Source organism: Pseudopodoces humilis, chromosome 28, assembly GCF_049639895.1.
Source record: "Pseudopodoces humilis isolate 2021_Gansu_Grassland_sample_001 chromosome 28, ASM4963989v1, whole genome shotgun sequence".
Taxonomy (NCBI): domain Eukaryota; kingdom Metazoa; phylum Chordata; class Aves; order Passeriformes; family Paridae; genus Pseudopodoces; species Pseudopodoces humilis.
The window spans coordinates 5,318,403-5,462,102 of record NC_142227.1 but is presented as its reverse complement, the minus strand read 5'-3'; the positions used below and the strand labels follow the sequence as shown (position 1 = coordinate 5,462,102).

The 143,700-nt window shown below is 43.3% G+C and overlaps 4 protein-coding genes and 1 long non-coding RNA gene across 12 annotated transcripts; 3 read left to right on the top strand and 2 right to left on the bottom strand.

The window, feature by feature from the left end:
- Positions 1-3,682: 3,682 nt before the first annotated feature.
- On the bottom strand, positions 3,683-35,816 carry SPPL2B (signal peptide peptidase like 2B). Of its 2 annotated transcripts, none has more exons than XM_005531368.3 (15): positions 35,691-35,816; positions 27,013-27,132; positions 24,722-24,904; positions 23,950-24,039; positions 23,451-23,590; positions 22,454-22,596; positions 21,574-21,670; positions 21,302-21,418; positions 19,738-19,819; positions 18,866-18,940; positions 18,667-18,729; positions 17,212-17,311; positions 16,193-16,270; positions 13,794-13,954; positions 3,683-12,803 (listed from the first exon to the last, which is right to left on the bottom strand). In XM_005531368.3, the coding sequence occupies exons 1-15, from the start codon at positions 35,745-35,747 to the stop codon at positions 12,516-12,518; spliced, it is 1,794 nt and encodes a 597-aa protein (XP_005531425.1). In that variant the 5' UTR covers positions 35,748-35,816; the 3' UTR covers positions 3,683-12,515. The 2 variants fall into 2 exon arrangements, with proteins under 2 accessions (XP_005531425.1, XP_014115562.1); XM_014260087.2 differs by having other exon boundaries at positions 12,676-12,803; positions 13,725-13,954.
- Positions 35,817-35,899: 83 nt separating this feature from the next.
- LSM7 (LSM7 homolog, U6 small nuclear RNA and mRNA degradation associated) lies at positions 35,900-40,877 on the top strand. The gene is made up of 4 exons (XM_005531367.3): positions 35,900-35,968; positions 36,120-36,210; positions 37,364-37,435; positions 39,825-40,877. The coding sequence occupies exons 1-4, from the start codon at positions 35,909-35,911 to the stop codon at positions 39,965-39,967; spliced, it is 366 nt and encodes a 121-aa protein (XP_005531424.2). The 5' UTR covers positions 35,900-35,908; the 3' UTR covers positions 39,968-40,877.
- A 1,268-nt stretch (positions 40,878-42,145) lies between these two features.
- On the top strand, positions 42,146-45,578 carry LOC102105956 (kelch-like protein 23). The gene is made up of 3 exons (XM_005531401.3): positions 42,146-43,668; positions 44,390-44,801; positions 45,023-45,578. Exons 1-3 carry the CDS (start codon positions 42,747-42,749, stop codon positions 45,333-45,335), a joined length of 1,647 nt encoding a protein of 548 aa, XP_005531458.1. The 5' UTR covers positions 42,146-42,746; the 3' UTR covers positions 45,336-45,578.
- A 28,727-nt stretch (positions 45,579-74,305) lies between these two features.
- On the bottom strand, positions 74,306-120,498 carry CERS4 (ceramide synthase 4). 6 transcript variants are annotated; one of them, XM_005531366.3, is made up of 11 exons: positions 120,456-120,498; positions 99,693-99,866; positions 92,174-92,291; positions 89,614-89,732; positions 87,123-87,180; positions 84,483-84,533; positions 80,684-80,776; positions 79,922-80,050; positions 79,597-79,703; positions 79,035-79,191; positions 74,306-76,400 (listed from the first exon to the last, which is right to left on the bottom strand). In XM_005531366.3, the coding sequence occupies exons 1-11, from the start codon at positions 120,476-120,478 to the stop codon at positions 76,209-76,211; spliced, it is 1,221 nt and encodes a 406-aa protein (XP_005531423.3). In that variant the 5' UTR covers positions 120,479-120,498; the 3' UTR covers positions 74,306-76,208. The 6 variants fall into 6 exon arrangements, with proteins under 6 accessions (XP_005531423.3, XP_087923893.1, XP_014115594.2 ...); XM_088067767.1 differs by lacking the exon at positions 120,456-120,498 and adding an exon at positions 119,825-120,157; XM_014260119.2 differs by lacking the exon at positions 120,456-120,498 and adding an exon at positions 119,592-119,726.
- A 726-nt stretch (positions 120,499-121,224) lies between these two features.
- LOC106628623 (uncharacterized) lies at positions 121,225-123,220 on the top strand. 2 transcript variants are annotated; one of them, XR_001332034.2, is made up of 3 exons: positions 121,225-121,329; positions 121,491-121,744; positions 122,850-123,220. It is a non-coding gene; the product is annotated as an uncharacterized LOC106628623 (long non-coding RNA). The 2 variants fall into 2 exon arrangements; XR_001332033.2 differs by having other exon boundaries at positions 121,488-121,744.
- The last annotated feature ends 20,480 nt before the right edge of the window (positions 123,221-143,700 follow it).

Sequence of the window (143,700 nt, the reverse complement as noted above, 5' to 3'; positions counted from 1 at the left end):
TGAGGTTAAATGGTTGTCTCCTGCTTCTTTCCCTGTGGTACAGCAAGAAATGGAATGGGGACAGAATCAGCTTATGAAAACTGTTTAGAAATGAAGAACTTTTTATCATAAGAACCCCATCCTGACACATCAAGATGTACATCACACACTCTACATCACCACCCCCAAAAGACATTTTAAGTGCAGATTTCCTTGTTTCATTTTCTTTTTCTGCACTGGGAAGAGACATTCTCGAAAGAGAAAAAAATATTGGTTGATTTAATTCAATTTTTAATATTGATTTTAGAGTGGTAAGCCAATCAAGATATAAGAGAACATAGGAATAGAAAAAAATAATAAACATAACCTTATGAGAGACATTTAAGAATGGATTTTTTTCATAAAATTAAATTCTACACTATTCATTTTTATAGAGATACAAAACTGATGGTTAGGTGGCTTTCTTCTGCTAGAGGTTTTTCCTCTCTTTTTTTTCCCCTATGGAAATATCACAGAAATATTGAGTGATTTCACTTCTTATTAGTGAAAGTTGCTTGAACTTTGATGGAATTGTTTTGAGAGTATGCAATAATTGAACAGTTCTGTAATGGCCAGAGTTGTTCCTTTTCTCTATCCCCATCCAAAAGAGGTACAAAGACACTGAATAAATACACTCTTCATTTGGACTTCTGGAGGTAATTTGGAATTAATTTCTCACTTGAAATACTTCACCTGGAGTACTACATCTACCTGTGAGGTCCTCAGCATCAGGAAGAACATGGACCTGTTGGAGGATGTCCAGAGGCTGAAACTCCTCTGCTCTGGAGCAGTGTTCCCCTGGAGAAGGCTTCAGGAGACCTCAGAGCCTCTTCCAGTGCCTAAAGGGGCTCCAGGAGAGCTGGAATGGGACTGGGGACAAGGCCTGGAGGGACAGGACACAGGGAATGGCTTCCACTGCCAGAGGGCAGGGCTGGATGGGATATTGGGAAGAAATTCTTGGCTGTGAGGGTGGTGAGGCCCTGACACAGCAGCTGTGGCTGCCTCTGGATCCCTGGAAGTGTCCAAGGCCAAGTTGGACGGGGCTTGGAGCAGCCTGGTTTAGTGGAGAGTGCCCCCACCTATGGCAGGGGCTGGAACAAGGTAGGCTTTAAGGTCCCTCCCAACCCAGACAATTATGGGACTCTGGGAATAGGACTATTGCCCTAATTACTGTATAGTAGATGTTCTGGATATTTTTGCCGCATATATCTTATAGAGCTCCTGACTGTGGCTGACAACACTGTAATAATATAACAGAGTACAGCTGACAGGGCAAAAGAAACCTCCTGAAGCTCACCAAGACTGAAAAATTCTTCCCCTGGAATCCCCATGCCACAGAGTTCATGAAGCTCCTTAATGTTCTCTGTCTATATTAGTGCAACCCCATGTTGCAAAGCAGACTGATCTAGGAAGGGGCAGCAGGCCAACTCTTGCTGGTCAGGTAGCGTTTCCTTGTAATCCTCCACATAAAAGAGGATTTTCCCTGCCCCACACAGAGGAAAACATGGAACATCTGAATGGCTAAGCTAGATGGCTATGCCTTGCAGAGGATGCAGACGTACCTGACTATAACATAACCTGCTCAGGAGCATCTGTTGGGAACAGGGTGATTCCTAGGAGCCCCTGGAGACATGTAGCCCACTTTCCTGATAGCTGCATCTCTTTCTAAGGAACTCTTCTGAGAGCAGTATGAAGAAGTGATCTGGAGAGTCAAATCTATCTTGAAGGTGAGACTGAGAGACTGTGAATTTGGGAATTGTATTTAAATAAAAAAACCAAAGATCACAATACTGTAATATGCCTTGTTAAAGTTCCCACAAGAAGAAAAATAGGACAGATTTGCAGCATAGCCAAGTCCTAGGGTCCCCAGGTAGTTCAAGAACTCCCCAGTTAATCACCTGCACAAGTGAGGCAATGAGATGGTTTGAAATTTGGTAATTGACTGAATATATTCACGAAAACATATTTCACTAGTTGGCACAGGAACTCTCCAGGTGGGAATTTCAGTCTGCCCTGAAAGTGACCTTTATGTAGCATCTGTGCATAGAGCAATCCCTGTACTTAACTGAGCCATCATCCTGGGTGGAGAATGTGGAGAATTCAGCCCTTCCTTCCAGAGCTGCCTGAGGGGGTTTTGCTGCAAAACTGAGCAAGGTGTGCAAAGATGTTTGTGAATAGTCCACACAAACTGTCCCTGCAGACGCAGATGGTCACAGAGGACAGATTTTTAACAAATGCACATGGTAGTCAGGAGGGGCTTGGAATGTCAAGATCCTCACTAGTGATGGATCTGCACCTGTGGCACTGCAAGGAGAACTGTGGGCTCCACCACAAGCGTTCAGCAGACCAGCAGTTCAGTCAACAGCTCCTGTTTGAATGATGCCCTTCCCATTAGAGCATTACTTTTTGTCAAGATCTATAATACGGGCTTTTTAGAAAAAAAAACCCAAACTAAACAGTCCCCTGGAAAACAAACGAACAAACAAACAAACAAAGCAAACTCTCCCCCCAAACCAACCTGAACCCACAAAACTCCAAACAAAAAATGCTCTGTCCTTGTCTATTTAACAGATTCAGGAATAACCAAGTACAAGAATATAAAGGTCACACAATTTGTTCATTAAGCTGATTCTGTTCCAGCATGCAAATCTATGTCTAAATCTAGAATACCAGGCACTGTTTCAAAAAATATAGGCTGAGGTTTACAATACTTTAGGATGAGCTTTTTGGCCAGATTGTATCTTAATATTTACTACCCTCTATTTAAAATAAACCCAGTTTTTCTGGTTTTGAACCTGCCTTTTCTGAATGGAAGCAGCTGTCTCTTGGTTCCCCAGTGACAGCCCAGACAGAAAGGCTGTCTTGCCGCAGCTGCTTTTTTTAGTGGGTTGAATTTTTGGGGTTTTGGTTTGTTTTTTTTGGCTTGGTTTTGTTGTTTGTTTTTGTTGCTGTTGTTTTCTAAGAGTCAGATACCATAAGAAAATTTTCAATTTCTCTCTTCTCAGCTGTATTGTGTATTTAAAAGCGAAATGCTGGACATACTAAGCAGAAACACAGGGTGGAATTGTTCCTGTTGTCAGTTTGTACCATTCCTGGATACACCCATGACTTGCCTTGTAATTCAGTAGATATTCAGCATTTTTTTAGAAAAAGGGACTGTTAGTAAATACGTCCCTTCCCAAACAACAGCACTTCAACATGCAACAGAGTAGTCAAACCAAATTTATCAGTACAACTGATAATACAACTTTAAATGGACGGTGAGGCCCTGGCACAGGGTGCCCAGAGCAGCTGTGGCTGCCTCTGGATCCTTGGAAGTGTCCAAGGCCAGGCTGGACAGGGCTTGGAGGAGCCTGGGATGGTGGAAGGTGTCCCCACCTATAGCAGGGGCTGGAACACAATGTGCTTTAAGGTCCTTCCAACCCAAACTGTTCTAGGATTCTCTCAGGGTTACAAAAAACATGGGAAGAGATTACTTGTGTGGACTGTGTGGGGATGTCACACACTGTTTCTGGTTTTGAGCAAGTTTTAAGAATTTTGCATGGAATCCAGCTCATGGTGGGAGCTTTAGATAGTGATCTTTACATTCCAAAAGACATTTTATCACAGAGCAAACAGTAAAAACAAGTGTTTCAAACTTAAGGGTGATACAAAATAGCAAAACTCAGTTCAAAAATTAAGTATCTTTATTTGACACTTTTAGAAAATTTATACAGTTTTAAACTAAAACAGACTAAAGGAAATTCCAATGTTTTTTAAAAGCAAAACAGGAGGAAAAAACCAAACTACTGCAATTTGACTAGCTGACCAGTCATTTTCAAGTTTGTTTTCTTTCATTGTATCTACATATGCCTGAAACAGGTTTCAGTATTCCATAGAAAATTCATTCTGCAGAAACCCTTGGGATATTTCTGATCTCTTTGTCTTAAGATTCTGCCATCACTGTTAATTTTGAAATAGGGTTTTTTCCATGTTACATTACAGAAGGAAAGCTAATCTACATCTGGTAACTGGAAATCCTATGTATTACAATGTATATACATATAAAAAAATATATATTATGATGTACTGTGCAATTGGATACAAGGCTGTAATTCAGCCAGAAGGAAGGCTGGAATCAAAACCATAAAGATCCATACAGACATAGGGTGGGAAAAGGCCACCCAGACTGAACTGAAAATCTGATGCATGTACTAAGGTAAGACCTACAGTTTCAGAAAAATAGAAATGCTTGACAAAAATGGTTTTTACTATTTGGAAACAAACTCGCTTTTTCCCTTGGTCTTTGCAATGGCTCTCTCCTAGTGTCGGCACAGGAAGGGATCCATAAGGTGACACAGTCAGTTCTTTGTTACTACTTGCAAACAATAACAGCAGAAAAAATACCTTGTACCATAGACAGAAGATACTTGTATCATAGACAAAAGTCACAGAATTACTGATTTATCTGTCCTTGCAGATATGATGCAATATGCACAATTTTGCAAGTCATCAAGTAATAGCCTGTGTGAGGGGAGGGACCCTCTTCCCATAGGGAATTGACAACCCCACAATCAGCTACAGCTGTGGAAATGATACACGTGGTGTATGCCACTGACAGACTGGCTAACAAAGTAAATGAAATACAAGATAGGAACCAGGGACTCAGGGAAGGACATTAATTTTATCAGCATCACTGACTACATCCTTATGGAGAACTAAATTCCTCATTCTTTTTGTCTCATCTGTACTTCATTTCCATAGCTTGTTTGAAATTTTTTTTCCAGGAAAAACACTCCAAGCAAGTTTTCAAACCAGTCTCCTACACTGGCTAACTTTCTTAGCTGTTCTTTTTTTGAAAGGGTTGTTTTATAGTGTGGGTTTTTTTCTAATTTTTAAAAAAATTTATTAAGGAGCCAAACTGCATAGAAGATCTTAAAACAGCAAAAACATATAATACGTTGTATCAAGAGAAAAATCTTTCCTTCAGTACCTGAAATGAGCATAAAGTTTATTCTTCATGCATACATATGCAGAGGTAAACAGAAGCAGTTGCAAGTGATAAGACTAACAATCTTTTAGTTTGCACTCTTCATAACACTATCCTACATACTACTATTTGAACACCATTATAAAGTCCTTCCACAAAGACACCAGACATTTAGGACTGTTCTACTGATAATGTTATCTCCAAGGATCAACTTCTCTAAAAACAGCTACTGTCAAGCATCCAAGAAACGAGCATAAAGCAAATGGGTCTTATCTTGTAAATCACCTTTATACTGCTTGAAATTTTTGCTTTTAGCCTCCCACCAATCCACACCTAAAGCATTTCTGATTCAGTTTTATTAAAGTAACACTAGCAGGGGTCAGTCACAGGGGGCTCATGGGTTACTGGCAGGTTATCAGACCCCAGTTCCTCCAGCCTTGAAGGAACATGAGCAATGAGCATCAGCAATGAGCAAAGCACCCATGGGCAGGGGTGTAAATTCAGATTTTTCTTAGGTTTTGCTTTCCTGTGTTGCTAGGCTGAAAGTACTAGAGCTCATAATTTCTATCAGTGGCTTTAGGATGGAAGAGGTCTCATGTGTTCAGCCCCATGAGGAACACAGCACGTGGCCCAGGCCCCAGGCTGAGCACAGTGGTCAATTCCGTTTCATGCCTTTCATGCAGCACCAGGTGTGCACTGTTACACAGAGATTCCTTCTTGCTCTCCCACAACCAGTGCTGGCTGTGGGACTCTCTATCAGAGTTTGAGAGTCAAAAGGTCACTGGAGGACACAAGTGGCAAAGCACGAGTTGAAGACAAACTGGTGACATTCTCACCCCAGCAGAGGTGGACCACTGCACTAACTAGCTATCAGAGCAATCAGCCTGTTTCCTACACAGGCTTGCTGCCAATTTTGGGTCTGCTGTACCATCTCTGATATACATCTTTTGAAGTCTTCACTACTGATTATGAAAACAGTAGATTATGACCCAAACCAAATTAAACTATGCCACTCTGAGTTGTTTTATATGTTGTCAAACTAAAACTGAATCACTGTTTTAAAGTTTTTGTTCAACATAAATCAGAACAACTTCAGTCAGAGCAGAACAATAACACTCTCTTCTGGTTCCTTGCTGGGGAATGCACGTAAAGGACTGTGCTCCTCCCCAAACATCACCATCTTCCCACCATCCACCATGTTCAAGGCTTGGATCTACATGGAGAAGAGCCAGGTTTGTGGCCATTTGCTGACTACAGATACATGTTTCAGATGAAGAGCTATTTCTATCCATTCCAAACCTCAGGCTTAAGGATGAAGTTACTCCATTGGAAACAACATCAGATACAACTCTTGTGTGCAACCCTACCCCAAGGGTCGGGCTCTGGGAAACCTCACTGGCCTCAGTGCACCGACTGAACAGGGTGTTGCTGCACATGCCAAGTGCCACATTCTCAGGGCTGGAGATCTTTCAGCAGCACTTGACTATGAGGTGCTGGCTGTCTGCTACTGCAGGGCTCCTACCAGCCCAAGCCACCATTTTTTTAAGAGTTATGAAAGAATCTCAGAATCAGAAAATGGTTTGGATTGGAAGGGACCTTTAAGATCATCTCATTCCAGCCCCTGCACTAGATTCAGATTGCTCAGGGCTACATCCAGCCTAGCCTTGAACTTCCAGGGATGGGGCATGAGCTGGTGACGAGCTAGTTTACTTTGAAACCATGTCTCTGCATATTTGCAGCTGACCAATATTTACATGAAACAAAGTCAGTTCACAACATACAGTGCATGTCTATCAGTAGGAAGCAGTTCTCAACCGAAAAAAAACCCCTAGCTTGCAGATCATCTCAGAATTTCTCAGAGACAAACACCTGGATGAAGTTTGCCACCTGGAGCTAAACTTGCATGCTGACATACAGAAAAATATTATGAGAAAATTGGATAAACTGCAATGCCACCTTCACCTAAGGAAGGTGGCTCCAAATAACCCTAGGAGCATGTGTACCTGTAACTCCTGGATGCTGGACTCGCCAACAACTTCTGGTAAACAGAACCAATCCTGAGCCCCTGCATCACATGAAGTCCTCTGCTAGTTCCTGAAATTATAGATGATTGTGTACAGTATACTTGTTCCCAATTCAAGAGAATCCAATTTAAACACATTATTCATTACCTATCACTAATCTACAGATGGCAAAATGTCATCTTTACTCCATATACTTTGAATATTTAACTGCAAAACTGGAAAAGTTGGAACCCTCACAGAAGAGCACATAAATGATAAATAGAGATGAGAGGATCAGTGAAAACAACGTTCTTTTATACCACTGCCCAAACGAACCTTCTGCACACAAAGCTCTCTTGTTTTGAAAATGTTCCAGGATGCCAGAAGCAATTAAACAAAGACAAAAAAGACTAAAATTGATGTGGTTTCTTTCCAGAGGATTTAAAGTAGCAGAAAACAGTCTTTGTCTCACAAGAGCTGAACTGTCCATCACAGCGGTTACAGAACACTCTGACAGACCCATGATATAGAAATTGAGTACTCTGGGATAAAGTTCATGCCATAACATCATTAAACCCAGGAATCCTGATGCTCAGGCTATATCTGGGCAGGTAGGCCAGGGCTTGTTGGCTGGCCCCAACTGCCAGTGGTATGAAATTAATCTGGTTGGTGTGGTTCAATTCCCTCCTTGCAGAACCAAAGCAGCTCATGCACTAGGCACTGCCTTGTCTCACTGAACCTTTCACGCGTCAGCTACTTCTAGATTTTTCCTACCACCAGTGCCAAAATTTCCTTATTGTAATTTTAATCTATTAATTCTAATGTCATCCCTACTTGAAAATGACAATTCTTTTTCCCAATTTGCAGAAGCATTTCAGATTTTTGGATATTTATCATGCCCTTAGGTCTTCTCTTTGGAGTAAACTCTTCCACTGCCTTTCTTGTTCAATTTCTTCTCATGCTTTCTGAGTCATCTTCAGTTTTTTCCTCCCTCTCTCCACCCTACCCAGCACCACTGGCAAATACGTAAACTGGAAAGCTGTTAGTGCAGCTCTGTTCTTCACGTCCTGCCCCAGCCAGGAAACCACATGTGAGATTAAAATACCTAAAGATTCCTTGCTGATGATGTTTTCTGGACCTCTGACTGTAGTTCCTGTCCTCATTTACCTGAAGACACAGCCCTACTATAATAGGGCTATATTAGTTATATATATATATATATATTATTATATATAGTACTATAATACTATATAATATTATATAATAATATATATAACCATACTATAATCTCTGATGTTTTAAAGCATCAGATATTGTATTTGTCATGGAAAAAAGCACCATCTCTGCAGGCTTTGGATGAGTATTTGGATGAGTATTTGGATCTGTATTTCACATTTTTTGTCAATGTGCTACATGCCAAGTGCTGATAATCATTAGTTGTATACACTGCTGCTTGGCCAGCATATTCAGCCCTCAGTACTGAAAGTAACACCCCAGATGATGAAAGCATGTACAGAATACTCTGGTTTGTTCATAGCCAGTCAATGAAGCTGCTCTTAAAAAGAAGTATCATGGGCTTTACATCCTGTGTAGTGCAACAAACCAGAAACACATAGAGAGCCATGGAGCTAAAGACAAGAACAAAAGTACTTGCACTAAAACAGCACACGCGAGCTTTAACTTCAAGGCAACACTGTTCTCAAGCACCCAGTACCGTTTTTTTTTAAAGAGCTGCAGGTAAATCCACAGCATCTCCCCAAGGCAGATTGATTCATTAATGACTGCAGTCATAGTATGTAAGCTCACAATGCTGTTATTTCAACACAAGTACTCTCTGGGTTCTGTCTGGCTCCACAGCCAGCACCTGTTTCCAGCATACTCAGAAGTCAACAGGCACTACAATGGTAATGATGATCTATTCCCAGTTGGAACAACACATCAGGAATGCAAAAACCAAGTTGAAACACTGCAATGTGTATGGGTGAAAAATTCTGTCAAGATATTCTTAACAATAGCCATACTGAGGGGTACTGGAAGGAAAGAGTATCCTCTGAAGGAAAAGCTTGACCAATTATGCAAGACCATGGAAAATGTTAAAGCAATTTGCAAACAAACAGTTTTCTAAATAAAGTTTTCTATGAAACATGTTAATAAACCTTTAGGAAAATAGGCTGTGCTGCAGATTTTCTGTTGTCTGGCATCTGTCCATGTTTAGAGAAAACATTTAATATTTTCACAAGGGTGATTCTTATATATGTAGATGCATTTTTATTAGTGCCACTGGTAAAAAACAGAATATATTTTCAAATCTATTATTTTGTGTTTCTTTTTTATATATTTCATTTAAAACGCTCTTCATTTCAACAAGAAAAATAAAATCCATGAAATTTAAAGAGGATTTAGGATACTTTTCTCTTGTCACCCTCAGTAAAGTCTTTCATATTCCACTCTACCTTCAGCTGCATTTGGGTAATCCTCCTTCAGGAGGGAACAGACCAAAACAAACACTTGAGGAATGAATCTGATTCTCATTATTGTGATCCAAAGAGTCAATTTTCTCAAATGGATTTTTGTTTTAGTGGTGTTGGTCGTTGTTGGGGGTTTTGCGTTAGTTCAGGGTTTTGACTAAAATAAATGCTTCTCCTGAACACATACAAATTCTCAGGAACAGAACCCTTACTGAATTTCTAGACAGATAAGGCTTAGTATGCGAAAGACATAAACAAGGGACCTATCAACATTATTTTTAACATTAGTATTACTTTCATTACTTTAATTATTCATACTCGAGTTTGGTGTGGAATGTGTATCTGAAATCATCAAATAAAATTAAAGTCAGTCACACTGAACTGATAAGCATGCTTTCCTATACAACATAAAGTTTTAAACTAAGCTGATCAGGGAGATTTTCAAAACAAAAGAAATACAGCCTTGGTTTTTGATGGAAGCAATTGAACTGCACAGGATCAGGGTCTGAACAGTCACAGCCAAACTGGAACACCAGGCTCACCTGATTTGTACAGTACTGAGATAGTCAAAATCTGTAATTTGTTGCCACTTCACATGCTTTAACTGGAGAATAATAGCACTGAGAAGCTATTGTTTTTTTGGGTTTTTTTCCCTGCATTCTTTGTGGTTTGGGAGAGAAAAAAGTTACATTTAAAAATAGATGGAAATTCCCCAAAAGTTGAGATGAAGCAGATCTGTCCAGAATGTAACTGTGAAATGCCTAGTTCGCCATGACCAGTTCTTCTGTTTCAATTGAGCTATGAACAATCTGAGAAACAAACGGTTTCCTAACCACACAGGAGAACAAATGCAAAAGTACACTTTCAAGAAGATGATAAATATCTAATGCTTTGTCATCAGAAAGCTAATAGCTTTTAAATGTAGAAAGCTACTCCAAACAACATTCTGACTAAGAGATGATCAAGGCAAAAACCAATAGAACTTGAATCAGTCTCCAACTTACCTTGCTATTTGTCAAGTTAATTATTTAAAGACAAGATTGTTTTCTTAATTTAATAACCATACTTACACAATGACTTTAAGGCATAATCCAGCTGACTGAAGTTTTCAGTAAAATGTTTCTGTCGCTTTTTATTAGTAATAACCGGTTCAGGTTACTTCTGGCCAAAGAAACGGTCCGATAGAAAACCAGATCACTCTTGCAATATCTTCCATTAGGGCAATTTGTAAATTAAATGTAGTGTTGGCCACTGGACTCAGGAAGCCTTCCAAAAAACTTAATAAATCATCCTATCAGACAAGGTTCAACACTCTAAGCAGGAGCTGGTAAAAGTCTGAAGCCAGAGTGTGATTTTAGATAAAGCTGCTCACATTCTAGAGAAAGAATGCCCACACTGCCCACAGAAGCTTTCATCCAAAAAGCACAAGGCAAACTTTTGGAAGACCTAGCCAAAAAGACAAAGGCTGATATTTAACAGACAGACTTGAAAAGAGAGCCCTTCAACTCCAATTCAACATGCCAACTGGAGACTCTCAATTTAACAGTAATGCCTCTAATTGCATCACTGCAACAATGCTTTTGTAAATGACATTTTGGGCTCTCAAATACTCAAGAGTATTTCTTCCATGCAATCTGGAATCATATCCAAGGATCCAATAATACTTCAATTTTCTATTTCAGTTTTCATGTGAAGAGTTTGAGGCTTTCTGTAACTGCAGCTTAACTGATAAAGCTGAATATACTTAGATGGACAAGTAATACGCAAATCCCATCATCTTTCCAGGTACAAAAGCTGATGCATAAAAGGCTCAATTGGGTTATACAGGAAAACACACAATTTCAGGAATCTGAAGTAAGACCAGCTGCACTCAAAAATTTTTAAATTCACAAATTCCTTCACAATGTAGCAAGAGATGCAAAATAACAGTTGAGCTCCCAGGCTCATTCCAGAACCTGACAGACTACGCTTTGGCTGCTCTTGAGAAAAAGACAAAACATGACTTAGGCAGTTGGTAAGTTACTGAGCAGCAAGTAGATTTTAAATCACAACTGTCTCTAGCATCGCATGTGCTCCATTGGAAACGAAAAAACAAAGTCTTTTCTTCAGAATCAGAAATCACAACTATATTCCTTGAATGAACAACAAATAGAAGCTCAAAGCCCCAAACATACGAACATTTGCGCTTTAACATTTTCCTGCCTTTAACATTTATCTGCCTGTTAAGCTTAGTATAGTGCTACTACCTAATTTTTTTTTTACCTATTTGGCTTATATATTATTTCTAAACATTCCTAATATGCATTTGCTTCCAGGCAGTGACCAACCCTGCTTATTATCAGAGCCCTTAGAGTTCACATGAATGCCTAGAAAGCTTCCTGGAGCTCTACTCACCCTGCCTTTTAAACTAGACTAGTAGCCCAGGTACCTAGAAGTAAAAACAAAGACAAAAGTTAAGAGATGCATTTAATGCACCATGGTAGCATAAAGCCTTTTGGAGTAATGATAATTTAACCATTCTCTGCATTTTCTGAATGTCAGTTTATAATAATGCATTCCATTATATCAATGGCTTTGACAAGTCAGGAGAAGTAAAGTAAATGGTGACAATAGGGAAAGTGCCAAAAAAAAAATAAAAAGAGACCGTGTTTCTCTCAAGTAAGCATTGTAGCAGACTCGTTCAATGCTCTTCCTCTGTATTAACCTACACCATGGTAAAGCAGCATAACAGCCACACAAGCACCGAGTACTGAGTAAATAGACTCTTGATGCTACCCTGCTATAATGCAAATGGAACAAATGGTCAAAGGCATTCACTAACAGTGATCATTGAAACCCACACGTCGGAACTCCTGGAGAGCACCATATTTCAGAGAGATGTTTTAAAGTATATAGCTGTACCAAAGCTGGAGACAGAACATTCCTTGTTGGATTTGATGATCAGACTCCTACTGAGGTTCCTCAAAGAAAGCAAACCCTACTAAATCAGTCCTGAATACATACTGGTTTTATATAGATATGTTTGTGAGGGAAAGAAGGAGTTCTTAATCACATCACTTATTCCAACTGGTTTTGTTCTGCATTTAGGCATTTGTTTTCAAGGTCATCCTTATTCTGAGCAGTTGGTTCCTCACTGTGGGCAACAGAGATTTCTGACTGATCTGTCTTTGTGCTGGTATCAGCCAATCCCTCTTCAGTCGAGGCGGAGCTGTGCAGCTCCTTCACGTGGAGGGTGGGATTGGTCATTTGTTCTGCGTCTTGTTGAGAGGATGGTACACTGCTGTCTTTGGGAAGCTGAGGGCAGTTGACTGGAGCTATCACCACAGGAGGCTGAGGTAGGTCTTTCTGTAAATGGAAGATCACAGTCAAAATGCTGGAAAACAAGAACTAATGTGTCCAGTTATCTGAGATAAAGGTCACACATAAGATGAAGATTAAATGTCCATCAACTATTATCATTCTCCAGCAGTGGACAGATGCATACAGTTATCCTTTGTGTTTCACAGGACACCAGGGGAATTTTTCCTTCCAGAAAAGTGTTTGCTTTCTGAGTGATTGTTCCTCACCAGTTTCAGATGTACTCTGCTGATGAGGCAGCAACAGGCACTTGGTCCTTGGCTACTGTCCACTTCTGCTCACCTTTACTATCAGTGTAAAGAACTAGCAACTTTTACATAACATTTCAGATGAACTCAAATATTTCTCTAACAATTAAATTAATTTCTATAGTGGAAGTTTGTGAAGATTATCACAAATAGTTGAATAATAAAATAAAATAAAATTCACTGGGGGAACCTTTAGCTTGATAGATTTGGCCTTCTAGTAAGAATACAAAAAGAAAAATCTTGCATCATGATAGAAATTATTCCTTTTTGAATCAAGCTAATTGCACTTGCAGCACAATGAAACAAGAGGATAATTTACTATACTGAACTACATTTCTACATTTCATAAAGAGTAAGCTATGAAAAAATATGAAGAAACTATTTTAAGGGTATATTTTATACATAACTAAACCCAACATTTTATATACTATTGAAACTTTTTACTACTACTGATACTTCCAAGAGAGATCAAACAAGTAACATTTTGGCAGAATCAAGGATAGACAAGGTCTACTTTACTTTTCACTACTCTAATTTAAGTGGTCACAAATACTGCAAAAACCAGAAAACTTTACAGAGGCAAAAAAAAAGTATATAAAAAAGGAAACAATCAAGCAAAACCAAAATCTTTGTGTGATAATACTGCAGTATTTTACTCAACTTTAATTATAGTTAGGTTTTTTATAATATTAGTATTTCCTGAAGACACTCATATCAAACTGGTATTCACCGCAAAGCCGCTGCCCGTCCAGAACATGGCAAGCTCCCTTCTCCAAAGGGCCACCACGAAGCTGGTGAGGAGAGTACAGGGCACCAGGTAGAGGAGAGCAGGTTGGCCCATCTGCATCAGTGCCAAGGCAACAAAGGTCACAAGAAGGCCTATGCCATAAGCTGGAAGAAACCAAACCCAGCAAAAACCAGTTATTCAGACAGAGCTTTGCTCAAGGACACCTAAATAATTGGCTAAAGAAGCATTCTCACTGGAACTTTTTTCAAGCAATATTCAAAACATCTCCAGAAGTTTTTCAGGCCTCTAGAGAGAACCATTATTTACACCATGTAAATAATAGGAATACTACAGTTTTCCTATCGATAATAACATGTAAAAGTAGTGTGATTGGCCTAATCTATATTATGCGATTAAATAATTACCTTAAGCAAAATAAATACATGAAGTATTGTCCCTCATGTTATATTTATGAATTCAGCAGATACAGACAAATATTTTGACCTTTATAATGTGCTTCTTGTTTGGGTTGGCTTTGGCTGTTTCTTACTATCCTGCCACACAACTAAAAAAAAGCCAGTCTGCTCTATGATATGTTTTTGTTACTTTCAATTTAATTTCTGCATAAATGTGGCAAAATTTATTTAGTAGAACAGAAGCAGCTTGGATCTCATAATGTAATTATTTTCAATTCCATTTTTAAGATAATTATGTTAATCCAACTTTTTCTTCAGATGGTCAAGAAAGACATTGAGGGGCTGTCCAGAGGAAGGAACAGAGCTGGGGAAGGGTCTGAGAGAAGCAGCTGAGCGTGGATCAGAAAGAGCCAGCACAAGGAGCTGGAGGTGACTCAGCTTGGAGAAATGGAGGCTCAGGGGGGACCTTCTCACTCTCCACAACTTCCTGACAGGAGAGTACAGTCAGGCGGGCTCCCAGAGAACAAGGGACAGGATGAGAGGATATTAGGCAGACCTTCCTCCCCAAAAGGCTTTTCCAGTCCTGGTACAGCTGCCCAGAGCAGTGGTGGAGTACCTATCCCTGCAGGGATTTAAAAGATGTATGGATGTGGCACCTGGGGAATAGAGGTGGGATTGGCAGTGCTGGGGGACAGGCTAGACTTGCTGATCTCAGAGGGTTGTGATTAGAATAATCAAAAACTCTTTACAGTTTCTGAAAAAGCTTTTTCTTTTTTTTTTTTTTTTTGGGAGGGGGGGCATACTTTGTTATTACTGAGAGTTCCTTATATCTAGTTAAAATATTTCTTATTGTGATTTAAATCCATTGCCTCACATCTTATGTGCACACCTGTAAGAAAAGTCTCTCTGTCCTCTCTGCAGTCTCCCATTAGGTAGCTGTGGACAGCAACAGAATCTCCTCTTTGCCTTCTCTTCTTTTTACAACTCTGTGCTCCAGTCTTCTGCCATCCTGATGGTCTCCACTGGATTTACTCCAGTATGTCAATGTCTGTCTGGCACCAGGGATCCTGGTTAACTCTGTCTTAAGTGACAAATTGAGAGGAATAATCACTCCTCTCACAACTGCTGACTCCATCTTGCTAACTCAGCCCTGTACGTGGCTCACTCTCAGTGCTGCAATAGCATACTGCTGAGTCTTTATCAATACAACATTTTCTTATTTCTTCAAACACATTTTTAAAGTACCAGATAAGAAAACAACTTTGTTTTACTATATATGAGAAACAATGATTTGGAACATCAATAAAAGCATCTCTCTACTCCTGCTAGAAGTGTCCATGAACCTAACTATTTTCTCAAAATAATTTCTAAAGAAGCTGTTCATGACAATTCCTCACAAAATTTACTGCAAGCATTAGAAGTCTTTGCTAGCAGAAGTACATTGTAATAAAGACAACAGGAATCTGTCAGAACCTATTCATTAGCAGCATTTAAGTTCATGGCACATACCTCTGTGGAGTTCACAAACTAAAGAAGAAAACTTATCTAGAGGTGTTATAATCACCATAATAAAATTCCCTACATCATAGGTTATGGATTTTTAGAACAGACAAGGAACTAAGAACAAAGTCAAAGAATGATATCCCTGAACCTGAATTCTCATGCACAATCAATCAAAGATTCATGAATCTAGAAACCACAATGAGCAGCTAAGCACATGTAAAGATAGTGTAACTACAAGGTAGACTGAGACCCTTGGCAGCCATGGTAACAAGAAGCTCCCCTTAGGTAAGGCAGACAAAACAGCTCAGAAAAGCAACATCAGCTAGTTTGGTGATGGAAGATCTAGCCTTGAAAGCACTTTGCTAAATATTTCTGTTTAATAATAAAAGGAGGAACAGGATAAAACCCCCAAACTGCGCCATGCAAGACTGTGAGGGAGCCACTCCTGTAGGTCTTGTGTTCAGGTGGCAGTGTGGTACATACCTATTGTGCAGGCTACAAAATAGACTCTGGATGACTGCACCTGAATATCAAATCTATGGCAATAGGCTACCAGTAAGCCTAGGAAAAGAAAGAACAGTTACAATATTATTTCAACGTAGTCACACACTTCATCATAAACATAAAACCATAAACCAGCTAGGAACTTTCAAGAACTTTTTTTTCCCCAAAAAAACTTCCTTGGCATTCTGTGTTTAAGCACCATGACAACATATACAGGAGGCTGCATAATTTACAAACCAGTTATCCAATGGCACAAGCCCCATGTGTTGGAAGCACTCCAAAAGTAAAATAAACAGCTACAAACATATAGATCATAGATAAAAATGTCATCCCGTCCCTATTAAACTTTTGAAAAAATACAGTGTTCACAACAAGAGCAAGAGAAAGTTCAGCTGACACTGAAGACAATAGAATTTTATGGTTAATGACTATGACTCTGTTGCAGCTTGGGGGCAGAAGGGGAGACTAATGGGGATGACAGATTTCATATTTCCCAAAATAAAAGAAAGTAAACAAATTATTTCTGAGGAGAAATCTGAAAGTCAGAAGGTACATAATTTTTTCACCTGCAGTGATGGCAGGGATAGTTCTACATACTATCTAAAATCAATTTTGAGAGAAGGTGTAGTAGAAATACTGGATGTCACTAACAGGAAGGTTTGAGTAGTCAGGCAACTGTACTTAAACCGTGTGCAAATGGACAAGTAATTTCCTCTATGACTACACTATTAAAAATGCTTTACAGTATAGAATCAGTTGCTAAATCAACTCCTGCAGTTTCTTTACACTGCTTGATATCACTGAACGTGAAACTGAACGATAAGATTAATGTCCATTTTTCTTGTTGAAAAGGTGAATAGTGCTTGAATAACACTACCCTTGAAGATTTATCAGGTTTATAGCAGTCAAATCAAACCTACCACTTGAAGCAGGAGTACAAGAGGAATAAACTAATATGACAGTGCAACATGTAAAATTCTTAATATGCTAAACAATACCTGGAACTAAAATGTCTCCGAATCCTAGGAGAGAAAAAGGCCTGTCACATAGAGCCAATGGTGAGGAATTCAGCCGTGGAACCTTCAGGACCATTGGGAGCTTGGAATGAAAGAGACACATGTATTATGACAAGCCTAGTGACGCTACCTCCCAGAACTTGTTCCTGTTGTACTCAAACTGCAGGCTTCAAATACAGCAAATGTATTTTTTTATACATTCATTACATACAATATTACTGACAATTAACAAAATGCATTTAAGATGGGAGTGATGAAATACTTTCTAAATGCTATGTTAATTTCAAAGTCTTCAAATACGATTTGGTATCAACTCTGTTTTAGCTGCAGGTATGTACAAAATTTAGGTAAGTTGCAACATGCATAAGAAATAATAATTTATACAGTTCCTTTACCTGGGTGCAATAAAAGTCTCAAAAGACCAAGACATGAATAATTTTAAAAAGTCATTTTTCAAATCACTTTAAAGACTCTTCCCTGCCCCTGGTGTTCCTATTTATTACATGATTTGCAACATGAGGCACAGTATACAATGGTTCATTGCAAACCTGTATTCTCGTTATAGTACATTAAAGAAGCTTTATTTTCTTTTTTCTTTTCTCATATTAGTGCCAAAACAATTTTATATATTTATACACTCATTACTGTTTTATACAATTCATTCTGTGTGTAAAGTTGAATCCAAAAGGGTATTAAAGGTACAGGAGAGAAGAACAAAAGAAGTCAAAGAAATTAGTATGGACTGTATGGATTGATCCAATTGTCCTGGAAACAATTATTTTCTTTGCTATTGACATTATCACATTCATTGTTGAAATAGATCCAATTAATCCTTAATAAACAAAACCAGGCTTTCCTACAGATTAATTTTTTTGTTTTGCTCACTATATCTCACTGTCTCCTACATCTCACATACTTTCCTCCCTGAGTCAGCCAATCTTGTAAGGTGTTCAGGCAATTGGCTGCTGTCCCACAGTGCAAACCCACTTAACTGGCTTCTGTTCTCTTCTGTCTCCAATTTGTGTTTCTCTCCTTTACCTATAGTCTCAGCTTTTCGTAAAGCAAATGTCAAAAAAGGGAAGGAGGGGGAAGAGACAGACTGATTATATGTTTTATCTCTTTAGGAAAAGATGCTTATGCTTAATTAGTAGCAAGTTAATATTTACAGATGTGGTCATGTTTTTGTGAAGCTGAGCTAACCAGCTTTCTTATATATATTGAAACCCTGCCAAAAAAAGATAAAGGAAAACCAAAGCTGGTGTGATGAACCACAAGTCTGCTTTGCCCCTCCAGAATAAACATTCATGAGCACTTATTCCCACATTAAGCTCTTTTCAGACTGGCATCTTCATTTCAGCTTTGTGGTCTTGAATTTTACAGAAGTTAAAAGTGTAACAGTTGAAACTTAGTGCCAGATTTTCAGACAACATGAAGTACCTTTTCATGAGTGGCAGAATCAGATGGGCCCGCAGCCACCTCCACCATTATACTCTCCCCAGTCTAAAGGAAAAAAAATGAGAAAATTGTAAATCAGCACTTCACTCGGCAGCTATGGGATCATTTAGGAACACACAGAGAAACAAGTCATTACACTTTGCTCTGTGGGCAGCAGGCAGCAGAGAAACATCTTACTTACCTTTGTTAGAAAAGGTGTGATAAATACAAAGAACACATCATACACAAAAAGAACCAGGAGGAGTAAGGTACAACCCTGAAGGAAGAGACAAAATATTTGGTATTTACACACTATGCATTAGCAAACAGCGAAGAATTAATAATTAGAAGGCTGTTCAAAGAAAAAGCTAACAAGGATTAAAACAAGTCATTCATATATTTTTCTTAATTCCTAAATATTCTAGATGTATACCGTCTTGCATACACCATATAAAAGAAAGTAATTCTTAAACACAAAATTACTTGTTAGTGCCCAAAATTCTTTATCATGTAAAATCTGGAAATGGTGCCATTTCATTTTACTGGGAAGCTCTGCCCTGAAGGATGCCAGGCATAGCTTGAAACATTATACACCCTCTTACTGTCAGTCTCTAAAAACTTAGAGGTGAAGATAATTTGAAACAAGAGTTTGAAGAGCTGGTTAAGGGGCAACTAAATGACTAATACTGATTTTTGTCTTAAGATACTGACTAAGGTCAGAAAGACTTAAAAAAACCCACTAGATTAATGCATTAGTTGTATGCCAATCTGAAAAACAAAATCAAAACAAACAAACAAAAAAACCCCCAACAAAATACCCAAACACCAAATACATAAATAAATGGGTGGTGTGTGATTTATGAGTCAACACTCTACAGAATCTACAGAACAATCACATGCCACTTATTGGTCTTCATTATACTCATAACATCCCTTTTTAACATGCTACATATGAATGGAAGTGCATTTCCAGGGCAATGTACTCCATTATAAGTGACTCTGTTCAAACACATACATGCAAACTTCTCTTTAACTTTCTTCTTCAAGTCTTTAACTTCTCTTTAACTTTCATACCTTAAATGTAGGCAGGCGAATTGTTTTCAACATGTAAAGACAGAAAGCAATTCCTAAAGCGTCTTGCAGAACCCAGGCCCACCTTAAAAAGAGAAGAGTAACATTTTTGCAGGAAACAGCAGGAAAAGCAGACCAAACCTTGTCCTCACTCAGGACCTGCTTGGGACAAAAAAAACCCTCCTTAATTCAAAGTACTTGCTTAAAACTGACACTGTTGTCAGCATGAATTTGCAAATGCAAAGTTGTTCTTCATCAACCTGATAACCTTCCACAAAGAAGTGCCTGGGAGACAAGGGAAGAACTGTGCGATAGTGTCTATCTAGACTTCAGTAAGGCTTTCAATCTTCTCTAAAATTCTCACAGAGAAACTGATGAAGTACAAGCTGAATGAGCAGTGAGGTAGACTGAAAACAGGCTGAATAACATCAGTGGATACCAAAATGGGAAATCCTGGGGTCCTTTGTCCTGTGTATAGGTATATGCACCCTTGTGTGCATGAGGCAAATTTACAGCTGGGCCTGTTTTTCAGTTTTGTTTTGCAAGTTGAGTATAGAAGTGCTCTTCACTTTACTCTCAACTGCTTGGGTCAAAGAGAAGTAGGATCTGAGATAGTACTAAAAAAATTGCTAGGGTCTAGGTACAACGAGAGATGATGCTGTTGGATCAATACCTGTGTACTTTTTGATGGAGCTTTGTGCAGGAGACACTCAGGCCCACTTCAGCTCTGAGGCAGAAAATGGATTTCCTAGTCCTAAATATTGCAGGTTGGAACACCTCTATAGTAGAGTTGTACTCCTCAGTCTGACACTTATCTCTCTAAAAGGTCTTTCAGTTGATGATTCTGGGATTTGAGTTCTGTCATTCGATGACCCACACAGAACACAGATCCCAAAAAAGCAGTAATATGCATTCAAAGCACAAGTCACACATCTTTGGCATCGTCATCAGAAACACAAGCCAGCTTTTCAGTTCCAACAGTGAACCCTCAATAGAGGAATCAAGAAGATGAACACAATAGTGCTCATCATGCCATACATGGGGAAATTGGAATATCTGGGAGTGAGGTAGGAGGTAAAAAACCCCGAACAAAAATGAAAACACAACACTCCATAAAAGATCCACCTCTAACCAAAGTGGTAAGAACATGCTACAGCTCAGTACTACAGCAACACTGGATACAGAGAATTACTGACTCATACATGAAAGCTGAGAGAAACTAAAGATCTGACAATCTTACCAGCTCTTATTCTCATGAAGAAATAAGCTAGACAAGTTGTAATCCAACTTTCCATATCACTTCTGAAAAGCTGTCTTAAGTTAAAGAGATCAGAATACTGACTGGAACTCAGAGAAATTCAAGCTTAACAAGAGACAGTTTTCTGTAATTTAAATGAACAAGAAAAAGATAAAGTACATAAGGAACAACTAAGAATTTCTGCCTGTCTCTACTTCTTTTTCCTGTCATTCCTAATTTCTGGATACATGTAGACTTCTGTGAATGTCAGTCGCTTATACTATAAAGCATATTACAATTTTTAGTACAGAAACTAAAATGTACACTTACTGATCTTCATTTCTGAAGATTCCCCAGACTACACTGACAGAGATACAAAATACTGCCAAGAGCAACATCCGGACCTGAGGACGCTTGTGAAAATAAGGCAAGTTGTTGTCTGGGATTCTGAAAAAGAAACACACCAAAGCTACAGTTGTCTATGTAGATAGCCTCTTCCTTTATAAACATTTTGAAGCATTAAGCCACCTTTTAAACCCCACACCTACCCAAAAGTATAAAAACCTAAGTTTCCTATTAAAATTTTCAAAATTGCCACATACCTACACTTTCCCAAGGGGAATCTTCTTACAAAGGGAGACAGACAACTGTAAAGACCAATCGAGGCAGCCAGGCAGAATATTCCTATTATAACATAGACTGAGGGGAAAAAAGTATTAAGTCCAAGTAGGATAAGGCAAGAGATGCTTTTTTTGTATCCTGGCTGAATAAGGAACAAATAGTCAATAAGACTAAATGAGAAATAAGGCTTAAATTTCAATAGAGAAAGCTAAATTCAGAGACTTCAAAGAATTGATTGGAGTCATGCTCTTTAAGTATCTAATTCTATAGCTCCTTTTACTCAGGTGTACTTTATGCAATGCCTACTCAAATCAAAACTTCTATCCTAATCTTTTTAAAGTAAGTCATAAGCTTCAAAGGCAACCCATGGTGAAGCATTTATCTTCTCTTTATGAACATATAGGAGCATTATAAGGGAATATTAAAATCACTAAGTAGCAAAATGAACCAACACAGATGGGATGCATGTTTCACTACTTCCTCAGAAATACAAAGAAGCATTAGGCACTCATATTTTTTTTGTCAATCTGATGAGAGATCAACAGAAAATTATAATCTTTATAAAGATAAAAAAAATTAGGTCTGAGAACACTTTAAAAAAAAATAAAAGGTGGAAAATACTAAGTCTGTATCTACTTAATAGCTTTAATGTTTGAAAGAAGATTTATGACCAACCTCACAAAAAGAAGGATTAGAAATCTACTCAGTGAGTTTTCTTACAGTATTTTAAATCACATTGGGATGAAGACACGTAACAGAAGAGAGATGTTTCATTATTATTTTCACAATAAAATGTTCTTTGAGTGATGTCAGCCTTGTGATATTGAAGATTCATCAATATAAACACAACCTTAGGAGTACCTAAGTGGTCATAGAAGAAATAAAGGAGGACGAGCATTGAGCAGCACATCACTACAAACACACAGATCATTATGGGAGTCACATCCACTGTTTCATCATCATGTTTCTCCGCCCCATCATCACGCTTGTGCTTCATGTACCTCCTGAAAGAGTAACATGGCTATCATCAGTTCATTCCTTCTGCAACAAAATACACAAGGATGTCGAATCTTCAGCAAAAAACACAAGGGGTTGAAAACACATTACAATACCAATGCCTGCTTTGATTTCCACTCAAGTCAGTCAAACACCACATTTTCCATGAATGTATGAACATCAGCTGTAATGCAATGCATAACCCAGTAACTACTTAACTGCTGTGTTAACTTATCTAGAGTAGTATTTCATTTCAAAAACTCAGCTGAATCCTGGAAACTAGCAGAGAATAATTTGCTAACTTCAGAAGAAATCCTTCAATCAGGTTGTGCATACAAAATAAATGTTGGAAGTAACTGTGGCAGAATGACCTCGTTCTCCCAATCCCACCTGCAGAAAAAAGTAACCATAAAATTTCCTTTAAAAATTGATAAAAAACATAGCTTATGTTAGCCATCCAATCAATTTGGTTTGCCAAATTTGGTTTGTATACCAATAAAAGCATATTTTATTATTTTTTACGAAGTATTTTTGTGTTGAATTTTTGCAAAAGCCTGAACAGGAAGCCTATTACTAAATAATTTTCTTTCTGAGCTTTTCAAATGTTTGGTCTTTTAACATGGCAAAATCCTAAAATGATCTGCATTCCATTTATACTCTGATGATTTCCTACAGTGACCAAACCAATGCAAGGCCCAGGGCCTTTCAAACATCACATCAGCATTTTCTCATTCTGGCTACGGAGTCTCCTAATCCTAACCTCACTAGCAGATCTGCCAGATGATGCTTACATAAACACCATCTATTTTTCTCATTCTGTAAAAAATACAGGAAAACTGGTATACTGCATTCAGTTACTCACTTTTTCACATCTCTGCTTCCTGCCCAGTAGCCTCCAATTGCAACAGTCCCCACGGCCATGACAAAGATTATCACCATGTTGTAGTCCAGCACAGGCTCATTTGGTGCATACATTGCTCCTTTCACTGAGCTGCCAAAACTCTGTGGAGGTAAATAGTAGTTAGGAAGGACATCCAAAAAGCCACCTTAGCAAAGGTTCACTTATTTAATTTTCACCAAGCAACCTCAGAATCAGGCTTTGTCGCAGACACATAAGAGCCATCTATTGGCTCTTCTATTAGTGATATTTATTTCCAGCACCAGGCTGTATTTTGATTTTATTCCAAAGATGAGAAATAACCTCCTAAGAGATTTGAATTTGTTTTTCCAAAACACAATAATGCAATCTTCATAAATACATTCTCTTCATATTCAAAACTCTTAAGGTGGACTTAATACTGTTGAGCAGTGACTCATTGACGTGACATAATATAAATGAGAGCTTTTAGTATTAAGTTTACCTTGCCAATATCTAACATATCAGTATAGCTAAGCAGAGCCACAGGAATATCAATCTCTTCATACTGACTCCTATTACCTCCAGGAGGAACCTGAAAGACAGTTCAGACCAGGTAAGCATATGTTTATTTCTGCAAATACTTCTACTTCTTCAAAAGGGTTGAAGTTGCAAGTTCTGTTCCTGCTGATTTGAAAAATATTCTAGAAGGGAACTTAATGACAGCTAAAAGTCAAAATATATGCCTGTTCCCAGTAAAACAGAAGTAATGTAAGACTGTAACGGCAAAATACAGCAACCAAATTTCAAGCAGTATCTTTTGCACATCAGGCTCATGGGTTTATGACTGATGTGTGCCTCTAGTATTGACCAGGACTCAAACCTACTCATTTTATTTTCAAAACTACTCATTTTACAAATATCATGCTGTTGATGCTCCAGCTGAATCTAATGCACTAGATTCAGTGTGGTAGTATGATGAAGTCACAAATCAACTTCATCCTTTGACTCCAGTGTATCATTTTGAACAAGGGTAATTCCTTGACTTGAATGTCACATGAGCTCCATGCCAACTCCTCCTACTTAAATGAGTGACTCTTGTTTCATTCATTCTTCCATCAGATGTATGGTTTCCACACATAACTATGCAAGGTATGTACATGCAGGAATACACATGCATTATTTACTTTAAAGAAGAACATCAAATACCAGCAATGTGCACTGAAGACAATATCAGAGGAGTATCAGCAGCATAGGAAGATAAAAAAGCAACTTACCAGTCTCTCTCTACTAACAATCAGCAGACCACGAGCTCCATTTATCTGAGCAAGCCTCACTTTTTCATAGAAGGTGCAATTTCCTCGCATCACCATGGGTATTTGATTATTAAATCCCCCATCAGGTACATCAGAAGGAGAACACAAAACAGATGCTGTCTGATCCTGCAGTTGCAAGAGTGACTGAAAAAAAAATAAATTAGTTAAATACATATATATAACATGAAATAATAAAAGAAGTCAAGAGCAGAAGCCAGAGTTTCTAAAGAGTAATTCAAAGCTTTCCAGTAATGGAGTGGTAGACTATTCTCAGAGCAACATGAATGCTGAAACAATGCTGCCTTCTCTATTATGTAGGGTCCTGCCTTGTTTCACCTTGTTGTACAGAATTCCGCTGGTAATAAAATTTGGGATATGACCTTCACTTGCATTTACTTTCTTCAGCACTGTTGCTGTTCTGATGCACACAGCCAGGTTGTGGGAGGAGTACAGCAAGCTTTTATCTTTTCTGGAGTGGCAGAGTGGCAGGCTGGGATGATGGAGGGTATGAACAGCTAGAAACTAAAACACAGGCTGGAGAAATGTACAGAAGCATAGGCAGAAAACTTCCACGTTGAAACCTACTGTATTCAGTGACCTGAGATTTTGCATCCCAAGTACCTGAATACTGAGCTACTTCTCTCACCACTTGTGATCCAGAGACATTGCCAGGCCATCCCAATTCTTTAGTTTTGGCCCTCCACAGGCCCAAATACATCTCATCTGGTGTGTTTCAACAGAACATCCCAAAGACACTTCAAGGTTTTAGAAATTACACTGGCACAAATTTTTCTTGCAAGATCTAAACAACCACCAGCATCTTTGCCCAGTTCTACCTGCAAGTTACCTGAAATCTGTAATTATCTACCAAACAACCAAGCTGTGCTAAGAGAAGCAAGTGTCAGGCCTTGCTGAGGTAAGCTGTTAGACTTGAGAAGAGTCAAGATAAAGTTTTAACCTGAAAAAATGATACACGGAACAGTTTGTATTAGAAATCCACAGGTACATGATGTATAATACCTGTGTAAGACTCTAGTGTTTTAGGGGGGAAAGGAAGTGTCAGGTTGTTAGTAGCTTCAACCTTTTTCAGAAAACTTCTGTCTCCAGCCTGACCTCTAGAGACAGTGAAATGCTCCTACCCACACTTCACGGTTGTCCAAGTTTCAGGGCACAGAGCACAACACAAATGCAGTGTGAGCTCAGAGTGGTGCACTGCATTGCCTCAGTTAATGAACTATACTGCTGGAGTACTGAAGGAGGAGGAGCAAGAATATGAAAGAGGGGAAAAGCAGGAAAGAACCAAGGAAGGAGACAGGGACAGGCAAGGGATACAGAATACACTACCCAAGTGTCTGTGCAAGCTATTCTGGACTACATCAGCTCCTGCAGAGTTACTGAGATATGACACTAGTGAATTTTTATGAGACTGATTTAAATGAAGTGTCTACAGTACAGTCCCCAACTCTCATAAGTACCACAGTCAGTCATGCATGTGCTCATTCACATTACACAGTCAGGGCAAGTGCAAGAGTTTATCAGCTGAGTCTGTACAAGGCAAAGACAACTACTGATGTAAGTAAGGACTAAGGTACAGTTGCAATAAACCCACCAGAAGTAACTGAGACATGCCTATACATTGGTAAGGAACTCTAAAAATTCAGTGGGGCACTCAGCTGGCTGAATAAAATGAACCAAGTATCAGTCAACTACATCTTTACCCATTAGTAGCTCATTCAAAGTGCATTTGCTGATTTCATCATTCAGTGCCCAGTAACTTTTTCTCATAGAAAGCAGTGAAGAATTTACTAAATTATCAGCTCATACAACTTAGGATAATGCAGCAAAAGCTTGACACAGTTTAAGACTACTTAACCTTAAACTTGACAATGAGAAAGCACTAAAGGCCACAGTTCGCTATATAAGAAAAGGCATGTGGTATCTTCTTGTATCATGCTGATGTACAAAAACTCCTTTGCAAGTACAGATATGTGCCATTTTAATTTCATTGATCACATAATTGAAAAGGAGTATTTTTGTTTTGAACAGCAATAGTCATTATCTCTGCACAATGCCAGGAAATACGCATTGCCATCCTAGCACTGCCTAATGATCTTAAGAGATAAAATATTTTCTAAGCAGAGCAAACAAAGCAGTTGCTTCAAGTTCTACTAATCCAAGTACGAAATCAGAAGTTTCCTAGCAACAAAGGCATTTTTTATGCATTTTTTGTCATCAGTTAGCTAGGTACTTACAGCTTTACCCAGATCATGTGGCAAATGGGCCCACTGAGAGTTGAAGAGAATACAGTAGTCTTTTCCTTTGTTGCTCCCCTTCTCTGAAAGGACATGTACCATCCCATACTCACAGTAGACCTGAAAATGTAACAAAAATTTCACAAGAATTTTAGGTTACATAAAATATCAGAAGTGAAGGGAGTAACTTGCTGTTGATTGGCCTGCTTTGTATTTTTAAAGAAAAACAAAAGTCTACAAAGTTTCCATATCTGTGCAGGGAGTACAGTGGAATTTGTTATTATTTCCAACATGCTTCAAAGAAAGACTTCAGATACATTAGGCAAATTCTGTGCTACACAGCAATTGGTCAAAGAATCAAATGTAACAATACTGGATATGTTTGAAGGAAAAAAAAACAAACCCAACAAACCAAAAAGCGAACCTCAAACAACACAGCTAGATTGGTGCACATATGTTTTATAACCACAGAAAGGGAAAGAAGCTGGACTATGGCAGAACAGATATGAAACTTTGAGCACTGTTTAGCTCTGGGGCTCCCAACATCAAAAGGACATGGAACTGCTGGAGCCAGTCCAGAGGAGGCCATGGAGATGCTCCAAGGGCTGGAGCCCCTCTGCTCTGGAGCCAGGCTGGGAGAGCTGGGGGTGCTCACCTGGAGAAGAGAAGGCTCCAGGGAGAGCTCAGAGCCCCTTGCAGGGCCTAAAGGGGCTCCAGGAGAGCTGGAGAGGGACTGGGGACAAGGCATGGAGGGACAGGATACAGGGAATGGCTTCCAGTGCCAGAGGGCAGGGCTGGATGGGATATTGGGAAGGAATTGTTGGCTGTGAGGGTGGTGAGGCCATGGCACAGGGTGCCCAGAGCAGTGGGTTGCCCCATCCCTGGAAGTGTTCAAGGCCAGGTTGGATGTGGCTTTGAACAGCCTGGCCTAGCCCACCCCACATCAGGGGCCTGGAACTAGATGATCTCTAAGGTCCCTTTCCAGTCAAACCATTTCATGATTCTGTGAGTAAGACACCAACTCCTGAAAGTACAGCCTGAAATAATGATCAATTCTAGATCTGCATAATTCCAAAACTCAACCTTGGACACCTTTGGTGAAGATGTGGCAAGACCCCACAGCAGCAGCAGCAGCTCTTTTTCTGTCCTAGGTAGCACATATAGACTCTCAAGTCTACCTACTGCATTTACTTATCACTGCTTCAAAGACCAGTTGTCACTGTTGTCAAAACTCCAACATCTGCAAGTAGTGAAGATTACATATCTAAGATTCATAATTAAAGGCTTGTCCTGGGTCTGGCTGGGATGGAGTTAATTTTCTTTATAGCAGCTGGTATGGTGCAGAGTTTTAGTTTAGTGCCCAAAACGATGCTGATAACAAACTAATGTTTTAGCTACTGCTGAACAGTGTGCATACTATCAAAGCCTTCTCTGTTTCTCGCCCTGTTCATCCAGTGAATAGATGCCCAAGAGGTTTGGAAGGGGTCACAACCAGGCAGATGATTCAAAAAAGAGATATTCCATACCCACAGCATTTCACATTCATTTTTAAAAGGAGGTTAGCTATCTTTTGCATCATGTACATGTTAGAATTCTCCTGAAGAACTCCTGGAGACTGAGATAACATAACCCAGATCTTGTAGTAACAAGGAAAAAGAGAACCAGAACTACAGCAAAAATAAACAGTAACATGCAGCAAATCTACCAGCTTTAGACATCTCAGTTGTGATACACTGTATGTAACCTGTTTGTTCAGTGAACTGCTCACACTACATCTAACTGCAAGATGTGCTAATTTTAACACAAATACTTCCAGCTTCCCACCCCTGCAAAAAAAAAAATACAGCAAACACAGTAATTTCCTCATAATTTTAGTTATGTCAGATTGTACCAAGCCACTTCCCAGCAAAACTGAAAGATCTGGGGACTCACAAGTAGGTATTAGCAAACACTTCCTTAACACAGACATTTTCACAAATCTTATTCTTCATGATGAGGTCTGTTATTTTATATGTCTATTCCTATCCTTCCCTTCCCTGTGTGTAAGGACACAATTTTGTGAGTACTAGGTATATTTCTCATCTTCCACCCTAAAAGCTGAACCAAAATCACCTACAAGACTATATATATATATGTATATACATATATATACTATATATACATATGCATATACATATATATGTATGTATTTATGAATATACATAACCTGCAAAATAAAGTACTTTTGTGGAGTTGATGCAGTTGTCTGTTTGTACCCCTAATCCTAGTAGATGTTTACCCAGGGAATCAGAATGTAGGGAGACAAACAAAACAACAGTGGAAGTACATACAATTTCCCTATCACTAGTGGTGGTTTTAACTCTAATTAGTGGTGACTTCATTCTCATATTAACTGAGCCAAAATAATTGTAAATCCTCCCTGATCTTGGAAATGGTTGAAGAAACACAAAGTATATCATGAGGTTTGTTTGTACTGTTCTAAGGGCTCTGAAATAAATCCTGGCCATTTCTAACTGGCAAACAGGCCCCTTGCAATGCTTCTCCCTCTGACAAGGGGCTCTTGTCCTCGCTTGCACAAGAAGGCATCAGAGCATCACTTTAAGAATCAGCCATCATCAGCAGCACTGGGATTGCAGGCTCTGTCTTGGGAGGACTGTCAGGCACCATCTCCACTCACTGAAAAAGTGTAAGTTCTGAAGTCTTTCCTTTATGCAAAACACTGAACATCAGCTCCTCAGTGCGAAGTGTGCCCATATATGTTCTGTGACCATCTGGTCAGATTTAAACATCAACACATTAAGAATTAAATTTCAGACTAAGATCTGATCAGCTGCTGCAAAAAGATTTTAATGCTTCAGATAAAAATATATTAAGATACAAAAGCAGTGCTCAGAAAGCAGGACAAAACCTTACTTTTAAAATGTAATTCAATTATACAAATCCAGATCAATGCTTCTTTTTGAAGGAGAGTCTTGCTGATCTTCAGTTGCTGCTTTAGAGCCTCACAGTGCTCTTACAGAGCAATTTAAATTTTCAAGTCGTGCTGTCTGGTAATAAATTATAAAAGGATGATGCTGAGAGCAAATGCAAATCATATCTGTATTTTATCTTCCTACAAGCTATTAGATAGTCAGGAAAAAATTGGCCACATATTAAATGTAGCAGTCTCAAAATACTATTTCAGCCCACTGATTTGGAAATCTAGTCCTTAGGAATACCAAATACTGTTAATGTAACTGGATTCTTCCTATTACCATTTTTGTGTTCCCAGAGCATTTGTTTCCTATTGTAATGGGAAGTTTCTCCATTTTATTGAGGACATTCACTAATCCTTACTAGCACTTTGCACTTGGAAATTTGTTTAAAAACATTCATAAAATATCTGAAACATGTACAATAAATGATCTGATTCTCATCTGAACTAGTCACACATTCGGTTTCCAATGGAACACTGCCATCCACTAGTAACCCCAGGACACAGGATGACAACAAGACCATCAGTTGACAACGAGCAGCAGGTTCAAAATCAACCAACCAACCAAAACCCCCTCAAACCAACCAACCAATCCCCGCAATCATCTTATCTTTCTACCATCCACCTTTGTATCATATGTCTCTCTACCCATACACCCAACTCCTTCTTTTACATTCTTCCTTCTCTCCTTCTTCTGTCCAGCACTCAAGCAGAACTGAAGTCATTGACTGAAGATATGTTTAATTGCTCTATTGCTCTGCTTTAGCTTTTCCCAAGGAAATTACTTTGTGCCTACCAGAATTGATGAAACTTCATTCTGGAAAGAAATATAACATTATATGCCTAACCATCGCTGCTACTAATTAGAAAGTTGTGACAGACTAATTAGTCAGCATCTAGTTTAACATTCATAACTTAAACAAGCCAATGATTTGATAATTATGCAGTTACACTCTTACAAATACACCTTACACATCTGTTTCTTCATGTAGCAGCCGATTAACAAGATGTTAAAGATGACTGGAGTCAGCAACAATGTCGTATCTTAACATGCTTGTTCAAAAATCCATTAAAAGAGTTCACCACTCTTATTTCTCCCTCTTTATTTCAAACCCTATTACACAGAAGTTACTATGCACCCCTAGGAGACACTCAGAGTAAAAAGATATTTTTTGGAAAACTTTTGAGAATGACAGAATGGTTTGGGTTGGAAGGGAGCTTTAAAGGTCACCTAGTCCAAATCCTTGGCAATGGGCTGGGAGATCTTCAAGTAGACCAAACCTTGTTCAACCTGGTCTTGAACACTTTCAGGGACAGGACACCCACTTCCTCTTTGGACAACCTGTGCCAGTGTTCTACCACCCACATTGTAAAAAAAGCTCTTTAACATACATAGTGTACGTAGAGGCAATGATGGCATTCTGCAAGATGTCAGCAAAGCAGTAAAGAAATGTCATTGTAAGAACATACAGGAGGCAGAGATTTTTATATTAACTCTTCTGCATATAAATGGTCTTTGTTAACATAGGCAGCAACTTTTTCCCTTTTTTATAACGTTATTGTTAACTAAGTCCTTTAGAACCAATGACATTTGTCCTGAAGCATGCTGATATGGGAGGTCACACCGATTAGCTCAGTGCAGAGTAAAGCCACTAGAGCACAGTGCAAGTTTTGAAGATATCTGTGGAGAAAGGGAGACACTAATTGTGCATGTGCTGTGAGGAAACAAGAACTCAAACTCCCTGCTGTAGTGGACTTGTTAACTCATATCTCAGGTACCCAATTATAGCACCTAAACTACTTTCAACAGAAGCTAGGAATTTAGAACTTACCTATACTTATTATCTTGAATTTTACTTCCAAGAGTAATAAGCACCAGAGATGCAAATACAATCACACACGAAAGACAAGAACAAAATAATGTTCCCTGCTTATTGTGCGTGGTCTATTTGGGCTTAGATAAGCAAACAAAACATGGAGTATCTTAGTTTTGAATATTACATGTACAATTCTCTCCAAAATCTTCAGGCAGTTTAGCAGGAGCTAACTCCTGTAATTGAACAGCTTTATGCATATAGGAAACAATCAAGCTGTACAGTTAGAAGTTTTACATCTATAAGATATATGGCACACATCTTTAAAACTTAAGTACACAGTGTGTTACTACATTTCCATGAATATAACCATTACTGGAACTTAGGAATAATTCCTAAAAGGCATCCAGGAGAGACTTATACACAATTTTTCTTTCTGTGCTATTTAATATTAATATTTCTCCAGAGAAATATTAAGGGAGTAAAAGGTTCCTAATGTGAAGTGCTCAAAACATTTTAGAAGCTATGCGGATTTGTGTGTCAAAAGCCAAATAAAAGTTAAGCATGACAGGAATTAAAGGCAATATGAGCAGGGCTAAAAGCAGAAGAGAGAACACAGTTTTAAAAATTGTGGAGAATATAATCTGTGGATAATGTGGATTAACAGATGTTTTTACAAAGCTATTATCACTTAGAATCAAAGCATAGTTCTGAAGTTTGTTCTTATCCACTTTGATGCATCCAGTTTTGTTTTTATTCATGTCAGCAGGTATGGGACAACAAAAGTTCAAAGAAGTGCTGCTGATGCACTGGCATAGTGGCAACATTTATGATGATTCCTTATTCCTAGAGACCACTTCATATCCTCAATGAACCCAGGAGAAAATGTCATCTCTTGTGCAGATCCTATACAATGTGCCTACAACCCCAAAGGCTCTTTTCCAAGTGTTTGGATATCAAGTCCAGCCTTTTCCAAACACAGAAAAACAACAGCTGCTGTGATAATAAGGTATATTATAATACTTGATTCCTACTGATCCTATGGCTTACAAAGCACACAGTAGTGTAAAATTAACACAAAAGGAAGTGTTTTCCATAAAGCTGCAAACCTGGAAAAAGTTTTTCTCTGAAGGCAGAATTTAACAGACAAACAAGCTAATCTAATGTTTGTGGTAATAGAAGGGTGTACTTGTTGGCTCTGACTCTCATCAGGGCCTTCCACAGATTAATGCATAAAAGAGAAGAATACTGCCCAGTATTTTTTTGCTGTGCAAGTCTTTTTTAGGTGAACTAATGTAGCTCACAGGCAAGCACTGGACTTGCAAGTTAAATGATCAAAAAAGGTGGAGAGGAAGAATTAATCTTATCTGTATTTCAAGAAACTTCAGTGTGAGTGACTGAGCCAACCTAATGTCTGTCTTGCTTGTTCCTCCCTGCCTCTGGCCCCACACTCACCTAGGATGTTCTACACAACTTTTCTGCTTTCAGTAGCTCTGTTAACTGACCTGGTCACCCACACCTCAGAGAGATTTCACAGACACTGGGAGCTGTGTTCCTTGAAGAAGGAATGAATGAGCTATGCTAATCTTACAGCAGGTACAATGTGAGAGTTCCCAGGAGCTGGAGTCATTCTTTCCCATGAACTGCAGTGATCCATCTGGAGATCAACAACAGCAGGCAGCAAAACTGTACACAAAACAGTCCTTCAACAAACACTGTACAGTGCAGACAGCTACATATTCATAATGCAATAATTCCAGGAGACTAAATTGTCAGCCACCACCTTAATGCAGAATTTCAGACAGTCTTTCCAATTGTTTGGACCCACATCATAGAGTGCCCTAATTTAAAATACAAACCCATCATTTCAATTCAATATATTCTGCTGAAAGCTGCTATAGTGAAGGCCAGCTAGATCCAACACACTCACTGCAGATCATGTTACTATGTTTGTCACTAGTCAAAGGCTCACATATCATGTTGCTCTTGTAACTGAAGGGAAACACACCTGGAAGGGATGGGAACTTAAATGAAATGTGAAAACTCAAATACCAAAGCAAGATCTAAGTGCAGATTGTAGTTGGATCTATAAGATCACACCACTCTTAAAGTGTTCCCAGATGAGGACCCAGATTTGGAAGACCCATGTTTCAGTAGCCAGGTGGATCCTTCTCCCTAAATGAGAATATAGAAGCAAATGTGGACACTACCTCCTCTCGCCCCAGGGAAAAAAAAAAAAGAAAAAAAATTCAATTTCCTGTTTCAAGGAGGGAGACAAAGGTATATGCTCACTAAGGCAAGAGTAAGGCACTGAGAATGAGTACAGCTGGCACACAGCAAACGCATACAGCAGCTCTTGTCAGCTTTGTGCCCTGGAATAACTCCAGCCATTAATCATGGGAGTACCACACCAGGAGTGCAGCACTCTTCTTTGCCTCACGCTAAGGAGGATGTACTACCCAAAATCATCCCAAGTGCAAACACAAGAGATGCAGAAGTAATGCACAATAAGAGGTATTCAAGAAAATTTTTTAAATGCCAGCTTGGCTAACAAAAACATATTGGCAGCACACAGTACATCCACTTTTCATAGCAGCAGCATGATTGTTTCAGCATCCTGGCCAGTCTGCCCAAGCTTACTCAAGTACGTTAGCACTTCCACTGCACATATATACCAAATGCTTACAGAAAGGAATGTGCTGCAATGCATGGCGCTGAAGGCAAGATCTCCAAGTACTTACCAGCGGACTATCTCACCCACTGTCCTTCTGCACTGCCATGTGCTCACCTTCCCCAAATCAATGGATCAAACTGATTCCATCCCAGTCTTTGACTTGTTCTTGTTAATTTCTTAATCGAATTAATCTTGTTAATTAAATCTTATTAATTTGTGGGGCCTACACTGGCACTAACAGTTCCTCTGAAGCATCAGTGGAGCTGACAAAATGCATGCAGTATGCAAGAGCATAATGAAGAGGTAATTAAGATAAAGATAATGGATGAAAAAAAAGAAGATGATACAGAAATAAAGAAGTTAGCTGACAACCAGACCACTCTGTAACTAAAGATTATTGGCAAGAAATCAGTAAGGAGACAGACAGAGAAGAAGGAAAAATTAGAGTTCCCTGTTAAGATGTTACACCTGTAATATTCAAGACATAGTACACTTCAAATTACTTACTAAACAGTCAAGAATTTTAAATGACACATTAAACAACATTTCAAAATTTTTAGAACAGAAAATACCGAACTAAAAAGCAAAAGCTATGTACCAGGCAATACAATTGCTAGAAATCCACTCTCTCCTGTATCAGGATTACATGCCTAGTTTGTCACACCCTCAGAAATCTATCTCACAAAACTAATGTTTTAGTAACGACAGTACAAGACTCAAGATAAACTACAGCATCAGGGTCAGCAGAAATCTCTTCTGCTGAATGCTTCCTCATAGGGAGTCTGTCAGTCGGGATAAACCCAGAGTCGTCCCTGCGGGGATCCAGCCCGGGGATTCGGCTGCGCTCCCCTCCCTGGGGCTGCCTTACGAAGATGCTGGGCTGGGCCCACCAGGGCCTTTAAGTTTTAAGAACTATGAAGAAAACGCTAGTTAGTACGGAAAGAATAAAAAAGTCTCAAACAACCCCAGACCCACAGATATATCGACACTTGCAAATCGCGGAGGGCAGGGCCGGCAGCCCCATGCACTCGGCTGCCGTCCTGCAGCTACAGCTGGGCCCCGGCCTGCTGCAAGGCGACTGCAGCACCTCAGGGCGCCCGCGGGAGGCGGCTCCGGGAACAGACACACTGCACGGCCCGTACGCGGCGGCTCCCCGCCCTCAGCCAGAGTGCCCGCGGGTGGCTTGGGGAGGACACAGCCCGGCACAGTCACTAACCTGCGGCAGCAGATGCAGGAGCATCCACAGGCGGAGCCGGGCCGGCCGCGCCGCCATGCTGGGCCTGCTGCGTCGCCGACGCTTTGTTCCGACCTGGGCCGGGCCGGACCCTTCCGCACCGGCTACCCAGAGCCCGCCCCGGACGTCCCGCCCCAGCGCGCCGAGCCGCCAACGAGCTCCGACGAGGCGCGACGTCACTTCTGGCGGTGCCGAATGAAATGGCGAGTGGTGGTGGTGGCGGCGGCGGCGGTGGCGGCGGCGGCGCGGGGAAGATGGCGGTGAGGAGGAGGGTGGCTCGGGTCTGGCGGCCGTGCCGGGCGGGCCGTGCCGGGCGGGCCGTCCCGCGGCCGCGGGATCCCGCAGGAGTGTTCTTGGGCTGTGTCTCCGTGGATGGCGCGCTTTAACTGGGCCGCCTGTGCTCTACCGTAGGATAAGGAGAAGAAGAAGAAGGAGAGCATCTTGGACCTCTCCAAGTACATCGACAAGACTATCCGGGTGAAGTTCCAGGGCGGGCGGGAAGGTGAGCCCGGCGCGTGGCTGCAGCACGAAACTCTTGCCTTTCGGCGTTTTCCCTCAGCTGATGCCTGTCGGCTCTGCCCTCCTGCTCACGCTGCTTTCCTGTCAAGGGAAGGAGAGGAGTAGCGGGTGCTTCTACTTATTAGTAGTTGCAGTGGTGTGAAGCTTCTCTCGTTTAACTATTCTATTCATCTCCTGGATGCACTTTTATCCTTATGGCTCATCTGTGCGTCTCTTTTATTACTTGTCTTGAACAGCTTTATTTTGGCTGGTTTGTTTGTTTTTGCATTGCAAGGGTGCACTTAAAGGAACAAAGAAACATTTATAGATGTAATAATTAATATAATTATCGTGCCTTTCACCTCTTGACATGGTAAGCATGGCCGGGATTCATGGTTCAATATATGCCATCGTGTCTTTCCATCCTCATCCCTTCACAGCTGGGCAGGTACATCCCAATGCGGTGCCAACTGCAGGTGCTTGTTTGTCCGAGTTAACCATGTGCTGCATTTTAAAACTCCATTAGGACCTAATGCTTAGAAGGGTTTGGAAGCTACTCAAACTCCTTAATAAATGTATTTGTCAAACTGGGAAGTATCTCTGTGTAATTTTGTGCTACATTTACTGACTAGTCTTGTGGAATCACATTCTTGATTAGGACAAATCCTGCTGGTCTATCTGCAGTGCCTTTCCGTAAGGCAGTGTTTATGCTAAAGACATGATGCTCCAGGAGAGCACCTGGAAGATGGGATTTCTGAGGAAAGAAGATATGGTCTTGCTTCGTGTTTAACCATAACCTTTCATTAAGGATATCTATTTTGTTTTGGAGTTGTTTGGGGTTTTTTTGTGTGCGTGTGACTTGCATTGGTTTGTTATACAGTATTCTTAAAATGCCCTTGAAATTAGCTCAAAGCAAAAATGTTAGTCTTGAAGAACATTTTGAAGAATTGATTGAAAAGTGAAAGTTTTAGTTGACGCAATGCAGACCAGTATTTGTGTACTTGTCATTGATAAAGAGGACACTGTTTAGTATCTCATTTGTTTGGTATTCCCTGAAGGAGGGAACAGGGCTGGAGAACTGAATATACTTTTCATAAAGTCTTATGTTGCTGTATACCTTTGGTCTTAATCATTGTTTTCTGTGTGGTCTTCAATAGCAAGTGGTGTCCTGAAAGGATTTGACCCTCTTCTGAACCTTGTGCTGGATGGTACCATTGAGTATATGCGAGGTAAGTAATATGAAGTCTTTGGAAAGTTTCCCCTCCCCAAGTGGTTTTCTTGACAGAAATCTTACAGATCTGTGAGTGAATAAGCAGAAACTGCAGATTAATGTCACCCAAACTGCAGCATGCTTGGGATAACTGTCTTATAAAGAAAGAGATAAGGTGAAAAGTCTATGAGACCTCACAACATGCACCTGAGGTGCCTGAGGGACTTGGCTGATACAGTTCCCAAGCTACTCTAGTTCCAGCTACTCTAAAACATTTAAATAAGTGATGGCAGTCAGGTGATGGGAAAGAGGAAAACGTTGAACCCATTTTTCAAAAGGGTAGAAAGGACCCTGGGAACTACTGTCCTGTCAGCCTCGCCTCTTGTGCTTGAGAAGATCATGGAACAGAGCTCCTCCTTGGAGCTCTGCTAAGGCATTTGGAGGACAGGGAGGTGAATTGAGACATCCACTGTCTTTACCGTGGGAAAATCTCATCTGACCAACCCAGGTGGCCTTCTGCGAAGGAGTGAGTCCATGAATGGACAATGGAAGGGCTTAGAAATGTCTTTTATCTCTACTTCTGTAAAGCCTTTGACACAGTCCCCCACCATATCCTTCTCCCTAAATTGAAGAGAGATGGACTTGATGGGTGCATTGTTTGATGAATGTGGAGTTGGTTGGATGGTCATATCCAGAGGCTAGTAGTCAATGGCTTAATGTCCACATGAACATCAGTGACAAGGGCTGTCCCTCAGGGATCTCTGTGGGGACCAGTACTGTTTATTGTCCATCAGTGACATAGACAGTGGGATCAAGTTCACCCTCAGTCTGCAGGTGACACACCTGAAGGATGGGGACTTGAGAGATAATGGGGACCTGGACAAGTTTTTGAAGAGGGCCCACAGGAGCCTCACGAGATTCAGCAAGACCCAAGTACAAGGTCCTGCTCCTGGTTTGGCACAACCCCTGGTATCAATCCAGGCTGGGGGATGAACAGATTTGAGAGCATCCCTGCTGAGAGGGACTTGGACATGGTGGTGAATGAGAGGATGGACATGTGCTTGCGGATCTCAAAGCCAGCGATATCCAGGGCTGCATCCCTACCAGGGATGGGGGATTCATGCCCAGGGAGGGGATTCTGCTCCTCTACCTTGCTCAGGTGAGACCCTCACCTACAGAGCTCCCCCAATAGCTGAGGGAATATCAGGAGGACATGCAGCTGCTGCAGTTAGTTCAGAGAAGGCCACAGAGATGCTCCAAGGACTGGAACCCCTCTGCTCTGGAGCCAGGCTGGAAGAGCTGGGGGTATTCACCTGGGGAAGAGGGCTCTGAGGAGATGTTATTGTGGCCTTTGAGGACTTAAAAGGGACATGAAAGGAAATGGAATTCAAATGCTTCAGCAGGCCCTGTTGTGACAGGGTAAGTGGTAATGGGTTTAAACTAAAGTAGGGTTGATTTAAATACAAGGAAGAGGGTTTTTTAATAATGAGAGTGATAAAAACACTGGGACAAGTTGCTCAGAGAAGTAGTAGGTGTCCTATCCTTGGGAGCATTTAAAGATGGTATTCCAAGCAACAGGGTCTAGTTAAAGATGTCCCTGCTCATTGCAGGGGGACTGTACTAGATGATCTTTAAAGGTGATTCTACAGCAGAAGTTAGGTTAAGCACGTTCTCTGTGATACAACATCCCTGGTAGTCCTTGCATGAGCTCCTCAGTTGACATCTCATTGGCCGCCCTTGTCCTCTAATAAAGTAGTATCCTTGAATAAAATAGCGTCTCTTCCTCCTCTGTGATACAAAATGTATCATTTGGTAGGGCAGTGTTTTTGAAGAGTATTCTCCTACCTGCTTAGAAGGGAACACCTGAAGCTTTGAATTTTCTCTTTAAAAGGGAGTTTTAAAATGGGTTGTTCATTTCTGTTGAATATAGACATATCTCATGGCAGATACAACTGGCTGATTTGTGTCTGTCTGTCCTGATCCAGCCCTGTTTGGCTTGGTCTGGGAATGGACTTGTGCTCTATTTCCTAATGCATTAAGAAGTCAGGATCTTTTCCTGATTTGTGTTAATTCCCAAGTGTTTGTCTGTAGTGGCATTTGAAATGGGATCAAGAGCTTTTTTTAATAGCTTGCAGGTATACTATTGGCTAGATGAATGAAAGGGCCTTTGAATTCTTTAATAAATGTGTTCTGCTTTTTCTTGCATACAAAGCAAATTTCTTTATTGCTCACTGTCAGTAAAGTCTTGAAAACATAGATGGCACTGCAGCATCACCTGTGTACTCCATGTGTTCAATAAAACAAAGTAGTTATGCCAGGAAAGAACATGCATGTCTGTGCCTTTTGAAGTTGATGAAACTTCGTTTCTTTTTCTTATTATCCTGTTCTAACTGATCTCTACTTTTTAGATCCGGATGATCAATTTAAATTAACAGAAGACACGCGTCAGCTGGGACTTGTGGTTTGCAGAGGGACTTCTGTGGTTCTCATTTGTCCACAGGATGGAATGGAAGCTATTCCAAACCCTTTCATTCAGCAGCAAGATGGCTAATGCTTTCGTCGGATTGTCTCTGAAAACTTCAGGGGTGCAAGTCTTTGGAGAAAACTGTCAGAGTGTGAGAAGCTTCCTGTTTTGTGGGGGGAGTTTGAATGTGTATTTGTTAGTGTGAAAAAAAGTCAGCTTTTGTGGCTTTCATAAATGATGAGTGGATGGATAATGTAAGAAGTATGTTCTTGTTTTCCTTCCACCCCCACTTCCACAAGTAAGTGTGTAACTATGTTGTTTATAGCTGACAGAAGAGAACATACTGTGATTAATTGTCCGAGACCTTAATGATCTTCTGAGTTTTGAAACAGCCCCATAAAATTAGTTCAGAATGCCCTGAATATTAGTTATATTATTTCTATTTTTAAATACATTAAAATGTATTTAATCCAAATTAAAAGCCTAAATACAGTAGAACATGTTTTTCTTCCTCTTAGATATCAGTACTCAGCTGGGGAAGCATTATGTTGTATTCTTTTGCTGTTGAGTGCAGTCTCTTTTGTGCAGGAAAATTACTTCCTTCTGTAGTGTTATCACCTTTACAAGGGATGTAGCCAAGAGGTCTTTTTCAGCACTTGTTCCAGAACTGGAAGGCTGTGATCTGTGTATCAGCAGGCTCACACATTTCTACAGGAGGACTGGTCTAACTTGTGGGATAAATCTTGATTGAGTGACCTGAACCTTCTGTAGGAATCCATTTGATGCCTGGAATTTTAGGGGAAGAGTATCTTATATCCTAACATTTGTTCAGTTGTAGGCAGTGTCTGGAAGTACTGCATATTTTTATATTGTAGCTATCCACTTCTGGTTTTGCTTGTTATAACTTGATTTGTAAGTAAACACTTTTATTTCTTTTATACTGCAGAAAATGCAAAATTTGAGGAGTTTTGAGTGAATAAAGACAAATTAATCTGTTTCTAGATGTCTGGGTTTTAGTCTGTAAAAGTCCACTACAGCTGACATGACAGTTTTCCAGCCGTAAATCTAAATTAAATTAGTTAAGGGTGTGCATAAACACTTCAGGATTGGGAGGAACCAGAGCAGAAGCCATGCTTCAAACAGGGAATTGATGGGAAAGGCCTGAGAGCATTTTGTCCCTCTTCTGAGGCGTTTTAAGGATGTCCCAGTTGAGGTATGTGCCTGGAGCCTGTAACCTCACCTCTTATAACCTCTGTCACCTCACCTCTTATAGAGGACCCTTTATGCAGAGGCTGTGCAAGAGTGAATTGTTTTGCTGGCAGCAGCAGTTTTGTTCCTGAAGGTGTGAAGAACACACAGCAAGTACAGGTTCTATTGGTTATTTTGGCCACAGCATTGCTCTCCAGCACACAACCTTTCCTGGGTCAGTACCAAAATGGGTGGGAGCTGAGCGTAAATTTCATTTCAGTGAATCTCACTTCTAGGGGGCTCTGAAACTAGGGACCAGGTGTCTTGTGTGATCTATCGCCTGTGTGAACATGGGTGCATCTGGATTTTAACCTGAGGACTCACAGAGCTATATATAAAGTTGTGCTTCTCACAACCTAGTTTCTAATGCTACAATTGCTTGTGAAACTGCACAATTCAAAAGAGCAATTTAAAGCATGAGGAGTAGAATATGCTCACCATCAGCCTGTGCAGAGTCTAAAACTGTCCTTTAAGTGGGAGAAAGATTGCTGGTGTTGATGCCAATAACATGCTGCACTATCTTTGCACTCTAATTATAGCATCAGAAACAGACCTGCTGGGGCTCTCTGGGGTGGATTCTGAGCTCTCAGTGCTGGGAGAGCTGCCTGAAACCATGGGCCAAGTGTGTAAACAGGAGAGGGGCATGTTTGCAACATTTCCTGCTCAGGTGGTTGGTTGCTTGGTCTTAGCTAAGAGCTGCATGGCTCTCTTTTTCTGCAGCATAGACTTTGGGAGTCAAGTACCTGAGGAGAATATGAAAATTACAGGGGATAGACATTTTAGCAGGGTCTGTTGTGATAGGACAAGGGGTAATGGTTTAAGCTAAAAGAGGAATGATCCAGACTAGAAATAAGGAAGAAAGTTTTTATGATGGGCATGGTGAGGTACTGGCACAGCTTCTGTTTGCTGAGCTGTGCCAAGAACTGGGGGTGAGTCTTGCTGGTATGGGCTCTTTAGATAAAGGACTCTGCTTCAAGGTCAGTATACAAATCTCTTCATGTAATAGCTTTGGAAAAATTCACTGTGGCATTAGCTGTTGCTTGTCCTACATCTTTGTAATGTACATTAGTGCATTCAGATTGAGGATGACTGAACATCTGAAGCCATCTGGGTTTGAATGGCAGCTTACTCCTTCCTCTTCTCTCTTACTAAAGTATAGATACATAATAAAAGCTAATCACTTTGGTATTTGATTAAACTTGAACTAAAGAAAGATGAGGTAATGGTTGCTTTTTTCCAAATGGGTTCAATGGTTTCTACAGCTTCCTGATATTTACTCTGTGCTGAGGAATCTTTTGGTTGTTTCTCCTGGTTTTTCTTAGCCCTGGCTCTTTGCTTGGCTAACAGCTCCCCTTATTTGCTGTGGCCTTACCTGGTAAAAGTAGATGCCAGTCAAATCTGCATTTTTTTGGTTATACAGCTGTTCTGTTATTGCTGTTCAGAAAGTAGCAGAAAAGACAGAAGAGCAAAGCAGGAGAGTAGAAAACATTCTATTTTTAGGACAAGACTGGCTTATCTCATATTTATCCTAGCTAGGGGGATAATGTTTCCAGAGATCTTGCATGGGTAAGAGCTGTATAAGACTGAGTTAAAATTAACTGCCTGGCAGTCTACAAGTATGGAGCCTGCAAAAGAGCCACGGGAGCTGGGACCTCAGACAGAAATGATTGCAGACACAATTCTTGAGGTTGGAGAGAGACTCTTCCAGGTCAGCCGTAGGATACTTTCAGTACACAGCCGATATTTTGAAGCCATGTTTTTTGGAGGAGCAAGAGAGAGCTCTGAACAGCACATAGTGATAAAAGGGATTGATGCAGTGCCTTTTCAGGCACTACTTGACTTCACTCGCACAGCCCAAGTGCTCATAGGTCAAGAAAATGTGACCAGCTTACTGGAAACAGCTGATTTTTTTCAGTTTGACAGGGTGAAACTGTTGTGTGAGAAATTTCTGGAGCGAGAACTGCATGTTTCCAACTGCCTAGGCCTGATGATCTACTCACAGCAATTTGCCTTTACAGAGTTGTATATGTCTGCTATGAATGTGGCTCTCACTCACTGGGGGGATGTGATATGCCAGGAAGAATTTAAGGCATTACCCAAGGAAATGCTGATGCAGCTCCTGAAAAGTGATGACCTCTTCATTTCAAGAGAGGATGTGGTTTTTGACAGTATTATGATTTGGATAATGGAGGACCCAGCAACAAGAGAGGAAGAATTTCTGGATTTGGTGGGCGAAGTCAGGGTCACTTTTCTGAGTTTATCCTTCCTTGATATCTTGGTCAAACACAGTAAGCATGCTGGAGAGACAGATATCTTTTCCAGACTAATAAAGAAGTTAGACAGCTGTCCCCCACCCAGCTGGCAAAATCTGAAGCTGTGTCCTTATGCTGGTCGGAGCTATGACACCTTATATGTCCTGGGAGGAAAGCATGACAAGGAACAGCAGGAATTATTTCTCTTTCAGCCTAAAACAGGGACCTGGCAGGCTTGTTCTCCACTGCAGCGCAGGAACCTCACCCAGTATGCAGTGGCAGCAGTAGGTAACTTACAGAGAAGGGAGAATGAGCAAATGCAAACAGATGTTGAGACTGAATCCCAAATGCAGGGAGTCTAGCTGTTGCTGTAAAACTGTTGTGCTGAGCATTGCTAAAACCTCATTCATATTGGTGTTCATATTTGTCCAAAGAATGGTTTTGTTTTCCTTAGTCCTGGGAGAATGCTAGACATCACTATTCTCATATAGCAAAACTATGCACTCTGCCGAGCTCCTTACCTTGGCTTTGTTTGGAATTAGCTTTAAGCAGTGTATTTTTTGGCCTTCTCTTTTGTAGTGGTTTAGACAGATGACAGGTGACTTCTGATTTATAGTTGCCATTACATTAAACTTATCTATAGATGTTGGAATATTTTCATGCTTGGGGACTTTCAAGCCACCTCAATTCTATGGCTTCCTGTATTAGTGTTGGTAATAATCCCATTTCTAGTAGGAGTTTGAAAGTGAGATCCCCGAGGTTCTTTCCAACTAGTGTTTCCATGATTCTGTTCAAAAATTGGAGCAGGCTTGGAAACATTGGCTGCATACTGTAGGCCAAATGTATCTGTGGATGAGGAATTAAATACTGCAAACTGATGGACAGAGCAGTTATTTTCTCTCCTTATCTTGTACCTTATCAGTACAGCCCTGGGTGAAATGAGAACTGCAGCTATCAGGAGCAATTTTTAGCCTTCATGTGACTAGTATTTTCTTTGTTATCTTTCCAGGGAGCTTCCTTTTTGTGACAGGAGGGTATTTCCGGGATGAGTTTGTGTGGTACAGTGTGGATTGGGTGCTTATCTACAACTGCTTGGACAATTGCTGGCTGGAAGGGCCAGCCATGAAGAAGTCCCGCAATAGCCACTGTGCAGTAGGAGTAGGGCTATACCTGTATGTTCTTGGAGGGAGCACAGATGAGGGGATAATCCCAGCAGTGGAGCGTATGGCTTTGATGGAGTCAGAGTGGGAAAGCATGAGTCCTATGGCTCAGCCTGTGGAGAGAGGCGATGCAGTCAGTGTGGGAACCAGGATCTACGTGGTCTGTGGCCTGGATGAGAATGGACATGTATATGATGGAGTGCAAAGGCTGAACACGGAGACAGACAGCTGGGATATCATCTCATTCTCCCCTCTTCCAAGGTAAGAAATAATATTCTGGGACCTGGCAGAAGATGAAGTATTCTAGTATTGGTCCTGCTCCAAGAAGAAGTTAGACTGTAGAAATCTAGAAGTCCTGTCCCTGCAACACTTGTGTGAGTCTCTGTTTAAACAGATTTCTGATTTGAGGACCAAGGTCACCCTGAATATCTCAGAGGCCAAATCTTCCTGTTTATTCTGATCAAGGGTTTCTTCTCTTGCAGGTATGACCTCTGCGTCACATCCCTGAATGGGGCTCTGTACACTGTAGGAGGGGGAGCTTTTCGATTTGATGTGGAGACAGATGAATGGACCCAGGTGAATGAGGAATGCTTGACCCAGAAGTTCTTCATGGGATGCAGCACTGTGAATGGACAAATTTATCTCCTTGGACAGAGGAAGGGAAATAGTGCCCTCCCCACTGTAGTCCTCTTTGATCCCTACACTGATGTGTGCCAGGTCATAGATGACAAACTCCCTTGCCCCCTTCCTATTCATGGCTGTGTCTCTGTGCGAAGATTTGATATGCGGGCATGAATGGAAGCTTTACAGCTGAGGGGAGTTAGATTGCATCAACTGTGGCCTGTGACATTTTAAAACTTTTGTTCCTTTGTAATTTTATATTTTTTTTCTACTTGACAAATGAACTTGAAGCAAGAGCCAGTGAAAACTTTGTCTACACAAAGGATGCAGGTCATTATTGAAAATGGTGATTGATATTGTTATGGTACATAAGCTCTTTAGGGTTGATGCTCAATAAAGGGCTGTTCTCACCTTTAACCTCTGTGGCTCTCTGTCCTTTGAACAGCTGGGAAATCACTGCCTCATTGTTAAGAAATATCATAGGATTTAAATAATAAATCAAATGTGTGTCAAGAGAATCTTCAGCAGGATTATAAACCAATAGTGCTGTAGGACAGAGTAAAAAAAGAAAACAAACAGCAAGTGCTGTAAAGCCATACTTAGTATCAGTACCATTTTAGCCTGAAATAATCAAGTTTCACAGCTTATGTAATTATGGCTAAAATTATATAAAATTTATTCCAGCATGGAGAGCAGCACAGGATGGAGACTGTTCTGGATTTATTGATTCAGGTATGTGATGACAAACAGTTGCACACTGAGTCCTAAGAATCTGGCTTCAGTTTCCTTAGTCCTCTTTGGGTTCACGGCTACAGAGACTCAGAATAAAAATGCCCATCCCAATGCACTAAAATGAGGGTGCAAGGAGCAGGGTCCTGCACATAGCTGTAATTAAAGACTGTATATGAAGAAGAGCATTTCCTGGGCAGAACTATGGACTTAGGGCAGGAGGGGATTGATCTCCAAGGGCACTCATGCCTCCCAAGTGTGGAGAGTGCAACAGGTGCAACAGAAGCAAGCTAGGAGGCTGCACTGCAACCACTGCAGTCATCTGCGCTGTCAGAGTCTGTTCTCTGATGTGACACAACAAGAGAGTTCCTGAGCTGAATGATTAACATCTCCAGAGAAGGGGAGAGGCCTTAAAAACTGAGAGGTGTTTGTTAAAAGCAACCCTGCCACTGTGACAGCTCTGTCAGGACAGCAGGCCTCCAGACAGAAGCCCTGTAGTTCTGGTTTGGCTTCCTCTCCTTGCCAGCTCCCCCTGCAAAGCTGGGGGCCCCATGATGGGGCTGCAGCAGCTGAGGCTGGGCCCTGTTCTCTGAGCCCAGGGTCCAGTTGTGCCCTGGAGGCTGCATAAATCTTTTAAATGCTGAGATTCTCATGTATTATTTGGGACTTTAAAAGAAAGCATTATACTCGAAGGGACACAGTACATTAATTCATGGGCAAGCCCTTACACCAGGGATCCCAATGAGGGGTCTTGTACCCCCACCAAAGTGCAGCTAGAGGGGATGAGGTGACATCCTGCTCAAGGCTGATGTTCCACACAGAGAGGGTGGCTGCCTGTCTTCCAGGATTGCAGCCTGCAGACCCAAACTCCAGAGTCCTTCAAGGGAAAGCTGGTTCAACCTTTGAGTTACATAATGTCGGGCTACCAGCAAGGTTCACAGGTTTTCCTACTGACATATGATCTGATGTTCTAAAAAGACTTCCTGAAAAATGTATATAAAACAGACTTTTTTTGTTGTGCAATTATTTTTTTACATTTGCTTAAATTTTTTTGTTATACTATAAATTCTGAAAATTAGATCTTATGCAAGAAATTGCAAGGTGAAGCATCATCCAAACCCTAAACCATTGGAGTAAAATGATAGTGTTGTTATGCTTGTATTTTCCAATTTTAAAAGTGAAATCTCAACAAAATTAATACATCCATATAGAAAGCTTCCATTTATTATGTATAATTTCTGGCGGAAAAGTGTGCATTTGGAAGAATTTAGTTCTTAGTCTTAGGAGACTTCTCCCTGAAAAGACATTCAGTAAGCAAAATCTTTTAGACATTAGAGCTATTTTGTATAATTCATATGGCAAATACAGCTTGTATCATTTGGCCAGGCCTTAGTTGCAGAAATGGTTTATCCCAGAGCCTGACCATTTTATACCTCCCAAGTGAAAAGTTACTTGCCATTTAAGCCAGTGCCTTTCACATGCAAGTCCTTTCATGGGGTGGCTGGTTATGACTGCCACTGTCTTTTGAAATTGCAAACTGGTTAAATCTTCCCCCATTTCAGTTTATTATCTCATGAACCTTTTGGGAAGGCTTTGAGATAATCACAGATAGGAGTCATAACTTTTGCAGCTTGTTCAACCCCTCTTCTCTTTATGCAGTGGGACTTTGGCTGGAATACTCTTTTTTCCCTGGATGAATGATTATAGAGAAGTAGTAAACTAATAATCCTAACAGAATAATTCTAGAAAACAACTTCTTAAGTGACTTAACTGCCTATAGATGTGATGAAATTCACCTCCACCTAGGCCTCAGGCACACTCCAGTGAAGCTGCTGTCAAGCCTCTCCCCTACTCCTCTTCAGCATTCCTGCATTCCAAAGACTTACTGGATCCTGGTGTTTTGCAGCAAGCCCTGTGTTATTCTTTGTGCTTTTCCAGATCCTCTCCTTTGTTCCTTTCACTCTCTTCAGTGTCACTTCTGACATCTTGTCTTTTCTGAAGGAAAGAAAGTTTAAATTATATTTGAGAAGACTAGTCCTGTTTTCATTCACAGCCCTGTGGGCCTAACCTGGTAGCTAAAAAAAACAAGAGGTGTGATCATGTTGTTAAAGCCAGTGCTGCAATTGTACCTGCATTGGGAGATTAACTGACAGGTATTAACTCTATTATGGTTTCACCCAATTTTTCTCACCCTCATAATGCTCTTGTAATGTGACTTCCTGAAAAAATGTTTATATTTATTCTACATATAGTTGTTCAGCATATTTTCCTATCTAATTTATTACTGTTGAAGCTGTGGAAGCCAACACAGATTTGTCCAGCAAGCATATGGACTGGGCTCCTTGTTTCGCTATTGTCTACAACTTCAATGACCTTATCTGTCTTAGGTTACAATGTAAGATGTAACCAAAAGTATGTATTCTATCACCATTTTCATAAACTGTTATAAAAAGGTGGGGCAGTGTTCTTTATCTCTTCCATGACTCATCCCTGACAACTCCCTCCTGGGACTATCTTCTGTTAATGGACTGTCAAGTCTCATTGCTTGACTCATAAATTGCATCATCCCATTGTGAGATGCTCCACCCAGGGGAAGGAACCAAGCATTCCTACCTGGATATAATCTGAGGCTTGGAGAACACCATGAGGAGCCTTACCTACAGGATTCCAAGAGAGGAGCTGCATAACCTTTGTGAACCTTCAGAGGAAGACTAGACCTAGACAGGATCATTGGTTCAATAGAACCACATCTATCACTTCAAGAGGACTGCAGCCACCATTTAAATGGACTGCTACCACCACCCTAACCAACAGGGTGTCAGGTTGTACCCTGACTGTCAGTTTTAGCCAGTGTTTTCTGCCTTTATTTTCATTTTCCTATTAAATTGTACTTCTGACTTGGGAGCTAACACTGGTTTGTTTTCAAACTAGTAGAGTATCCCCTATAATTTCCTCAGAAAAACTGCTTTTTCTTGTAATTTTGCTTTGATGAAGGGGTAACTCAAGAAAGTTGAAGGTATTAAAAACGAGATTCACTTAATAAATTATAAAAAGAATTTAATATAAATAAAAAGACAATTAGGAGACAAAAGAAATAAAGCAAAGGGTTAAAACGGCCAGGTGCCCTGGCGCCTTGCCAGGAACACCCCTGGTATCTCAGGAATACCCTTTTTATCCCCTCCTTGCTGTGAGGGGTTAATGCATATTCAAGCATGTCCCCTCCCTGGTTCCGCCTTCTTGGATTATGCTCTTCACAATTTTATTTTCTGCTGGTCAGCATATATTTTTGCTGGTCATCATTATTCTTGCTGGTCAGCATTATTTTGGAGTTTTTGGTTTCCTTTCTTTTTGCAAATGGTCAGGGCAGATAACAGTCCGGGGCCCGTCATCCTTCCCCTGAGGGCAGCTGGGTTTCATATCTTCCGCTGATAACAGTTTGGCCTCTATTGTTCTCCTGATAACAGCTTGGGCCCCACTGTCCTTGCCCTCTGGGGTTTCCTTGACTTGTACCTAGGAAATTCTTTTAAACTTAAGACTTGTTAGCAAGAAAAAAAGTACATACATAGCTAAAAAGTATTTAATATATAATATTCATCTGCAAAAGCCAATATCACAATACAAATTTATAACACAGGCAACTAATATAAAAAATCAGGTTTTTCCAGGCAACAAAAAGAAAAAAGAACAATTTCAGCCCAGTAAAAGGCTGGAAGGGTTGCCAGATGTGTGTACGCAAAAGCCATTCTCCAAGGCTGGTACCTGTATGTGACTTCTGGAGGAATCATTGCCAATGCCCTCCCAGCATTGGCATCCTACCTCCTGAATCCCTCATTACTTTTTTGTTTTATTTCAGATGCGTAGTGCGTCACTTTAAATTTACTGTTTTTTCTATACTAACTGTGTCTTAATAGACCTTTGAGTTTAAGGCCTTTTTAGTCTGCTAAGAATTTCTTGGGAAATTCTAACCAGTATGGTTTGCACCTTCTTTCTCTCATAGGAACCAGTGTTTATGACATTAGGAGTGGGAATAGAGGGGCAGATGCTGTGGCTCTAGATTAATTAGTAGAATTAATTCATTAATATATTTAAAACTACTAGTGATTTTTTTTCCTGTGGTTTCTTCTGTTCCAGTTTAAATAATCTTTGAACTTGTAGTGTTCTATTCTCTGCCTTTCCTCATTCAGCATGGAGGGTCACCTCTCCAGAAGCTCAGACAGAGCATAACACCTACATTCACAGGACAGCAAAATGTTATATTAATGGGAAAATGACAAGCTGGTAGATAATGAAAACCACAGCAAAAACATTGAATACTGTTTCACAGACCTGCTTCCATTTCAGGTAATGGAGTATTTTGGCAAGCTGTAGAGAAATTTCCTTATGTCCCTTGTGCCTGTGTTCTCCTTCTAGGGGCTGAGGGATTTACCACATTCTGCAAGGGTGACCAAGCTTGTAGGGATGTGTCCTAGTCTCTTTTCATCCAATTACCTTTCTTCAAGAGCAGTAGAACTAGTACTTCCTACATGCTCTGTTACTAACTTACGTGTCCCACTCATGGGCACTTCATTGACATGTGTCATGTGTAGCAACATGCACAGTTGCCAGTGCTGCCCACAGGCACAATCACAGGCTTGCAACTGGGAGAGCGACTTTTTACACAGGCAAAGTTTTAAACTAGGAGAGATTTAGATTAGATGTCAGGAAGAAATTTACTCAAACGGTGGTGAAGCTCTGGCACAGGTTGGTCAGAGAAGCTGTGGTTGCCCTATCCTCGGGGTAGGTTGAATGGGTCTTGGAGAAATCTGATCTAGTGGAAAGTGTTCCACTAGAGGGGTTGGAACGAGATGGGCTTTAATGTCCTTTCTTAGTCAAACCATTCTGTGATTCCATGATTTCCAGGTGAGGGTAATGCACATCTAAAATATAATCAGAGGCATCATGCACCAGCATGATTATCATCCCTAACCATATCATACTGGCACAGTAGGAGACAAAGATCAGAGTGATGGTCACAATGTGGTGGATAATCTGTTCCTTAAAGTCCTGGCATGAGAAGAAAGATTGTCAGTCTTATCTTGCTTCGGCAGCATCTGTGCCTGCATGCTGCTGTCTGCACAAATCATCAGGGCTCCCCATTACATTATAGGTCTCTGAGGTCCTGCACAATCTCAAGAAGAGAATTTTGTCCTTTATGCCCAGTTTATGGAAACCCAGATAAATATCTGTGCAATACCTTGGTGCAAACATGCTGGAAGACAGATTTTTATAAATTCCCGCTAATCAATCTGCCCTTCCAAATAGGTCTCTTAATGCACCATATTTTCTTACAGATGCTTCCTCTGTGTATTGAAGGCCTTTTGTAATGACACTAGATTGCCCTTGGCCTGGGTCAGGTCCCACCCATGGGCTATAATGGAGGAGCTTCAATTGCCTGTGCTGCAAAATCACACAGTTTTACAGGACCTTCATCAGGGCAGGCCCGGTCGGTCCCATCAGGAGGGCACAGCCCTCTGGTGCAAGGCAGCCCCTGAGAGCTGGGCAAGGCTGTGATGCTTTGTTCACCTGGTGCCTATCCCTTTACCAGCCATGGAGACCCCAGCCCCCCACACTTCCCCAGCCTAGCAGACAGGAAGGCCATACCACACATGAGCAGGGCTCAGTGCAATGTACAGTGGTGGGATTTAAGAGCTGAAGGGTTGACATGCACAAAGGTCTTCATAGCAGCACTTGTGCCTTCTCCTTTGTACCCCCAGGGAGCTGACAGCAGAATGGGAGCATAGCCTCATGATGGGGGCTGACTGAACCATCTGGTTGTTGTTGTGCTGCTGTCACTCACCTTCCTCTTCACATCAAAGGGCGGGGTGGCCACCAGTGAGCAGTAGGAGAGTTCCAGGAGGTAGAACAAACCCAATATGGGAGATAGAGACTGTAAGACAAGTGTCAGGCAGTGTGACAGCCCTGCCTAGCCCAAGGTTCAGTACAGAGAGTCTTCCCCTTCATTAAACCCATGTTTGGGACAACAGGTGTTGGTCATGCCTTAATTTTCTTGTTCCCATGTTTGCTGATGCACTGACAAGGTCAGTCCAAAGCCAGGACTAGCCCTGGTCTATCTGCAAGGGGACTGGGAGCAGCTTGGATCTCCCCTCTTCAGGGGTTCAGACACCTCATCTCTATCCCTGCTTTGAGATGTCAGATGTCCTGACCAACTTCTGTGGCCACAGAGAGCCACTTCTAAACAGACTTGGGTGACAGAGAAAGTGAGAAGAGGTGCCTGCTCTGAGCATAGCTCTCCGTGGGCTGTCATGTGGAGCATGTCTGAGGAGCTCATCAAGCAGGTGTCAAACTATTTGCATAATGCATAATCATAATGTGAGGACAAGAGACCAGAGGGGTGTTGAAATAAGACAGGTGAATATAATGGGTTGTAAGTATAAAGTCTTTCGTCATAAGGTTGTCCTGTCTCCATACTTGAAGGTTTTCAAAACAAAACTGGAAAAAACCTTAGGTAACCTGGTCTGATCTGATCTCACAGCTAAGTGCTGCAAGCAGGAAGTTGAACAAGAATCTTTCTTATCTCTCTTCCAATATGAATTATCTTGTGATTACATGCATTTGCTGCTCACCTGTTGCAGAAATTTCAACCAGCACATGGTGTGATTCCAAAATCAGGGCTTCTGTGCATAGAAAAGGCAGCAGCAAGAACCCAGAGCTTCTTAATGTTAGCGTTCAGGAACACATAATCATGGAATGGTTATATGTAGGTGCTTTTATTAAAGAGCTCTTGGTGTCAGGGGTACACAGACCCAAATCTGACCCAACCTGGTTTTGAGCTGAACATATTTTATACTCTATCATTATATAACTTACATATTAATTATTAAACTTACATTGTTCTATTGATTTCATCCAAGCATGGATTTCTTGTGATCCCCCTCAAACCCCTAACATAGTTTCTCATGATTCTTTAAACAATAATTATATCTAATCACATCTAACAATTATATCATTTATCATCTACTGACTACACAGGTGCAGTTTCACATGATCTCAGCAAGCACAAGGCCTAACATTTCCCAGGGCCTACCTTTAGCACTTTCCCAGGGCCTACCAAGCCTACCTTTCTTTCTAACTTCCTGAATTTTCTATGATTTCAAAATCTTTTACTATCATTAATGACATATAAATACCATGGGAAGAGGTATTGCAAGAACTCAGTGTGCCTATGATTCAATCTGGCTCTGAGCTTTGGAGAAAGTGGTTGGAAAAATGTATTTATTATTAGTGAATGTACAGGATGTCATACAAAGAGTCTTTGGAGCAGTGGGCAGCAGCCCCAGTCAGGACAGGGTCTGCTCTTGTCTGAGATGCAGGAGCTGTGGGTATCTGTGGGGAGCACTTACACAAGGATCTAAGACAAGAACAGCAGGGTACCATCACTGCTAGTTCCACTCAGGGAAAAAAGAACCAGTGAATCAGGGTTGGGGACGATTCTGCTCCATATTCTGAATTCTCACATTCTGAATTTGTCTTTGTACCCATAGTCATGACCGCATATCATCTTTGGATGGCCTTTTTAGAGTGGCCTGGGACCATCAGCCTCATTTACAATGAACAAAGAACCCCTTGAAAGGTGTCACTTTGTGGCATGATCCTGCTCACATATATCACACAGAAGAGCCAATCCAGAGAAAAATGAGGTGAAATAAAATATAAATTTCCAACTAAAACAGAAAACCAGGAATTAAGACCTCCTCCAGAGTTGAAATAGCTCCCCAGGCTGTGCCCAGGATGACCACAGGGGAACCTGTGCTTGTTTGCACAGAAATTTGCAGAATCTCAGTTTTGGTGGCACATGGAAGCATGTGCTGTAAGGTATCAGTGTATCCACTGCCCAGCCAGGCTCTGCTGAGATCTACACTTTGCCCAAATTCCTTGGGCATTCTAAATTAAAGAGGATGCAGTAAGACTACCAAGATGCCTCTCCCTGTCTCCTTTTGTTTTGTGGATGTTTGTAGATCACCTATCAAATCTTATACTCCTCTTGACAGTGGAAGGCACCCAATTTTTCTTACTGATGGCACAGGAATACTGTTATTATTACTTTCTTTAAATGTATTACTTTCTTCAGAAATGCTGCAGTAGGAAGCACTGAACAAGCTTTCAGGTGGAGAGTGGTTTTTTTTTAAATGCAATAACATGATTCGAGCACTGAATTAGTGCATCGGCTGGAGCTGATCTGGCTCTATCACTGCACCAGGAGTGGGTCACAGCCCAGGAGCAGGATGACCCCAGGTGTGACTAGAGCACTTGCTCCACGGCTTTTTGGTTGTCAGTCTGTGCTCTGAGGAGGCAAGGACAAGAGGGAAGTCTTTTGCATGGGATAATAGAGGATTTATTGCTCTGAGGAATCTTGGGGGCAAAAGACAGAAAATGCGAGCGTGCAACAGCTGAAATAGGGAGGGGGTTCAGAGGGAGGGTACAAAGCATCAGCTAATCAGAGATATCCTGGGGAGGGTAAAAGGCAGGGTTCATAAAATCATTATCCAGTGAGGGAGGTAGAGGGGAAATTGGGTCACATGGACTAATCAAACATCAAAATTTAGGGGATTTCCAAAGTGGAATTCCAAGCATGTGGTGAACCTAAGATAGGATTGACAGGGAACTTAGAGTAGATTGACAACGTGGGGTGAGAGGGTCTCATTTGGACCAAAACATCAACTTGGGGAAGAGCACAACATACCATTAACAAGAAACACACTGCAACACTGAATAATTTTTTTTTTCAGAGGAGGAAGAGGAGTATATCTCTTACCTGATGGGGGTCTTTATGTACATACAGCATTAAACCTCAAGGTGAGAACCAGGGGTAATTTGATTCTCTTGATCAAGACACTTGGTGACTCCTCTCTCCACCCTGACCCCGTGTATTACTAAGATATTCAGGAAGATTTAATATAAGACAGCAAATAACTTGGTGAAAAGGAAAGCTATGGAAATTTTGGTGCTCTCTTGTGTTGTTCAGTTTTAACCTCCCTCTTTCATGGCTTGCCCTGCCTCCTAACTGCACTTCATGGATTCATTTTCTGCCTAACTGTTATGAACGCACTCAAGAGAGTGATATGGTAAAAATTTTATTAATTACAGCAAGCAAGCAATAAGCAAAAAAATCAGCGCTGGGCGGCAGGGGAGTCTCTGCTCCTTTGGCTGCCGCACGTCTGATTTCCGTGTTCTCCCTTTTAAGTGGTCCGACTTCCGGGTTACGTGTCCTTTCTCGGGTGTCTCTGTGCATGTGCCTCCGGTCACTGGTGGTCGCTTTCTGCCTTCTGGTGGTCGCAGGATGAAGATCAGGAGTCTTCCTCTTTTGACCTTTCCTCACTGTTCTCCTTTTAAGGCTTATCTGAGTGGCTTAACTTTCTGGAATTCAAGAGAGCTTGCAAGGCTGTTCTCATAATTATACAGACGTCAGCAGCAGCCTTCAACCTCATCCCTATTACACAAAGCATAGTTTTGCAAAGCATCGTATCTTACATGTTTAGGCGGACAAAAGGGTCTCTATTTATTACAATTCTCCCTTTTTTCTATTGCTCACTTTTGTTCATTAAATCTTTGTAGTTCTCTTTTACTTAACTCTAAATAATCTTCTGTCTTTTCCTCATTTAAGGCTTCATATTTGGCTCGTATTAGCATAAGGTGAGCTGCTTCTAACCTGCTTCTCACAATGCTAATGATTTTGTTAAAAATACAAGGTCCAAACATAAGTCTTAAGATTTGTGTATACATATATTCTTCAGAATGATAAATAACCCGGGGAACTATTATAACCTGTATGCAAAATTCGTAGGTTTCATTAAAGGCTGTTATAAAAACACATGGGGTTATTCCTAAAATGTTACAAACCCATTCAGTATTAGGTGCTGGAATTAGCCACTGAGCTGGCTTACGAGGGTCATTAATCTGTAGTTTTGTTTGACATAAATGAATTTTATCTGGGGGCACATTTTTCACACATTTTCCTTTTCCAGTAACTCGAGATAATGTTATTCCTGGGGTGTCTTCTCTTTCTGATTTCCATGAGCAGGTGGCAGGATTAGTGCCGTTTGCTCTTTTTGGTTCTGCTATGGAGCCTATGGCTTCATAAAAGGGTGGGTTAATGTTATAGCATAACCAACATTCTCTAGTTAAATTTGGGTGTGTGTCATTTAACACTTTAAAGGTAGCTTGCAAAATTTTCCAAAAAGCCTTGTTTCCATATTCTTGGGGTGTCCTTATCGTGATTGTTATTTGGGTGCTATTTTCTAGTTTTTCTGAATGGTTATTTTGATTCCTTACGTTGGGGTCTACGGATCCCTACACCACTGGATTCGGTCCAACAAATCCTGAATCATGGGGAACTACTTCTTTCTTTATAAGAATGTGCACTCCCCTATCCCTTCCAGGTTCCCACACCCTGAGACCCCAGGTTCGTCCTAATAACCACCCAGGGTCTTGGGATTGTGTTATATTGATGTAGTGAAATTTGCAAGTCTCAACATATGTTACTGCCCCTGAGGGACTTATCCAGGGCTTTATGCATCCGTGTGGACCTCCTTCAACCTTTAGATACTTACTGGGTTCTGTACCTTTCACCCCATGGAAATTGTCTCACAGCCCCAATATTTACAATAAAATTCGCCAGGGTAATTACAATATCCTCTGCCTGGATTAGAAGCTGGGCACATATATAGTACCTTATACCCAGGCGGTTTATAACTAGTACCCTTCCACTCAATGAGAGAGTCTAATGTAACTTGAAAGCTAGGGGCTTCAGAGGTGATCTGTGATTGGATAACGACCTGGTCTTCCCATCGGATTAAGGACCAATTGAAGGGCTCGGGAGTCTTGCTTGTACTAATATTAAATGTGCTAATTAAGATTATAACTGTTACTGACTTCTTTAATGAGCATTGGCTTCCCCTACTATAATAGAGGCTTTTCCTTTGTGAGGTGTCAATTTGGATTCCCCAGAAATTACTTCGCTGGGTTGTCTCATTCCCACTCTTGTGGCATTTCCAGAACCATGATCCTTTGGTCCCATGTATATTGGAGTGCTTCCCTCCACGTTTTTTTTACTCCTCTGCCTCCCTCGTCGACCCGGTTGCCTCGGGACACGGGGTGTACCATCTTCTCGACAGCAAGAGTACTCTTCAGGAGGGGAATTATTTCCTCTTTTATTAATTCTTTGTATGTATTTTTCCCAACTTTTATGCTTTATTAAAGGGGTATAACACCCTAATTTCTGGAGCCACCGTCTGCACAACTCAGCTACTATATTTGCTACAAAAGGCGTAGGTTCGTTTGGATGATGACAATAATACAAGGGATTGACTCCTTTTGAGTAGATGGCCCACCACTTTTCTGATCCCTTTTCAAATTCTCCTGCTTGTATTCTAGTTACTAGAGCCTAATCAGTGAGGTCCCTCTGGGCAGTGTAGCAACAGTTACACACGCCTCTTGGTGGGTAGCCTCTATGACAGTGGGTCCACCAGAGTTCTTCACATATTATACATTTAAAACAGACAAAAGGGTAACAATTTTGGCATAACGTACAGCCTATTTTAACACCTCTATTATATATTTCTTCACCACTAGATGGAGGTATCTTATATTCTATATAAAAGCCTTTATGGAATTTATTATTCATAAGTTTCTAAGCAAATTAATAGTTTTGGGATGTTATTTTGTTCAGGATATCTTAAGTCTCAAGTCCCAGCCGGGCTACCCACTTCTCAGTTATTAGATTTTGGTGGTTTCACAGGTCCTTTTATTCAACTCGCATGTGTCCAGCCTTTTTTCCGCTGTTCGAACTGCAGAGTCAGTTGTTAGTAAGACTTGATACGGCCCCTCCTACTTCGGTGTTAGGGGATTTTCTTTCTAACTTCTTATCAGCACTCACTCTCCGGGTTGTACCTGGTGCAATATAAAATCTAATGGTGGTTTTTGAGCTAGCATCCCTTTTTCTCACAATGCTTTTTTAAACTTCATTAATTTTATCAAATACTCATTGATGTATTGATCACTCACATTTGGATGTGTTTGAACTTCTTCTATATTATAGGGCATACCGTATTAACATCTCAAAAGGGGAAATTCCCAAATCTGCCCTTGGCTGGGTTTGAATATTCAGAAGGGCCAGTGGAATACACTTGACCCATGATAGTTTTGTTTCCATTACTAGCTTAGTATGTTGCTTCTTTATTTCTCCATTCATCTTTTCCACCTTTCCACTTTCTCTGAACTTTGAGGGTGCCAAGGGGTGTGTTGTCCCTACTTTATTCTTAATGCTTCTGGTATTAACAAAAAAATTCCTCAACTCAATTTTTGACTCTGATTCTATCATCACATTTTTAATAACCCTCACTTCAAAGGGTTCCCCCTTTGCCCCTACTACCATAGTAGTTTCTTTGGATATACTACATCCTTTAGGTAAAAACTGAATTGTTGATCTCTCAGCTCCAGTATCTACCAAGAATGTTATTTCTTGGTGCTGGGGACCCACTTTTAACTTTATCAAGGGCTCTTTCTGATGTTCTCAGGTCCCCATAATAAAGAGCCCCTGACCCCCCCTAATCTTCTTTAAACATCTTTTCATCCTGGATTCTTACTCTACATTCTTTCTTAAAGTGTCTTTTCTTTCCACAGTCCCACATCTGGCACGTCTAAATCTTCCTCCTCGGGGTTCGGAGGGGGAGGGACCCGTGGAGGAGGTGGTGGTACAAATGGAGGGGGAATTATCAAAGTATTTTCTTTCCAAGGTTTCTTTTTCTTTCTCTTCCCCTCCTCCGAATTCTCTGTCAGCTTAAATATAAAAACCTCGGGATTTACTACCCAGATCTCTGCATAAGCACTTTCCTCTGAACTAAAGGGGATCTTTTTGTTTACCCAGGAATTTAACTTTTGTCTAACCCAATCTTCGGTTGATCTAAATATAGGCCAAAATACCTTCTTTGAAATTTCCTTTCCTCCCCATACTTCTACACAATAATGAATCATTTTCGCCTTATCTTTATTTTCTGTTCCCGGGAAATACCGCCAATTTTCTAACATATGACCTAACGGACTATCTCTAGGTACCGGAGGGAGTTTAATAGATACAGGGGGCTTGCTTTTCCCCTGCCCCATTCTTCCGGAGTGCCTTCCAAATCACACAGTCTCTTTCGCTTCCCCTTGTTCGTGGCCCACGCCCTCGCGGGCTAATGGGAGACGCACTAATTAAGGGTCCGCTCTCACTTGGGGAATCTGGCTACCAGTCCCCCTCTCACACACACACCACGTCGCCGCACTCCGGGATCCCGACCCCGACCGAACAGTTCCCCCTTATACTCACGCGTCCCACGTCCCGCGTCTTCGTCCGGACTCTGTGCACAGATTTTAAGGGGTCGACCCGTCTCCCTTTTGCTTATTGCTTTAATTTTAGGTTCGTCGGTGCAACCGAGGCAGAAACCGTCCCCCCCCCCGGGCCGCTAAATAATAGCGGGGCGCCCCCCGGTAATGCCGAGAATCTGTCCTACAGATTGCATCCGAGTCACGGCTCCAAATTGTTATAAACGCACTCAAGAGAGTGATATGGTAAAAATTTTATTAATTACAGCAAGCAAGCAATAAGCAAAAAAATCAGCGCTGGGCGGCAGGGGAGTCTCTACTCCTTCGGCTGCCGCACGTCTGATTTCCGTGTCTTCCCTTTTAAGTGGTCCGACTTCCGGGTTACCTGTCCTTTCTCGGGTGTCTCTGCGCATGTGCCTCCGGTCACTGGTGGTCGCTTTCTGCCTTCTGGTGGTCGCAGGATGAAGATCAGGAGTCTTCCTCTTTTGACCTTTCCTCACTGTTCTCCTTTTAAGGCTTATCTGAGTGGCTTAACTTTCTGGAATTCAAGAGAGCTTGCAAGGCTGTTCTCATAATTATACAGACGTCAGCAGCAGCCTTCAACTTCATCTCTATTACACAAAGCATAGTTTTGCAAAGCATCGTATCTTACATGTTTAGGCGAACAAAAGGGTCTCTATTTATTACACTAACCATCCATACTGACAATATCTTAAAATTTTAATTTTGTATCAAGATCATCTCTGAAAATTTTATAATGCTTATTTTATAAGCAGCTTTGGTGTTCAAAATCCCTCTGAGCGTCTGAGATTTAAACCTGTTCTCCATCAAGGCCAGTAGACTGCTGAGACAAATTTAATTTTTCAAAGGTAAAAATGGGGAGGAAGAAGGGAGAGGAGAGAGGGAGGGAGCTGGGAGTTGGCAGTGCTGCAGTGGGGCTCTCTTGTCAGTGTGTGCAATAATGGGACCCAGCCTCGTGGGACAGAGGGTCCACTTGCAGCCACAGCAGCTCCCCTGGGAGTGTGTTTTGGGTAAGGGCATGGCAGAGGGTAGTAATGATGAGCAGACCTGTTGGAGGTTTCCATCACCAAAAGCTGACCCAACTACCTTGCCTCGCAGAACTCCTTCATCAGCTTGGGGTGGTCCTGGGCCTGCTGATGCCTCAGCTAAGTCTCTACCTTTCTGACCAGCAGGTCACTTTGCTTGGCCAGTGAAACCAGCTCCTCCTGGAAAACAGACCAGGGAGGAAGGACTGAGCCTTTTGGAGGCTGTCATTCCCTGTGAGGGAGGAGGAGTTCTGCTTCCAGGGCCTGCATCTGCCTGTCCACCTTTGCCCAAAGTACATCTTTCTTTGAAAAAAATTCTATCAGTTCTGTTTGCATTTGTGAACTACTGAGAAACCGCTCAGACTATTCACCAAGTCTTCACAGAAGTATGGCAAATGTTGTTTATTTCTATCTTTAGCACACTTTTATAGGGTCTGACAGGGTCCACGGGCTTAGCAAGCTACTATTGGTTAATAGTTTATTATACTATACTATACTATACTATACTATACTATACTATACTATACTATACTATTACTATTATATTAATATTAATATATCTTATATTAATACATATGGTTTACATTCTTTCCTCAATACACAAGGCTATTGTTTTTCTTTCATTCTTGCTGCTTCAGGAGAGTTTCAAGGACATTGCCTTTAATATCATCGCTTATACCAAAGGCTGGCTTGTGCAGACAGGCTTCTACTAAAACAGCATGCCTTTACTCTGTTAAAATGTTTTACTACAGTGAACTCCCAGATTGTTTTGGCCATTTTAAAACTCCAGACATATCTAAATGCAGATTCAGAAGTAAACACAGCCTCTCCCTGGTTAAGTTTTGCCAGCTGTACCAATGGAACAATGGAATTTGCCAATGGAATGTAATGCCTGTCTGTAAAAGTCTAAATATATTTTTTTCCACCTCTGATACAATTTTGGTTTATGATTATCAAGCTACAGATGGAAAACCTCAAGATAAAAGAAGTTTCAGTTTGTAAAGAAAAAGAAACAGACACATGGTTCACTCCATAATGTCAGTAAACCATTCAGCTGTTGAAGTGGCACAGTCACAGGCTCAAAGGCATTAATTCCAAATAACATGAGAAGAGTTAAGGTTTATAAACTGGGATTAAAATTAATGTAAAGATAAGCTCATGAGCATTTTATAATTAATCTGACAAAGCTTCATAGTGATTAAAGTAAATTATTTTTTAAAATCCATGCATCAGTGTGAGTCATGATCCGGGCCCAGAGACTGGTGGTGGATGGAGCTAAATCCAATTGGAGCCTGGTGACCAATGGTTATCCCCAGGGCTCAGTTTTGGGGCCAGACCCATTTAATATCTTCACTGATGATCTGGAAGAGGAGATCGAGGGAACCCTCAGTCATTTCAGATGACACCAAGCTGGGTGGGATGTTGATTTGCTGGAGGGCAGGAATGCTCTGAAGAGACAATTTGACAGGCTTGACCAATGGTCCAAGTCTAACAAGGCAAAGGGTTGGGCCCTGTCCTTGGGTCACAAGAACCTCACAGAACAATCCAGGCTTGGGGCAGAGTTGTGGGAACTGTCAGTGGTCAAATAAGAGATTTTTAGGCTTCAGGCACTAGCTTGAGCCTGTGGGAAAGTCAAGCACACAACTTTCTCACTCTGGCCTAGGAAATCATAAGGAAGAATCCAAACAGTCCTTGGAGAAGGAAAACAACCTTTGCAGGTGTTGTTTGCTGCCTTGTTGTTTACTTGTAAGAAACAGTCACGGGGTGTTCTTAACCGTGCAGTGATGGTGATGTGTTGGTTTGATGACCAATGAAAGCTTTACCTTTTTGGACCTTCTTGGAACTGTCTATAAAAGAAGATCTGGAAGAGTAAAACGTACTCTCCTTTGCAACTAAGGCTAGAGAGTCTGTGTCGCCACTTCTGCTGTTCCTAATACAGTGTCACATCTGGGTGAATCCCTAATGTTCTTTGCAGCCACAAGCTGAACAACAGGAGTCTCCCTCCGCCTCCCCTTGAGAGGTAAGGAGTCTTTCCCAGTGTGTTCCTGGAAAGCTGCAGGTCTCAGTGACCCGGGGTAGTGGACCTTGCCATTGGGTGGGTATGGAATGGCCATCCCAGCAAAGCTAGAGCTTATATATTTGTGCGATAAACCACTGCATCTGTATATTGCACTTGCTGGCCATTGGGTAAAGGTTTCCTACAATGGGGAACTTAAGTTCCACTGAAGAACAAATCGTCCTCTCTGTGTGGAAGAACGTATTGCCATGCTTGGGACTCACTGTATCAGAAGATTCTATGCGTTTTTTATTGAGTCCCAGCTGCAGATGTCTTCCTTCGCTGCCCCCTCCCCCCGGCTCTTCTGCTTCCATCTGCGGGGGCTGCGAAAGCATCTCCTGTCGGCGGGGACGGCGCTCAGGGGCAGCCAGCAGGGCTTGTCATCCCGCCCGTGATGCCTGCGGTTGATGCCTTCTCCTGCCTCAGCGCCTCCAGCCCATGTGGACTTCTGAAGACACAGAATACCTGCACTGATACAGCTTTGCGCGGAACACCGTGCCCCCGAAGTTGAGAGGAAGTCGGACAAAATACCCTGTAACAGAGGTTTCTCCCTGTGGTCCCGCTCCACCTTCCGTTCAGTGCCCCGTGGGTTTCGGGGCGAAAAGTTCACCTTATGAGTGTTTTATGCCTTTTAACTCTTTCTATGTCTGTTTTAAGGATTGCCCCATGTGATTCCTAGGGTTTGGTTGCAGTATTTTCTCTGTTTTTTCCCTCAGCGGGTGTTTGGGGGCAGGGGGTAGACGGAGATGTTTCAGCCCCGAGAGGCTGTGGTGGACGGAAGCGGAAGGGGCTGCGCGGCTCCGTGCGGGTTCCAGCGCCGCCGCTGTCCGTCTGTCCGTGCCTGCCGGGCCGCTGTCCGTCTGTCCGTGCCTGCCGGGCCGCTGTCCGTCTGTCCGTGCCTGCCGGGCCGCTGTCCGTCTGTCCGTGCCTGCTGCACCGCTGTCCGTCTGTCCGTGCCTGCCGGGCCGCTGTCCGTCTGTCCGTGCCTGCCGGGCCGCTGTCCGTCTGTCCGTGCCTGCCGGGCCGCTGTCCGTCTGTCCGTGCCTGCCGGGCCGCTGTCCGTCTGTCCGTGCCTGCTGCACCGCTGTCCGTCTGTCCGTGCCTGCCGGGCCGCTGTCCGTCTGTCCGTGCTGCTGCGCCGCAGGCTCCGTTTGCATCGCCCCGCGGCGGCTCTCAGTGGCCCGACCGGAGTTTTTCTCCGTGGCCAACTCTTTCCCTCGGGCCCTGTAGCGCCACGGGGGGAGGCTCCCCGCAACTCTGGTGTCGGAGAGGGACGGGGCGGCCAGCCGAGCGAGGAGGTTGAAAGAGAGTGGCTCGGGTTCCTCATCCAGACTCTTCCCAGCGCCAGCTGTAGTGTTCGCACACAGCCCGGCGGGGGCCAGCCCGGCTCCCCCGCTCCTCGGAGCGGCTCCGCCAAGGGGAACCGCGATTTGCCTCCGCCGCGCTCCATCCCCGCCACCCTTTCTTCGCTACTTCACCCTTTTCATCGCTACTGAAAAAGCAATCTTTGTTGCGCTTTCGCAGATAACACAAAATGGTTAAGTTTTAACTGTTAACTCTCTAAGATAGTTATTACTGATATATTGATTACATAATGTGAATTCACTGATACGATATTGTTGAGAAGTTTTATAGCCAGCGGCTTCTTCTTCTCATACACTTTAGTATCTCTTTGTAATTGCCTATAAGACACGTATCACTCAAGGATTTTTTTCCTTGTTTTCTAGTTGTTTATGGTGGTTTTTGCAAAGTATTTTTCAGATTTCCAAGAAATATTATCTGAGATCTGTACAACGCTTCTTCTGCCCTGAGGGGTTGGGATGTGGTTCCAGTTCTGGTCACAGACCACTCCAAGAGTTTGCTGAGCTCAAAGCACCCTTATCCTGACAGAATTTTGGAGGAGACCAGTTATTAGGGTTTCATTTAGTTTTTACCCCAGGATTCTTTAGAAGTTCATTTTAAAATTCACATAGGGGATTCTTTTCCAGTGAGGGCAGGCACTGGACATACCTTAGCTCTTTTTAGGCCCAGATGTTCCTGCAGCAAAGATTACAAACGAGTTCTTTGACTCAGCAATTTGATCAGTAAATATAACAACTGAATCGATCTTTGGAGTGAGCCTGAGACCCTCACCTGGGAGAGGTGTTCAGGTCTTCACTGGACATAAGCACTTTAGCTGTTTGCAGTTTCTGTGCTGATCAAATTTATAGACAACAGATAAATTTGAACAATGTAACATTTATATTAGAAATTTGGAAAATGAGTTACCAAAGTTAAATTTCGATTGACTAACAATAGTAACACCTAATTAATTTATTAATTTAGGAGAAGATATGCCTGTTTTATCATCAGCAGGTTTAAGCAGTCACATCAGACACCCATTGCCCTCGAAGAGTGAAAAGGGACATACTGCATAGCCTTTGGCTAGATCAACAACAGAAGAGTGACTGCAAAAGAGACAGTTGTGTATGAAAGTTATAGAGACAATTTGACAACAAAAGCCCTGTGTCAGCATCATGTGATTGTGTTTCCACTAACCTTCTAAAGTTGTTCCATTTCAGGATTCAAGAAGACATCTAGTGATCAATGTCTTCAGCTGATGGACTTTTCCCTGAGTTTCATTTATTTACACTCTAAAGCAAAAATTACTAATTTTCCAAAAAAGATGTAATTTTACCTCATGTAATATCTTACATGCCTTTGGTATGCTTCGTAGTTACCAAAGGCTGTGGTTTTATTTTGTGGTAATTTGGATCATGTAGATCTTTGGGAATCAGGTTCATCAAGCAAATTCCTCCGTTGATATTACTGTATTCATCACCAATTCAGATCTTCATCCTACAGGTATCATTGGCCAGTTGAGTGAGCAATAGTCTGATCCTGCACATCCTGCAATGGGTCTCTCTGGAATGTGCAAGCTACAAAGCCCATACAGCTCATTCTGGTACTTTCAACACACTTCCTGCAATGGTAGAGAAGTGTAAGTGCAAATACACAGATTTCCAAAAGCTCTGAAAGTGCTTTGGAGATTCAAGGTAGAATGACTTGGCTTGTACAGTCTTGCAGCCTTTATTGGAGTAGACTTTCTGCTCCTTGGGGAAGTAGGTCATCTTGTCAGCTGCTGCCTGAACAATCTTTTCATCCACAGCACGGTCACAGGCTGTCATTTCGGCCCTGACACACATCCTCACATGCCTTTGCAACTAAAACAAACAAACAAACCCCCAAAAAAACCCCCAAAAACCCCAGCACCCATGTTGTGGGTGCTTATTTGATTATCAAATGCCATTAATGGTGTTTGCAATTAATGGCAGCTGATCCTGCAAAAACTGTTTTTCTAATATAGCAGGAAGACTTTTAATGGAACTTTGCTAACAGTGAACAGTGCTCCTTTGCAAAATGTGCTGCAAATTTTCAGGGCAGATTGCTTATCATCTACCCAGCCACAAATTATTGAAATTAATAAAATCAACCAATTTGTCATTGCAGCCAAAAATAGCTGGGTGCCAGTGCAAGGACCACCACCTTTTACTGGCAGCTCAGACAAAGAGAAAAACCTATTGTTCCCTGGAAGGATGAATCTGACTGGCAAGTGCTAGAAGGTCACAAACCAGGCTCAGCCCAGTTGGTTGAATTGAGGGTTGTTGCCATGGCATTCCAACAATTTCTTGAAGTACCCCTGAAACTGGTCATTGAATCTGCTTATATAGCAGACATAACCAAATGTTTGGATTATTCACTTCTGAAAGAGGTCAATAATGCAACCTTGTTTCATTATTGAAAACTTCTGTGCAATTCAAGTCTAAATTTATTTATATTACATCCTGCACATTTGGAGTCACTCCAATTTGTTGTAATGCATTAAGAAACATGGTAGGATCCGGAGAGATGCCCTCTGAGCTGCACAGTGGTTAGTCCCTTCCCCTGACTCCTCCCTTGTAGTGTTTTCCTATTGTTTGTAATTTGTAACCCTTCCCCCTTCCTTCAAAAAGCAGCACGGGATCAGCCTCTTCCTCTTTTCTGCGCCGGATTCCCTGAATAAAGCGGGGACGTCGTCCCAGGAAGGGAAGAGCCTCATTTTTACCTCTAATCCTTGTTATTTAGATATAACTCCCCCCTCCTGTGGCTTGTGGCTGGGCGGAACATGGCCCCAGGAGAGCAGGGGGACTAAAATAGCACCAATTTACCAGGTTTCATAATAGAAGGTAATCCCAGGGCTAAGTTAGCTATTAGTAACTGACTCCTTGCAAGAATGAACCACAAGACTTGATGGTAGTGCATGAAGGATTTGATAACATGTGACAAAGAATATCTCTGATCATTTTAAATTGGTGTCCAATCGAGGTTCCATTTGGTAACTGACAAGTTACTAAAGAGATGTCTGATGCCGTGTTTGTTCTCTTTCCTGCAAGGGCCCTGCAGGAGATTACAGATGCTGCCTTCTGCCTTAAAAACAAAAAGGGTGAGATGTGGGAACTGTCAGTGGTCAAATAAGAGATTTTTAGGCTTCAGGTACTAGCTTGAGCCTGTGGGAAAGTCAAGCACACAACTTTCTCACTCTGGCCTGGGAAATCATAAGGAGGAATCCAAACAGTCCTTGGAGAAGGAAAACAACCTTTGCAGGTGTTGTTTGCTGCCTTGTTGTTTACTTGTAAGAAACAGTCACAGGGTGTTCTTAACCGTGCAGTGATGGTGATGTGTTGGTTTGATGACCAATGAAAGCTTTACCTTTTTGGACCTTCTTGGGACTATAATAAAGAATGAAAGAAGATCTGGAAGAGTAAAATGTGCTCTCTTTTGCAACTAAGGCTAGAGAGTCTGTGTCATCACTTTTGCTGTTCCTAATACAGTGTGACACAGAGGGGCTGGAAAGCTGCCTGGTGGAGAAGGACCTGGTGGTCCTGGTCAACAGTGGCTGAACATGAGCCCAGGTGTACCCAGGTTGCCAAGACGGCCAATGGCACCTGGCCTGTACCAGCCACAGTGTGGCCAGCAGGACCAGTGCAGTGGCTGTCCCGTGTTAGGAACTGCTGTGGCATTTCAAATCCTGGGTTCAGTTTCATGACTAGAAAGTCATTGAAGGGCTGGAGCATGTCCAGAGAAAGGCAGCAGAGCTGGGGAAGAGTCTGGAGCACAAGGCTGATACAGAGCAGCTGAGGGAGCTGCGGGCGGCTCAGCCTGGTGAAAAGGAGGCTCAGGAGAGACCTTCTCACTCTCTACAACTCCCTGAAAGTAGAACAAGATGAAATAGCCTCAAGTTGTGCCAGGGGAGGTTTAGATTGGAAAAACTGCAAGCCCTGGCACAGACTGTCTAGGGCAGTGGTGGAGACCCCATTCTTGAAGAGATTTAAAACGTGTAGATGTGGTATGTGGGGACATGCTGGTGGCCTTGGTAGTGCTGGGAGAATGGTTTGACTTAGTGACCTCAGAGAGTTTTTCTAGCCTAAATGATTCTGTGATTCTGAAGGACTTGCGGTTCTGCCAAAAATAAACAGCCTTAATAGACTCTACCCAAAGAGGTAGTAGTGGCTGCCTTCCTGCCAGAGCCAGCAGCTCTCACAGCAGCTGCTGTGTTTGACATGCAACAGGTCAGGAGGTGCTGCGATTGCAGCTGTTGAACATGTTGGAAGCTGCTGCAATATCTGCTTATACATCTCTTCCCTGGAAGGGTGGTTAACAGTAACCTTGCTTGTGAGGCTGGTTGGCCTGGCCTGGGGTGGAGACAGAGAGAAGGTGTTGCTTGCCTGGGCTCTTGGGACAATGGGACACTCACCTTCTTTGGGGCTCTGCCCAGCAGAATGTAGAAGCCTTCCAGTGTGGCATTGGTCTGAACTTTGAATTTCCACTTGTTGCTCACCCCCAATGCCCTGCCCAAGGACAGAGCAAGGGTTCTGTAAGAGGAAAGAGTTCTGGCAGGAGAGGAGTTGTGTGCCCACACTGGCAGCCAGGGTCAGCCAACAGGAAGATGCTTCCAGTGCCGTGTTCTGTGCTGCCTGTCCTGCCCCAGCACCCTGAGAGTGCTCATGCACCAGGCCATGGCACAACTCAAAGCTCCCAGTGCTACTCCAGCACACACTCAATGCTTGGTGCCTCTATCAGGTCACTGCTCTTTTTCAGAAACATAATGGCACCAAAGCAAAGGTAGGGTGGAGACAACAGTAACGATAGCTAAATAAGCAGTAATTAGTTTTGCTGAGCCAACAGGACACACAGCATGCTGCTGTGTTGGAGTACATGCTGGTTCTCCTTAAAGTGCTTCTGAGCAGTCCAGAGGATGCCACAAAACCAGTCTGCAGGTGTCTGAGTGTCCCATGAGCTCTGTGTCTAGGGTACCTGACCACTGGCTGCAGCAGGAGCCAAGGACAGAACATGTGGGAATATGCTGGTTCCTTCAGGAAACCCTAGTAAAGCTTTAGTGGGAGGCATTGCATTCTAAATCATGTTGTTTCTAGGAAGCCAGGCAAGTGCAACTTGCCTTCCCTTCTTTGAGGGAAGACCTGGTGACCCTGGAATTAACTCTGGCTCTTCCTACAGCCCTCATCTGTCGCATCTTCTCACAAGACTCTGCACTGCAGTCAGGAGCAAGCACTCAGGACAGATGGGTCAGTGCTCTCCTGGCTCCTCCAGGAGACACCCTCTGTCACAGCTTAGGGCAGGTTTGCTGACCACAGCTTTGACACTTCACATCTTCCCCTCTTCCCCCCTGAAGTCCTGCTCTGCCTGGTGGGAAGCATTCTGGCAATTCTGCCCACACTGGCGCAGAATCCTGTTTTAACTGACTGGCTTCCAATTGTCCAAGCATGAGGACAATTGTCTGTACCTCATGGGTCAGCCCTTGTTCCCGGAAAACAGTCTCAAAGCCCTGAATCCATTTCATGGAACAAGCCATGTGGATCTGCCTCATTTCCACACAGGTTCTGGGAAGACACCAGGCCAGTCCTCAGGCTCCCCTGGGGTGACATGTCTGCAGCCAGGACAGTGGAGTGCATCATGACCCCTGACAGAACTGGGGTCCTCTGGTGTCAGGAGAAGAAAGCAGGGCAGAGCTGGGCAAAGAGTGATTTGAACAAAGAGGTCCCACAGCACCTTCAGGAGCATCCTCTAGGATCAGGCTGAACCCTGCCTCAGCTAGGGGTTCCCAGCACTGACATACTAAATAAATCCCTTATCTGTGCTGAAAGTTCCCTTATCTGTCTTGGACTGTCTCCAAAAGGACCCATCCACACTAAGGTGTGACTGAGAGATGGACTTGTCTTTTCACACCTACAGGTACAGGACAGAGGGAGGGCAGGGGAAAGAGCTGCCACACAAATACCATATAGTATGAAAAGCAGAGATGCATTATTCTTGGGGACAATCCCATGAACACTTTGTAGTGGTTAGGAGGCAGGTAAGGAGCAGCCCTGCAAAACACTTGTGGCAACCAGCACAGGAGAAACCAGAGGTGTTGCACTCACCTTTCAAAGATGCATTGGACAAAGATCAATAACAGGGCACCAGGGATGCAGAGCAGAAGGTGCTGAGGCTGCGGGTAGTATATGTCTGCAGACTCCTTCAAGTCTTCCCAGATAGCTCCAGGTGGCAGCCAGTATTCATGGTGCCAGAACCCCTCTGACACTCCCATTCTGGTCAAGACCATGGGCACAGAAACCAGAGGCTGCCTGCAGCAAGCAGGTATTAGTAAGGCATAAAGCTCACTTCTAAATCAGGATTCCCCACAAAACACCTCATCACTCACTGTCCCCACCTCTTGCTCAATCCCATGAGTATGTCAGACTAGTTGAAATATCATCATTTGTTTTGACCTGCCTGTGAGCTTAGAGGTGGGGTAAGATGTCCTAGTACAAGAGAATAATTTAGAGGGTGTCAAGGAGGTGGCTGATTGCAATTTCACTCTGCTTCACAGATGACACCTATCTGGTGACACTATCAGCAGGGGCATCTTTCTTTCCCCCTCTTTCTATCAGGCTTTTCCTTCTCAGGCTGCACAGCTCTCATCCCTTATTCAGCTCTGACACCCAGCAGAGGGTGTGGATGGAGGCCCCAGGGGAGACCGTCTATATCCATTAAAATCTCCTGGTGTCTTCAAGGCCTCAGCAGTCTCAGTTTTGGTTCCTTCATCTTGGCCAGCAACATCCCATATCCTGTTTGCATTTTGAATCATCATGTACTGAGCACAAAGCTGAGGCACTACTCCCCAGAGCAGTTCTGGAGTGCTCACACGCAGCCCAGCACTTCAGGACACCTTCTCTTGTGCACCACCTTCCTCTGCTCCACTCAGCTTCACCTGTGTTCTGTCAGTCTCTCAGTGCTGTGAACTGCAGCAGGCAATCCACAACACCATCATGTGAAACCTTCATTATCAGCTGATTTTGCTCTCTGCCTTTCCCTCCCCCTTTTTGGGCATACCTGCAACAATATACAGCTGTAAACAATTTGTGTTGGTCTCTCATAGTCAATTCAGGTGGGTTTCCTCAGGCTTGTGAGGGACCTTTCTGAATGCCTTTACAAAGCTGAGCAGGGTGCAGGTTCTCTCCACTACATGAGCTCACCAATTCTTTGGGGCAACTCCAGCAGAGTGAATTTCCTCACAGACTACCCCAGAGGGATTCTTTCTTATTATATTCATATCTGTTTCGAAAAATTCTATCACATAATATTTTCTACTGCTCTGACCAGTCTGCATATCAGACTACAGACGGCTGTAGTTTCTCACATTCCCACTTGGAACCTTCTTAAATTTTTCTGATAACAAGATGATTTGAAACAAAAAAATGGCATTCCACAGTTAGTAACTGAATTCCTCTAAGAACAAATTTCCTCCTGCAGTGGGTTTGAAGGTTTGCTGTTATTCAGTTATTCTGTGGGCTAAGTAACATTTTCTCACCTCTTGGCTTGAAGCCTCTTTCCCTCATCTGGGGAGCCATACAGGGCAGTTTATTGCATTCCTTGTCTCTAGCCTGACCCATTCCTCCTGTCTGCCACCATCATCCCTGAATCCAGCCGTCTTGCCAATGTTTCAGAGACTGGTATTGCCTTTCAAATTGTTTCTCAGGATATTTCTTGGTCTGCTTTAGCACATGTGCACATTCATCTGATAAAGTTATAGATCCTTTCCTTTGTTACACATGACTTCAGCTTTTTGAACAAGGCCTTGCCTTTATTTGAAGGCACTGTGTCTGCTGTACCCGTGAGAATAAGAAGTGAAATGTCGTTCATCATGTCGTTCAGTGCAGCCATCCAAGAAAAGATTCCTTTGGGCATACATCTCTGAATGAAATAATGTGAAATAGTGTGATAATGGAGACCTTTGAAATTTACTGCATGCAAGAAGGAAACAACTGGGCCAATTATTCTTAAAACAAGATCCAAAATGGCACCAGATGTCCATGTCTGTGGGAGTCAGCAGATTCATGTCAGCCATAATTTTGGGCTAGGGCAGCCTGGGGGTGATACTGTGCCAGCCTTGACTCACCCAACTCCCAGCAGCCTGGAGGAATCCACATATGCTCTTTTTCTCACGGCTCACCTGGAGCTGGATGCCTCATCTCCCACAGTTGCTCACTAACATTATGTGGGCACACATCGTGTGATGCACATTTCATCTGTGTATATGGGTGTCGCCCTGAAAACTCAGCTTCTGAGCTTGCTGACATGGTTTTCTAAAGACTTTCCCAGGACAGTAACTGCAAACATAGATATGTGCACATTCGTTCTGTTACACATCTTGTGACGGGCATCTCTCATGGCCAGTGCAGTGAGAAAGTGTTATCCTGACCATCCAATCCCTGGCCATGGTCAGAAGCCTACAAATCCTGGGAGGAAAAATAAACTCTGCTTTTTCTTTACCACACCTCGACCTGTGTCTGTGTGATCTATTCATCTTCAGTGGTAACATCTGGGGGATAAAAGTAAGGGGGAAAGAGAGTCAGGCGCCCATGCTCCATTTGGAGATGGAACTCTCCATTAGAGAGTAAGTCCTATGAGGAGAAGCTGAGGGAGCTTGGGAGCCTGGAGCAGCCTGGAGAAAAGGAGGCTTAGGTGATCTCACTCTCTACAACTCCCTGACAGGAGAGTGCAGCCATGTGGGGACTGGGCTCTGCTCCAAGGTAACAAGTGACAGGAACAGAGGAAATGGACTCAAGCCATGCCAGGGGAGGTATAGGTTGGACATCAAGAAGAATTTTTTCATGGAAAAGGCTGTTAAACATTGGAATGGGTTGCCCAGGGAGGTGGTGGAGTCCCCATCCCTGGAGTTAATTAAGAAGTGACTGGACTCAGTGCTCTGCTTTGATTGACAAAGTGGTGACCAGTCACAGGTACTTGATGATCTCAAAGGCCTTCCCCAATCTAATGGATTTGGTGTTTCCATGATCTGAGCTCTGCTGGGTTTCTCAGCACACAAGTGACAGACTTGCTGCAAGTTTTCTCCAAGAACTGTTCTCCCATGCACAAAGACAGGAGGGGATGGATACACTAAATTCTTAAACATTATCAGACTACTCAGAAGCTTCCCAGCCCTGGAGGAAACATAAAGAAAGAAGGTGGAGCAGTGCAGGGAGGAAACTGAATGCATCTTCAAGCCTTAGCAAGTTGATGGCAAGAAAACAAATTCAGCAGCTGATCTGCCTCAATGACTCATCACTGTTACACTCAGTTCCTCACCTAAGGGCAGCACTCAGTAGGTCTTGCTCAAATCCAACAGCTCTCCTGTATACTTGACATATCTTTCACAAGAACCGCATTTGCCTCCTAACAAGCTTATCTCAATCTTCAGGGACCCAACAAAGCCCTGAAGATCAAATCCAGCAGGCATTAACATACACTGTACCCACAGGGCATTGTGCAAACTCTGGGAAGCATTCTGTTCCTCAGAAGGGAGGTGGTGTGATTTTACAATAGGGATCTTCCCTAGCCTTCTAAAACCTCATAAAAAAGAATAAAAGATATTAATTTCACTCCTCCTACTCTTGCAAGGCCAAAGCACCTCCCCAGTGTTGCTATCTTGGACAGTGGTACTGTCACTGTCCTGGCAGTACCAAGTAACCTGGCCTGCCCCCATTTCCTGGGATGATTTTGTGATGCTCGTATCCCCAGTTGCCTTATGTTACATATTACGTTCTGCACCTTTAAGACTGGCTCTGAGAGCGAAGGGGGGAAGAAGAAGTCACAGTTTGTGTTGAGGACAAACACCACTCCCCTGCATCCTGCTCCTGGACTGTGGTGTCTGCAGCATGGACAGACAGTGGGACAGAGCTTCTCTTTTGCTTTTAGTTAGTTTTAGCTAGCTGAGGCAGAGGAGTTCCTTGGACTTTTTTTTTCCCTTTTTCTTGGATCTGTTCAAACCTGCTCTGGACTGAAAAAAACCCAGCCAAATCCCAGGAGCTCACAGCTGTGGCCCACCCGGGCCTGGGCCTTGGCACTTTCCAGAGCCAGAGGGACCGATAAGAACCTGAGTGAGCTGAGCTACACCATGTGAAAAGGACTTATTTTTTCTGGCTTTGCCATTTCATAGAACAGCGAGAGGTTTTATTGTTTAATATTATTCAATTTCTGTTAAATAAACAGGTCTTTTCAACTTTTCTCTGAGGAGATATTTTTTTTCCAGAACCAGTTGGGGGAGGGGCCACTTGAATTTGCTTTTCTGGGGAGGGCCCCCATTTGGAGGTTCTCTCCCAAATTTGCACTAAACCAGGACACCCCAGGTCTAGTGTAGGGGTGTCCCAAATCGTCCCTTGTTCCAGGGCCAAACACAGTATTACTGAGCAGGAGACAAACCTGGCAGCTGCAGGTCTTTACTGGCATGGCTCAGTGTGGCTGTGTGTCCTGTGTATGCAACATCTTCGTTGGCAATGGCACCCACATGGGTCTCCTTCATCACACATCCACCTGTAAGGTGCAGCCAGCCAAGTTTACCTCTTGATGATTCAAGAAATAGAAAAGACACCAGACAATTAAACCTTTAAAAGTAATTTATAAAGAACATTTACATTCAGTAGTATAAAATGATATATAAGTATCCCTCCTGAGCACACCACCTGCAGAGAGGTGAGACCATATGCTCAATTCACAGGGTACAGAACATGTGCTTCCAACTTCCAATTATCACAGAATTATAGAATATTATGCATTGGAAAGGACCCACAAGGATCATCAAGTCCAACTCTTAAGCGAATGGCCCACACAGGGATCAAACCCACAACCTTGGCATTATTAACATCATGCTCTCAAAAGCTGAACTAAGGTTCCAGAGATGGACTATCCTCAGCAAATCAAGATTTAAATGACAATGCAGGAGCTTCCTCCCACAGCATGTTGCCCTGGCATCATGCATGCTGGAATCACTTTTTCCCTTCAGAAGTTATCCAATTCGAGTTTAGAAATCCAGTTATCCAAATATGTATTTTGACTGAAACCGGAGATGAGCATACACAAGCTCAGATCAAAGCTTCTCAGTCACATCTCAGGTGACCTGAGTAGAGTGATGATAATCCTCTTGTCTTTCTGTGCTGTAACTTGCTTTATAATTTAAACATATGCACCACCTCCTCAAATACAGCATTTCCTTGGTCCATGTCCCATCCCTGCGCAGTTAGCACTCAGTACATAAAGAGAAGTGTCTGCATGGCCTCAGCAGTCTAAGTCCCTGCACTCATTACAGTGAAACTGTTAATACTTTGGTATCATAGATTAAGTGACCCATAAAACAGAAATTCACATAACAATAATTTAAATGTTTTAAGGGATTGCACTATCCAAAAATCTAAGACTACACACGATACAAGAAATGACAACTAAACAAACTGAATCACTACATCATGATTTCATGGACCACTGCATTATACTTACTATTCTTGACACACCTAGGCTAAGGCCCTAGAGTTAGAAGGCCATGCTAAAGCATTATTCCATAAGGTTCAGCAGATTTTCTCTGGACCCTTCTTCCTCTGAGAGCAGGGGAAATGTATCCCCTTCTTGCCACAAGCTGACTCTGTAAACATTTCCCACTGTGCCAGTTGCACTAAGTGAAAACATGAGCTCTTTAATCAGTGCTGTCTGCTAGACTACATAGTTCCTTGTCACCTCCCTTCTCCTGACTATTTCCTTCCAAGACAGGTTTAGAGGATTACCTGACAGCTGAGAAACAGCTGTCTGGATATTTTAGCTCTTCCAATGTGATTTGGGTGGATACTCCTCCAGCCTGGGCTTTAGAGTTCCCTCCTTAGGGGCAATAGTAGGGACTGAGATCCATACCATTACAAAACTGGTTACTGGCACAAAGACCAGTAATACTCTACTCATTTGAGAAAAACATGTTTTATCTTATGCCTTTCCAAAGCTTTCATTTCACTATGCTCAGTTTTAATTTTGTAAGTGTATACAGGGCATCTGTTTTCTCAGAAGAGGTATCCCAGTTGTAAGATTTGTCACTTGTCAGCCATAATAATTACTGGCAATAGGCTAGGTTCTCCAGAGAGTGATCCAGGCTAAACAGATTCCTATCAAACATTAGGTGGGTAAAACTTAACACTGCCGAGTTTATCCACCTTTTTATTTTTAAAGCATTTTTCAAGATTAATACATTTGACAATTATGGTACAGTCTTAATACAAGTCAAACCACTTTGATCCCTTGCTATCTGTTTTGAAGCTATAACCTATAGTAAGCTTTTACTGAAGGAAGACAAAGATCTTCCTTCAAATATCACTGACTATAAACACTTCATTTTATGGGAAGCAGGAATTCAGCTACAATACTGCAATTGCACTCCAATTTATCTACAAAGTGAGCAAGACTGTTTCTACAGATGGTGGCCTGAGTTCGCTGGAGGCCAGACCAGCAGCATATGGACAGCAGCTATCTTTCCTTGGCATGGCCGTTGGCAAGGTGGGCTCTGTTGTCCAGAGGCTCAGACCCATTCCTCTGGATGTAACCATTGCTTGTGACGTTGCTGAAATACATGATACCATTTTTCTCCTTTTCTCCTATTTTATCTCTTTCTTCATCCTTGTCACTTTCTTCTGTGTCACTTCTCATGTCCTTTTCCATCTACAAAAACAGGTAAGTGAGAAGCCAGAAAAACACAGCAGTTGCACAAGCAGCAGTGATGGCTGAGCCACAGGTTGATCATGCACCTGCTGCCTCAGCTACTCACCCTCAGCAAAGTCCTGCTCTGTCCCCTCAGCTTTTACATTACGCTTGGGAACAGATTCTCCCTGCCTCTGATTTCAGTCTCACTGCAATCTCATCTCTGATCCTGATACACACTAGGAATTAGAGGCTAATTCCTGAAGCAGAACAGAACCACAAATGCCCAGGACTGAGGACAACTGTATAAGCCTGAGGAGATCCACACTGCTGCCCTGGTCATCAGCATGTGGGAGAAGGATGGGGGAGGCAGTTAATCAAGCTCTTTTACACATTCCAAAAGGGTCAAGGAGCTAGCTTCTGCCTACATGGCCTGGTTGGCTGCAGGCTGACAACACTGCTTGGGACAGGATGGAAACACACGCTTCCCAAAGGCTCAACAAAAAGCCACTCCACTCTGACTACATTCAGTTTTATGGTCAGTCTTTTCCTCTTACTGTTTATTGACTGAGACACCTGCAATCCACTTCTGTAAGTATTTAATTAACTGCCTTAAAAGGAAGGCAAGAAAGAAATAATGGGAAAAAATGACAGTTTAGAAAAAGCAGCTTAGCACTTCCAGGCTTCTCAGGCTATCTTTACTCTGCCATATAAGATGCCAATACTGGGACAAATTCAGTGTCACACTCCTTGTTGGAAAGAGGGGAAGCTGCAAACCCCTTCTGAGATCTGAACTTTAGAAACTGCTCAGGGGCAAATCAGGTGCTGCCCAGAAATTCAGTCTCTATTTATGGCTGTCCATTCTTTTTGAGATCTTCCAGATCCTATTGAGAACTTTATTTGGGGTCTTTCCAGAGATCACTACAAATCAGATGCAGACAGGATTTGTTTAAGTCTAAACTTGCACTGAATTCAATCTGCCTTCAAGGACAATGTGGGTGGGAGATGCTATCTGCTGTGAACAACCTGCACCTCAGATCACTCTGGAACTTACAGATCAGGAAATAGGCAGGAATTGGGATCTGTAGCATAAGGACAAATTGTAGTCAATATTTCTAAATATATCCAGAGAATGTGGCTGAGGCTTTACATCTGGCAAGATTTCCAAAGGAACTATAAAGCTGCTCCCACTATGAGGGAATAAAACTTGTACTTCAGGATCAAGCCTGACTTCTGATTACCTGAGATTAAGGGAACATCATGTGAGAATGTGGTAAAGATTATCCTGTAACCAGAAGGGAAAACTGTGGAGACCAGAAAGGCCAGCAAGAACAACATGAACTGATTACAGCAGGAGTTTCATGGCTCTCAAAGAGAGAATGTCCTGTATTCTTGCTGATACTGCTTTGGGCTACTAAATACTAACGTAATTGAAACAGATCTGTTCAAGACAATTCTTTTTTGATTTTTACTGCTCAGTACAGAAATTTCTCAAATATATTTTTGTATCAAATTTGATTTTAGATAAAATAGGAAAAATTCTGGATATGCTTCAGGATTTTCCTTCTTGATGGTTCTTTTCTTTCTAATAATGCTATTTATTTCCTCATCATTTTACCCTACAGTAACTGCATTGGTAATTCAGCCCACACAAAAACTAGGAAAACAATAAAAGTCTGTCTTCAGTTGTGTCTTCATTTCTGGCCCTGTTTCCTGATCTGCACAATTTGCTCTGTGCTACCTTAAGAGAAGGCAGATAAAGAAAATAGGAACAATACAGATAAAGAGGAGCCTTTAATGCTTGCTCTCAGCTCTTGTAGGACAGAATTCCTCAGTTGGATACTAATAAACAAATCATCCTGGGTTCTGAGGTCAGTTCCCACGAGGCACTGACTGGTCACCTTTGGACTGTGTCCTTGGCATGTGGCCAGTCATGGCTTTGATTTTTGGAAGAATTTCATGCTGAGCAGCAGTTTGGACTCATAGCAAATACTACAGGCCAGAAAGAGTGGGATGTGGGATGCATTTCATTTCAGTTTATACAGCTGGAGCTCAGATACTCATCTCTGGTTGCTCTGTGCCTGTTGAGCAGCACTGCCAGGTGCAGTACGGAATGGATCATAATTTGGGCACACCTGTTGCCCTCCACTGCTGCAAGAAGAGCCCAGGCAGCTGGTTTAGACAGAAATACCTACTGTGTGAAATCTACAGCACCGTAACACAAATGTAATTGAAAATTCTGTACAATAAGGGAAACACTTCAGCACTGACCTCACCAATCATGACAATTTTTCCTTCCTTCATTTCTTGGACTTATTACAAATGCAAATCACACTGCACAAAGTGTTGGGATTTTTACTCAGATGTCACTGGCTTTGTTCACAGACATGTCTCCTGGAGTCCAATCCATCCAATTGTTGAATATAAGCATCAGAAGTATATCCAATATTTATGAGTAGTGACTCATAAAAATTTTTTTGGTCAACCTTCCCTAGTATTACTGAGTTTCCTTCCACCTCTCTGTTGGTAACATACATGTATAATTTCACTAGAACAGTAAGGAACCCATGCCAGAAGGACCCCTGTATTGTCAAGTAGTCTAGGTGGACCCTCCCTCCCTGTGTGATGTAAAAGATACTACAAACTGATGCATACCGTTCCCTGGAGGATGAACTTGAAGACCATGTGAATAATTAGGCACGACCAGAAGACATGGAGCAGCTGTAGAATTATCAGGAGAACATTCACAAAGTAGTATCCAAAGAAAGGTTGGAATATCTCCATTGAGTAATAGTAGGTGTTATAAAGCACTCTGCAAAACAGAGGAGATTGCAGTGGAGGGAAAGCATCTTGTTAATAGGGCCACAATTAAGCCCCAGAAATTTGTAGTCACAGAGGAAGTTTCACATCAGCCCTTCCATCTTTGCCTATCACATGTCAGCTATCTGTTCCCCACCCAAAGTGCACAGGATGGAGCCACTGGCCCAGGGCTCCTCCTCTGCAGCACCTTGCAGGGCTTCAGGTCTGCTCTATAAACTCCAAGGCAGAGCAGCCCGGTTCACCCCAAGGCAGGTGCAACAGCCATATGGCACTCCAGCCTGTGCAAAGAGCAGGAACACATGCTCCACAACCAAAAAACAAAGGCTGCAGCACCCAGCTAATCGTCCTGTCTCTCAGAAGGCTGCTTTTCTATGTCTCCTCACTGTAGTAGACTCACGTGTAGGGGTAAATGAGCAGGCGGCTGATCAGGAAAACAGCTGAGAAGATCATAAAGAGGCTGTCACAAGTTTTTTTCCACTTCATGTAATTGAATATCTTAGTTGGCTGGAAGAAGAAAGAACAATGAAACAGCAGCCAAGACAGCATCTGCACACACTCCAGGGGGTTAATGAGACAGGTATGACACAACCTGCATGCGACAGCTCTGCCCAGCTCTCGGCTGGATCTGTGGAATACCCCAGTGCTTGGCCCATGTTGTGTTAGATAGAAGGACATTCTGTGACTGAAGAGCACCATTGCTGATTAGGCTCTACCTGGCTCACCTCTAGAAAGCAATCAGAAGCATCATGAATCACCATCACCAGTGTCCCAATGCGGATGTAGTTGGCACAGTAGGAAAAACTTATCAGGAAGATGGTTGCAGCATGATGGACTATCTGCTCCTTGAAATCCTGATGAGAAGGAGAACAGCAGAGAATAAAATACATAATGCACCTCCTGCCCCAGTCCAAACATGGTTCCTGCAGGTGATGGTATCTCTCTATCTAGTGACTAAGAAACCTCCCACTACAAAGTCTCACCCATGTAATTCTTTTACCAAATGCATTCTAGAAATGTAGGCAACCAAGAGACCCAGGAATGAAGAGCTCATGGTGTAAACTGAGGATCTCACAACAAAGACCATTCTTTTCCTCCACCAGCCATGGTCTAATGCTGCATCCTCTCTGTTGGGACACTGGCACCAGGAACACAAGCAGCTTTACTGGCAGAGAACCACCTCTTTTCCTGTCTCTAGGAAGCAGCCTAGAAGAGTTACAGAAGATCAATTTCTGTATTTGGATTTTAAGTTTGGATTGAGAATTCTGCAGTACTTTGCACCTTTCTAAGTCAGGGTTGGTATAATTCACTTCCCAGAGTAGAGAAAGTCAGTGACTGGGAATAAAACTTCCTGTGAATGAGCAAGGAGAGAGTCACACAAAACCTTGACTAGTACTATACATATGGTCTTAGAGATCACTCTCCTAAAGTGTTCATCTTAAACAGTATCCTGTTTGCACTTGATTCTTCCTGAGACTGCCACTCACCTTCCTCTTGACATCGAAGGGCAAGGTGAAGACCAGCGACCAGTAGAAGGAGAGCTCCAGCATGTAGTACCAGAACAGAGAGGGTTGGAGAGGCTGTGAGAGAGGCAGAGACAGAGAAATACCCATCAGATAAATTAGTGCAAGGGCTGCAAGTGGAAATTCCTTTCAAGGCAAAAGACAACTGTAGTGGGTTGATGCTGACTGGATGCCAGGCAGTCACCAAAGCCGCTCTGTCACTCCCCTGCACAGCTGGACAGAGAACAGAAAATATAACAAAGGGTTCATGAGTTGGGATAAGGACTGGGACAGGTTGCTCAGTCATGGGCAAAACAGATTCTGATTAGAGATATGAATTAAGTTCATCGCTAACAAAATCAGAGCACAATCATGAGAAATGAAATAAACCCTTAGAAACACCTTGCCCCCTGCCCCTCCCTCCTTCCCAGCTCAACCTCAGTTAGGTTATGGTCAGTTCATCACCCATGGCTTCTCCTCCTGTTCAGGGAGAGGAATGGGTTTCCCTGCTGCACTGTGGGGTCCCTCCTCACAGTTTTTCATGAACTTCTCCAATGAAAGCCCATCCCAGGCAACAGCTCTTTGTGAACTGGCAAAATATAAGTTCATCCCATGGAAAACAGTCCTTCCCAAACTGCTGCAGTGTGGGTCACTCTTCCATGGGGTGCAGTCCTTCAAGGACAGTCTGCTCCAGCACATGAGCAGGACTCCTCTCTCCATGGGTCTCCCATGGAGTCACAGCCTCCCTCCCAGGCATCCCCCTACTCTGGTGTGGGAACCTCCTCCATGGGCTGTGAATGGATCTTTGCATCCTCTGTGGATCCCCATGGGCTGTGGGTGGATCTCTGCATCCCCTGTGGATCCCCATGGGCTGTGGGTGGATCTCTGCATCCCCCAGGGGTCCCCATGGGCTGCAGGGGCACAGCTGCTTCACCATGGTCATCACCACGGCTGCAGGGGAATCTCAGCACCAGTGCCTGGAGCACCTCCTGCTTCTCCTCCTTCACTGACCTTGGTGTCTGCAGAGTTGCTCCTCTCCCATGTTCTCAGCCTGCTCTTCTCTGGCTATAAATACAACTGTGCAATAACTTTTTATATTTTTTCTTTCTTTTTAAATCTTTTATCACAGAGGTCCTACCACTATTTCTAATTGGCCCAGCCTTGGCCAGCAGCACATTCAACCTTGAAGCCACCAGGGACTGGCTCTGCTGGACATGGAGGAAAATTCTGGCAACTTCTTACAAAAGCCACCTCTGTAGCCTCCTGCTACCAAAATCAGGCTGTTAGAACCCAATACAACAACCAAATCAATAAAGCTGGCTTCTGCAGATACAGGGGAAAAATATTTCAACTGAATAACACACTAACTTACTAAATGTCATCTGTGCCAAGATGAAACCAAACAGCAGGGGAAATTCCACTTTACCATAGCATGTCAAACATTTAGGGAGCCACCATGAAGATCCTGAATAATTTTAGGATTTCTTCAGCACTATTCAGATTTCTGAGCAGACAGTACAGAGTTTTAAAAACTACATAAACCAATTCATTATTGTGGAAAAAGAGTAGCTGAATAAATCATTCCGTTTTTAGGCTTGAGGATGCTTCAGATACCCTGTACTCTGTCACAGATTTTCCAGTTTAATCAAATTGGGGGAAAATCCAACCGCAGCAGGAAATGTAATTCACATTATTTTGGGTAAATTATCTGGGCTTTTACAGCTGGGAAACTGAAAGCTTAGACCCACTCAGCAAGATCTTGTTATTTAACAAGCAATTTTTGCTGTTGTGGCACAATATGATCTTAAACTTAAATCTATTTGATGAATAATTACTATGACTAAAGGGGCTTTGCGACCATTTACAAAGGAACATGAAGTATTGTGCTCCCAAATACCAACTGGTTATTTATGGCCTTCATAAATTTTAGTTTGTTTTCCTTTGTAGCACCAGCAACTGGCCACAAAAGGAAACACAGCTGGTTGCCCTGGGGCTTCCAGGGAGGATATGAACATCTCCCTAGCTGGTATGTGCTGGTCACACTCCAGGTTATCCAAACAGGAGCTCTGGATCAGAAGCTATTTTTTTCCCCCCCAAACACAGACTGTCTGGGAGAAGTGGTATTCCTTTTGTCATTGTCTGCAGCACAAGGCATGGTTTGTTTAGTAGAAATTGTAATTAATACATTTGTTGTTCCTGCTAATACACAGGTTTGTCCTTGCCTTACTCTTTGCCAGCGAGACATGACCAGCCCTGGTTTTGGTCTTTTCTGGTTGTTACAAATGTTGGAAAATGGGTGTGTGTTGGATTTACAAGGAAAGGTTTTGGTAGCAGGGTGGAGGCAGGGGTGGCTTCTGTGAGATGCCAGAAGCTGCCCCCTGTCCAACAGAGCCAGTTCCAGACACCTCCAAAACGGATCTGCCACTGGCTCCATGAGCAATAGTGGCAGCACCTTGAGGACAATGTATTTAAGAATGGAAAAAACTGCTGGGTAAGAGTGGTGTGGAGAGAGGACTGAGAGTATGAGATACAATTCTGTAGACCCTCAGGTCAGTGCAGGAGGAGGAGGAGCTCCTGGTGCTGGAGAAGAGATTTCCCAGCTGCCCATGGTGATACAGGCTGTGCCCCTGCAGCCCATGGAGATCCACAGAAATCCACCTGCAGTCCCTGGAGGACCCCTGACTAGAGCAGGGGGATGTGGCCTAAGGAAGCTCTGAGCCTGTGGAGACCCTGTGCGGGGGCAGGCTCCTGGCAGCACCTGTGGTGGACCATGATGGGGCAAGCCATTCCTAAAGGACTGCATGCTGTGGAAAGGACTCATAGTGGAGAGGTTCATGGAGAGCAGTCTCCCACTGGAGAACCTTGCTGCCAGAGAAGGGGAAGAGCTGGAGCAGGAAGAAGGAGCAGCAGAGACAAGGTGTGATGAACTGTCCACAACCCCCATTCCACATCCTGCAGCACCACTGCAGGAGAGGAGGTGGAGAATGTTGGAGTCAAGTTAAGCCCAGAAAGAAGGGAGGGGTGTGGGAAGATGTTTTTAAGATTTGGATTTATTTCTTATTGAACTACTTTTATTTGATTAACAGTAAATTAATATTTCCCGAAGTCAGGACTGTTTTGCCTGTGTAACCAGGGAGTACTCTCTCCCTGTCCTTATCTCAACCCATGAATCTTTTGCTGTATTTTCTCTCACCTCTTGTCAATGTAAGACACACTCTGCAAGTGTACAGAGCAGGAGACAGAGGACCCAAGTGATCCCTTCAGTCTTACATTCCTATTCAAGCCCCACTTGTTTGTATGGTTTAATTTTTACATAAAACTACAGATTTACCCCAAAATTTTTGCCTTCCAGCAATACTGGATTGTGCAGAGACTTGTCTTGAAAGGCACTGCCTCACTCTTTAGCCATTTGTCCCGTTACATTTCCTGTGGCTCACACTGTTAGAATTAGGCATTACTTTTCCCTTTATGGGTTTGCAACCTCCACATACAGTCAAGGGGTCTTGCTCTAGCTTTGACTGTCAGACAAAAACCCCTGAAACATAAGACTTCACTTTCTCTTGGTAGTGACAAAATGCTTTGCCAATTCATCTTGTCTTGCATCTAGATGATACCAGATACGAAGATGTTCTTTCCAGATGAGTGTCTGGCTTTGAATTCATATGTCTTCTGTGTCTGAATTTAATTCAGTGTCCTCTTTTTGTCACTAATATAATCTGATTTTCAAAAAAAACAGAAACACAATACAAGATTTTTAACGAATTTTTCTTCTTGTGTGACTCACCTGTCGTGGATATCCTGTCCAGCACTCTCGGTGGTCCCAAAGCCAAGGCTTCTGCAACAAAAATGCAACATGTATGTGAGAATATCTGTCGCTAAAGGACACAAAATGATTCACACGACCACCCTCAGTGTCAGAACAAAAACCTGTCCCTTTATTCTCTGACTCCAGTATTTATAGATTCTCGACAATGACCAGGGATTGGATAATTAAGCTACCACCTTCCCAAGCACATTGGTCATGCAAAACGTCCATCAAAAGACATTTCTTAGAAGGAATGTGATAAACAACTTATGTTTACAGGACTTTCTGGGAAAGTAACTAAAACTATGAAGACATTATCAGTAGGCTTAATTTTCAGGGTGACAAATATCAGAGGAGTTCTTTCCTTATCAATTGTCTAATTCTTTTAGTTACTGCTATAGACTTTGTTGTGTTTTATTACAGGCAGAGCTGGTCTCACTGTCTGGAATCAAACTGTCAAGAGATTTCCACTACAAGGACTTGCATCTGCTTGTGACATTTCCAAATTTTGGCTATTTGCCTAAAATATCACACACTATTTAGCTGTCCCAAACAAAACAGCTCAGAGAAGATCTCTCCCAATTTTTTGCAGTCTTCTACAAGCTTGATTATGATGTTTTGAGCATTTAAAAAGAATCTTACAAGTATTTAATTAGGAATATCTGTGATTTAGACAATAACACTTAAATGTGGATAGAAGGCTGAAAACTGGTGCATAAGGTATATGTTTTTTTCCTCTAACAGTGAAGGTTATGCTGCAGTTTAAGTAACAAACCTCTGAAAAGATCCTACTCCGTTCAATAGAAAATTTGTAGTTTAGAACTTGGTGGTTTTGAAACTTTCATAGAAACATGGCAACTAAAGTCCCCAAGAGTCCTCCCTGCATAGAGCATGCTCTGCCCAGAGCTGTGCCCAGACTGGGTCAGAGCTCACAGAACACAGCAATGCCTCACACCCACGAGGGTAATTTTCTCTAAGTTCTATAGGGTTTCAGGTATCAGAGCTGAGGCATTTCTTCTCACTGACCACTGCTGGTTTGTGGTGATACAGAGGGGAAGCGGGAGGCAGTGGTTTTAGCTGCAGTGGTAACTTGGAACAGACACATTCCCTGCTGACTGGGAGGGAGGTGGGGAGTAGAATTTACAGCAAATACATGTGCAGAACTAGGAGAGATATGTGATATAGAACCAGAAAAGATAAAGCAAAAACTATGAAACAACTATCTAAGCTAAACAATTATCTAAGCTAGAAAGGAACTCCAGATCCTTGAATTTCATCATTCCTCTACTCTCAGCAAATACAGCTGATTTCTGGTGGCCTACTGGAAGATAACTTTCCTTTGTTACAAGCTGTTTCACTGACTCACAGGTAGAGATTTTTGATATCAGTCCAAAACTATTAATACAGAATTTAAACATTTGCTTTTTTCCTAAAGAAATTAGTTTCACAAAAACAAATGCAAGTTAAAAAGCTACTCAGGTTACAAACTTAGCATGTGAAAGTCAGGAAATCTCACATGTATATATGCCATGTCATGTTAGTTCTTTGTCCTTCTTTTTAAAGTAGTCATTTTAGTGCAATTTAGGTAACAGAATAATATATTTGCTACAGGATCTAGAGGGTGAAGAATATGATTTTGTCCCTTGTTGCCACAGGGCTCTTGTACAATGCTAAGCAGGTCATTCAGACTAAATTTCAATAGCTGGTCTCAAAGAACAGCCTTCTGTCCTTCTGTTTTGATGTACAAATCCACAGAACACTGAAGCTGGGATCTAGATACCTTCACTCCTCAGACAGCTCATCCTATAATTGTCATACTTTTGAGTACCTTAAAATCTGACTTGAAAGTCTGTGTAAGTTCAAAAGGCCTTCACTTGTTACTATGAGAGGTCACAAGGAGAGTTTGTGCCTGCTGCCTTGGCATGTGCACATTTTCAATCACTTAACTCATCAGATGGTACCAGAAGACTTTGCAAAGCTCACCTAGGGAACCAGACACAGCTGAAGAGTCAGCAGAACCTTTAAAACAGAGGCAACAGATGGCCAGTGCCCCTAGTCCCAGCTCAGTGACCACAGCTCAGGAACTAGAGCATGCCCATGGCTCCTATGACCATTTCTGCCTGGTTTGGCAGTTCAGACTGTATCAAGAGAACTCACTATTTATCAAATTGGAGAAAAGGCCAAGGCATGAGCCTGAACCAATCACACCCTGGGTAAGGAAAAGAAAATTAGAAGATAAAATTATTAAATTGCAGTCTGTGCTCCAAAGGAAGCCCAGTTTGTTTACCTTAAAGAGGTATTGGATACAACACACAAACAAGCCCTGCAGCTTCCAGGTTAGGTAAGTGTTCTGTCTCCTAACCTTTAGAAATTTACTTTTACACAATCCCAAATGCCTTTTCCTTTGCCAGAATAAGAGGAAACATCTTAGTTCTGGAGTCCTTAAAATATGCATGGTCCAGTATGTCTGGTCTCCTAAGTGTGCTATGCAGGGGATACACACCAACCTGTATGGAAAACCTATAGAAGAAGATCTGAAAAAGCATGTTCGACAACAAAATCTGCCATTCTTGCAGGCATTGGCTGGGTAGAACAGCAGGTGACTGCGTGTGTACTCACATCATACAGGACAGCGAGTCCAGTGAAGAAAGAAATGATGTAAAATGTAAATCTCCAGCTACAAACAAACAAAATGAAGGACATTAGAATCCCATTCATTAACCCCTGAGCTGCAAATCTGTGAATCCTCACACTAATTCAAAGAATAACACCCTTAAGGCAAAGACACATGTTAGTATGTTCGAGGTTTGACCAAAACAGTAACAGCACATTTCACTGACTTCACAAAGAGCAATCCCTTTTCTGTAGATGATAGTAGAAGACACAAGAATCTTGCTCACTAAAATCCCAAAGAGATCCCAAAACTTCCCAGCAGTAGCAGATGCATTTGTTAAAGTGAAACAATGCCAATCTCTCTCCTAGGCCTTTAGAGATCCAGCCTGATAAATTTGTTATCATGTACAGTAACTAATTACTGTCACATTTGGCCCAGTGAGGAGACAATAATGATTTACTGTGGAGGCTCTGGAACCAAAGGCAGTGATAGTGTGGAAGGAGGCCTCTAAGGTTTTGAACTTAGAGCCTAAAAGGAAGGTTTCCCCCACATTGCTGCAGTGCCCCACCCCTATGATCCCCTTGGCTCTCCCTGTCCCTGACCCCGCCTATGCACCACTTTATCCTGTTCCTATTGGACCCTGACCCTTGGATCCACCCCCTCCAGCCCATATATACTCCTGGAGCTTTCGCTGCTCTTGCTTTTGTTCCTGAATCCCTTCAGTGTGTGGCTACAATAAACTCCACTGGAAGTCCATGCAAAGACCCTTCCCGGCTCTCCATCATTGCTTAGCTATCTGTGGCGTGTCTGTGTGTGTGTGTGAGTGTGATCGTGGCCTGCCCAGATGCTTTCCTCTCTGGAGGTGCTTTTGGGAAGGTAGTGTCACCTGACCTCCTCTATCTGACGCTACAATTTACCAACATTAAACCCACACAGAAGTACATACAAACTATTTGCCCAAGTTCAGTGGACAGAGGCAGGTCACCTGAACATTCATACATGTAGTAAGGAATGAGAGGAACTTTCATCCCAACAGAATAAACAAGTTATTAATAAACAAACCACAGGAAATATTCAAAGGAGTAAAACTGTCTAAACCAGTACTGTAATTTTCAAAAATCTCCCTAACAATTCAGATTCAACTGCATTTTGAGAGACTCCACCTGTCAATGAAACCCCCAGGAATTCCAATAATAAACTCTACAAAGCTGCTATGTCACATCAGAGAGACATTCTGTCTACAGACTGCACATGGTGACAGAGAGCAGGTGGAAGGACACCATCCTCAGTGGGCTGAGGCAGAAAAGGATTTACTGTCTCCTATTTACTGTTACTGTTTACTACAAGTCATCAGAGTGCAGGGAGAGCTGGCTTTTCATCCAAATGGAGGCAGAATAAACATGTTGCTTTACAACTCCTTTTTCACTGTTTCTGTAAATATTTGTAACTATATGGAATGCTATAAATAAATAATACACATCCTTTTCTTCTTTTTGAATTAGGTTTTTAGGCAGGAGTTTTGAATTACAGGTGGAGTGTTAAATGGAGCACATACTGATGAGCTCAAAGTTGATGCCTAGCCTATGGATACATGTTTTCAGATAGATGAATACTACTTCAGGGATTTAATGATTTCTTTTGGCTATGTGGCTTTCCTGGGAGAAACCAACTCCTTACACAAATAGCAGAGCAGCCTCTTGTAAATAAGGCATTCCAACCAAGCTGTGGAGAATCCTCCTTTTCTGTGGAAACCTGAGCCAGGACTGACATTCAGATCTGTCTGACCGGAGATTTATTTTGTGCCTCCACATAACAAGGAGAATTTCCACACAGCTGTTTTCAAGGCAGTTTTTGTTCTTAGCTCACAAGCTTCCACCCCCATGGAAGGGTGCTGTTTGTGACTTTCAGGATGCTGAAGTCAAATGACAGCAGAATCAAATCCAGTCTGTAGCTTTTGAAAGCAACAGTGTGCAAACTAGTTGCAGAAAAGGTGCAGCAGAAGGAATCTCCTTGCAGAGAGGCAAAAGGAAACTATGGGAAAGGCAACAGAAAGGATGCCTTTTTAGTAGGTACTGAAGCAGCAGCAAAGTAGTAAGATGTAAACAGCAGAGAGTTTTTCAGGTTCAAACGTGTGCCAAAACAGGATGCCAATCTGACAAAGTGAGGGAAAGTCAGAAACAAGGGCCCAGTAAGGAATAAAGGTACAGCAGTAAAAGGAGACTTGGGATTGCAAATAAGGGGGAAAAGAAAGAAATGTTTCTGTAACAGAGGAGCAGTAGAGAATTATTTCAGAGATAAGTGGGTCAGGGAAAACCCAAGATGCTCTTTGCACAGGGACAGAGGGCAGACAGGGAGCTGAGATCTCTTTGCATAGGGATGGAGGGCAGACAGGGACCTGGGATCTGTGCAGGGATGGAGGGCAGGGAAAGGCAGTGAGCTGTCTGTGGAGCTCAGCTCCAGTGAAAACCTGAGATCATGGCTTGTGCTCCTGCTCACCAGGCCTCGCTGAACTTCTTTGACAGGCTGGGCCGGTCCATGTTCCTCCGTCGCCGGAACCACTTTTCCACCTTCCTCACTGGCAGGTCACATTGCTTGGCTAAGCTGAGCAGCTCACCCTGGAAAACAGGTGAGGCAGCAGGTTCAGATCCAGATTCAAAGGTCTGATAGGGCGATATCTCATCTGACCCACCACATAGCCCAGCTGGAGCCCCTGGCCAGCCCAAGTCTGTTCAGGCTAAGGCATCTTTCTGAAAGCTGTCTGTTCCTAGTGTAAAGATCTTGGATACTAGAAAATCTTTCCATTCCCCTCTAATCAATTGCTTAGAAATGCTAATGTTGACACTTCTCATTTCTGATGTGAACTTCCCCAGTTTCAAACTCCTCACATGAGTTTGTTGCCAAATCACTTCCTCACCCTGTCTTCAAGGACCAAATCCCTCAAATCAATAAAGAGCACTGCAACTTAAATAATTTTTTATGGTTTCACACTGAATCTTGTCATGCCTCTCACCATTCTGATTCAGTATCATGATGGATGTCATGAACAGATGCAACATCATTTTCCTGCTGGATATTCTCCTTTTGTGGTAAACCTGTTAGGGGTAATTCTTCAGTATATAACTCACGGAAATCCTGCAATTACCTTCCTTCTTGTCCTTAAGCTGTTATGAGTTTGGCATACAACATGAAAAAAGGCTGCCATGTTTTATATTCCTACTTGGAAATGTCATCATGGTTAGCCTTATTTTTTAAGTAAAGCAATATTTTTTTCATGGAATGCATTTACCTGAATTGGTATCTTGTGAGAGTGGCCTACTTACTTTGAGCATGATGTACAAAAATAAGTTCATTACCAATTTTCAGATATGCTGCTTTCAGATATGCTGTTTTTTGAGTTCTGTTCTGGTGGTGGAGACAAACCGAGATGCTAATTTACATTCTCCAACTCTCCATCATGTGGAATTCCTCCCAAGAAATGGCTGCCAAGAACTGCAAAATCTCATCTTGTACTGAACAAGTAAAAGCTGCCTCTAAGCAGTGGTTTGAGAGCTCAGGGGAGAGGGAGGAAGCCAGCAGACTGGCTGAGGTGTACCTGGTGAGTGGAGAGAGCCAGGCAGCAGTTCCTGCTCCACCCCATACTGCTGTCTCATGGTGAGGATCTGCTCCAGCATCCCAGATGTGCTGGGAGAAAAGCAGCACTTCAGTGCAACGAGGCTGCAGGGAGCTGTGGGAAAAACCTGGTGGCAAAGCCAGGTCTTGAGTTAGATCTCTGCCACAGAAGCAGTTATACTCAGAAATATTTGGATTTTGGGGACAGAAAGGCAAGTGGAAGGTCAGGAACTACCACACTGACAAGTGTCCCTTAGAACACTCCTTCCCACTGCTGCAGAGATGGGCTGGCTGCACAACCCAGATCAATGCCTATGTTTTCATTTTAGCCTCTTTTCCTTTATTTCTAACGTGGTACTGCATGTCCTGGGGCTCCTCATGCCCCACTGCAGCACAAACCAGCCTTGCCAAAGCAATGTGTTTGAAGTAGGAATGTTCCTTGGGACTGGAACCCATGGTGAGGCCCCTGCTCACCCATCCTTGATAATAGTTCACAGCTACTGTTTCAAGGCCAAGAGAAAGCCTACAAAAACAAGCTGAAAGAAAATCAGATTCCTTTCCCTACCACAGAGTTCACACACAGGGACTTCACTGACCAGGTTAAATTCTAATATTGCCTGACAATTCGCAATCCTGCTAGTGGTTTTTCCCATGAGCAGCAGCCATTATAACTCTGGATCATCTTGCCAGTTTCTTGAAAATCATTCTTCTTAGCCCTCAGGGGAAAACTACCCACCAGTTGTGTTAGCAGGTTTCTGAAGCCCCTCACAATCACTGTGATGATGACCAAGACTTTAGTTTCTTGCAAGGCCAATCTCAAACTCATGGATTGCATGACAACAGAATGACCCAGTCTAGGACTAGGAGATGAAGTAAGACACATGGGCTGAGCTGCAGGGACTAGCAATGTGGGAGCTCAAAGCAGATGATGTGACTAATTTTTTACAGGATTTGCCAATATATGGAAAGAAGCCATCACAGAGTGGCTGAGGTTGGAAGGGACCATGGAGATCACCTTGTACAATGGGCCTTGCTCAAACAGAGCCACCTAGAGCCAGGTGTCTAGGACCATGTGCAGAGAGCTTTGAGTTTTCCCAAGGATATAAATTCCACAACCTCCCTGGGCCCCCTCACAGTAAGTACCACTGATGTTCAAGGCAGAGCCCCCTGTGTTGCAGTTTGTGCTGTGTAGATGGAGGGAGCAGGAGCAGTCACTGTTTCTTTTGGGAGCACAGTTTCCTCCCAGGTGTTCAGAAGCAGAACTCAGAGCTGATGGCACTGCAGGAGGGCCCTCTTGGCTGGCTGCTCTCAGGTTAACCAGTGCTACAGCATTTCCTTCATTGAGCTTCCAGATGTGAATGGCATTGCTAAACTGAAGATTCTGAATGGGATTTTCTTTGGCTAAAGACACTAAATCTACAGGAAAGCAAAGGAAGAAGGGACTCACCTCTTTAGGGTTCTTGCGGTGTGTACTATAGAATTTTTCCAGCACAGGGTTGGGCTGAGCTTTTGGTCTCTGCTTGTCTCTCACACCCAATTTGGTACTGAGGGGCAGGGCTATGGCTCTGCAAAAGAGAACATAAAGGGTCAGCCAAAAACAGAACAGTGATTTTTGATTTTGCACCACTTTTAAAACATGATGTGTTACCGCTGAAGATGAATAGCTCACACGGACACAGGTCAAGGTGTGGTGAAAAGAAGAGAGAGTTTATTTTTCCTCCCAGGATTTATAGGCTTCTGACCATGGCCAGGGATTGGATGGTCAGGATAACACTTTCTCACTGCACTGGCCATGAGAGATGCCCATCACAAGATGTGTAACAGAACGAATGTGCACATATCTATGTTTACAGTTACTGTCCTGGGAAAGTCTTTAGAAAACCATGTCAGCAAGCTCAGAAAGCTGAAAACTCAGGGCGACAATGATGCAATACATAAGAGCTGCCTCCCATATGTGAATCCAAACATGAGTATCATGTGGAGCAGGTAAAATCCCAAAATTACAGTAGAAACTGTTGGACTTGTACCCTACTGCTCTGATCTATGATAGTCAAAATTACATTAGGCTGGCAAGTGCTGTATCCTCCTTTGTCAACTTCTGAATCACCAATCACGTCTCTAGCTTGCTTGCAGCTGATGGGGAGTACCACACTGATGATAAGGCCTAAATGTTGTTCCCTGCTTGATCTAGAACATGGAACATCCATCGCATGCATCTGAACTAAGGCCTTGGCTCAGGATCAAGAGGGAGGCTCTACCAGAAGCATAGTATTAATGCAGGAGAAATGTCCTGCTGAAACAGGAAGCCATTTGGTCTTGAGTAATTTACCTCTATGTTTCCTAATATAAATCAAACACAGTTGCAAAATGACGACATGGCAACTAGAAATCTTGTCACAAGGAATGGATGTTTGCAATAGCTGTGCATCTTCAGTCCTTCACAGTGAAATAAAGCAAAACAAAAAAAAAAAAATCTGCATAAATAGAAAGAAGTTATCCAAGGAAAACTGTTCAGAGAATTCCTGTGCTCAACAACGCAACTCCAGTACCAACACTCCTCCCTACCTCAGCAGCAGGAAACATCCTCATAGAAGGTGTGAAGTGAGATCTTGCATAAATATGACACAAAGAGGAAACTTGTCAAACAATATATTTTTTTTTTAGAAAAAAGACCCAAATCATCTGAATTTTACTTGAACTTCTCAAGAATTAGCTTTTCTTATTAATTGCTCCCTTTTACACACTGCCACTGGGAAAGTGTGTCTGCGCTACTACAAACTGCTGCTGAAGCTGGTTTGATCTGACACCACCAAGCAGAGGCAGTGAGTGCTGAGCCCCACACCTGCTCTGCCTGGTCACTCCTGCTGTCCAGGGAAGTCATCTGATCAGTTCTCTGTAATGATCTGGACACAGAATAAGATTTTTTTTCACTTTGCTTAGAAAAGTTGCAAATGCAGGTGTTTAAAGGTGTTCTACTTCCAAATTGTATGGGGTGTATTTATGGCTGTGATTAGCTGGTGTGGTTACCTGTTGTTTCTGCTAGTCATAGAGCTTATGCTCCGTATGCATGTCTTTAGGGACTATTTCAGGTCCAACATCCTTCAGAAGGGTCTTTTAGAAGTCTTCTTTTCAAGAACTCATTTCTTAATTTAATTAACAAGTATTAAAAACAATTTTATAAAAAGACCTCCTACCTAAGGGATGATGTAACTTCTGTTAAACCACAGAATGCTCATTCATTTTACTCACTCATATAACAGCTCATTCTCACTTTTCTTTTGCATAGCCAACCCACCTGCCTGTATATCAATTGTTCTTTGTCATCATCTCTGGGAAATTTCTTTGGCATCACTGGCTATAGGAACATTCAAAGATGTACCAAGACCAATAAAAATTATATGTTTCTACCATAAAAGAAGGGCCAGGGATAAGTGTGCTTGCTGGCAACTCATAGTGATCACAAAAACATGGAGATCACAAAAGCACTGAGTAGTTTCAGTGAAATTTAGCAGCACTCTGGCACTACTGCTAGATGGCAAAGGAATATAGCCATCACTGGGAATTCTGGGTTTTGGTTCTGACAGCTGTCAAGGAATGTTTTAAGTGCATCTAATGACTTTTTTAATATGAAGTGATTGGTTTAATAGGAGTGATACTGGACCAGCAGGTCTTGTGCTAAGAACAATAACACAGTATTTCAATAATATCCAAAACTCCACTGAAGCTGAAAAAACATCTACTTTAAGCTCTGCACTAGATCTTGGTTCTTGTATTAAACAGTTCCTTGCAGTGGGCCTGATCTTTCAAAGATTCAATTCTATTGTTGAAAACAACCTTATTGTCATTTCTTATCAGGCCACATTGGGAACTGAAAGGTATGAAATTTTCCAGATGCATTAAAGCAAAGAGAATGTTTCTGTCAGGTGTCAACACAGCTTGCCAACAAATTTACTTTTCTGAAAAATTAAAGTGTCCTGACATATTTCTTAATTTGGTTTAATCCCTGCTTCTCTATATTTCCTGCTGATTTCTTATGGTCATGGCATAAAATCTCACTATAACAGAAACAAGCCTAGTTGGCTTGTTTGACAAGTGGATGAACACAGGGTGTAACCAGTTACAATTACTTTGTTGTTGAGGTTTTGGGTTTACCCATGATTTATGGAACCAATCCTACTTTTACGAACATCATTGGGAAATCAAGGCATGAAATTCTTCCTAAGGGACATTTGCACGTATTGTTTGTATGCTCTGATGCAGTTCTCAGTTAAGTCCTGTTCAAAACACAGCCCAAAGAGGATGATGCTTGTACTGATTTCAGCATATGTCATCTCAGTGGTAGGGACAGCCTCATCATGGCACTTTATCAGCTCTCTGCAAGACAAAAGGGTAAATCTGAGGACTAAACTGTACCCCTCTCAGAATCAGACACAGGGAGATGACTCTCATCACCAGCCTACTTCTCCATCAGTGAGCATCTCTCATTCCATGGTTTACATGGCAAAGGTCTGACCAAGGCACTTTATTCAGTAATCACAGAACAAACTGAAAAATCTGCTGAAGTTCAAACTGAATGGATTTATCATGAAGGGGCTTAAACTACTATTCCACCACCTTTCAAAGTGGACTACAATCCTGCAGAGGCTTTCAGAGTTAGTGTGAGACACAAGAAAATTTAATGTTGGGGGTGGATTTTTTTTATTAGTTATAAGGGTGCCACTTGCAAATACCTTCAAGTACTAAGAAATGCAGAACCAGTGAAAGCAGCAATCTGAACTTCTGTTCTTTGAACTGCACTGTCTCTTTAGCCTCCGGCTTTCCTTCGGCATAGAGCTATCATTCTGTTCCTGGTGTAGTCTCTGCCTTCTCCTGCTTGCAGGAGAATGTTTCACACCAGTTAAACTGACTGTTCCATTTGGTACAAGGTCTGGATTCACTACAGTGCTGCTGTCCAAACTGAGTCAGGTCTGTTTTCAGTTAAATGCTGCAACGTGTCCCTCATCTTTGCACCAAGCCCTGCCTGTAAGACCTTAACAGGATACTGTTTCCAGATCCTTCCTGATTACTAAACAACAGAAGGCTTTATGCAAAATAAACTTTAGAAAGGTACATTTCTAAATAAAATACTCAGAATTGGTGTCTTTTCTTTCTTCTGGTTTTGAGTTCAAGTATCTGTTCCTGACAGATCAAGAGTATCCATTTCTTTAAATGTACAGCATATGGCTCACATCTTGTCACCAGCCTCCCACAAAGACACCTAGTATTTCTGACTAAAATTCTCTTCTAGTGAAATCTGGGAGCTGTGTGGATTTAAATTCACTGACAGTTCCTTTCAATTGCACAACATCCAAAAATCCCTGGGCAAGTCCAAAATCAGACAATCAAAAATTGTATGTAAAGTCTGGTTTTCAATGGCTTTACTATCCCTCAAAGCATTTTAGTTGCCACATTTTACTAACTATGCAGGCAAGAAACACTTTTCAATATTCCTTCAGGATTGCAAGGACTTGATTTTTATTGAAATAGTCTTAAACATTATATAACTAGAAGAGAAGCCAACATCCCTGCATGGCTATGTCCAGGGAAAAGTTCTGCTGAGGTATAAAGCTCCAAATTATGGTTGCAGGACGTATCTCCTACTCACAAGCATAATCTGGAAACATTGAAGAAACAGGGAAGGTTCCCAAGTTCTAGGTCCTCTCTTTTCTCAGGACATCATTAACTGCTTCCCCCAGTTCCTGCCTCAGTACTGTGGCCTAGCTCAGCACAGCAGTAGTAATGGGCTTTCTATTCTCCAGGACTGAACCCACTTTTTCCCACCTTCCTCAGCACAAACCAGCTCACAGGGGTGTTGCTTCACTGCCTGTGAGCTGTTTCTTCTCCCCCAGGGCTGCACCCACAACCTCCTCAGCTCTCCCAGGCCACACCCAGACATTGCAGGTCCTCCTCCCACACCTTCATCCCCAGCATAGCTGGCTCTTAGAAGGATGTTGCTGTCTCAGTTTTCCCCAGTTCAGCCAGCCAGTGCAAAGGAGAGGAAAATCATCCTTGAGGAAGCAGATTCTTTCACAAGTTTAATGCCCAAAAAAAAGGATGAAACAATTGGTCCCAGACTTCCCCTGCCTCTTATTATTTACCTGGATTTCTGACAGTTAAATCACATTATAACATGTCTGAAATCCCAAAGCAGGCACCACCAGGAACTATCTAGAAAGAGAAAAGCTCAGTACCCAGTGCACAGTTGCAAGTAATAGCTGGTGGTGGCTGAGGGTAGAATAAATTGCCAGAGGGCAAGCTACAGCCACCAAACCCAAACCTATCTACTAGTTACAGCCACTCATTTTGATCTGCAGACCAAGTGTACAAAGATACATAGGGTTATCTACACAGAAAATGAGAAATAAACACACATTTCCTTCTGCAATTCTCAAACTTGGTGTAAATTATTTTAAACAGGGCCAGTGCCACTGTTTAAAGATACAGATAAGGCAATGGAGAAACTGAGGGCTGGAGTCACACCTCACCTTCCCACAGGAAGCTTTCTTCTCCAGGATGAACTGGATGTGAAACACTAATGATTCAGAATGAGAAAAAGTCATGCTGAAATAAATGACTGCAGAGTTAGGACAAACAAGAATACAGCTCAGAACACTGGCTTGTAATTTGCATAGGTAAAATAGTGCAATGATTATAGGTTTCCTGCACCTGTAAAATGGGCTTGTGATGTTATCTTTTTCAAGGGTGTGACATGCAGCTTTTATTTAATGAAGTTTGTGAATCAAAACAACTTTAAAATTAATGAGTAAGACCAGGCCTGTAGAAACACTCCCAGCTGAGGCAGCACTTGGATGGGAAAGAAAAAATCTTTTTACTTGGCCATTGGCATCTAAAAGCAGATGAAAAAGATATTTAGATTGACTATAAGTGGTGTGCATGAGGTAGGCAAATAAAGGACAGAGTCCCAGAAGCACAGAATCGATGCTGAAAGGGGCCTCAGGAGATCACCCAGACCAACTATGCTGCTCAAGCAGGGCCAGCTCCAGCAGGCTGGGTGGGCTATGTTCAGCTGGGTGTCATGTATCTCCGCCCATGCAGACTCCTTCCCCCTTTGGGGAAACTGTTCCAATGTTTGACCACCCTCACAGTAAGAAGAGAGTTTTTGTATGTGCAGCTAGAGCATCATGCATTTCTGTTTGTCCCCATTGCCTCGTATCCTGTTGTGAGCCACCACAGGGAAGAGTTTGACTCCTCCGTTTTCCTGACCATGTCTTGCATTGGGGAGCCATAAATTGGCCAAGTGCCAATCACTGTGGCACATGGATTCAATTTCCAGCTCCACACCAGAAGTGCATCCATGTCACTGACCAGCAGGGCCTGCCTGAAGGAGTACAGAGTCCAGCCAGGTTTCACGCATCAGCAGGAAAGAAATGTGAGTCACTCGTGTTTTAATGGCTACTTAGAGCACCTTGGTTTCCACGTGAGTAGAGGTAACCAGGATGCCTGTGTCCCCAGGAAAGTGCATGATAAAAACCATGGAATTTATAATGCATAAACATATTGTTTACAAGGAAGAGATTTTAATTCCAATTTTGTATCATCCTAAAATTATTATTTCAGTAATTATCCACACATTTAGTTTTAATAAAATGCCCCAACTTGCAGCCAGTATTTTTACATAAAAACATTCTTACAGGAGAGCTCTGAATCATTTCAACTTCTATATGCTTTTCCAAGTACCCTTGTGTCACAGAGAATCTGTAGAAGAAAAATCTTTCTAGTCTACAGGAAAGTCCATTTCTATTTTGTTGTGCAGCCACTTTTCAAAAAAGAATGATAAAATGTTTTTTAAATTGTCATTTTACCCCTTTTCTAAACTTAAAACCATTGAAGATTTCAAAAGATTACCTCTTCAAAGAGCTACTAAGAATACTGGGTTTTGAATATACTGGAAAACACATTAAAGTGTATTCAAAATCATGAAAGGGGACTTGCTCTGCAGTCTTGACAATGGTTAATCCTGTAGTAAATTTCAGTTTTCCACCAGCAAATCATGTTGTGTCACCGATCACATTACCTACTGACCAAACTGAATAAAGCAATGGCACCAGTTCAGGACTTTAATGAAACTCAGAGTCAATGATACCTGCAGGATTTCTTGCTATACCTTCATCATAATCCCCAAATTTTCTGTCCTTAATCGTAACGTGTAAAACACTCAAATGGTTCTGTCCAGAAAGCTCCTTCAGTCAGAGTAACTACTTGTGCCAGCACTGGAGGATGATATCACAGAGTTTGCAAAAAAGCAGCCCCAAAAGCAGATCTGGTAGAATGGGAGGAGCAGAAATCCTGGCCCAGCACTGGGGGGTCTGTAGCAACCTCAAGTTAGAGGAAGGAGCTATGAATGCCTCTCCACAGCAGTGGAGGGCAGCAGCACTGCTGAGCCCACATGGTGGTCAGTACCACACGCACCCTTTGCTAGGCAGGGCTGATGCTCAGGGCACAGGACTCAGCCCAATCTGATGCATCTTGTTCAGGATTGTCTATCAGGTGCAATACTCCAGATCCCCATCACCCATGATAAGGGAGACTTAAATGTATGATGGAGCCTTAATATGATTTCTGCCACACTTGACCAAGAAACAGCAAGTAGTATGCAACACACACAAACCAGCAAAGCACACACATCAACCTCATCTAGACTGACATGTTTTATGTGTAGGAAGTCACAATGCTTGTAATTAGACCTTAACGGTAGGGCTTGTGCTCTACATTCAACACACTTCTTTAGCCAGTACACAGGGTTGAAAAGAAGGAGCTGAAAAATGTATCTATGTCAGCAGACTTTGGGACATGGAGTCTCTGTGGACGACTCTAGTCATGCATTGACACAGATAATAAAGCCAGCTTTTGGACCCAAACTGCTCCCGTTATACCTAAGAAACCCCAAACAATATTAAATTACTTACCTTTCAAAGGCACATCGAATGACTATCAAGATTAAAGCAAAAGGGATACTGAGCAGGAGATCACGAGGTTGAGGGTAATGAGTGTCTTCAGATTCTTGCATGTCCTCCCAGGTGATTCCTGGGGGCAGCCAGAACTCGTGCTGCCACAGCCACTCATACAGAGAGCGAGCCATCCTGGAAGGAAGAGAGACCAAAATAAAGTGAGCCCTGCACACAGGAAGACCTGTCAGCACAAGCCAGTGAAGCCAAGGAAGGATTACACCCTTGCTGAGGTTGCATCTGGCTGTTGAAGCAGAACAGCTGTGGGATGCAACACTGCCCAAGGAACTGACAACCCGCTCACAGATTCTTATCGTGTGCTTGGTAAATGCTGACTCCTGGCACCAAACCAAAACAGGGTTAAAATGGAAAAAAGTGCCTCAGAATTTAACAGAATATTAGTGTCAAACTTCTCAGGTTCACAGATTCCTCTCTCCAACTTGGTATTGTGGGGATGTGAGAAATCTGCTCTACTTTTTATGTATATATCCTTATTTTTCAATTTTTGATATTTTCTATTTATTTGTTTCTATTTACAGATTGTAATTCCATTATCTGCGTGTGTGTGTGTGTATGCATTATAGTTATTATTCTGAGACTTCACCTTATAAAGAAAAAAAAACTTCAGCTTTTCGCATTGAATTGTTAAGGAAGGTACTACCAGGTAAGAATTGTTGTGCTGGATTCTTAATGTAATTTTAAAGGCTGTGTTTGAATGTGGAATCTTCGTGTATTATCAGTGTCTTTGTTATCAGAATCTTCGTGTATGATCAGTGAATTTAGCAGCAAAAAGGGCAGCAGAATATTGATATGACCATTCAACACACAACTACTGTTTCAAGATAACTCTACCTCATACACAAATGCGAGCTGCTCCGCCCTCCAATACAGGTTGCTCATTCTTAGCTGTAACCAACATCCCAAACACAAGCTCTGAAGTCAAACACACTATGTGCAGGCACAGAAGAATGAAATGGGAATGAAATGTCCATTGAGATAATCAGAACAGTGCACAGGAAGTGCCACCTTAGGAAACCGAGGGAAAAAGCATACAATTTAAGTGTCTGGCCCAAGTATGAGAAAGCTTCTCTCCAAGCACAGTCCTAAGGCCCGGCCCATTTTCTGCAACAACTGCCTATTAAATAAAAAATGAATCAGTCATTTTATTTTGAAGATATCTTTAATTCTGATGCAATTTCTCTGTTAAACTCATTCTATAATTTTGGAGTCTGAGGGACATTTTCTGAGTCACAGCCATGGAGTCATAGGATGGGCTGGGTTAGACAGGACCTTGAATCTCATCCCTGCCACAGGCAGGGACACCTTCCAGTACCCCAGGCTGCTCCAAGCCCTGTCCAGCCTGGCCTTGGACACTCCCAGGGATTCAGGGGCAGCCACAGCTGCTCTGGGCTATCTGTGCCAGAGCCTTCCCACTCTCATGGGGTAGAATTTCTTCCTAATATCTAATCTAAATCTACTGTCTCTCAGTTTGAAGCCATTCATCCATGTGCTGTCATTCCAAGCCCTCTCTCCATCTCTCTTGTAGGCTCCCTTCAGGCACGGGAAGGAAATCTAACATCTCTTCTTGATTTGGACTTTACTGTTCACCTCAATGTGTCTTTTGATCTGACTACAACAGGGAAGAACATGATGCTGTTTCTTCAAATTTGAGTAATTTCTCCTGGCACATGCACAGTCAATTTGGTTTGAGGACAAAGCTGATTAACAATATAGTGTAAGTAATAGTGAGTGGATGCAAACTTTCTAATCACTTATAAAAAACCACATATTACGTATAGAATTTATATATCATATAAAGAAAGCAGGAAAACATTCCCCTTTTTCCCCAGAGAGAATGGAAAACCAGCTTATGAAAAATGCATTCTTCTCCTCCACTGTGAACTGCCTGATTTCAGCTTTTCATAGTAAAACCCACAGCATAAATATCCTCCTAAAAATCAAGAGCCTGACATACTGAAGAACTGCAACCAAAATAAGTGGAAATATGGCTTCACTAGCACTGAAAATAACATCTAAGTCTTTCACCAGAGTTCAGTTTGACAATAATCAATAGTATTTTCTTTCTGGTGTAGCTTCTGGGCCGCTGGAAACTGCAGTTTTGATCCCACTTCCAGGCTGCTCTCCATTCCTTATTCTAGCTCTCCTTCCAGACAATGACTGGACAAAAACCACTGGCACACAAAATGGAGATTTTTTTTTTTTAACCCTAACCCTCTTCAAATCCTGTTTTAAGAGCCTGACAAGCAGAATGCAAAAGTTTTTTAATTGCCTGTCAAACCTCAACTCTCTACATCCCTCTGGGGCCTAGAGTATAACCTACCTGTCCACACCAAGGTTGTCTGGAGGTGGGAACATCTGCTAACAACCACCTGTTCCTCTGGCAGGCCTGTAGGATCCTTTAGCAACAGCTCCCTTCCTTCGCCTTTACTGCTCCAGCAAAAACACCTGAAGCCAGGACCATGGAGGTTGGTGTCAGCTCACTGGTGACAGAGCTAGCTGAAGCACACGTACACACCTGCCAGAAAAAGCTTTTCAGACTACTCAGTAAACATGCTGCTCACCAGTACAGCTCCATTTGGGTGACACAGCCCTGTACCCATGGGACAGGGTGACTGAACCTCCAAGCCTCAGTGAACCATTTTTTCAGGATATCCCCAAACTTCCTACTGACCGTGTGAACCCAGGTTTCTCCATAGTAGTCTACATTTTTAGAGCAGAGTGTGTCTGTAGAAGCAAACTGTATATGGGCTTAGCCTACAATGAATTCAACATCCTGTCACCATGAAGCATGGTGACGCCACACCAAAACAGCTTGTGCACTTTAGACAGTACTGGATACCAGCTTGGAAGAGCCAGATAACCTAAGTGAGGTGCCTGAATTGAAAAGAACTTTAGAGACAACCTCAAAATGCTGGTAAACTTTCTCAGCTGTTAAAAATCTCAGCACTAAACAGGAAAAGCATTAGGAATACCTAGGAGAACTCCAGGGAGAAATTCCTTCTTGGCTCAGCTCTTCAAAAAACATCTCTTCAGTAAGTTCTCCTACTGTGTAGACAAAAGGCGTGCTGCAGAAAGCTGCCATCACAGCCAGCTTTGCAGCTATGCAATCCCACATTCTCCCTCCAGAACTGTATATATCTGGCAGCAACACAAAACCACACTTGACAGAGAACAGCAGCTAAACCCCACTGGGGACTCTCTGTGGGAGAAAACAAAATAAATGTCCAATTTGCTTAGGGGGAATATATAAAGATTCAAAGTGCTAAGGAAGCAAACAGCAATTACCTAATCAACTCTCATGTGCAAAATGTAGATAGTCAGGATTACCCTCATGGAGTATTTCTTCATCTTCGCAGCTGTCTTTAAGCTTCTACACATTGCAAAAATACAGAACAGGATATGACATGAAGCAACACATATGTCTTTTTGTAATTTATACAGGTCAAGTTCTCAAGTCAAGGCTGCTGGAAAGCTGAAGACAATGGTGTGTCTAAAAGGCCCTTTGAGCACCCAGAGAAAAGTGTGTGTGCGTGGGCCCATTTCTTTCTCAGAGGTTCTTTACCCTTCACACAGCATCTGTCCTGCACTGTAGCTTTGTAATGTGAGAACCAAGCCCTTCAGCTCTGAATACAGGTGTAACAGAGAAGACACCCCCTCACACAGAGCTCAGCAAGAACAGAGATAAACAACACTGGGAAACACTGGACCGATCAACGTAAGGACTTCACAAACAGCCAACAAAATAGTAAATGCTGAAAGAACAACTTTAGGTTGGTTGTAGAAGGTACATGTAAGGATGAAATCAAAACCAGAGAAGTATCACAGCTACACCATGGGGACAGGGAGGACAAGGCTTTGGCACTTCCTAAGCCCATAGTGCAGCAAGAGGAGACAGGCAAAGTAGAATTCACTGAGCTCCTTTGAGGTGACACAGTCAGAAGGTCTTGAAGCAACTGGATTCTGCAGCCCAGTAGCCCCATCCACTGTATTTACTTTGTTGAATCTTGCCTTTCCTGGTGCTGCTTGGTTTTTTTGTTTTTTATGAACATGGTGGCTTTATCTGAATCCGCAGTATTACAAAGGACTCTGCTGTTTGGCTTGCTGAGCTGCTCCAAAGAGAGCAGGAACTGCTGCATCTGCAGTGCCTGCAGCAGAGCAGCACTGCAGGGTTCCCCACCCTGAGCCACAGAACACCACTGTACTTAACCCCTTGGAGCCAGGTGTATACTTGGTTTTGCTTTTGAAGCAGAACTGTTTGAGAAGAAGCAGGACATCCAGCTAAAGAGGTTACTCCTTGTCTCACAGGTAAAACAGCTAAGCAGGTTTATCCAGGCAACTGTTGCTTACATATTCAAAGAGTTACTCTGCTGCTTCACTTACAGACTCCATTCCCAAGCAAAACATGAATATATAGGTACACAAATATTCATGTAAATTTACATGTGTGAATATAACAGATAAGGGTGGAGATGAAACACAGAGAAACAGTTTACACATCTTGGAAAGAACTGGCTACAAAGGCCTTCAAGTGCTCAACTACAGCAGACATGGTCCATTGTCTGCAGGTGGATTATACAGGTTTGTGGGTGAACCATGCCACAGGTACAAACATCCCTGCAGTGGCTCCGGGCCAAGCCATTTAGGTCAGCCAAGTCTTATTAGCTAAGTGCAGCATCATGATAATGACCTGGCTGCCAGACCAGCGCAGGGATTCCTGCAGCAGCCTTCCTGGTACAGCCAGTTTTCCCAGGATGCAATTATAGCCAGCAGCAAAGTACTGCCACAGGGGAAATCACTAATGGGGAAGCACACCACCACAAGGATGCAGTTACGCTGCTTCTTGAGTCAAGTTGCTTTATTTTTCCAAGGCTAAAGAAAACCTAAAGAGCCTCTTCAGTCTTGATATGCTGGAGACCAAAATGGAGAGGCTTGTCCTATCTTCCCGAGATACTGGGATTAAGAAACAAAGTCCTCCAAAAATTCTAAAGGTTCCTGTTATTTCAGACTGGAAGAGCCATTGTGTTCCTGCCCTATTCTGGTCCATACTGCCTAAATTTGAGTTTCCACTGCCTATTATGTATTTGAACCTTTAACTCATCCTAAGAAAACAATTATTCAAGAGCCCCATGGGTAAATCCTCTCCTGATACTTTTCTAGGCAGTTTCTTGTTTGATACTTCCCTTAAGCCTGATGTTTTCAACTAAAACTACTTGTTAGAGAAGTTACTAGTTTAGACATGAAACTTACTGCATCTCTTTTAGGCAGAAAGAAATAATTTTAACAAATAAAGCTCTGACTAACACAGCACAGGCTATCGTTTGAACACCCATATTTTATTTAATATCTTAATCTCCATTTCCAAAAGTTTTTCTTTTTTCAAACTTCCACACTAACGATCACAATATTGGTATTATGGGATTATAGTTCTAGGATAAGTTTTGCCTTTTTTTTTTTTTTTTTTGGTTTAAAATCTTTTGTAAGTTTCTTCTAATCCATATTAAAATTTTGTAAAATTTATAGATTAAAAAAAATCACTAAAAGTTTGCCAGAATTTATGGATTAAAAAAAAAAAAAATCTTTGCTCCAAAATTCTTAATTACATGTAGCATTATTTCCAGCATACTGAGATGGAGATTAGTTAGTTAGAGTCTTCTGCCTGGAGGGAATATACTAAGCTTTTCAAATTTCACTTCAGCTTTGATATGTTCATTTCCATTTCCTCATCTCTGTCAGCCATCCTTGAGTCATACATGCTTTCAGATATTGCCTTATCCAAAACAACATTTCCTTTGCCTGAGATCCCTTTTTTAAATTATGTTGCTCTTGGTTCTTTACCATTTTAAAGCTTTTCTTATAATGCAAATTTAAGCATGGATGGACAGTGTCCAAGAGACTCAGCTGAAATTTATCAATTAAGAAAAATGCCTAAGAAGGTCCTCCCATGGTAATGAAAAAATATTTAAACCTTTCCATATAGTTCCAGTCCATGAACTACCTATTGACCTTAGCTCTCCTAGCATGCCTCCTCACCCTGTTAAAATAACATTCCTACAGAACCCATCACCCTCTACACCTCCATTTCTTTGAACTTCTTTTGCAGATTTTTACAAGCCTGCTTGCTCTGGCCAAAACTGATGCATGATCTCCAATCACATGTACAGATTTTGGTATTAATGTCGTTTTACCTGCAGCTAATTCTGCTTTATTTCTCTAGTTCCCCAGCCTTCTCATCTCTTTCTCTTGTGACTCTACATGCCCTTTTCCCTAAAACTATAGCTTCTGACAGACCCTCCATTTGTTTTTGCATGAAATAAAATGTTTCAACTCTGACCAGTAGCAAGAGAAATGAAACCACAACCTCCTTATCTTCTTAATCACCAACACTATGTTCTCCAGGCTCACCCTCCTCACCCAGACTCTGTTCTTCATACGCTCTTCTTTGGAAGGTAATTGAAAATCTGGAATGATTTGTGCAGCATTGTTTCTCCATCAATGTCCAGTTACCCTCAACTTCCTAGCTTTCAGATGTTCTCCTCACTTAGATCTACCAGCTGACATTTCCTACCAAATTATTTCATGTCTGCTGTTTACACAAGAATAAATTCATTTTCCAAGTCATGTACTGCTCTGTTCAAAGGCAATATTTTCATGTACACCATATTTTGGGAGAGTTCCAGAAAAAACATAAAATGCCCAAACATTTGAAACTGCAAATAGAAGTTCCAGAATAGACAAACTTGCTTACCTATACCTGCAGAGAACATCTTCCTCACCCAGCATAAATTACATACTAACCTCCCATACCTTACACTCCACCTGCCAGCTCCTTCCTTGCTGGGCTGCTCTGCCTGCGAGTGCCTGGCTCCCAAGCAGACTGCCAGGTATGACCGACAGCACAGGTTTCAGCTGATGTCACTCACCACGTCAGAATGCAAATCAGACAGCTCTTCTCATTCAATCATTCCTCACTGAGGGGTATGACTACAACTTCCTGGTTTTGCCCAGTGAAAAACAAGCATTAGTTTATTCAGCTAAAAACAAGGTGAGAAAAGGCCCTAAATACCTCTGGCTTCCTCATGTCTTTGATCAGAAGGTGCTCAGAGCAGTGCACCCAAATTTTTCATAGCTTCCCTCTTGCTTCCAATGTGCTTTCAGAAGCTGTTCTGGTGCTCTTCACATACCTCACACCATCTGAGCTTTATCTTTCCTACCTGCATCCTTCCTTGCCCAGGCAACACTTCTGTAATGCTCTTGGCCATTGATAGTGCTCCCACCTTCCTGAGCTTCCTGCTTGTGTTTAAGCTCAAACAACAGTTCCATGCTCATGCTTCTTTGCCTCCTACTATTTTTGTTCATCTTCCTGCTTGTTGCAATGGACTACATGTGCTTGGAACTGGCTGTCCTGGAAGATTAGCACCTTTACCTGCCAGGAGAGTCTCCCATAAAATCCTGCCAAGTAGATCCCTGAAGAAGCACAGATCTGCTCTCTGGAAACTTAAGAAAAACCCAAGAAAGTACATTCAAATTTTGAAATACCACAGTTGTTTCTGCCATATTTTTCCTCCAAGAATCTGGAGGAAATCCTACTTCTAATTTTACTTCCCTACTAATGCTGCAAAACCTGGGCTGAACTGCAGCACTCAACAAAAACTTTGAAAAACAAAGTGCTGTATTAAATTATCAGGGTAAAAGCAACAGAGACAAAAGTTGAAAACCTTTGCTGTTTGGCTGGTACCTAGTCTATGGCTGAATTATTAAATGAAGTAACATTCCTGTGCTACTTCCAAGGCAGAGTAAGGTAACATAAACCTTGTTGTCCTGACACTTGGGAACAATGTTCTGCTACCAAACATTAACTCTACAAACAACAAAAAAAATTCAGCAGAAGACCACTGGACACTGCATGCTGATTGTTTGGGTAAGGCCACATCACTCTGCAGAAAGCTACAGACCATACTACGGCTTAGTAAGAACATCAGACACCACTGGTGTCCAAGTAAAGCAACCAAGGCACCCAAAGCACCAGCTACAACATCTCCGTGAAACACAGACACATAGTCCCAGACCTGTGTGTGTTTCTCCAGAGTGCAAATGTGAAATATCAGGAGACACCTATAAATCTCAAATAAGCTACTTATCAATTTCTTTGCATTTTTTTCTTCATTCTTTCTCCTGACATCTACAATTTCCTCCAGTTTCAGTAAAAACAGCTGTCAATGTCTGACATCACTTGATAGAATTGAGGAAGAAAATCAAGTTATTTTTATCAGGCCACAGTCAGCTAAGAAATCAGGTTGGAAGATCACTCAAAAAATGAAAAGGGAAATTACTTCTCCTAGAACTGCTCACCTGATCTTTCTCTAAATTCATCGGTACCAAAGAAGGAGTCAGGCAATCATAATGAAATTGTGTCCTTCAATCTGAGTTAAGAGACAGTAAAAACTGCCCAAAAGCCTCTAAACAGAAATGCTGTTTATCCACAAACATTGTACCAACAAGCAGTTCATACACCAATAGAAGTCTTTTGGAAGAGGAAGGCACAAAAAGGAACCACGCTGTGAGAAAACACACTGAGTAAGGCTCAGGACTTTGACCCTGGCAGCAATAACTTTGTGAGAAACTCTTTGTCCTGGGGTGACTTTACTTTTCAGATAGTTTGGGAGCTGGGGAAGTTGAAGCTGCTGGAGGCTGATGGGAGTTTTTTCTTGTGACCAATTATTGGTCATTTCTGAGAATTGGTGGCGGTTTTAACCATTGAGAAGTGAGATCAACTTGTGAACACCACCTTTACCTTAAGATGTAAAGCCAGGGATCTCTTGTTCTCTTTGGCTTCTGACGAGGTAACAGGCTCTGTCTCGGCTTCCTCTCCCCCTCCAGGCCGGACAAGGCCGTGGAGGGTGGGGGGAGAAACGGAGCCGGCCGGCCTGACTTGGTTTGCAGTTTCTGCTGCTGAACTGAAACCTGACACCATCAACATCTGCAGCTTTCCAAGACTTTAACTCTTTTACTGCCTGGATGAGACTTACAGATTACTCCTTTTTTCCCAGAGAGAGGGGAAGAGAGAGAGAGAGAGAGAGAGAGAGAGAGAGAGAGATAATCAACATGAAGACATTATAAAACCATCAAAGACAGTGAAGAAAAGAGTTAAGTTTTAGATGAGGAAGAGAGAATAAGGAGATGCTTTAATTAAGCTGAAATATTTTTCTGTTAAAGCTATGGAGATGGACAATAGGGGAAGCTCACAGAGACAGATGAAGAGAACTTTTGCCTTTGAATAACTCATCCTTAAAAATGACATCCCTAGACTCATTGACCCATACACACCTCAGAGTGATGTGAAATGGGAAGAGTAAACTGATGGCAGATTTTTCCGGGCAGCTGGCATCAGAGAAATAGAAAGCTATAACAGAAATAGTTTTCATGTGAGAAACTCCATAGATTAGCAGAAGAAGACTTCTGTTTCTCTACAAAGACTGATGAAAAGACTCTAGTAGGAATTGGGACTGTTTTAAACACCGAAGTTCCAAAGTTTTTTTGTCTCTATGTTGTCATGTGAACAAGGGAATGGTTGGGTAGTGGGGGAAAAAAGGGTTTTCTGGAAGTTTTATTCTGGTTTTCTTGTAGTTTTGTTAATAAACTTCCTTTATTCCTTTTAAGTTTTAAGCCTGTTTTGCTCTTGTTCTAATCCACATCTCAAAGCAAGAAATAAGTAAGTTTTCTAGTGATTTTTTTAGTTACTGCTTTAAAACCATGACACTCTTCCAAAGGCAAGTTCTGGCCTTACAACCCAGTTTATGTGCATGGATGTTCAGATGCTGGAGAAACAAAAAATACCTGCCCAGATCATTCATGACAATACATACCCCTGGCACTTTTTCTACTGCCAACTGAAATCACTCAACTGATTATCACTAACCCTGTTACTCAACAAACACATACCAGGCCTGAAAAAGTTTAATTCTAAATTAAAAATTGAGAATAAAGCAGGTAGTAGGTTCAAGCTTCCAAGTCATACTTGAGTCACATTAAAATACCAACACTGCTCTCAATAAAGCCTCTTTCTTATGAACTCATGGGACAGTTCAATGCTTCTTCAATGCATTACCTGACTCTCCAGCCCCTTTGAAGCATAAACATTCCTATACAGTTCCACTGTTGTAGTCTGATGTCCCTCTCTTAACCTATCCTCTAAGAATCACCCTTGGCAAGTATCGTGGTTTTAAACCAATAACTAAGAAAATTACTTATTTCTTGCTGTGAGATATGGATTAGAACAAGAGCAAAACAGGCATAAAACTTAAAAGGAAAAAAAAAGAAAGTTTATTGACAAACTACAATAATAACACCAGAATAAACTTCCAGAAAAACCTTTTCATCCCCTGTCTACCCACAATTCCCTTGTTCACATGACAAAAAGAGACAAAAACTTTGGAACTTTGATGGTTAAAACAGTCCCAATTCTTGCTACAGTCTTTTCACCAGTCTTTGTAGAGAAACAGAAGTTTCTTCCTGTTAATTTATGGAGTTTCTCACAAGAAAAACTATTTTTGTTATAGTTTTCCATTGCCCTAATGTTAGCTGCCCAGAGCTGCTGTTATTAGAGCCCACTCCTCTCATTTTCACATCACTCTGAAGTGTGTATGGGCCATGAGTCTAGGGATGGGATTTTTAAGGATAAGTTATTCAAAGGCAAAGTCTTCTTCATCTGTTTCCGTGAGCTTCACCAGAAAACAGTTTTCTCATTGCCTCTCAAGGCTTCAAATCTTCCAGCACTTCACTGTACCATAATTACTCTACTTTTTACTCAAAATTTACACTTTGAACACTCTATTCCTCCCTATATACTGTCATGAATTAAAGGAGTGTTTTCAAGACCTTATTGTCCATTTCCATAGTTTTAACAGAAAGATATTTCAGCTTAATTAAAGCATCTTCTTAATTCTCTACCTTTTCTGAAGCTTTTTTTCTTTCCTGTCACTGATAGTTTATAAAGTCTCTTTTCATGTTGACCACTCTCTTTTTCTCTGTCTGGATAAAAAGATTAATCCACAAGTCTCATCTGGGTAATGAAAGAGTTAAAATCTTGCCCAGGCTGTTGTAGGTAGTTCTGTGGCCTCGGCCGGTGCAGGAGCTGGAGCCGTCTGCGATGGAAAGTTCCTCATGGCTGCTCTGGAGAGTGTAGTCACCGCGCCCAGCCCGCTGCAGGTCTAGAGCCTCTCTCTTTCTTCACTCAGCAGTTTCTAGTGAATTTAGTTACAGCAAAAAACCTGCAGCCGAGCCAGAGATCGGCTCGGCCCAGCCAGAGCCCGGAGAAAACCTTCCACAGGGCCCGCATCTCCTGGCCGGGAGACGCTGGGCCCAGCCCAGTCCCCGCCCGGCCGCATGGCCTGGGCAGGGAACGGGAGGCCTGAAGCTCTGCCGCCCTTCACAGCCAGGAAACAAAGAGAACCAAGAGAGCTCTGGTTTTACACTTTAAGGTAGGGTTCACAAGTTGATCCCACTTTTCAATGGTCTAAACTGCTGTCAATTCTCAGCAATGACCGATAATTGGTCAGGAGAAAAGACTCCAGGCAGTTCCCAGCAACTTAAACTTTCTTAAAGGTAAAGTAACTCCATGACAGCAAGCCCTTATGATCCTTTCCAGGACAGCTCCTCCTCTTCTGTCCTTCTGCCTTCAGCCACACACTAGGTTCCACAGTTTGTAGCAGCCCTCAGAAGCTCTTTGGCTGTAGTTTCACCTTCAATTCCTACTTCCCTGAAGTCCAAAGCATCACCATTGCTTCTAAATCGTACAGTCAAGCACTACAGTTAATCAAGCACTCTAATCCTTCTCTCTCCTCCAATCAGGCCATTTTCCCAAAGACAAATTTTCTAATTCATCACATCAGCACCTCTGAGCATCCACCTCAGCGAAGCTGAACTCCTGAACAACTAATCTTGGGTCAAAACGAGAGAACCTGCTGTGTTAAATAAGGAGGCCTGAAGGACCTGTGCAACCTCTGCCAGACATCGCAAAGATCAAACAGCAAAATGGAATTGGATCATCTTGAATGCCAACATAGATTAGAAAAGTGCTTACCTACCACTTGGGATTAATCTGGTTCATGAAGTTGAGTGAGGAATCCTCTATTATAATGCAGTATACCTACACAAGCAGTCAATGACTTTACACACAACCCTTGCTCACCTCCCTTATGTGAGAAACACACAGGCTTTAATTATTTTCTATGAGTTGGCTTTAAATGTCAGTATCAACAGTTCCATCAGTTTCTCAGGTATTAGTTCCAGCAAATTCCCCAGCCTGTTCCAAATCTTAGAAAAAAACTAAAATTAATCAGGCTAAAATTAAGATTATTTTAAATTATACTCCTACCTGTAGAAGTAGTACATGCTTTCATGATTTTTCTTTCAAAACACAAAACTTAAAACCTTATCTGAGAACATCTACATTCCCAACATTACTGCAAAAGCAAAGTATGTTGAAAACATTGAGAGCAACAGATAGAAAGATTTCCCTTTCTCTAAGATTAAAAGCATTGAGACTCACTTTTCACAAGCATAACAGCTTAATGAGTATTGCAATCTATCAGATAATGTTGTTCATTTAAAAACAAATGTGAATATGAATTATTCTTCATTAGAACAGATAACTTAAAACCTCTGTGATAGGGGCAGCTTATAAAGCAGACTGTAAAACTCCAGCTGTTTCCATAGGCATTGTCTTCTTTTCTTTGCTGAAGTAGTACCTAACATGAAGAGAACCTGCCTCCAATGGAGCTTCATCTGTTACACTGGTAAACAAATCACTATCGGACGGCATATTCCTTGTCAAGATTTGAAGGCTGCAACCACTGCGCTATTTATCCAGCAATTCTGGATTTATGGGATGGCTTAACTCCACATGCAGTGGGATCGTTTTAATGAGTGATCCTGCTGGACATGGCTTATTTGGATTGCTTAGCCCTGGTGGTCATCTCGGTCTTCTGACTCTTGAAGCTGGACTCCTCCTCCTGCTCTGCTGCTGAGGTACCCTGTGTTTGCTGCAGGCACCAGCAGATCTGTGAGAGAACTCTGACACCACATTTATTTCTCCCTGGGCAAGTTCCTCTGCAGAACAGACACTAATTTACCTCACTGCAGCCGGCTGTTCTGCCCTGCCTGAGCTGACACCATCCTGCCTGCAGCAGCTGCAGAGGGTGAAGACCCCAGCCCCGAGCAAAGGGCGGTGCCAGTCTCAGCCAGTTGGATCCCCCAGCACACCATCAGCAGCTCCAGCTTTCGCAGCACAGCCCTGATTCATGCTGGCTGAGCTCAGGGTTTATTTTTAAAATACCAGTACTGAGGGTCACTTTCTCCTTGCTTCAATTCACCACAACTTACTTTACAAGTCACACAGAAGTGATTATTTGGGGAATTCTGCTTTCATGCTTTTAATTCAGTATCCTCTCTAAACAGAAACATTCCTGTGATCTTTTCTTTGAAAACATTAAACACAAACTCTGACAATTCATCTTTCAAACTCTGAAGAAGGATCTTTCACATATGTACGAAGACAGACAGATTAACAGAGAACTGCAGTCCCAAAAGCTCTTATAGTACCTCAGGATAAAAATAACACTGCTTATTACAAACAAAATAATCTGAACAAAGCCTGCAGTTTACCTCTTTCACAATTTATTTTTCCTTATCTGTTTTGATTCAAAGCCTCAGCATTTGTTGGGTTGGAAGCCATATGCCATACCTGTGGCTACCAGCGGAGCAACCTCACAAAGAAAAGTATTTGAATAATTTCTTTCTTTTTGGAACTGACTTTTAAAACAAAGACACTAGTTCTTGTCAAAACCAGTTTTGGTAAAAGGTGAATCAGTCTTGAAGTTTATGGAATTACTGCAGTCCTCTTTGAACATTTTTCCTATTTTCCCAAATAAAACTCCTGAATTAATTAAAACTATAGCATATTGGAAAAGGAGTGGGGAACATAACACTGGGTTCTTGACATTGCTATTTAATTCTGGACAAACCTGCTGAAGGGTACTCATCAGTAAAGATGAAAACACTACAAAAATTACTCCCAACAGAACAGCCTTAAGTGGACTTTCAAAACTGGGAAAATTATGAGATTTGTTTTCTTTTTACTTAAGAAGAACCTGCCATAGAGTGCCAGCAGAATTAAATATGAAACCTTTAATACAAATATACTAAAGGTGAATACATGCATATAGTGGAGACGCACAATAAAATGCAAACATTTATTTGAATGAAGAGGGTGGCTAAGGGCACAGAACACAGACTTGCAGACACCTAGTTAGGGTGGAAAACCCCCTACAGCCAGGTCAGTGTGTGAGATCAGGATCACTGAGTCACACCATGAGTGCACAGCAGGCCCAAGGAGGGGAGCTCTGCCTACATCTGTGGTGGCCAGGATGCCTCCAGTGAAGAACAATGTTTTGCATCCTTAGCCCGTCATGGCAGCTTCACAGCAGGCCCCAGTCTGGGCTGGGTAACAGCTCATGGAATTGATCCAGAACCAGAGCCTGCGCTGAGCATGCCAGGGTTGTCCACACAGCTGGGCAGGGACAGTGCCCCAGCTCCTGGCAGAGGTTCCTGTACACCTCCACTCAGGTGTAGTCCAGGTCTAGGGACTCTGTAAGCTGCAGCTTTTACAACAGAACCTGCAGTGTGTGGCACTGCAATGAAACAGTGCTGGAAATGCGTAAACTCTACATCTGCAACATACTCCATTGAAGTGTTCAATTACTCAATGAATTTTAACTAGAAAAAGGATAATTAATTTTACTAGTAAGAAATAACTGCAAGATTTTGGCTTCCTAAAGGACAATCTATTTTTAAATAAGACTTTTGACTTCTGCTTTTCCTTTACATGAAAGTGTGGATCTTCTCCTACAGGGAGAACATTAGACATTAGAAATGTCATTATATCATTAGAAATACAAGCAGGATATAAAACACAGAGCACAATCAACAACTCTGACTCCATAAATCTCATGACACTTTTGTTCTTATCAACAGTCTCTAAATTCACAGCTAAAGTTGAGTCAGTTCAAAACTGCATGCCCCTCAGTTTAACTTCACCCCCGTTGGATTTTAGTGTGCACTTGTTATGTCATAGTAATGTCTGGATACATCCCATGAGTCTGAATTTATTAAACAAATGTGATTTTTCAGATAATGCTGTGATATAATGTGATATAATTTTAAGCATTTCAAAGAACAAGTACATGTTACTTAAACCCTACAGTATGGAAAATCAAGATGGACTATTTGTTCTGACTCATGCGTGTTAGTTCTTTGATGTTCTATGTGAAAAACAAGGTTCACATATTTTTTTAATAGAATTTAAAAGTTTAATAAAAAGACAATCAGGAGATAAAAATAAAGATGCCCAGGTGTCTCTGCATTCAGCCAAGCAAGCACACCTTACTAACAAAGGATTGTCCCTTAAAAACAGAATCCTACTACATATCCATAAATTCTCATACATGTTCAGACATTCTTCTTAAGATTTTTGGTGTTCCTCTGTTTTTTCTTTGCCCCCACTTCCCAATAGATCAATCTTCTAGGCACCACTAGGTTTTATGTCCTTCGATAACGGGTGCCATAAATTTTTCTTTTGGAGGGCTTGGAGGACTGCTTGTCTTTATCTGGACAAGATAATCTTAGGATGCAGGGGGGTCTCTGACTATTTTCTTTTTTAGTCTCTGGGTTATATAAGCAAAAAAGTAGTTTGTGCCTTAATATCATGTTATAGCCTAACATATATGTATTATACCACTATTTCTAAGTTCCATCAATAACAGAAATAAAGGAAACTATATTAATACAACAAAATTTTCTAATCTTATACCTATAACCATTCATTATAATATTTGTGAAAAGCCAATAATATGATGTGCATTTATAACATTTTATAATCTCCTTTCTTCTATGTTTGCTTTCACCTGAACAAACCCTAAGACTGGAGGACCACAGTGGGAAAAGAAACAGATGTGTTTCCTTTAAGATTATATCAGTGGGTGGAGAGATCCACTACAGTCCTTAAAATGAAATTGCTGTACTTTCCAGCATGAAGATTCCCCTGCTGAGACAGGTTCCTTTCAAGACAGCCAGTGTAAACCAACAGAATCATCAAAGTCTGGACCCTGGCCTCCACCCATTCCTGGCCAGCTCTCCCACTACCCTGCCATGCTCAATGCAGGAATTTGTGAGGCTCCACAGAGAAGCTTGAGAAAAAGATTTGGGCTTAAACCAAACTTTTTGTTTTCACTTGGGGGTGATTTTACCCCATGCCAGTCCCTCAGTGCAATTCACTTCCTGGATTCAAAATAATTTGTGCAGGCTCAATGCAAGGCATAAGGGGAAATGACAAGTGGCCCAGACCTGGCAAATGTGGCACCTCTCTCTACAGAAACATAGCTCAAGATAATGAGCTTTACCTCCACTGAGCTCCAAACACCCATCTGCTACATCACACCAGGAAATATCTGGATTCGTATCATCAATTCCTTACTGGTCTCTGCAAAAGGAACCTTGTCCTAGGGTGACTTTATGATGTTTGCATCCCCATTCCTCTGTTCTGTTCATGCTGGATATTCTTATTTCAAGAGCATAGAGGGGGAGAAGAAGCGCATTTTTTTGTTTGCAAACTGCATTTACTTCCCCACATTCCTTCTCTGGACTGTGTTGTCTGCAGCACACACTGTGGGACAGAGCTCTCCTTTCTTTTTAGTTAGTTGGTTTTTTTTTTTTTAGCTAGCTGAGGCAGAGAAGTTCCCTGGACTGTGGCATTTCTTTTCCTCGGAAGCACCTGGCCCCGCCTCTGGACTGAGAACCCAGAAAAACACCACGTGCTCACACCTGTGGCCCACCAGGGCCTGGGACACAGCATTTTCCAGCGCTGGAGGGACTGCTAAAGAGACTGAGCGAGCTGAGCTACAGCCCACAACAAAGACTTTCTTAATTTGCCATCTCTTCAGAACTGCAAGAGGTTCTATTGTTTAATATTACTCATTTTTATGCTTGTGAATACTTTGCTTGTTAAATAAACAGTTTTTTTCCACTTTTCTCCAAAGAAATCTTTTCCCCAACCAGTATGGGGAGGGGCCGCTTTCTAGAGAATTTGCTTTCTAGAGGGACCCCTTTGGAAGTTTCCTCCCATTTTTGCCCTAAACTAGGACAAACCTAAAAAAAAAAACAACAACAAAACACAGAAAAAACCCAAAACACAGAAAACCAGAAAATTAAACCTAAATATATGATAGATGCAGCCCCAAGAAATTTCTGGGTGTACATACACAACTAACTTGCAGGGACCCACCTTCTGCATCATATCACACCAAACTCCATGTCTGTATTTCTCTCCTGTTTCTCTCAGGAATGAGTAGGAAGCCTATTGAACTATCCCCTCCTCATCTTAGACCTGAAAAAGTAGTGTACAATAACATTCTAGCTGCATTTTACCCTCTTGCAGAGAAATTTGCTATGAATTAAGATCTGAAGATTCCCTGAGGGATCTTTCATTTACAACAACTGCTTCCAAAGTCTGGACAAATCATCATGACCTTGGCAGGTGGCAACCCAGCTGCAACAGCTCAGTTGTGAGGTCCCTCGATCTGCTGCAAGCACTGGTCACAAACCCAGCTCATGTATTAGTTCTGTGCCCAGTGCTCTCCAAAAAGAGAAGTCCCATGGATTTCTGCCTTGGAAGAAAAAGAGACAAAGCTTAGGCATGTGCCCAGATAGCTGGAGCCTTGTCACCTGCAGCTGTATTGACTAAAGGCTCCTTTACCATAATCACTTTTCACAAGCAGAATTAGCAGGTTTGCAGTTTGATTTTGGTATTGAGCCCAAATAAGCTGCTTCCTAGAATAATGCTAAAATAAGTGATCTACAGAGGCTTTCACTTCCTTCCCTGCCCTGTATTGTTCTCTGCCATAAACATGTCAGAAAATAAAAATTTAGATAGCTCTCTGAACCTGAAAGCAATTTCCCCCCCAAAAGCTCTGCAGAGAAGAGTCTAGGGTATTACAAAAGTTAGAGTTATAATACAGAATAAAATTTTAGAAAAACAGAATCAATTTTCTTGTTATGTATCTCATAGAAAATAAAGCAATTGGACTTTCCTCACATCTTTTTGCTTCTTGAACCTTCTTGGGCTCATGAATATCATCAAGGATTCTCATTAGCTGCCTTTCAAAAAAAACATGAATTGCAGGAATGCCTGATTTAGTTATTTTTTGTGATTACTAGGCACTGCCAGATTTATAAGACTGGCTGTTGTCAAGATACTGACTTTCCAAAGCTCATGCTCTCTTTCACATCAGACATCATTTAAGTTCTGCACTCAAAAGGACATCAGAAACTGTAAGTGGTATTAAAAAACCCAATGAAAATGCACTCCATCAATCTGGTGACCTCATGAAATGAAGAAAAAAGCTCCATCATGAGGAGAAGATTTAAAAAGAAGCCTTCTTTAGCTCTATTTCGCCAAAAAGGCATATACCAGGAAATTGAACTTTGAAGCCTCTTATGATACCTGAGCAACTACGCAACCTCAGGGCTTTGGAGTTCAGACAGGTTGGTGTCCCCAAACAGACTTGGGAGGCAAGAGCAGATAGTTAAGACATCCTCAAGCACCACTTGTCTCTCTTTTGGCAATGCAGGGTCTTCCCAGACACTGTCCAACAACATGGGAAAAGGACATCAACTCAGATGAGTTCTTATTTTGATTAGAGCTGAAATACAGAATTAGTTCCTTAAACCCAACATGAAAAGTTGGCAGCATGAATCTAATCTTTGCCACATGAACAGAGAAGCCAAGTCTTTTGTAGCTACTGGTGTGACAGACAGCAAAAATAAACCCATGTGGATTTTGGTAGACTATAACAAACGGACAGGGGAATAATAATTTTTCATTGCAGGTGTTTACTCTCCTTCCTGTCTGGAAGCAGTTGTCAAGCTGCAAAATATCTATCTCATTAACATAACTCTGACATGAGATGGGAATCAGATTAAGAAAATTAGTATTATATGCTAATTCCAACAGGTATTAACAGCTAATAACTCTCAGCAGCTTTGCTTCACAGTAAAAAGCTCTTTTGACTTAATATAAGATGGACTTTTCTTTGCTGCTGTGTACACAATCATATCACAAAGTCTTATCTTCCAGTGTACAACCCCTGGTTAAAACAAACCTTTGTTGTTTTTTGTTTTTTTTTTTAAACAGAAATACAGAAAAAAATCTTCTGCATTTTCTGGCCATCTTGATAAACCTGAGCTAGATTCATCAATCACCGACCGAGTCTCACACTTCACCCCAGTTTTCGTTGCTGGCTGAAGGAGAGGTTGGTTCCTTCTGAGGACAAACTTCACCATGTGTGCCCTTTCATACACACCTTCCATCTGACTTTGACAAAACTAAACTCAAAAAACTCCCAATTACACTTTCAAGAGAAGGAATTACCTTTAAATTTTGATAAACTGATGTAGATAAAGATTGATTTTCCAGTCTGGTGAACGGAAATTCAGCTATCAGACTGCAAATTAACACCGGTCTGTTCCAGAAATGCTCACCTCGTGCCCTGACACCTAACTTTACTCTTATCCCATTGCCATTACCTCCTAAAACTTACCAGCTGGTCTGGCTTTAAATGATTCCAGAAGTGGAATTTGCTGTCAAGTATCTGATTTGAGGTTTTCGGTAACTCCAGTCTAAAATTAGGGTTGGTTGGTTTGGTTGCTTGGTTTTTTGTCGTTACCCTACTTGAATTTTGACCACTACACAAATCTTTCTAAAAACAATTCAAACCACAAACTAAATACCTCAGCTTCCTTCCCAGCTTTGCCGTCCTTTTCTCTGGGAACAGTTTTCACTGCCAGCAAGAAGATCTTCCTTCAGTTCCACCGTTTTTCATGCCACAGGGTAAAAGCGACACCCCCGTCTCGCCCCGGGCTGAGTGGAGCCCGCACCCCCGGCTCGGCCCCAGGGTTCCCCGGCCCGGCCCCAGGGTTCCCCCGGCCCGTTCCCGGGGCTCCCCCCGTCCCTGCCCGCTCACCTCCGGGCTCCGCCAGCGGCCCCTGCGCTCCCGGGCGGGGCGAGCCCGGCGGGCCTGGGCCCGGCCCCGCTCCGCTGCCCCGCTCCGCCCTGCCCGGCTCTGCCCGCCCGGGCCCCGCTCACGGCGGCCTCCCGGGGAGAGCTCGGCGCGGAGGGCCCAGCACTCCTTCAGCGAAACTGCAGCTGCTCTTTGCGCGGAAAAACAGTGGTTAAACTAATATATAGTATTTCAGTCGAAACAACGAGAAAGTGCTCCTTCTGCGGACCACGGCTTTGGAATCAGCGCAGTACAGCTGTGTAGATTTTAAGGCCGGAAAGAAAACACCCTTAAGATGATCTATTCTGTCCTGTGTTACGCAGGCCAAAAAAAATTCCACTCCGTCATTCTCGCTCTCAAGCCTTGGGAGAACAGATCCTGTTTGCTGTTCCTGTGCTATAATGCATTCTTGGAGCACTTAAGGTTGTGTTCCCTTGTCGCACCAAAATGCTGTCCATCAGCTCTTTCTTGCCAGACTTTTCTAAAGCTGTAGTCAGCACGGTTATGATGAGCATGGTTATAAATACCTTTGCAGACAGAAATGTGAACAATTTTAAAACAAACACAGTGACTTGCTAATAGTTTTCTTGCTTACCTCTTTGAGTCCACCTGCTCCATTCCCACTAGGCAGTGCACAGTCCTGCTGCTGGCAAAGGGATAGTTTGTGAACAGTCTGTTACAGTAACCAGGTTGCCAAAGCGTATTACAGAACATAGTTACACCAAGTACTGGGGCCCTGGAGTTACCAATCCTGTCAGGAAACTCCGGCCATCTCAGAGCCTCGGGGGACCCCAGTGCTCCTACAGGCAGATGGCTGTCCAGTATCTCCTTGTGTGGCATCACTGAAACAGCCTTAAACAGTGCTTGATCTGCAATGTCTATATTGATAAAGCCAGTTTTTCTGGGGCTGATCCAAAGCCCACTGATGTGAATGAAAACTCCCACTGACTTCCAAAGGATTGAGATTGGGCTTCCTATGAACAAAAGTCTGCTTGTTTCAGTGTGTGCAATAGGTGGAACAAAAGCATCTAAGACTCCTGGAGCAAAGGAAGGTGCTCAGGTGTTGTTTGCCTTTTATTTTCCTTGGGTTCTCTGTGGCTCTTTTAGTTACAGAGGTATGACCCAAGTCCTCCCCTTCAGGAGGACCCATCTGTGTGCCCTCACCAGAGGGTCGCCAGCACACAGACCCACAGCAGCACCACAACCCAGCACAAACTTGCCAGGCTCTGCACAGCAAAGCAGTTCAGAAAACAGAGCCTTGGTAGAAGTCCTAACCCTCCATGCTTCAGCAGTCCATAATCATAAATCATGGTGAGTTTAGAATTACAAGTGCTGAATACTGCTACTCAGTCCCTCTGCAGAGTTCTGCCTTCAAGTCATGAAAAAGACTTTCTTTTTAGGATCTGTACATTAAGACATCCAAAGGGGTCTGAAGGACAAAGATGGACACACAGTCTCGTACCTATCAGGTTTGTTCAATACTTCATGAAACAATTAGTATATGAGGTACTTAAAAATCACTTACTGTTTTAGAATATGGACTGCTGAACCTCTGCTGAGTTAGTATTTATATGACAGTATATTTATGAGTATACACGGGTTTATAAAAATGTAATAATTTATCCAGCAGATGCCCATTGTGAACAGGATGATACTGTGTTCAGAGGTCAAACAAATCCTCTAGTTAGAGTCCATGAGCATGTTACCCTCTAAAACCCTGTTCAGTGAATGCAAATGAAGCTTTGAGCAAGTCTGATGGCCATTTTGTCTGTGAGCTCTGGGACGTGATGCTGGGCACTGGAAAAGCAGAAGGGTGGCCTTTGCCAATGGGAACAGCACCCTCGAGTGGGAAAACGAAGTAACTTCCAGTCAGCAGGACCTGAGGTAAGCAAAATTAGTTCAGGCTGGAGAAAAGAAGGCTCTAGGGAGACCTCAGAGGCCCTTTTAGTCCCTTAAGGGGCTCCGGGTGAGCTTGGGAGGGACGTTGGGCAAGGACCTGGAGGGACAGGACAAAGGGGAAATGGCTTCCCACTGCCAGAAGGCAGGGTTAGGTGGGATACTGGGAAAAAGTCTTCCCTGTGAAAGTGGTGAGGCCTGGCACACTTTGCCCAGGAAAGCTGTGGCTGCACCATCCCTGGAAGTGCAGAAGGCCAGGCTGGATGGGGCTTGGAGTAGCCTGGGGTAGTGGAAGTTGCCTCTGCCCATGGCAGGGGTTGGAATGAGATGGACTTTAAGGTCCTTTTCAACCCAAGCCATTCTGTGATTTTATGAAACTCAAAATGCAATTGAGCACTGGTACCCCCAGAGCTGGATGTGCCCAGGTCTGGCAATGGTGGATGAATGCTTGTGCCTGCTGTGGAACATGATCTGGGCAGAGCTGCTGGGCATTGCAGCCTTACTGGTCCATCTGCCCATCAACAAATCTCACCTTGTGCAGATTCTTGCATTTAAGTCACTCTTGAGTTGTGACTCTCATGACAGACTCTCATCCTACTGTTTTATTCATGTGCCTCTCAATCCTGATGAGGATTCCAAAAGCCATTATAACTCAAGACCAGGACACAGTGTTTTCATGGTATTAGTTCATCTACTCTTGAAATATATACTGTTTATGAAGAAAGGGGGAGGCTTGGCTTCAGGAGATACTACAATTCTTCGGGTCTTGAGAGAGGATGCTGTGAGACAGTGTATAACTGGAACTGCACAGGTAGTTCATGGAAGAACATGCAATTATTTACACCTGAAATCTGACAAGATGCTGTTGCTAACAGGACTATCCTTTTGAACATGCTGTTGGGGATTAGGTGTCCTTTTTGTTGTTGTTCTGGCTTGCCCGTGGAATTTTTACCCATTAGTTGCGGGGACAACTTAACTGTGGGTATTTAGTGGGTGCTCGACAAAGGACAAAGAGTGGCCGGGCCCAGGGGCGGAAGGGGGGCAGGAAAAAGGAGGGTGGAGACAGTTTTTGGCTGGCTTTCTTCGGCTTCAGGGAAAGACATTCGTTTTTGGGCACGGAGCTGCTTCGGTAGAGAGAAGGGAATTTTTCGCCATCACAGATGGAGCTGCTGCTTCTTCTCCTTCTTCCCTCTTCGTTGATGGCCTCGCACCCCCTGTCCTGCCGGGACGTGTGGCAGTGCCAGCCACCACCATGGAGCTTCTGAGACACCTCAGCCACTGGCCCAGGATCTCAGCTCATCCCTGCTGTTCCAGCTGTGTTCCTCAGAGTCCTGCAGGAGCACCGGGACTGCCCGAGGGGGTTTGTGAAAACAAAACCTCTCCTCCATCCCTTCCCCTCTCAGCCGAGAAAGCTGTCACGGGGTCCCTGGTTCTGTTTTCTTGCTAATGCTGTAGTTATTGTTGTTTGTGTGCCTGGCTATACTAGTAAAGAACTGTTATTCCTATCCCCAGATCTCTGCCTGAAAACCCCTTGATTTCAAAATTATAATAATTCGGAGGGAGGGGGTCTACATTCTTTCATTCCAAGAAAAGCTTCTGCCCTGCCTAGCAGACACCTGTCTTCTAGAACCAAGACACATGCCTTTCTGATTACCACTTTATGTCTTTTTGTCAGAGCAGAGTAAGTTGGGAGTTTTGAAGGAGCCATCAGCAGCAAACTCAGAAAATGACTTTCCTAAAGATCATGGTGAGACATAAGCTTATAGTCAGGCAATGAGGGTGTCAGGGGGTAGATACTATGGGTGACACATCACTGATGCATCTCAGTAAGAGCCCAACCATGATTAACTGCACCAAACCTCCTCTCTGGAAATGCTCATGTTCTGAATCAGTGACATTACTCATGCCAACAGTCCTAACACTTACAGTCTGAGTAGTCTTAAAGTCTTCATGTCATCAGCTAAGCCAGGTCATTAAAATAAATCCTCAGTGTCTTGACAGAAAGCAGGTATCTCTGTTCCAAGTCTGCTGTCAATTCCTATTGTAGAGGCTATGAATTCTAGCTCCACCTGGGTGCCTCCACATCTGCTTGCTCATGGCACCAGACATGGCACCATTTTGGCACTGACTGTGGCCAATGGGGTATTGGGTTTTACATGACTAAGGCAGAAGGAGTCCAACATTTCAAAAAACTGTACTGCAGTAATGGAATGGAATGTATGAGCCAGTGGTGCAGAGCCTGGGTCTGTGAATGCCATCAAAGCCTGCACATTATAGCAGCAAGAGCTTGGTTTTACTCACAGGACCTTTATAAATTACATAATCTCCTAGGGAGTGTGCTCGGAGTGCTTTGAACAGGTCTCTGCTATTTTAGTTACCCTGAAATGCAGAGTAGCAGTTGGGATTTAAAGAACATTCTTGATTAGGAAAATTTGAAAATCTTCTAGGTCTCTTTCCATCTACCAATGGCTATTCCTGTAAAAGAGATGTCTTCTATGAATTTTCTGGAACAACAGCTCCTCTTTGAGGATCAACACCATCTCGACATTCCTTTACTGCTGATCACACTCTAGGAAGATAATGTGCAGCTTCCTGTTAGCACCATTTCCTTTTCCCCACTTAGATAATCCTGAACTCTGACATTTAGTTTCTTCATTTTTTCAAGCCTGATGCAGAATTTTTTGTTTGCATGATGTCCTAAGGTCCTCCTTATCTGTCTCTCAGCAGCTGTTTGCTACCCAGACTCTAAATCCTGCAGTGTCAGGTGATGCCCATTGACACAGCTCCACTTCCTCTCTTTCCCTCTGACACCCCCACTCCAATATTCTGACACTGCTGTCTGCCCCAACTGTGTCAATTGGTTTCTGGACCCTAATGTTTAGGACCACAGAGGGACCTCAGATTCTCTATGCAGAGACAGCACATCCCACATCCCATACCCATTGCTGCATATTGCAGTTCACTCACCTGCTCCTGCTGCTGGCATCTGCTGCACTGTCTTACTTACACATTTTTCCTGACATGTATCAGCCTGAATTGGTTGTCCTTGGATATCCTTAGAACTTTGGGTATGCAGAGAAGGTGGCTTATTGCCTGGTGGCAAAGTTAAGCATCTTTAGTGAAAGGTAGAACTCTGTGAGTGTAGTAGAAAGAAGAGAGATGCAAACATCATGGACACTCTCAGATACCATGTAAACCCCTCCCCTGGCTCTGGGGAGGGGCACACGGGAGCAGTTTTGTTCCTATTTTAAGTAAAGACCAAAGTATCCAAGACCCATTTGTCCTCTCCATGCAGCCTGGCAGGATTTGGGTTACAAGCCTCAAAGATCTACTATTGAATGTGCTGCTCCAGGGGATTACAGGCAGGAAAGCCACCCCAGGATCTTTGTCCTTCTTGAAAGGATTTCTAAAGTGTCTGGTCTGTGGCTAATATTAGACACTGCAACTTCAGCAAGTAATCCGGTGCCCTTTCTGTACTTCTTGGCTCTGCCCATTCCTTCTGTGATTTCATCCCATAGCACCATTATCAGGGTGAATGTCAGGACCTCAGGACTCACGTCACTGGACACTTATGGGTCCCTTGCTGATATTCTTGTTGAAGAGGGTGAAGTGTCCCAAGCAAGCCTGCCAGAATATCAGAACATCCTCCCCTTCCCCTTCCAGTGCAGCAAAACTCAGGATGGTATACTGAATAGCTGATTTTGTTAGAAACAAAACTGACTTCATTTCCATTCATTTGCTTTTGAATTTCATTCACAGGTTCTCTGACACTCATACAGAAGTACTGAGATGAATGTGTGCAAGTGTTACTTGAGGTAACACCAAGAACAGACAACACTGGCTGATGAATCCTCATCACGTCTCTCTGCTCTTCAGGAGTTGGTGGCCATATGCTGTATTTTGCATACACCTTTCATGCCCATCCTGAGGGTCTTGCTCCAGAGAGCGCCAGAGCTTCACCAAGACTTGCCATGGCACAGGTGGGACCCTGCAGCCCTGCAGCCATCCCTAGGAACTGAACAGACTAGAATATTTCAGTTGGAGGGACCTACAACAACTATCTCATCCAACTGCCTGAGTCCTTCAGGGCTGACCAAAAGCTAAAGCTTGTTCTTAAGGCCATTGTCCAAATGCCTCTTTAACACTGACAAGCCAGGGGCATTGACTGCTTGTCAAGGAAGCCCATTCCAGAGTTTGACCACCCTCTTCATATTGAAATGCTCCCTCATGTCCAGTCTGAACCTTCCCTGGAATAGCTTTGAACTGTTTCCAGGAGTGCTGTCCCTGGATCCCAGGGAGGAGAGCTCAGCACCTCCCTCTCCATATGCCCTCCTCAGGAAGCTGCAGAGAACAACACTGTTATCCCTCAGCCTCCAAAGGAGACAAGACCAGAATCCTCAACTGCTCCTCAAGGGCATGCCATCCAGCCAACCAGCTTGGTTTCCATCCTCTGGACTCATTCGAGGACCTTCACATAGTTTTTAAATTGTGGGGCCCAATTTATGGGATTGCATTCCCATTCTATGGGGGGACACAGAACAGGAATGCAGTTATCACAGCTATAGTCAATTGTTTCAGGATGTGCTGTGGCAACATTCATTGGCAGTGCACCGCCCTTTGCAGAGGGGAAAGGATGATCTTAAACTGTACTGGTTACCAACTTGTTTTCAAATGTAATTCAAAGTATAGGTTTTAGCTCATAAATCCTGTGTTATTTGCATTCCTTGCTGTTATAGACTGGGGGCACTCAAGAAAAAGGAATTTGTCTCTGTTGTGGTTTGACACTGGTTAAGACACCAGGCACCTATTAAAATTGTAATGAAGGGCTCATGAATTGAGATAAAGATTGGGAGAAAACACTATAAGGGCAAAACAGACTCAGACTTAAAGGTATAAAGTAAATTTAATATTAACAGAGTCAGAGGAGGATAATGAGGAGTAAAAGAAACCTTTCAGTTGGTCACTTGAGATTTTTCTTCAGTTTGCTTAGGGAGAGGAGTCTTTTTCTTCTGCTGTGCTGTGGGGTCTTTCCCATGGGGGACAGTTCTTTGTGAATGTGGTTCAGTGTGGTTCTAATTTCACAAGTAGCAGTCCCACCCAACTTGCTGTAATGTGAGTCCCTCCCACGGGCAAAAGAGTCTTCCCTAAACTGTCATGTCATGGGTCACTAGCCCATGGAGTGTAGTCTTTTAAAGCTAGGCTGTTGTAGTTTGGAAGCAACGGCCCTCTCTTTCTGTTCAGGTCTGCCACTAGACCACAGCTTTTTTAACATCCACCAGCTCCAGCGTGAGCACCTTTTCTCATGGGTTGTGAGTGGATCTCTTCATCCCCTGTGGATTTCATGCATGACAAGGGGACAGTTTGTTTCACCATAGTCCTCATGACTGCTTGCAGAGAAATCTTGATTCTGACACTTGGAGCACTTCCTCCCCTTTCCACTGACCTTAGTGATGCCATGTTGTCTTTTTCCACGTCTTCACTTTTTGCTCTTTCTCCAACTAGGAGGAAAAAAGCTACTGCTCATAAGTACCATTGCCAACACATCCCACCAATTCAGATTTCTGCAGCATCTTGCAGAGCTGAGAGGCTGATTTAGTCTGGTTCTGCATTGGGGAATTGCTCATCATGCCTCCGCTGCTCACCAGGTGGCCCTGCCACCACTGCATGGGCAGTGGTGGTCGCACCATCCAGTGCCTCTCTTTGTGCAGGGTGCTGAGAAAGGGAAGCCGTCACCACCGCCTCTGCCCTTCTGTCTGCAGCACGGCTGGCTAGGGGTGACCAGGAAGGCAAAGTTCACCATGGGCTGTGCTGAAATGGTGGTGGTCTTGATGGCTGTATGGCTGCACCTGGCACTGGGATCGCCCCTGGCAGTGGTGCCTCACCACACTTCGGAAAAAAACTGCCCACACGCTGTTTTGATTTCCTTCTTAAATATGTCTTCACAGAGGCCTTATGAACCTTTTGAGTTGGGCCAGCAGCATGTCCATCTTAGAGCCATCAGAGATTGGCTCTGTCAGACATGGTGAAGCTTCTAACAGGTTTCACAGAATCTACTTTTGTGGCCCTTCTCCAATACTAAAAACTAGGCTGTGCCAAATCCACACAGTCTCTAGCCTCACTCTACCTTCTGATGCCTGCTGATCTATCAGACCCATGTTTGGACATATGGAAGGGACTGTGTTGTGACACTGAGCTTGTGTCATGGCCAAATTCCAGCTGACAACCTCGCAGATGCCCTTCACTCACCTCTATCCTGCTCTTGGTGGGAAGAATCAGAAAGAAAAGTTAAAGTTCATGGGCTGAGAGAAGAAGTTTAACAATCAAAAAAACCCACAAAAGAACCCCACCAATAATAATAAACCCAATACTAATAATTGTTGTGAAAAGAAAACAGATAAAATGCAAGAGGAACAAGTGACGCCCAACAGAGTTGCTCGCCACTCACTGACCGATGCCCAGCCCATTCTTGAGCAGCAATCAGCCCCTCACCAGCAGTTCCCCAGTTCACATACTGGGCAGGATGTTCTGTGGTGTGGAATATCCTTGGGGCCAGTTTGGGTCAGCTGTCCTGGCTGTGCTCCCCCGCAGCTTCTTGTGCAGCTCCTCACTAGCAGAGCATGAAACACCGAAAAGTCTTTGACTTGAGGTGAGCACAAGTAAGACACAACAAAATCGGTGTGTGATCGAGATAATTCTCTTCATGAATCAAAAGAACTGCCACTGGAAAGAAGATTAACTCTGGGAGACATTGTTACCATCACAGATGCATGGTGGGGTAACTCCCATGACTGGAGCGCTGCAATGGGTGGCTATAGACTCAGGGGAGTCTACAGGGGACAGGCAAGGAAGTAACTAAGTTGGAGTAACCCTATGTGTGACTGTTTTGACTTCCTCTAGCTTGATTATGGCAATGATAAGGTTAAATGAGTAGATTCATGGATAAGAATTGGGGAAAGATCATTGGCCATCATAGACTGACCAACCAGGAAGAAGAGACAGACAAAACATCCTATAAGCAGCTGGAAAAATCCCCACAATCACTGGTACTTGTTCTTGTGTGGGACTTCAACTTACCAGTTGTCTGCTGGAAATACAACACAGTGGAGACAAAACAGTCTATGAGGTTCCTGGAGTGTGTAGAAGAGAACTGCCTGACACAGCTGGAAAGTGAGCCAACCAGGGAAACTGCCCTGCTGGACTTGTTGTTTGTGAGCAGAGATGGACTGGTGGGGGATGTCACAACTGAGGCTGTTTGGACACTGTGAAAATGTAGTGACATAGTGTTTCATACTGGTCTGTTGAGGAGACTGAGTGTCCCTTGGGAAACAGCCCTGAAGGGCAAAGGGGTCCAGGAAGGCTGGACATTCTTCAAGAAGGAAATCTTTAAGGTACTAGAGCAGGCTGTCCCCATGTGCCAAAAGACGAGCCAGTGAGGAAGAGACTGGCCTGGCTGAACCAAGAAATTTGTCTGAAACTTAGGGAGGAAAAGAGTGTTTATCACTTCTGGAAAAAGGGGCAGGGAACTCAGGAGGACTATGAGGGTGTTGGGAAGTTATGCAGGGAAAAAGTTAGAAGGGCCAAAGCTCAGCTAGAAATTAATCTGTCCACTGCTGTAAGAGATAACAAAAAGTGTTTCTACAGATACATCAGCAACAGGAGGACTGAGGAGAATCTCCATCACTTGTTGGATGTGGTGAGAAAAAATTGCCACAAAGGATGAGGAAGAGGCTGAAATACTTAATGCTTTCTCTGGAACTGAGGGTGCTGGTCAGCAGCAAATGAACATGAACTGACGTGTGCCCAGATGGCCAAGAAGGCCAGTGGCACCTGGCCTGTATCAGAGATAGCACAAATGAAGTTATTTGCTACCCACTTAATAGTATAGTTATGAGCTGAGTTTGCACAATTCTGTTGCAAATTTGATGCTTTCATCCACTTGGCTCTGGTTTCTTCCAGCAGCAAACTCACTTGCACAGAAAAAGGTCAGTTGGTCAAGTTGTCTTGAGCATGTCTTGGAAGCAATCTGTCTTTGACATTATCTTATGTCAAATGTACCCCTCTTTGGTGTGCAGAGGTGCCACAACAAACCATCTAAGACTCTTCCATTATGAGCTAAATGCCAGATATTCCATCTCAGACCATACTGCCCCACCCACCCATTAAGAACTTGTGACCAGAAGCAGAACATGCCTAGAAGGCCACATTCTCCCACCACAGCCACAGTTAACACTGGGAAAGGTGGCAGAGGTCCGCACCCCTCACAGAGCCAGGGAACACAATTGTTGGTGCCTTGGCACCAGCTTGGTGGCTGACACCATGACATGGTGTGTTGGCAGCTGGGGGCCTCTTGCACACAGTCGCCCTTTGTCCTGCTGGGGCCTGGACCATCCCTTGGGCAGCCTTGTGTAGAAGGAGGTGAGGAGGTGGGAGCTGGAAGCACCATGAGTTGAGTTGGAGGAAGAGTGGTCCTGGACCCAAAAGCAGCACTGGTGCTCCAATGCAACCCTGCAAATTATTCAAGCCTGGCTGATTGAATTGAATGATGAGTATGAGAAGCTAAATGAAAGAAGTCAGCAGCTGTTTCAGGAACTGGAACAACTGGAAAGAGAAAGATCCAACTCTGTCATTGCCAGGCTGCAGCAGGCTAACCTGGAAGCAGACAAGGAATAGCCTCCTGGAGGCTATGAGAAAGCAATCAGAAGAGCTTCGAGTATTTGTAGCTCTGTACAGCTATGATCCTTTTGATAGTCCCAATGAGTGGCCTGAATTAGAGCTTCCTCTCATTTCTGGACAATATATTTACATCTTTGGAGACATGGATGAAGATGGTTGGTATGTGGGATGTCGCCGCTGAAGATGAATAGCTCACACGGACACAGGTCGAGGTGTGGTGAAAAGAAGAGAGAGTTTATTTTTCCTCCCAGGATTTATAGGCTTCTGACCATGGCCAGGGATTGGATGGTCAGGATAACACTTTCTCACTGCACTGGCCATGAGAGATGCCCATCACAAGATGTGTAACAGAACGAATGTGCACATATCTATGTTTGCAGTTACTGTCCTGGGAAAGTCCTTAGAAAACTATGTTAGCAAGCTCAGAAGCTGAGTTTTCAGGGCGACATCTCACCCTTTTTGGTTTAACAAAAAGAAAAGAAAAAAGAAAAATGAACAAAGAAACTAGCAACATTATAAACAATCAAAAAATAAACAATAGAAAAATACAATACTCCATACAATCAGAAGGCTGTAATTTCAGGGTGATATCTCACCCTTTTGTTATTACAAAAAAAAAAAAAAAAAAACCAACAAAAAAACACAGAAAAACAACAGAAACTCAAAAAATAAATGAAACAAATGTCCGACATCAACACCTGCTTGTGGATGGCTCTCAATTTGGTCACGGAGGCAGAATCCATGGCCAAATTGAAAGGTGCCTGGGAAAACTTATGAAATGCTATGACAGCAGCCTGTAATTCCATCAATTGGGCTGATCCAGCCTCATGACTCTCTAAAACCTGCCACTCAGATCCATCCTTCCAGGTAGCAATGACATTTCCAGTGTTCTCATCGGCCAATGATACCTGTGGAATGCAAATCTGAAGTGGCAATGAAAAAAACCAGCGACATCAATGGAAAGATTAATGTAATAAACTTGAGGAGCAGAAACTGCTCGCAGAACCTCCTCCAGCATCTACTGTGCCTGTGGGGTCAGTGTCAGAGATGACTTTAAAATTAGAGTCCCCCTTTAATAGACCAAACAAGGGAGACAGTTGTGTCGTGGTCAGTCTCATATAGGGACACAACCATGTAAAAGTCCATTAATATCTGGACATCATTCATGCAGTGTCTGCACTGAATGCAAAAAAAAATAATTGTACCTCCAAATGCGGGACTGTTTGTCCCAAAAATTATTTTGACCCTCAAATAATTTCAAAGAGGTTGTTTCTGGAGCCACTTGCAGCTCCATATCATCAGCAAATGCCGGCAAATTTTCACATGCCTTATGGCAAAATCTCCACTGATATCTCTGTGTGGGCTCAGCATTAATGATAGCTGTCACCAGAAAGGCAAATTTCGGTCTGTCGTCGGGATGCAAAGGAAATGTAAAAAACAATCCTTCAGAACCACAATGAGGACTAGCCAATCAGCAGGAAGCATGGCAGGTGAAGGCATGCTAGCCTGCCACATCCCCATGCTTTCCACCATAGCAGTAACTTTCTGGAGGTGTTGTAGCAACCTCCATTTCCCAGACTTCTTCTTGATACAGAAAACAGGAATGTCCCAGGGACTGGTTGAAACTCCAGATCACCGTGATCCAACTGTTCTTGCATCAAGTCACAGAGGGTGACTAGTCTATCATGAGAGAAGACAACAGAAAATGATGAACAAAGAGTCAGTCTCAAGTTCTTCTTTGCGTAGAATGTGTCAGCATCGGGTCCAAGGGTCACTCCTGGGGCCCGTCAGCAAACCTGACAATCGTGATGTCCATGCCAGTGTCAAAACCCGCGGAAGCTAATCTCTGACAGCATCTCACCAAGGATGGACAGTGTGCAGACCTGTTCAGGATGTCAGAACAGCAGTCCAGTGACCCAGGGAGGTCCAGGGAACCCAAAGCCACCATCTCCCCACAGCTGGTTCTCAGCTCTGCGAACATAAAACTCAAAAGGCACAAGGTGAGCAAATCCGGGTCCCGCAGGGATAGGAACAGGAGGGGGTGAGTGTGGAACCCATGGCAGAAATGCACCCCAGGAAATACGAATCAACGTCCCCTAGGTGAACAATGATGCCCTGAGCAGTGATATTCAACCACGCCACAAGAAGAGCACTCACGCCCTCACCCATCGGACCAAAGCATTCAGGAGCACATGGAATGCCTGATATGCTCAGCTGCACAGTCATTTTACAGGAGGACAAAGTCCACAGGCCAGCCGAAGAAGATCCAGCAGCCTGGGACCCTCTGCCTCTGGAGGCCACCGGCTTCGCCCCCACGGCAGCACCACCGGAGCCAGTGGTAAACTGTGCAGGACCTTGGTCTGCCGTGGCCGCAGGAGGCGACAGGGGAGGGCCGGCTCCAGCCACAGGCTCGGGCGATGCCCAGGAACTCGAGGCAGGGTGGATTGGAGCCAGCTCGGCACAGCCCGCCTCCAGCGCCGTGGGGAACGGAGGCGCCAGTAGAGGCACAACCTGCGAAGCCGTGGCACCGTCCTGCTCTGCTGCCAGGGAACAACCCGGGCTCGCAGGAGGGGAATCCCACAGCATGGGGCTGGCAGAACCCGGCCCGGCGTCCGCACCACCCGCAGCACCCATCCCCACACCCCACAGATCTGGTGCGGGGGGGGCAGCGCTCGGAATCGCCCCTAACAGTGGTCCTTCAGGGGCAAAAGGTCCAAAAAGCAGCGCCGACCGCTCCTCCACTGGAACAGCGTGCGCAGCCGCCGGCATGGAGCCCAGGCCCATCCCGTCCCCCACCGCAGACAGGGCACTGTCCAGCCGCAGCAGGGACATGGGACTGACCCTGAGGCATCCCCCAGAGGCGGCGGCGCCCCCCGTTCAAGCACCCCCCCATCGGTCTGCGCCGGGAGGGCACACGAAGGAGGCGACCCCGCCTCAGGCTTACACCGCCGGGGAGCCGGCCAAGGCAGGGTTACACCCCCAGGTCCGCAGCGCCCCCTTTCAACCCGCCGGGGGCCCCGGCGATCCCAGGGGAACTGACCTCGGGACCCGACCTCAGAAAGCCGCACCTTCACCAGATCCCGAGCAGCTGGAGCACCCGAGGCTCATAATCGAGCAGCAGAGCCTCGAGCAGGGGATCGCCTAAAGCATCCCAAGCCGACTTCGAAAACATGGCCTCAACCACAGGAAAAAACCCCTCAATTCTCCCATACTCACACAATCGCTGAAAGTCAGCATACAAAACATCAATCCCTCTCTGATCAAACACTGCACGCCATATTTCCATAACCAGGCCCTCGGTAGGAAAAAGCCCAAAACCAGCCATAGCCACAGGCTAGATACTACCATGCAACCGTCACGTGCAAGACACATCGAGGTCACCAGATGTCGCCGCTGAAGATGAATAGATCACACGGACACAGGTCGAGGTGTGGTGAAAAGGACAGTTTATTTTTCCTCCCAGGATTTATAGGCTTCTGACCATGGCCAGGGATTGGATGGTCAGGATAACACTTTCTCACTGCACTGGCCATGAGAGATGCCCATCACAAGATGTGTAACAGAAAGAATGTGCACATATCTATGTTTGCAGTTACTGTCCTGGGAAAGTCCTTAGAAAACTATGTTAGCAAGCTCAGAAGCTGAGTTTTCAGGGCGACAGTGGGAGAACTGCATGATGGCACAGGAGGATTTGTCCCATCTGTTGAGGGTTAGGTGTCTTTTTTTTTGTTGTTCTGGCCTGCCCGTGGAATTTTTACCCATTAGTTGCGGAGACAACCTAACTGTGGGTATTTAGTGGGTGCTCGACAAAGGACAAAGAGTGGCCGGGCCCAGGGGGGGAAGGGGGCAGGAAAGGAGGGTGGGGACAGTTTTTGGCTGGCTTTCTTCGGCTTCGGGAAAAGACATTCGTTTTCTGGGTTGCGGAGCTGCTGCGGTGGAGAGAAGGGAATTTCGCCATCACCCAGACGGAGCTGCTGCTTCTTCTCTTTCTTCCCTCTTTGTTGGTGGCTTCACACCCCCTTGTCCTGCCGGGACGTGTGGCAGTGCCAGGCACTGCCGCATAGCTGCTGATACACCTCATCCACCGGCCCAGGATCTCTGCTCATCCCTGCTGTTCCAGCTGAGTGTTCCTCAGAGTCCTGCAGGAGCACCGGGACTGCCCGAGGGGGTTTGTGAAAACAAAGCCTCTCCTCCATCCCTTCCCCTCTCAGCCGAGAAAGCTGTCACAGGGCCCCTGGTTCTGTTTTCTCGTTAATGCTGTAGTTATTGTTGTTTGTTTGCCTGGCTATACTAGTAAAGAACTGTTATTCCTATCCCCAGATCTCTGCCTGAAAGCCCCTTGATTTCAAAATTATAATAATTCGGAGGGAGGGGGCCTACATTCTTTCATCCCAAGGGAAGCTCCTGCTCTCCCTAGCAGACACCTGTCTTCTAGAACCAAGACACCATCCAATCTTGTTGAAGAAGCTGGAGTGATGGGCATCCTGATGGCACCACATCTGATGGAGACCAACTGATGGTCTCTCCAGAGGCTAATTATTAGAGGATGCAGAGGATATCCAGTCTTATATCTTCCTGTTAAATGTTTTCTTAACAGTCAGTGCCACCACCCTGTCCTGTGTATATGTGAATGGAAAGGAGAAGATGCAATCTGGGCAGGGGTACCACGGCCAGAGAGCAGAACTGTACTGTACTGAACTACAGCAGCACAGCAGGAGAGGTCCTGGGCTGGAGTAGCTGGAAGTTGTAGCTAGTCTTGACATCCCTCAGCACTGTGGGTCTCTGGGTTGCACGGGAGAAACTGAATCCTGCTTCATCCCCAGGGCTTCCAGCTGGGGATGAGATGCCTGCACTGCTTCAGCTTAGTCCCTGCCCTGCACAGGATTCAACTAACACCTCCCTGTCACTGCCTGTATGTCCTTGTTTTCTTATGGATCAAGAATACCAGAGGCCAGAGGGAAATATTTATACCTTTTGCAGATATCCATTTCTGGTAGGAAAAACCAGAATCAGTCTCCTCTCTTTAAGAGAGGGATGATTGGTGATTATTTCAATCAGCTAAAAGATGATTTATTGAGGGTGACTCTGCTGCCCTTCAGGAGCTGTCAGACCTGAAGTCCCAGGACATCTCCAGGGAGACCAGAAGGGGCAGCACCTTGGGCTGGCAGGGTGTGAGTCTAGGTGTGTGCTCAGGGCTGTCCTTCTGAGCAGGGTCTGTGTGCCAGGGCAGGAACTCTGCTGCCTGCCAGAGTCAGTGCTCAGCCAGCCCAAGGGAGCTTCCCAATGCCTTTTGGGGAGATGTTGTGAGGTGCCTCAGGGAGGCAAAGAGTTAGTTTCAGATAAGCATTGTTAAAGGAGAGGCATGGCTGTAAGCCAAGCTAGTGAATTTTGACCTCCTGCTTTGGAGGATGGGCAATGTGAGCCCTGGATGAAGTTATTTCACCCCAGACCTCTTGGGAGGAGTGGTCCAGGAGTTCTGATTGGGTTTGAGTCCCTGGGAGTTTCTCCCTTGTGTTTCTAGTGGTCCCTAACCCTAAACTACAGCCTCAAAGGTGGAGACCCTCAAGAGTACTGTCTCTCAAAACCCCTGCCCTGCCTTTGTTTGGGGCTCTCTGTCTCTGAATGGCAGTTTGTTCCCATGCTGAATAAATGGTTTCATGAACAGGGGTCCATCTCATTGGTATTACATGCTGGTTCCCAGAAACTATAGCTTCCCTGGACATGATCCTGCAGTTGTGGACTGCGACAGGGAGAAGCTGGAGGTGGAAGGAACCATGCTGAGAAGGGCAGAGTCCTGTTTCAGTTGAGAGGGTGCTACATGGGCCAAGGCTGTTCACAGCTCCACATCATCCTCAGAACATTTCTGATAGCAGTTTTGAAGAATATCAAAGCAGGGGGTGAATGAAAGGGAAGGAGCCTGTGCATTGTGTTTTCTCCTCTTGGTTCCTTGAGCAGGCAGACTGCATTTTGAAGGCACCAAGACTGCAGCTCTCATTAGGACTTGTCTGTGCTGCTCTTCAGGCCTTGCACACACCTCTGTCCCTGGGCAGAGTGCTGCTTCCAGGAGGTCTTGGCAGGGCAGTGCTGAGCACACAGCAGGTGGGAAGGGGTCTGTGAACACTGACAGGGAGGAGTCATAGGAATCAGAAACAGCTCCTGGCAGAGACATCTCCAGGCAGCAGAGACATGGACTGCGAGGGAGAGGAAAGTGCCACCAGAAGCACCTTGGGAGAGGTGATTTGGGCTCCTCCGTGCCATTCCCTGCAGTGCAGATACCTTAGCCAGAGCAAGATTACCTGACAGGAGAGATACCTGATCATGCAGGGGATATTCTCAGGGCAAGCCTCATCTCCTGCAATAATTTTTCTTCACCAAAAGAATTGAAAGACACTGAGCACTGGTGCAGGCTGCCCAAGGCAGCGGTGAAGTCACCATCCCTGGAGGGATTTAAAAGACATGTAGATGTGCCACTTGGAGACATGGTTTAGCGGTGGTCTGGACAGTGCTGGGTTAACAGTTGGACTTGTGGCCTTGGTGATCTTTAATATATTTCCTAATTTAAACAGTTCTTTGCTTCTAAGCCCCTGGTCTGTTCTCCCACCCATCAAAGTCGCTGCTGTTAAGGCCATGGGTACAAGGATGAGGTACCCCCTCAGCAGCCCAACCTCTGAACCCTCATGCCCATACACCTTCCTTGTCCTGCCCATTGGCGGGACCATTGGGGCATTTCTCCATGTTTCCTCTCTTTGTCACCATCTCATCTGGGGTCTCCTGGTGCTGCAAAAAGTGAGGCTGCAATGAGGTGAACCACCCTTCACGGAACCCAGAAAGTCTTCTGTAAGATTCCTTTCTCTAGGCTGAGGCCCTTGAGATTTCTCAGCTGCTTCTCATCAGACTTTTCTCATCAGTGCTCCAGACCCTTTCCCTTCTATTCCCTTCTCTGGACATGCTCCAGCCCCTCTATGTCCTTCTTGTCATGCCCAAAACTGACCCCAGGATTTGAGGTAAGGCCTCAGCAGTGCCCAGTACAGGGGGACAGCCACTGCCTGAGTCCTGTTGGCCATGACAGTCAGTCCCTAAATGCTTTCCCATAAACTCCTGCCTTGGTCTTCATCCATCCCTTGGCACAGCTTGATCCATTCTAGTTGTTCTCTCACATAAAGAGCAGCTCTAGCACCTCTGTAGAAGCAGGGCCTGGCGGCTCGGAAGATATCGGGATGTAATGGAAAGATAGTAACCCCCCCTCTCCGTTAGTATGGCAATGCCTTCTGCAATTAGCCAATAGCACCTAGCTGTGATGAAAGCAGATGGGAGTAACACAGTGACCCTAGGTTATAAAATGTCAAATTCTCCAGCAATAAACGCCATTTTGCCATCCATCACATTGATGTCTGTGGGTTATGGACCGAGTGGCCAAGGGGGGATCACCGTGCTGTTCCTTGAACCAGGGTGTTTGCCTTGCTTAAAAGACAACATTTGGTGCTGAAAACCCGGGAAGCCAAATTCGAAAAGTGGGATTCAAACCCAGAAAGCGAGGATTACCTGGAAAACAGGAGCAGTGGTCAGGACAGCTGGACTAGTCCTGGCGAGGGAGATGTCCCTGCGACCAGAAGGAGGATGGAATCATGGATAAAGGTTGTATCTGAATTACATACACAGTGGGGAATAGATTGCAAATCTAAGGATTTTACACTTGCTATCACCAGGCTTTTGCATATTGGGGTTATAGAGCAACCAGTGGACATTCTCCACCCTGAGGTGTGGGAGAAATGTACCAGAGCTCTCGCTAATGAAACCATAGATTCGTGTAGTGTGAAACATCTTAAGTCATGGGATAAGGTCGTCAAGGCTTTGAAAAAAGCTAGACAAGAGCAAGAGACCTGGAGGGTGACAAGAAACTGTCTGTTGGCCACCCCAAAACTGGGGGTTGGGGCGGCCACACAGACTTCACAGCCCCCAGACGAGAGCGACTCGGCTGAGCCAAAGGGGATACAAGAGGGCGATACGTCTCCTCAATCCCTGAACCCTGATCTGCTCTCAAAGGAACAGCAGAGAGCAGAAGATTTTTGAAGAAAGTTAACAGAAGCGGCCAGGGGTGCTGCACAAAAAGCCTGGGGGGAAACATCCCCCCAGGGGCCTCAAAGACATAGAGCAAGAAAGAAATGTCCTCAGTGAGAACAAAGAACAAACACTGGCATTGAGAGATGAACATAGTCGTGGGGATGGGAGAGCAAAAGGAATGTGAGGAAGAAAGAGAAACTGAAGTGAAGGAGATAAGATGCGGGGGGAGTAGTCAGGGAGAGGGAAAGGAATGTGAAGGAGATGGAAAAGAGAGGAGGGTGGAGCAGAGGGAGGAACAGAGCGTGGAGTGAAGGGCGGAGTGAAAGGTGAAGGGCGGGGAGAAAGGTGGGGTGAAAGGCGGAGTGAAAGGTGGAGTGAAAGGTGGGGTGAAAGGCGGAGTGGAGGGTGGACTGAAGGGCGGGGAGAGCCAGGAGGGAGGGAACAGCCCGCCCACAGGGGTGGCAGGCAGGGCCGGAGCCCCGCAAAAGGGCACAGAAAACAGGAAGTAGTTAGCCAGTCGAGTTCCGACTCCGACCGAGATACTAGTGAGGACGAATGGTCAGAGGCCGAGTCCTTAGAAGAGGAAACAATAAAGATAAACAAGAATATCCCCCTCCACATTAAAAAAAAACTGAGAGAGGATACCCCTCTCACAGACTGGGGACAGATAAGAGCAGCATATGCCACCTGGGTCCCCCCAGATGCACTAGCATTCCCAGTCCGGGTGTCTGAAGGGGGACAGAGAGTTTACTCACCAAAAAATCCTAAAGAAGTTAAAACAATTGTTAAAGCAATTTCAGAAAAAGGGCTTAATTCTGCCATGGTCACCTCCCTTATCGATGGTCTTTTTGGAGGTGACTACCTGCTCCCTTTTGATATAAAACACACTTGCAGATTGTTTTTCAATGGGGCAGGGATGATCGTTTTTAAATAAGATTGGAAAGACAACTGTGCCAGATACCTAGCCCAAATAACTGGGACACACCATCCGCTACACGGCTCCAACCTGCCGTGGTTAATGGGCACAGACCCAGCCATGGTTACACCTCAGGCACAAGCCCAGGGTATGCGCGCCCATGAAGTTATGACAACCACTCGTGCGGCTAGAGAAGCTATTCGCTCAGCCTCTAGAGTTATTGCTAAGCCATCACCGTGGGCTACCATAAAGCAAAATGAAAGTGAGAGCTTTACACAATTTGTAGACCGCCTCCAGGCAGCTGTTGACTCCTCAGCCCTGCCCCCAGAGGCAAAAGGCCCAGTCATGGCAGACTGCTTACGACAGCAGTGCAATTCAACAACCAAGGAAATCCTCCGATCATTACCAGCAGGGGCAAGTATCGCAGACATGATTAAGCATGTCGCAAGGGAGGAACATGTAGCCCCAATTCAAACTGCAGTCTGCACAGCAATTGCTAACGTGATGGCGTGTTTCAAATGCGGCCAGGCAGGTCATGTTGCTGCAAATTGCCCCAAAGTGGGGGGGGGCCCTGGCAGTGCCCACCTCACAGCAGAACTGATTTAAAGGGCCATGCTGGGCTTGTGGGAAAAAGGGGCACCTTGCCAGAGAATGCAGATCCAAGGCTCAGGGAAACGGGAGAGGGAAAGGACAGTAGGGTTGCACACAGTCCTCTCCCACTTGGGATGCAAGGTGGCCCAGCTATGCCAATCCTGCAAGGACCGAGATGCTCCCAAATCCATTACCCCCCCGAGATGCGACCACTTTCATGACTCAGCCAGTTACTCAGCCAACCCTGCCTTACCTGCCTCAGGGGCAGCAGGGATCACACTCGGGGGACATGACCCCAGAGTGGCCCTGGCAGTAAGGTGTGACAACCCGCCGGTGGTATGGGGGATCTGCACCCTTTATGACACCTCAGGTGATCAAAGTATCCCCTCTGGATCTATCAGTGTTCCTTTTCTAATGGATACAGGGGCAGATGTCACAGTCATTCCAGAGACAAATTGGCCTCCGCTCTGGAAACTAGAGGATGCCCCCATGGTAGGCAGGGTTGGAGGGCTGTCATGGGCTCAGAGAAGTGCACAGCTAATAGCCATTACACTCCACACAGAAAAAGGGCCAGAAAAAACTATTGCACTCTTCCCGTATGTCGTGACAGGAATCCCAGCCCTGCTAGGGAGAGACGCCCTAGCCTTGCTAAAAGCCAGGGTAACAAATTTACCCTAAGGGCCACTGCCGCGTACCCGCTGCCACCAATCAGGCTTTCTTGGAAATCATCTGACCCAGTGTGGGTCGAGCAGTGGCCCCTGTCTAAGCCTCGATTAGATGCCCTTCTTGAGTTAGTTAACCGTGAATTACAACAAGGTCACATAGAGCCATCTACTAGCCGGTGGAATACTCCTGTTTTCGTAATCCCTAAACGATCCAGAGAAGGGTTTCGCCTCCTCCATGATTTACGTGAAGTAAATAAGAAAATTGAACCCATGGGACCTGTTCAAACACTGTTACCTATGAACTCTATGGTGCCGGAGGGCCAACCCTGTGCTGTTCTTTATCTCAAAGACTGTTTCTTTTCTATACCCTTACATGAAGAAGACAGAGAGCGGTTTACTTTCTCCGTGGTGTTTCCAAACAGCCAGCGCCCCAACCTACGCTTCCAGTGGAAAGTGCTGCCTCAGAGGATGGTCAACTCACCTACAATCTGCCAAATCACAGTCGACCGAGCGCTGGCACCGATCCGTCATAGCAACTCGACTGCTACCATCATCCAGTACATGGACGACATCCTGATTGCTGCACCCTTGGGAGGTCAGGTAGACCAGTTAGTGTCAACAATCACAGAGACTCTAAAAGCAAATGGCTTTGAAATCATGAGTGCAAAAATAAAAAAGGGGCCGTGCGTAACCTTTTTGGGGGTGGGGATCACAGATTCTTACATATCCCCTCCCCAGATAAAGATCGGTCAAAACACTCCATGACTTGCAGCAGCTGGTGGGATCCCTGCAATGGCTCTGCAACATTGTCTTAATCCCACCCAAGAAGATGGCCCCCCTCTATGATCTCCTGAGAGGGAAGAATCCATGGGAACACAAGGCCCTGACAGCAGAAGCAATGGACTCTCTTGACTTTATCGAACAGCAGGTATCTTTAAGTTCCCTCGCCAGGTGGAAGCCCCAGGTACCACTCGATCTGTACGTGCACTTCACAAAGGGAGGGGGGGTAGGAGCACTGGCTCATGGCCCCACAGAAAAAGCTCACCCAATACAGTGGATAGTCCTGGGAAAACAGACACGTGCATTTTCCCCAGGAGCTGAGTACCTCAGCAGCCTCATTATGAAAGGCAGAAAACTTTCCCTGAGACACCTTGGCATTGAACCAGCCAGAATATTCCTGCCTTTTCGCAGGCGACTCTCTACACAGTCAACAGTGATGTCAGAATACCTGGCGACAGCCCTGGTTGTGGTCGGCGGAGAGATTCAGTATTCTGCAAAGCCCCCTTGGACTCAGATGCTGGCTGTTGTCAACATGGACCTACCACAAAAGGTCATGGACCGGCCACCAGGACCAACAGTTTTCACAGATGCATCCTCGACAACCTCCACTGCAGCTGCGGTGTGGCAATCAGAGGACGAGTGGCACTGCGTCAAAGCGACTGATTGTACACTCTCAGTCCAGCAACTGGAAGTAGCAGCTGTAGTTCTGGCATGCGGACTGTTCCCAACAGAGCATCTTAACATTGTAACTGATTCAATGTTTGTAGCCAAGCGTTGCCTGGCTATGTCAGGACCCGGCATATCGATGTCTACAGCAGCTCTAAGGCTAGAAGAAGCTCTCTCCTCTTGAAAAGGCACCATATCAGTCATCCATGTTAACAGCCACAATCCAATCAAAGGGCTCTTCCATGTCAGCAACGACAAAGCAGATGCTGCTGCAGAAGGATTGTGGACTCTACAAGAAGCTCGTCAGCTACACGAAACCCTGCACATCGGAGCCAAAGCACTAGCAAAGAGATGTGAAATCTCAGTTGCTGATGCAAAACATGTGGTAGCTTCATGCCCCCACTGCCAAAAGGCACCGCTGTGGTCCTGTGGAATCAACCCCAGAGGCCTAAAAGCCTCAGAGATATGGCAAACAGACTTTACATTGTGCCAGCTGTTGAAACCTCAAGCATGGCTTGCAGTAACAGTAGATACGTACAGCGGAATAATTGTAGCCACGCAGCACCTGAAAACCAACTCCAAAGCAACTATCCAGCACTGGCTAACAGCCATGGCTTGGCTCGGCATCCCCAAGCAAATCAAGGCAGACAATGGTGCAAATTTTATCTCAAAGCCGAGCCAGGAATTCGCCTCCAGATGGGGTATCACTCTGGTGCAAGGCATCCCGTACAATAGCACAGGTCAAGCCATTGTTGAGTGAGCAAACCAGACCTTGAAAGCCAAGCTAGAAGTGTTAGCAAAAACAGAAGGCTTTAACAATTCCATTCCCCAGGCAGACCAGGAGTGCTTGCTAGCAACTGCACTGTTAGCACTGAACCAATTCCCTAGGGGAGATGAAATAAACAGTCCCTCCCAAAAACACTGGGCCACTCGAGCTCTAGAAGAGGGCCCGCAGGTCATAATCAGAAATGAGTTAGGAGAGTGGGAGCAAGGTTGGAGATTAGTACTCACAGGGTGAGGGTACACTGCAGTTAAAAGAGATGGTAAAGTGGTGTCCACTTAAGTCAATAAAACCAGACCTTCAAAATGAAACTGACAAGAACTCTGAAGTTTTGTTTGCAGGACTGGATCATTGGGCGCCTGCGTGATGCATATGCTCCAGTGCCGGAAGGAGGCGATGAACCACCAGACAACCCGAAGACACCCAAAACTCCTGAGCCTGTAAAACCCAAGCGGCAACGACTTCTGTGTGTAATCTTGCTTTTAGGACTTGTTAGCAGTGAGCAGGTTAGTGTAGAACATAACCCCCATCAACCATTCAGGTGGATCTTACACCGTGCCTCAAACAAGGTGATTAAAGAGGTAGTCACAGCAGGCACCCCAAGGTTCTCTGTGCTCATTCGAGACATTTTCCCTGGTATAGTAACTCATAACATCCACCCTCGCTTTGAGCTATACCAGTCATACTGGTGTCCAGCCTCTAACCCAGGCAAAGATTATTGCCACCAACCAGGGTATTGGTTTTGTGGCTATTAAGGGTGCGAAACAATAGTCCTGAGTAACAGGTGGGCACCACCAAAAGCAGACGAGTT

Bases quoted from the DNA above. Each gene is read 5' to 3' on its own strand.
- LSM7 (XM_005531367.3), top strand. From the start codon at position 35,909: ATGGCGAGTGGTGGTGGTGGCGGCGGCGGCGGTGGCGGCGGCGGCGCG. The intron at 36,211-37,363 runs GTGAGCCCGGCG...GGTCTTCAATAG, and splicing joins GTTCCAGGGCGGGCGGGAAG to CAAGTGGTGTCCTGAAAGGA. The intron at 37,436-39,824 runs GTAAGTAATATG...TCTACTTTTTAG, and splicing joins TACCATTGAGTATATGCGAG to ATCCGGATGATCAATTTAAA.
- CERS4 (XM_088067766.1), bottom strand. From the start codon at position 102,107: ATGTTCCCACCTCCAGACAACCTTGGTGTGGACAG. The intron at 84,534-87,122 runs GTGAGTACACAC...TTTTTGTTGCAG, and splicing joins GACTCGCTGTCCTGTATGAT to AAGCCTTGGCTTTGGGACCA. The intron at 80,051-80,683 runs GTGAGTGGCAGT...CCTTCTCATCAG, and splicing joins CCTTCGATGTCAAGAGGAAG to GATTTCAAGGAGCAGATAGT.
- LOC102105956 (XM_005531401.3), top strand. From the start codon at position 42,747: ATGGAGCCTGCAAAAGAGCCACGGGAGCTGGGACCTCAGACAGAAATG. The intron at 43,669-44,389 runs GTAACTTACAGA...TTATCTTTCCAG, and splicing joins GTATGCAGTGGCAGCAGTAG to GGAGCTTCCTTTTTGTGACA. The intron at 44,802-45,022 runs GTAAGAAATAAT...CTTCTCTTGCAG, and splicing joins TCATTCTCCCCTCTTCCAAG to GTATGACCTCTGCGTCACAT.
- SPPL2B (XM_005531368.3), bottom strand. From the start codon at position 35,747: ATGGCGGCGCGGCCGGCCCGGCTCCGCCTGTGGATGCTCCTGCATCTG. The intron at 19,820-21,301 runs GTAAGTGTACAT...TCTCTTTTTAAG, and splicing joins ATCTTCAGAAATGAAGATCA to GTGGGCCTGGGTTCTGCAAG. The intron at 12,804-13,793 runs GTGAATACCAGT...TTCCATTTACAG, and splicing joins GGACGGGCAGCGGCTTTGCG to AAAGACCTACCTCAGCCTCC.